This window comes from Salvelinus namaycush, chromosome 14 (genome assembly GCF_016432855.1).
Source record: "Salvelinus namaycush isolate Seneca chromosome 14, SaNama_1.0, whole genome shotgun sequence".
Lineage (NCBI taxonomy): Eukaryota > Metazoa > Chordata > Actinopteri > Salmoniformes > Salmonidae > Salvelinus > Salvelinus namaycush.
Genome location: NC_052320.1, coordinates 39,908,794 through 40,052,972, shown reverse-complemented (window position 1 = coordinate 40,052,972; position 144,179 = coordinate 39,908,794). Strand labels below are relative to the sequence as shown.

The 144,179-nt window shown below is 43.6% G+C and overlaps 1 protein-coding gene, 19 non-coding genes and 1 pseudogene across 20 annotated transcripts; 10 read left to right on the top strand and 11 right to left on the bottom strand.

The window, feature by feature from the left end:
- The first annotated feature begins 86,757 nt into the window (after positions 1-86,757).
- Positions 86,758-86,829, top strand: trnag-ucc. Its single transcript has one exon. It is a non-coding gene; the product is annotated as a tRNA-Gly (tRNA).
- Positions 86,830-87,114: 285 nt separating this feature from the next.
- trnap-agg lies at positions 87,115-87,187 on the bottom strand. Its single transcript has one exon. It is a non-coding gene; the product is annotated as a tRNA-Pro (tRNA).
- An 895-nt stretch (positions 87,188-88,082) lies between these two features.
- trnag-ucc lies at positions 88,083-88,154 on the top strand. Its single transcript has one exon. It is a non-coding gene; the product is annotated as a tRNA-Gly (tRNA).
- Positions 88,155-88,440: 286 nt separating this feature from the next.
- Positions 88,441-88,512, bottom strand: trnap-agg. Its single transcript has one exon. It is a non-coding gene; the product is annotated as a tRNA-Pro (tRNA).
- An 895-nt stretch (positions 88,513-89,407) lies between these two features.
- Positions 89,408-89,479, top strand: trnag-ucc. The gene has a single exon. It is a non-coding gene; the product is annotated as a tRNA-Gly (tRNA).
- Positions 89,480-90,596: 1,117 nt separating this feature from the next.
- Positions 90,597-90,668, top strand: trnag-ucc. The gene has a single exon. It is a non-coding gene; the product is annotated as a tRNA-Gly (tRNA).
- A 1,118-nt stretch (positions 90,669-91,786) lies between these two features.
- trnag-ucc lies at positions 91,787-91,858 on the top strand. The gene has a single exon. It is a non-coding gene; the product is annotated as a tRNA-Gly (tRNA).
- A 1,475-nt stretch (positions 91,859-93,333) lies between these two features.
- trnap-agg lies at positions 93,334-93,405 on the bottom strand. The gene has a single exon. It is a non-coding gene; the product is annotated as a tRNA-Pro (tRNA).
- Positions 93,406-95,700: 2,295 nt separating this feature from the next.
- trnap-agg lies at positions 95,701-95,772 on the bottom strand. Its single transcript has one exon. It is a non-coding gene; the product is annotated as a tRNA-Pro (tRNA).
- A 755-nt stretch (positions 95,773-96,527) lies between these two features.
- Positions 96,528-96,599, top strand: trnag-ucc. The gene has a single exon. It is a non-coding gene; the product is annotated as a tRNA-Gly (tRNA).
- A 287-nt stretch (positions 96,600-96,886) lies between these two features.
- trnap-ugg lies at positions 96,887-96,958 on the bottom strand. Its single transcript has one exon. It is a non-coding gene; the product is annotated as a tRNA-Pro (tRNA).
- A 1,082-nt stretch (positions 96,959-98,040) lies between these two features.
- Positions 98,041-98,112, top strand: trnag-ucc. Its single transcript has one exon. It is a non-coding gene; the product is annotated as a tRNA-Gly (tRNA).
- A 285-nt stretch (positions 98,113-98,397) lies between these two features.
- trnap-agg lies at positions 98,398-98,469 on the bottom strand. Its single transcript has one exon. It is a non-coding gene; the product is annotated as a tRNA-Pro (tRNA).
- Positions 98,470-99,228: 759 nt separating this feature from the next.
- On the top strand, positions 99,229-99,300 carry trnag-ucc. Its single transcript has one exon. It is a non-coding gene; the product is annotated as a tRNA-Gly (tRNA).
- A 286-nt stretch (positions 99,301-99,586) lies between these two features.
- On the bottom strand, positions 99,587-99,658 carry trnap-agg. Its single transcript has one exon. It is a non-coding gene; the product is annotated as a tRNA-Pro (tRNA).
- A 762-nt stretch (positions 99,659-100,420) lies between these two features.
- On the top strand, positions 100,421-100,492 carry trnag-ucc. The gene has a single exon. It is a non-coding gene; the product is annotated as a tRNA-Gly (tRNA).
- Positions 100,493-100,778: 286 nt separating this feature from the next.
- On the bottom strand, positions 100,779-100,850 carry trnap-ugg. Its single transcript has one exon. It is a non-coding gene; the product is annotated as a tRNA-Pro (tRNA).
- Positions 100,851-101,610: 760 nt separating this feature from the next.
- On the top strand, positions 101,611-101,682 carry trnag-ucc. Its single transcript has one exon. It is a non-coding gene; the product is annotated as a tRNA-Gly (tRNA).
- Positions 101,683-101,968: 286 nt separating this feature from the next.
- Positions 101,969-102,040, bottom strand: trnap-ugg. The gene has a single exon. It is a non-coding gene; the product is annotated as a tRNA-Pro (tRNA).
- A 21,571-nt stretch (positions 102,041-123,611) lies between these two features.
- On the bottom strand, positions 123,612-138,207 carry LOC120058752 (annotated as a pseudogene).
- A 40-nt stretch (positions 138,208-138,247) lies between these two features.
- LOC120059003 lies at positions 138,248-143,810 on the bottom strand. Its single transcript, XM_039007761.1, has 5 exons — positions 143,726-143,810; positions 141,570-141,758; positions 139,818-139,965; positions 138,717-138,881; positions 138,248-138,617 (listed from the first exon to the last, which is right to left on the bottom strand). The coding sequence occupies exons 1-5, from the start codon at positions 143,808-143,810 to the stop codon at positions 138,248-138,250; spliced, it is 957 nt and encodes a 318-aa protein (XP_038863689.1).
- Between the last annotated feature and the right edge of the window lie 369 nt (positions 143,811-144,179).

The following is a 144,179-nucleotide window of genomic DNA, read 5'->3' as shown; positions in this document are numbered from 1 at the left end:
AAAGTGCTGTTTGAATGAATGCTTACGAGCATGCTGGTGCTTACCATCGCTCAGTCAGACTGCTCTATCAAATCAGACTTAATTATAACATAACACACACAAATACGAGCCTTAGTGTCCGGATTCGACCATATTAATGACCTATCATCTCGAAAACAAAACGTTTATTCTTTCAGTGATATACGGAACCGTTCCGTATTTTATCTAAGTCTAAATATTCCTGTTACATTGCACAACCTTCAATGTTATGTCATTATTATGTAAAATTCTGGCAAATTAGTTCGCAGTGAGCCAGGCGGCCCAAACTGTTGCATATGACTCTGCGTGCAATGAAGCAAGAGAAGTGACACAATTTCACCTGGTTAATATTGCCTGCTAACCTGGATTTCTTTCAGCTAAATATGTAGGTTTAAAAATATATACTTGTGTATTGATTTTAAGAAAGGCATTGATGTTTATGGTTAGGTACACGGAGCAACGACAGTCCTTTTTCACGAATGCCACCGCATCGATTATATGCAATGCAGGACACGCTAGATAAACTAGTAATATCATCAACCATGTGTAGTTAAACTAGTGATTATGATTGATTAATTATTTTTTATAAGTTTAATGCTAGCTACAAATTTACCTTGGCTTCTTACTGCATTTGTGTAACAGGGAGGCTCCTCGTGGAGTGCAATGTAAAGCAGGTAGTTAGAGCGTTGGACTAGTTAACTGTAAGGTTGCAAGATTGAATCCCTGAGCTGACATGGTAAAAATCTGTCGTTCTGCCCCTGAACAAAGCAGTTAACCCACCGTTCCTAGGCCGTCATTGAAAATAAGAATGTGTTCTTAACTGACTTGCCTAGTTAAATAAAGGTGTAAAAAAAAAGGTGTTAAAAAAATCTAATTGTTATGAAAACTTGAAATCGGCCCTAATTAAATCGGCCATTCCAATTAAATCGGTCGACCTCTAGTGCAAACAACTCATTAAAAACCTTGATCACATTTCAAGAGGTGTCAACATCACTTGTCAGATCGTTAATGCTTTAAACAAGCCCCTTTCTGCAACTCTGTGGACTGAAAATAGTATTTTCAGGAACTGACACATTCATACAGATACTTATACACTGTATGCATTCTGGTTTATAGCCATCAGAGTTTCCCGATAAAGGATAAATAAATAGACTTCTGTGGTCTCTCTAGGGCATGCCGATATTCATAGAGTAAAGTAGACAGCGAAAAAAAACTGCTGCTGCCAGACAGACGGGGTTCTGTTTCTAAAAGCAGGTGGATATAGCCTGGTTCCAGATATGTACAGTTGAAGTCGCAAGTTTACATACACCTCAGCCAAATACATTAAACTCAGTTTCACAATTCCTGACATTTAATCATAGTAAAAAATTCCCCGTCTTAGGTCAGTTAGGATCACCACTTTATTTTAAGAATGTGAAATGTCAGAATAATAGCAGAGAATGATTTATTACAGCTTTTATTTCTTTCATCACATTCCCAGTGGGTCAGAGGTTTACATACACTCAATTAGTATTTGGTAGCATTGCCTTTAAATTGTTTAACTTGGGTCAAACGTTTTGGGTAACCTTCCACAAGCTTCCCACAATAAGTTGGGTGAATTTTGGCCCATCCTCCTGACAGAGCTGGTGTAACAATCATGTTTGTAGGCCTCCTTGCTCGCACACGCTTTTTCAGTTCTACCCACACATTTTCTAAAGGATTGAGGTCAGGGCTTGGCCACTCCAATACCTTGACTTTACTGTCCTTAAGCCATTTTGCCACAACTTTGGAAGTATTGTAATGGTTTTGACTTGAGGTTATTATTTATAGGGGTGCCAGGTAGGTTGTGCCTACCAGAGAAAACATTAGTTTCTCCTTTTGGTTTGGGAGGGAATGAGTCCCATCTGGTCCGTCAAGTCCACACCAACAAAGGACTTATGTAAAAGTCAGGATGGAAATACACTTTTCATAAACCCTTAAAACATTGGAAAGAACTTCAAAAACAACTATTCTTTTGCGTGGGTTGTATTACCAACATAAATGATCACACACACATAACAATATAACAAATAATGAGCTCTGGTTCCTCCAGAAATGTCCTGTACCTTGGGCCTAAAAAGAGTCCAGCCCGGTAAAGAAGTTCAGGGAACTCAAGTGACCTTAGTCACGCAATGTTTGTCCGTTCATTCAAGTGTAGCGTAAACCCAGTATTAATCATACAAAATAACAATTATTTTACCACACAACCATCAAGCGTATCAACTCTTAATAAGTCCTCAACTACAACTAACTACATAAATCATTACGGTATACATCACCCCAAAACAAATGAAATACCGTATACAAAAAGGTTGTAGTCAGTCGGTCAGTCCAATCCGCCAACAGATCTCCAGCGGAGAAAGGCCACGAAGAACAACCGAGAGGTGTAGTCCACGGACGCAAAGAGTGGATCCGATCCTGGGTAAAACTTGCTATTAGGCTACAAAACACACTTTTAAAGGCAACAAAACAAACAGAATAGAGAAGCTTCGGAACTGAGGGTTGAACACATCCTCATTCACGTCTCCATCACAACCCCACTTTTGCGCAGCTAATGCTGGCTATTTAATTGGGAATTAAAGGGGAAGCGCCCTATTGGAAGGAGAAGCACAGACGGTTCAGAAAAATTCAGGGCCGTCACAGTATGCTTGGGGTCATTGTACATTTGGAAGACCCATTTGCGACCAAGCTTTAACTTCCTGACTGATGCCTTGAGATGTTGCTTCAATATATCCACATAATTTTCCTACCTCATGATGCCATCTATTTTGCAAAGTGCACCTGTCCCTCCTGCAGCAAAGCACCTGTACAACATGATGCTGCCACCCCAGCGCTTCACGGTTGGGATGGTGTTCTTCAGCTTGCAAGCATCCCCCTTTTTCCTCCAAACATAACGATGGTCATTATGGTCAAACAGTTCTGTTTTTGTTTCATCAGACAAGAGGACATTTCGACAACAGTATGATCTTTCTCCCCATGTGCAGTTGCAAACCATAGTTTGGCTTTTTTATGGCGGTTTTGGAGCAGTGGCTTCTTCCTTGCTGAGCGGCCTTTCAGGTTATGCCGATATAGGACTCGTTTTACTGTGGATATAGATCCTTTTGTACCCGTTTCCTCCAGCATCTTCACAAGGTCCTTTGCTGTTGTTCTGGGATTGATTTGCACTTTTCGCACCAAAATACGTTCATCTCTAGGAGACAGAACGCGTCTCCTTCCTGAGCGGTATGACGGCTGCGTGGTTCCATGGTGTTTATACTTGCGTACCTTTGTTTGTAAAGATGAACGTGGTACCTTCAGGCGTTTGCAAATTGCTCCCAAAGATGAACCAGACTTGTGGAGGTCTACAATTTGTATTCTGAGGTCCTGGTTGATTTCTTTTGATTTTCCCATGATGTCAACCAAAGAGGCACGGAGTTTGAAGGTAGGCCTTGAAATACATCCACAGGTACACCTCCAATTGACTTAGGCTAATTTACATAATTTATCAGAAGCTTCTAAAGCAATGACATAATTTTCCAAGCTGTTTAAAGGCACAGTCAACTTAGTGTATGTGAACTTCTGACCCACTGGAATTGTGATACAGTGAATTATAAGTGAAATAATATGTCTGTAAACAATTGTTGGAAAAATGTCTTGTGTCATGGGCAAAGTAGATGTCCTAACCAACTAGCCAAAACTATAGTTTGTTAACAAGAAATTTATGGAGTGGTTGAAAAACGAGTTTTAATGACTCCAACCTAAATGTATGTAATCTTCCGACTTCAACTGTATATGCTTTAGCCAAAAGCCAACACCTCTGACTATCCTTACCATACCATGCAAATATATGCATGTGCTTTCGTGCCAAGTCCTCTGATTATCATTGACAATGCTAGTCAGCGGAGTTGGCTAAAGTACAGATCTGGGACCAGGCTAAAATGAGTCATCCTACTTCAGCAGTGCCTGCCAAGTTTTAAGAGTGCAAAATCAATACCCTTCATCAAATATATCATGACTCCGGACACCCCCTGATCTAAAAACAGTTTGCCGCATTCCTCACTGGCATAGAGGGGAATACAAGGCTAGATCTGTGAAGAAATGGGGGGTTCTGGACTCCCTGAGCAGTGCCATATGGCGTGTCATGACCATCTTTACTGTCCAGTAAACTAGGGAATTATTCAAGTATCAAGAACCATGGGGCTCTGGTAACATAACCCCTACCATGGAAAGGTCTTGTATCTCCTTACCCTCCACTTCCATTGAGGAATAGCGTACCATGAAAACCTTACTGATAATTGGAGAGAGAAACGTACTATAAACATTTTACGGACACAGTATATTCTACATTAGTTATTTTTTGTTCGTTTAGTCCCATCCTTCAGCTACACTCAACGCCTCCCATCTATCTCTGTAGACCATCCAGTTTTTATTTCTATTTGCCATATATTTTTCAGCCGTGCTATGATTTTTCACAAGTTCTGAACCTTTCTATTCTAATAGTTTCTACAGATTGTAAATTAAATATATACTTTTTTACTAAGCGTATTATATTATTGATCAATTGACTATGACTTCTCAATTTTTTTACATTTTACCTTAAACTAACTAGACAAGTCAGTTACGAACAAATTCTTATTTTCAATGACGGCCTAGGAACAGGGGGTTAACTGTCTTGTTCAGGGGCAGAATGACAGATTTTTACCTTGTCAGCTCAGGGATTTGATCTTGCAACCTTTCGGTTACTAGTCCAATGCTCTAACCACTAGGCTACCTACCGCCCCACCCAGCATTGCTATTTGTAGAGTTAACTCAAGGTAAATGCTGCAATTCTTTAGCCATTCCTGAACATGCGACCAAAAACAGCTACTTATGGACAGTGCCAACACAAATTATCTAATGATTCTGGCCTTTAAATCGTTAATGCTGAATACCCCTGGTTACTTGAGATCTGTGGCTGCCAATCATAGAAATCACAGTGCTAACATGAATGACTGAAATTGGTCATTTTGTGTCTTTCCTAGTTGTGAGTGTTACCTCGATACGAGCTAAATTGGTTTACATATTAAATGTGGACTCACGCTGGTGACTTTGCGGTAGATCTGTGCAGCGTTCTGGCACTCCGAGTACGGGTACTCTGAGGTGGCCATCTCCAACATGCACATCCCAAAGGCATAGACATCCACTGACTCATCATAGTGCTCCTCATACATCTCTGGGGCCATGAACTCTGGGGTGCCTGGGAGGACATGGGTCAAAGGTTAGACAGCAGGACATTTTTTGGAGTCTGGAGACCGTTATCCATTTTAGAAAGATAAAGATGATACACCAGGTGTTACTGATGCAGTCTGATTGGATCTCCTACCTATGACACTCTTGGCGAAGGAGGCCCTCTTGAGCGTGGCCAACCCCAGGTCTCCTATCTTGACGGAGCCGGTGGGGCCCGTGATGAAGATGTTGTCACACTTCAGGTCTCTGTGGATGATGGGAGGGGCCCTGGTGTGGAGGAAGTGAAGGCCCTTCAGGATCTGCCTACACCAGCTCCTCAGAACCTTGGGCTTCATTACCTTGAAGCGCTTCAGATACCTACAGGTGGGAAAAGGACATCAGTATCACCATTCATATATTCAGAGTTTTGGGATTGATAATCCATTCAAAAATGAGGTCATTTAGAGCAAATATTCATGTGCATATCACTCCATTGCCTCTTTTTGCAGTACTACATTGCTTAGTAATCGCAATGATAAATAATACTCCAGCACACATTAACTAGTTTGTTGGGGGGAATGCATATACATATATAAATTGCTTTGCATTTATGACTAGATCCCACATTGCCCAATTATAGCCTCTTCTTTTGACTATCTTCAGCAGGTTTAACAGCACACTCACGTTTTGAGCGTGCCTGAGGTCATGAGCTCCGTTACCAGGACGATGCACTTCTTCCCTTTGAGGGGTGACTCCCAAAAGTCGTAGAAGCGGACGATGTTGGGGTGCTGCAGCCCCTTCAGCATCTCTGCCTCCTCCTTAAACCGCTGACGCTCTACTTTGGTCAGCTTACGGTCCTGAGGGAGAGGACAGAGAAGTTACACTAAATCCAGGGGTGTGGTCAGGAGACAAAGGATTATGAGGGAAAATATGCCTGGTTGGACCTAGATCATTTTCAATGTTATACAGAATTATTTGTGAAACACTCTTTCAAAGCAATGGATATAGTGGTACAAGGGGAGGAAAACATTTCAGAGATCATGTGAAATGAAGAGATCATTAATATCAGAGCTTTTTTAAGAGGGACCTATAAGCAGAACAAACAGATGGGAGAGAGGGACCATGTGCAGGAGGCTCTTCCATTGATCTCTGTCTGTGCCTGTTTGTCTGTCTGGTATTAGTGCGTCTGTCTGAGAGCCATATTCAGCTCACTAATTGGACCATATGTTTGACCCAGCTGGTCAACCTAGAAAGGAACTTGCAATTGAGTAGCCCCCGGAGCAATTATTACTTTGGGAAGTGAGGACCAGTACTGTGGAAAATCAGAGGTGCAAGCATGGCTCAGATCACACAGGCACTGGCTGCAAGGCACCATGTGGTCTACTTCAGTAGGAGCAGAGGATCTTTCACATTATGCATGTCAGTGGGTGTCACTAGTAGGGCTGTGGCGGTCATTTCATTTTGTGAGCCGGTGATTGTCAGGCAAATAGCTGCCAGTATCATGGTAATTGACTGTTAATTAACATAAACCCATTTAGCATCTCCTGGCTTCCACACATAGCCTACAAACCACTGATGCAGACCTTTGGAACATCTATTTTTTTTTTAAGTCTAATAAATCCATGTAATATAGCCAACAATAAATCCATGATTTCTTTTAGACAGGTCTAAAGAAAGATGATAAAGAAAATGTAGATCTATTTCAGAAGAACAGAATAGCATACTCTGAGCTGTCATTATGTTAGGCCCTGAATGTAAATGGGTTTCCATCGCATTTAACTGTACTGATGGGTTGTTGTTCATTTATATAAAAACACTTATTTAGCAAATGTGCCACTCTGGTCTTGGCAGAGATTGAGATTTTCTTCTTCTCTGTTGAAAGTTTCAGAGTTTCTAACCATTTCGTACCTTTCAGCTCACGCTGTCGGTCACGCTGGTCTCTTTTTAAAATGGCAACCATTTCAACATGTAGCCACAGCTCCATGTTTTCTGGTCTAATGTAAATATCGTTAGCAGACCTTTTATGCCCTCGCCTTGGAGGGCGGTTCCATCACATTGCTCACGTGGGCGAAGTTACTAACTTGGCAAGTCTTTTGATGTTACAGTATTATCTAATTTAGAAGGCTAAAATCACATTTCATCTTCTCACAAATAGTTTCATATTTAAATCATAGAAGTTACACAACTGGGACGTATACATTTGTAGAGTTACCATTACTTGGTTATACCGTCCTTAACAATATCAAACAATTTATTTTTTCATGATTATTGTTTCGAGCCCCATGAACCATTTACCACATTATTTACGTTAGAAATGTCCAACCTTTTCATGTTACAGTACTGCAAAGTCTCTTGATTATTGCAGAGGGGGAGAGAAAGTTCCTGCAAGGTATTTACGACCCGGTTGTTAAGTCATAACACTCTGGTGGGAGAGGGGGGGGAGGCTGACCTGGCGCCTATGATCCTCAAACAAGTATTTGAGACACTGCCGATTTTGCAGGTTTTCCTACTTACAAAGCATGTAGAGGTCTGTAATTTGTATCATAGGTACACTTCAACTGTGAGACGGAATCTAAAACAAAAATCCAGAAAATCACATTGTATGATTTTTAAGTAATTCATTTGCATTTTATTGCATGACATAAGTATTTGATCACCTACTAACCAGTAAGAATTCCGGCTCTCACAGACCTGTTAGTTTTTCTTTAAGAAGCCCTCCTGTTCTCCACTCATTACCTGTATTAACTGCACCTGTTTGAACTCGTTACCTGTATAAAAGACACCTGTCCACACACTCAATCAAACAGACTCCAACCTCTCCACAATGACCAAGACCAGAGAGCTGTGTAAGGACATCAGGGATAAAATTGTAGACCTGCACAAGGCTGGGATGGGCTACAGGACAATAGGCAAGCAGCTTGGTGAGAAGGCAACAACTGTTGGCGCAATTATTAGAAAATGGAAGAAGTTCAAGATGACGGTCAATCACCCTCGGTCTGGGGCTCCATGCAAGATCTCACCTCGTGGGGCATCAATGATCATGAGGAAGGTGAGGGATCAGCCCAGAACAACACGGCAGGACCTGGTCAATGACCTGAAGAGAGCTGGGACCACAGTCTCAAAGAAAACCATTAGTAACACACTTCGCCGTCATGGATTAAAATCCTGCAGCGCACGCAAGGCCCCCCTGCTCAAGCCAGCGCATGTCCAGGCCCGTCTGAAGTTTGCCAATGACCATCTGGATGACCCAGAGGAGGAATGGGAGAAGGTCATGTGGTCTGATGAGACAAAAATAGAGCTTTTTGGTCTAAACTCCACTCGCCGTGTTTGGAGGAAGAAGGAGGATGAGTACAACCCCAAGAACACCATCCCAACCGTGAAGCATGGAGGTGGAAACATCGTTCTTTGGGGATGCTTTTCTGCAAAGGGGACAGGACGACTGCACCGTATTGAGGGGAGGATGGATGGGGCCATGTATCGCGAGATCTTGGCCAACAACCTCCTTCCCTCAGTAAGAGCATTGAAGATGGGTCGTGGCTGGGTCTTCCAGCATGACAACGACCCGAAACACACAGCCAGGGCAACTAAGGAGTGGCTCCGTAAGAAGCATCTCAAGGTCCTGGAGTGGCCTAGCCAGTCTCCAGACCTGAACCCAATAGAACATCTTTGGAGGGAGCTGAAAGTCCGTATTGCCCAGCGACCGCCCCGAAACCTGAAGGATCTGGAGAAGGTCTGTATGGAGGAGTGGGCCAAAATCTCTGCTGCAGTGTGTGCAAACCTGGTCAAGAACTACAGGAAACGTATGATCTCTGTAATTGCAAACAAAGGTTTCTGTACCAAATATTAAGTTCTGCTTTTCTGATGGATCAAATACTTATGTCATACAATACAAATGAATTACTTACAAATCATACAATGTGATTTTCTGGATTTTTGTTTTAGATTCCGTCTCACAGTTGAAGTGTACCTATGATACAAATTACAGACCTCTACATGCTTTGTAAGTAGGAAAACCTGCAAAATCGGAGGTGTATCAAATACTTGTTCTCCCCACTGTAAGTGGGAAAGTCATGACACAGGTGCCAAGCTTGTAGCATCATACCCAATTAGACTCGAGGCTATAAATCGCCCGCCAATGATGCTTCAACAAAGTACTGAGTAAAGGTCTGAATACTTATGTAAATGTAATATTTCAGTTTGTTTTTTATACATTTGCAAAAAGCAAACCTGTTTTTGCATTGTCATTATGGGTATTGTGTGTAGATTGATGAGGGGGAAAAAACAATTCCATTTTAGAATAAGGCTGTAACGTAACAAAATGTGGAAAAAGTCAAGGGGTCTAAATACTTTCCGAATGCACTTTATAGTGCGGGTAGCTATAGCCTACTACATGATGAGATTATCATGGACAAAAGAACAAGATTATTTTTATTTGTCAAACAGCAACCATCATGTCACCAGAATAAGACCCTTGATATTTAATGGAAAGGAGCATCATACTCATACAATGAACTTCACAGGGTGGTGAAAGTGCAACTAATTTCATCTGTAGCCTAGTAAACTGCATACTTTTCCGAGTCGTAGTGAGAGGACCACACACCATATCATCGTGTGACTTCAAGTTTATTTCGAAATGATGGTTATATGAATTTTTGCGCATAATGGTATTTCCACCGCCATTCCTCGCATAATTCATTTTACAGACACAAAAAGATCCCACGTTGTCTAGTGTATTTTGTTGTCAACATTTGGAAAGTTTACCCACAAATTGGCTGTTTCCATCAGGCCTGTCGTGCCATTTTTTCGTTGACATGTAATTTACTTGCATAAAAAGGTTGGATGGAAACCTGGTTAGTGTGTAAGTGTGTGAGAGTGCATGGTGTTGAAGTGCTAGGTTGTCCCTGACCGAGTGGTATCTATAGACTCTCTTTGATACCGTAGAGCTTCATTTAAAGCATGCATTCTATGAGCAGCCTGCAAATTAGGGCTGACACACACACACACACACACACAGAGGGGTTGAGTACACAAGTGCATGCATACAGGCAGAAACACCCCACTGCAGGGGTGAGAAAAGGTTGCCATTAATCGATCGCTCTCCCCTCTCTCTTGTCCACCCTCCTACTCTCTTCTCCCCACCCCTCCCCCCACCTCTCCTCTGCATTCCATTTCCCTCCATGCTTCCACCTTCTCAACCACTCCCTTCCGCTCCTCTCTTCGCCCCCATACCTCTGCCATCACTTATCAACATCCTTTTCTGTTCTCGACCCATTCTTCACTACGCCTCCATATGCTGACTACGGAGAAAGAAGCACCATTACATGCTGACCGGACCGTCGCGTGCGCGAGTGTTGCAAAATACATTTAGAAATCAATGTTATTCAATTATTGTGCCAACGAGCATCTGCGTTACCAAGGACTAAATTAGAAGTCATTCCCATTTCTGACGCAGATCGGCTGCAAGTCCTGCCTCTCCCATCTCTTCATTGGTTTATAGAAGCAGGTACCCACGTGCCATCTCCTCATTGGTTATACCCACGTGGGTGATTGAAAGACGAACTGTTTTGCCTGTCGCCGTGGTAATACTATGAAAGTTTAGATGCCAATCACCATATAAGTTCAAAGATGAAAAAGCCTGGAAGGAGGAGAGATGACTAAAAACGATTCGGTTGACCGAATTAATTGTCGGAGTAGAGGACCTTGTGCATTTCAGGAAAAATAACAACTCAATGTTTATATCCCAGGACAAATTAGCTAGCAACAGCAAGCTAGCTAGCTAAATTGCCATACATGTTTAATGCTTTTCGACCTGTCCCTAAATTAATGTTATTGGTTCAGAGTTTGTTTTGATATTTTAACCTGCGTGTCGTGATCGCGTTTGGTGTGCGGCTGCGCATGCACGCAGCCGGTTTGGGTTCCGTGTTAGGTGATTCTCACGGAACTGGCACTTGAAGTTAACAAATCAATGTATATTTTTAACATTTCTCACCTAATTAAAAGGCTAATGAAAACAAATATTAAAATCTATTTTGTAATTTCTCTCATTACCGCAACACTTTTCTGAATCTTGTTTTTTGTCATAATTACTTGTGTATACATGCTATTTTTATGTACACATATTTGGAGAAAGAACAAAAAGGCACACTGTCAGATCGAGCCAAAATTACTAATGGACAAGTTTTATTTTTCCTAATACTTCCTAAATATTGGTGCATTAAGGTAATGATGAGCAGGTTTGGGGTATGAGAATGCATGTTTCGGTAATGAGTGTTGCATAGTTTCCTACTGAAAAACTGTACTGAGCTCTAATAGAGATTCAGTAACCCAATACAAACTGTGTCGTTTGTTATGACTTGCATAATACTAAAATCACAGATCCTACTGCAATTGACTGTAATAACCCTTGTTATAGCATAAGTACTGTAAGTACATGCATGTATTTTGACTTAAATATACTTGAAAATCTATGGCAAGACTTGAAAATGGCTATCTAGAAATGATCAACAACTTGACAGAGCTTTATGAATTTTGTGCAAATATTGTACAAGCCAGGTGTGCAAAACTCTTGGGGACTTACCAAGAAAGACTCACAGCTGTAAATCAGAGTATTGTGTGTAGATGGGTGAAATCAGGCTGTAACAACAAAATGTGGAATAAGTCAAGGGGTATGAATTCCTTCTGAAGGCACTGTAAGTGAAGAAACTGAATGAACTTGTGCTCATCTAAGGACTACTTCTCTAGATGATGCATAACGGGTGAATAAAACTTCATATTAGTTTAATGTAAATTTCCATTAGTATCCAATTTGTATGACTTATGGACAAACTTTTTTCCAAAAGTAAAATAGTATAAAATGACCCGAGAATTTAATCTTTCTGGTGAACATTTAAAATAAGACACTGTACCATAAACTAGGCATCTTAGTCTTCGGAAATATAGTTGATTGTTGCAGATGCATAATAGTTTTCAAACTCAATTTGATACTGCCATGGTTAAAACTTGGCTTCATGAGAATCACCCCATTAATTCAATGGGATTTATTGGCATGGGAAACATATGATAACATTGACAAAGCAAGTGAAGTAGATAATATACAATATACCATTATCTAAGTCGCTCTGATGTGTTCCTTAGAGCAATGATTTCCCTTTTTTCTTTTTAAATGAATAAATACTGGTACTGAGGCTTGTGACACAGTGAGCACAGTTACCCAGCCCAGCGCAATTAACGCTAGGATCTGATGAACAAAAAACCCAGGTAGATCAAAATCCATTCAATTACTCAACCAGCTGATTGGAGAGTGAGAACAGAGAGGAGGAATTCAATGAGCGAGTGTGAGACTAGTAAAACAAAGAGAAACAGAGATTGTTAAAAATAGAGGTGCGAGTCAGAAAAAAGCTGAAGGTATTTTAGTAATAGATGAGCTGTGATGCAATATAACGTGCAATGGGGTGGAGTGATCTGGTGGTGGAGGGTTTGTATGTGTGTGTGTGTGTGGGGGGGGGGATGTTTCACTGCACTCTGAAGTCCAATAAATAATTCAGAGCTGCAGAGGCAATTCTACTGAGCTGAACTATGGTAAGCAGTGGGCACCAGGCAGGGCTGAGTTGGGCTGGGCAGTCCGCAAATGCACTTACGGCACAGGAGGATCCCTCCCTTTAGGCTATACATCCCTCCTTCTCCCCCTCTTGTCCTCCCCTCTCTCATCCAGGGCTCTAAATTAAAATTGTTAATTGGTTGCACTGGTTCCTAGATTAAAACAGTTAGGAGCACCACATACAATTTAGGAGCACCAGAAAAATATATTTTCAAATTGATTGAGATCCAGCCAACATTGGCACTCTATGAATCCTACTTACTTTTGAAGCACAGCTCATGAAGAAAATATCACTTTTACTTTATTTTTGTGCCACCAAATATTTGCATTTACTCGTAAAGTTCCCAGGTTGTTAGTAGGTCTGCACGATATGCGCAAAACATCTAACTGCCATTTTCCAACCAAATATGCGATTTGACTTGCGATATAGATCAAAACACTTGGGTGAACTGTGGGAATCATAGAAATAGAATGATTATTCTAATTATATGTTTGGTGTTGTTTGGCATGACAACAAATGAAAAAGCCAGGTAGAAGTTATGACAGGGTAGGAACCAAAGCGTTGGTCAGTGTTTCCCAGGGTACTCTAATCACATTTGAATAGATGTTACATTGAGACAAAGATTTTAGAATAGGCCATCTGATTCAGAACACATAGTTGCACAAACATGCTGATCTAAACCACCACTGGTATTAATCTGTATTATAGTTAACTTTTTCTTTGCCCTTGCCATTCTTTGCCCCTTCTTTGCCCTTGGCATTTATAGTTAGTTAACAATTAGCATTACGTTAGACATGTATACCAGTGTCCTTAGACTAATTAACTCACATTTCGCAGAGAGCATATACACAAACTAATAGTATAATAAATACATTATCTGGATTCATATCTAGAAGCAATGTGGAAAACAGCATCACTCTTATTTTGGAAGAATCTGTGTTGTGGTGCATGAATTGACAGCATGCTGAGAGAATAAACAGCGTGGAGGAACCATGTGGTGCCTGCTTGAGTGACAGGGGGCGGGGCTTGGTGTGTATAGCCTGGGAACTGGAAGCAAGCAGCCGGGAAGGGAGCGAGGGGACTCTATGGCACTCGGAGGCTGAAGTAAAGCAAAGCCTAAATCATGACCATTTTTCCCCCTAGTCACACTGGTGCTCCCAAATAAAAATTCCAGGCCGCAGAGCAAAAATATTTAGGAGCATATGCGACCAAAATGGTCGCACTTTAGAACCCTGCTCTCATCCCCTTTCCCCCCCACCAATGTCATACCCTTTCTGTCAGGAAAAGTCGCCCCTCCCCATCTTTCCCCCATCCTCGCCTTAATTTCCTCCCTCCCTTTTCTCTGCATTCCCTTTTAGCAGACATAGGAGCTACTGCATAATTCTGGAATCACATACACGCTCAGAGGTGTTGTACACCGCATGGGAGCATACACAAAGACGCTGGCACACACAGTTATCATGAAAACAATACATTATAAAAACAGCAGTGTCTAGTTATTTTAAAGGGCTGTAGATAGTCCCCTAAATTGGATTGTAACCTCCAATACAGCCATGAATTAAACTCATCTTTCTGCCACTTTCTAAAAGCTGTGCTGTAAACATCCTGTGTGTGTGTGTGTGAGCACGCATGCGAGGAGGGAGGCCCAGCTAATGTAAGCCAAGCGATCCTCCAAAACAGGCTGTATAGGGGACCCCAGAGGGAGCCAGGCAGAGTTGAAGGCACACCGAGCCTTCGGTCCGTGCTCCCTCTCAGAAAAATGGATTGTGACATTAGCAGGAAGTAATCCATAAAGCTGTGTTCCACTCGGTCGCCCCCGACTAGAGGCTGTATGTGTAACTCTATTATTACAGATTGGGGCCGAGGCCGAATGTCTGGCTACAGAACAGAGACTCGCACACACTGAGTGTGTAAGTGTGTGTTGTGCATAACCATTGGACTCTCATCAGCGATAACACTTCATGGTAGTGAAGGCGTAATTGTTCTCACTTATGGAACGAACTCTGCTGGTTTCCCAGAACTGCAGAAGTAGGTGAAACATAGAAAACTACCAGTAGAACTCTTACAACTGCAAAGCCCTGACATAACGCCTTTAAACCATCACCACCAGCTTAACCAGGCCAATGTCCAGTGCTTAATGTCAAACAATTCAAATGATTGTCCAACTGGAACATTGAAGGATAAAGTTCAGTTACTGAACTCGTATGACCACAAAAACACAGGCTTTGCCTGGAGACAGCCATGGCTGGGTCACTAAACATTGAGACACTTGTGAATAGGCCCATATTATGGGTCTCAATGTGTAGTGACCGAGCCATGCCCTGCCTGTGTGTCAGTGTCTGTGTAGCTCCAGTTCCTCTGATCTTTACGTGACTCGGGTGGGTCACTAATCATTGCTTACATCAGGTGATCTTCTCATGTTTGCCACTACTATTCTAAGCTGTTACTTGTGAATGGGCCATATTATGTAACAGCTTAGAATAGTAGTGGGTGTGTGAAAAGATCACCTGATGTAAGCAATGATTAGAGACCCACCCGAGTCACGTAAAGATCAGAGGAACTGGAGCTACACAGACACACACAGAAAGGGAACGCTGTAACGAGGTGGGCTCTAAAGAGCCGTGAGAAACAGTCCTCATGTGAAAACCCTTCCAGTGGTGTCCCAGGCTTTCTGTTTCGAGAACAGGGCACCCCACAGATCTTTCCAGAGGTCGTTACTTTTTCCTAAGGCTTCTGATACCAAAGGTATTTTTCCACCACTAAATGGAAAGTAGAAATGTTTTTTTTGAGGACCTGAACAACAAGCCAATTTGCATTCGGTGTTGTTCTCTCTTGTCCGGGGTGGTTATTCTTCCCACTGTCCAAGTTAATCAATAGCTGTCCCAGGCCGGCTGGACAAAGACGATGCCTGCCCTCTGAGCCCCTGACAGTGTGATTTGAAGGGGGAACTAAAACCCTGGTGGGAGAACGTAGTCTATAGTGGACTCCGGTATGTCATCCCATTGTCTAAAAGACCACCACAGGGTCAGAGAGGCTACAATGACAGAGCTCAGTTGGGCAAAGTTGCTTGGTGGTTAACAGCTTTTATCAATGCACGTAACCTTTCATCATGCAAATGTATCAAATTTGCACTATTTTGCCCATCACAAAGCTGGATACATTAAGTCTTACTGAAATCCAATTGAACTATCCATTGATCGTCACGACTAACCCAGGGAGAGGACTGTCTGTGGGAGTGGGCTCCTGGGCCGTCCCGCTGGAGGATCCATTGTGGGGACAATGTTCAGATAACGCATGCGAACGCACACACAAGCAGTGATGAATAGCTTTCTGTGGCAGAAAGATCGTAATGAATACTGCCATGGGGCTGGGGAAATGTGGGTTGTGTATTAAAGTACTTCCCCCACGCCCTTAATCGTGCTTACCTCCAAGCAAACAGTCACACAATTGCTTCGTGGAGGCGATAAAAGACGTGCGCTGTCATTTACCAAGATGAATCCACCTCATTTCACAGCGGAAATGAAAGAATTTGCAGAATCTCTCTGCATGTTCAGGTTACAGAGTGGAATTAGGATAGATTTGCACAGCCGATGAAGAAACTGGCCTCTAGAAATCACAATTTACCTGAACACTTTCTCTAACCTTAACGGCACATTTCCAGTTCACTAATACTGATCTAGCCTACAGCTCATTCCAATGTAAAGCATTAGGCCCAAAACTCTCAAAGACAAGTAGACCTATTTTCTAAATAATTGATGGCACAGATGTTATGCCAGTGTCTCTCTTACATCAGAGCCTTCAGGTCAGTGGATAAGATAGAGGAAAAGGGGACACAGAGATCACTTATGACATCATGTTTGTTTAATTCGCCTATTACATATCCAAACATCAATACCTCACATGGCCTTTACCCTCTTCATCATCACCACCACCATCATAGGGCTTTCTGTCTGGTCATCATTTGCTCTTAAGCCCCAATTAACATCGTGCTCCGGTTTGATCCTGCTTGGACCACGAGAGAGATTACACTATTGTTCTCATTTTAAAAGCAGCTAAAAACGATTACACACACACACCTTGTAATATTAGTGGCATAAAATACACTAGAGCACTTCACTAAACGCTGGTTGGGAGTCAACAAGCCTATGCCACAATAATTTGAAAAGAGGAAATGGTTTAAAATGACATAACTGACACTGCCAAAACATGCAGTGACAAGCAATACCGTATCAACACTCTGTAGTTAGGCTATACTAAATCTGATCTCAGACCAGTTCAGAGAGTGGTAGGCCTACTCCTGGACCAGCTATGAGTAAGCAGACAGCTAGCTGCCCCTGCATTCTGTCCCCCAGTGCAGAAAGTTTTGGCCAGCAACAATGTGCCTGTTATCTCGGTTTCAGTGGAGCTGGGCTGAGGGCTCCTCTACAATTGGCACACCGGCATCCAGGGTGGTGCGGTGAATTATTGAAGACAGGGATGAGATGGTGGGACCGACTCCAGCAACAGGAAAAGGCCAGGAGTGTGAGCATCCAAACACGTGCATACCGGCACATCCATCCTGTCAAATGTGAACAGAGATGCAGTACACACACATTCCGAAATCCAACGCCTGAACCTAAAAAGGTAAGTAACACTGACCAGCGTCAGTCCAATGACGCACACAGACCGCTTGGGGAAAGAGCGTGTGCGGAAGTGTGTATAGCCTAGATTACGACACACAACCCTCCCAATAAGCCTCTTTCCTGTCACAGACTAAACGTGGAGGCTGACAAACAAGTACTGCCTTTGACAGAGACAAAACTGCTAAAAATGTGTGATAATAAGCTTTATCCCCCTTTCTCCCCAGACTAATACTGCTTATATAAACGGGCCCGACAACGACAGTGTCGCAGAAATTCCACCTGATTAGGTCTATGCGTGTCAAGAGAAAAAGAGATGGAGTCTGACAGCTTGCAGTGCTTTTGACAGACAATGAGGGGGCGAGAGTGACAGAGTGGAAAAATACTGGTAACACACAAAGCTGAGGACAGCGGGATCATTTGGCCTAGAGGAGAGCAGCCATGCTTCAATTAGTGCTTGGACTTGGTCAGAGAGGGCAAATCACGTCGCCATTCCCCAGGCGGCCAGTCTCTCTACAGTACAGGACAGGCCAGGGGCTTACTCTCTTCTCCATCGTCTATGGGAGGATTAGTCAGTGGACAAGAGGGCAGCAGGCCTCAGAGACCCAAATTAGCTGGCTCCACTCCCACCCTCTCCACTGCTCTTCTGCTCAGCAGCAGCTGGGCACCAGATCAAAATCAGCCTGCCTGGTAAGCAGTCTCTTTTTGAAGTATTCCATTGGTCATAGGTGCTACTTCTCATTCCTGGCGCACTGGATAAGCCGTGGGCATCTATTTAGAAAGGAATGGCGTAATGCATCCTATAGGCTACACCTCAATGAGTTAACTAGTGATGAAGGGAGACCTTGATGACTGAACAATTGATTGACAGAGGCCGATGACCGTGCCCGTGGGGTTCTGTTGTTTTCCCATGATTCTCAGCGGCCAGCTCGGGTTCCTTTAATAAGAGCTCCAGGCTCCACGCTGGAGCAACACAACACCAGCAACACAAAGCCCACCATGCCACTGCCAACCCACTGGGCAGCGGGGGGAACAGGAGCCAGATGTGTACAGCCGTATATCACAGCATTTCTCACCAACCGAACAGCTGGTGGTACTAAAAGTTAACCAAACACACAGATAATAAACACAAGATAAACACTGTTAACAGGGAATAACTGGGGTACTATGAAACCCGTATGAGGCCTTAGAGAAAGCCATCTGTTCGGGACCCACTCAGTCTCAGGTAGGAGGATGCTCAGCCTACAAAGTGAATAAGAACAATCTGAAACCAGTCCAACCAGTGAAAACCAGACAGTGGGACAGGGCACACAGAGAGCTCTTGAACCCCGCTTCCGGGTCAGTTATCTTTGAGACCTTGCTGGAGTCAAAATTGCCATAAGGTTCTTGAAAGGATTTCACTGTGGTGTCACGGTCTGTCAAGACCTTTCAGATCCCGAAGCCTTTATGACAGAAATATAGTCTGGAGTCAGGATGGTTGGGGGACACTGTCCTGGTCTGATGCTGTCAGAGCGCTACTAGGGCTTTGGGGACTTGTCCTGAGCTGAACCACAGACTAACTCCCCGTTCCCTCCCTCCCTCTCTCTCTCTCTCTCTCTCCCTCCCTCCCTCCCTCCCTCCCTCTGGTTTTATCACCCACTGCAGTGAAGCGGCACAGAGCCAGAGAGACAGGCTTGACTCAACAACACTACCTGGCCCAGACTAAAACACACAATTAATTAACAGCCCACCTCTGTTGCCCCCCATCCTGCTATTATTAATTTTCAGCTGAATATTTTAGTGGGGTTTACTAGGGATGTGCATCTTTCCCTTTCAAGATTATTCGATAGGTATCTATATACACATGGGCTCCGATAAGATACAGGAACCATACGTTTTAGTTTGAAACGATTGGGTGAGATTCGGTTTGTTTAGAGAACGAATCGATGTGATACGAGTCAGTGCACTAACATTTGTTGCATTAAACACATTCCTTTTCCATTCTAAATTCAAATCTGCTGCTGATGGAACTTGAGCTGGGCTTCTCTGAGCTGGATCTGAGCTGACGTGTGTGGGGTGGTACCGGAAATCCCCCAATGCCACCAGAACCCCACGAAGACAAAGGCTATTTTAGGTTTAGGGTTACAATTAGGGTTAGAAAAAAGGGTTAGGGAAAATAGGACTATAAATGGAAATTCATTTTAGGTCCCCACAAAGATAGTAAAACATATGCTGTGTGTGTGAGAATGATGTACACTACCGTTCAAAAGTTTGGGGTCACTTAGAAATGTCCTTGTTTTTTGAAAGAAATACACATTTTTTGTCCATTAAAATAACATCAAATTGATCAGAAATACAGTGTAGACATTGTTAATGCTGTAAATGACTATTGTAGCTGGAAACGGCAGATTTTTTATGGAATATCTACATAGGCGTATAGAGGCCCATTATCAGCAACCATCACTCCTGTGTTCCAATGGCAAGTTGTGTTAGCTAATCCAAGCTTATCATTTTAAAGGACTAATTGTCCGTGAGAAAACCCTTTTGCAATTAGGTTAGCACAGCTGAAAATTGTTGTCCTGATTAAAGAAGCAATAAAACTGTCCTTTAGACTAGTTGAGTATCTGGAGCATCAGATGTGCAAATCAAGAACAAGCCATTTAACTCACGTTGGTCAGTGCGCAAAGCTGGGCACAGTTTGACTCGGCTACTGATACTGCCTGGGGTTGTTCGGCATGCAAAACGACTGTCAACACAGTTACACGCAGTTCGACACTGAAGGAGAGGACGCATCATTTGTCACAAAAGATAAGGTATTTTCAGAAGGTAGAAAAGAACATAATAAAAGCAACAACAAAAAATGTCAACTGGCGATTCGTACATTTTAATTGATTTTCTGACCGATGCATGCTACATTTGGATTGATTTGGGGGGGGGGGGGGTCTACGGACCGATGCACTTGTATCTTAAACATATGAATCGGGAACCGATGCGTATCGGAGAATCGTTACATCCCTAGTGATTATTACCCTGCGTCTTTGAGTCACCCAGTACAACTGGGAGGTAGTTGGAGAAAGAATGCAATGTTGGCTACAGTAGTCCAGTTAGGGGTAGGGCCCCCAGGCTGTTGCCCCTGCTACAGTAGCAAACAAAGCCTCTGCACCACCTGACCTTCCTAGAAACCCCTAGAACAGAAAATAATCTGCTCATGGGCGGACTAATGTATGTCAATATAAATAAAAGATTAGTCATATATTGTACAGTGCCTTTAAAACCATCCATTCACTAGGCTACATGGTATTACATAAAGGACTTTCTGAGCAGCAGAAGCCATGAGCAAAGCAACCCTTGCCACAATACCAGGCCTGACAGTGGGATACTTTGACACCGCACAATGGTGAGTGTGTGGAGGATGCATTACATAAAATTGGGCCCGTGCTCCCAAAAATCCCTCAAATTGTCACTGAGTGGATCAACAGTCATACTGTAACACTACTGTTGGTTCTAGGCCTATTTGAATATTATTGTGGCCCAGAGTCCCCTACTATAGGTTTGACAGAGTTTTCTATGGGCTTGTGATTAGAGGTCGACCGATTATGATTGTTCAACGCCGATACCGATTATTGGAGGACCAAAAAAAGCCGATACCGATTTTTTTTTAAAGAAGAAAAAATAAGAAAAACAGGTTATTTATTTATAATAATGACAATTACAACAATAATGAATGAACACTTATTTTAACTTAATATAATACATCAATAAAATCAATTTAGCCTCAAATAAATAATGAAACATGTTCAATTTGGTTTAAATAATGCAAAAACAAAGTGTTGGAGAAGAAAGTATAAGTGTAATATGTGCCATGTAAGAAAGCTAACGTTTAAGTTCCTTGCTCAGAACATATGAAAGCTGGCGGTTCCTTTTAACAAGAGTCTTCAATATTCCCAGGTGAGAAGTTTTAGATTGTAGTTAAAGGAATTATAGGACTATTTCTCTCTATACCATTTGTATTTCATATACCTTTGACTATTGGATGTTCTTATAGGCACTTTAGTATTGCCAGTGTAACAGTACAGCTTCCGTCCCTCTCCTCACCCCTACCTGGGCTCGAATTAGGAACATGTCGACAACAGCCACCCTCGAAGCATCGTTACCCATCGCTACACAAAAGCAACGGCCCTTGCAGAGCAAGGGGAACAACTACTTCAAGGTCTCAGAGCGAGTGACATCACCGATTGAAATGCTATTAGCGCACACCCCGCTAACTAGCTAGCCATTTCACATCGGTTACACCAGCCTAACCTCAGGAGTTGATAGGCTTGAAGACATAAACAGCTCAATGCTTGAAGCACAGCGAAGAGCTGCTGGCAAATGCACGAAAGTGCTGTTTGAATGAATGCTTACGAGCCTGCTGCTGCCTACCATCGCTCAGTCAGACTGCTCTATCAAATCATAGACTTAATCTTTTTAATCTTTTTTTCTTCTTTTTATAACAAAACACATAAATATGAGCCTTTGGTCATTAATATGGTCAAATCCGTAAACTATAATTTCGAAAACAAAACGTTTATTCTTTCAGTGAAATACGGAACCGTTCCGTATTTTATCTAACGGGTGGCATCCCTAAGTCTAAATATTGCTGTTACATTGCACAACCTTCAATGTTATGTCATAATTATGTAAAATTTAAGCAAATTAATTACGGTCTTTGTTAGGAATAAATGGTCTTCACACAGTTCGCAACGAGCCAGGCGGCCCAAGCTGCTGCATATACCCTGACTGCTTACACGGAACGCAAGAGAAGAGACACAATTTCCCTAGTTAAAAGAAATTCATGTTAGCAGGCAATATTAACTAAATATGCAGGTTTAAAAATATATACTTGTGTATTGATTTTAAAGAAAGGCATTGATGTTTAGGTACACATTGGTGCAACGACCATGCTTTTTTCGCAAATGCGCATGTTAAATCATCACCCATTTGGCGAAGTAGGCTGTGATTCAATGACAAATTAACAGGCACCGCATCGATTATATGCAACGCAGGACAAGCTAGATAAACTTGTAATATCAACCATGCGTAGTTAACTAGTGATTATGTTAAGATTTTTTTTTTTATAAGCTAAGTTTAATGCTAGCTAGCAACTTACCTTGGCTTCTTGCTGCACTCGTGTAACAGGTAGTCAGCCTGTCACGCAGGCTCCTCGTGGAGTGCAATGTAATCGGTCAGAATCGGTGTCCAAAAATGCTGATTACCGATTGTTATGAAAACTTGAAATCGGCCCTAATTAAAATTGTCCATTACGATTAATCGGTCAACCTCTACTTGTGATAGGGCAGTCAGGTGGTATACAGGTAGGCCTATATGATGTGGAGGGTTGATGAATGATCTGTGAGGTGAGTGATGAGGGGTTTGCGATGGAGAGGATTAGTGTATGGCTGTAGTGTGTGGGTATATGCTGGAAGGGGGGGGGGGGGGGGGGGGGTTAGTGTGTGTGGGTCTGCGATGAGGGTTGAGTAGTGTGTCTCTAGAGTCCCCTAACAGCATCATGCCATGGGCCTGCAGGGGGGGGGGGGAAGAGAGAGAGAGCGAGCGAGCTGGTGATTGGAGTGGGGGAGGGGACTGCTGCAGGATGTGGGTGTGTCTCCTGTGTTCTCAGTCTCTGGTTGTGTCCATGACACTTGTGTTCAGTCAGTGCACATGTGCCTGATCATTGATCTGTAGAAGCTGACTGACTGCAGCAAAACAGAGACAGCCAGATACCGCCTGACAGTCGCTAGGAGACACCCCTGGCCCATACATACCCATTAGGCTTTCCCTTTACCTTCTATAACGGTATTGCAATGTTTGGTTTGTTAAATGTGACACGCCACTCCAGCGCGTGCAATGTCAGTTTTGATAGAGGACTCTGTTTGAGAGTCCTCTATTATGTCTATTATGTGCCAATATTGATATAACAACAATCATATATCGGAGTAAACTTGGAGTAACGTGATGACATGGTGTGTGGTCCTCCCACTATGACTCAGGTAACCATTCAGTATTTAAGCTGCAGATGAAATAAGTTATCATGAACGTCAAAGGGTTGCGAAAGTGCATGAAGATCTTGATGCTCCTTTCCAATAAATATTGAGCGTCTTATTCTGGCGATTGATGCTTTTACAAATAAAAATATTCTCACTTTTATCCATAATAATATCATCATCATGTAAACTAGCCTACACAATATCCACAAGCTGTTGGCTAGAGCACACGTGCCTAGACCAGAGTAAGTACATTTGATATTTAACGTAACAAATGGTGACAAAACTAAAGTCAGTAGAATTGAAAATGCGATGGAAACATTGAACTTTAGATTATTATTCGGTACATGAAAACTTAAATCGAAAGTGTACATTGTCTGTGCATACATCACGCAATAATTGGTATCTTGTCCGTTTGGTGGAGACGCACCACTGGTGAGAAAAAGTGCATATTTTCTTGATGCAGATTTTGGAATAGTCACATGAAAATCTGTCGCCAATTGGATAGAAACCTAGCTAGTGTCCGCAAACTACTGTCTGCTAGTTTGTCTTTTCTTGGCAAGGTCTGGCTAAAATAATGTGTTAGCCGCTATTGCTAATCGCTAGTTAGTACATTTAGCAAGCTAGCTAGCCAGCTAAAAGTCAGAGCAAACGTAGCTAGTGAATACAGCCTGTTCATATCGACCAGCCCTATCCCAGCCCTTACCCTCCCTTGTCCTGCCTCAATGATGTCATCTTCATTAAAGCCATTTCAAAAGGAAACTAGCAAGATTTCATCCTGTTTAACTGTGGTCTGCCTGGTCATGTGGCTCTATACAAGAAAATGACATGCTACATGCACTAGACTAGAGCATCCAAATAAAAGTACAGGGCCTAGGCTAGATCAAAAAATATTTTATTTTAGCAGGAGAAATATTTACAATTGATACATATCACAGTCAACATTTCATCTGTTATTTTCCAAGGGAAAGGTTTGGGAAAAACACAAAGCGTTCAGAAAGTATTCACACCCCTGGACTTTTTCCACATTTTGTTATGTTACAACCTGAATTTAAAATGGATACAATTTAGATTGTGATCTACACACAATAGCCCATGTCAAATGTGGTACTGTTTTTAGAAAAGTTTACAAATTAATTAAATGCTAAATGTATTCAACCCTTTTGTTATGGCAAGCCGAAATAAAGTTCAGGAGTAAACCTGTGCTTAATAAGTCACATAATACGTTGCATGGACTCGATGTGTGCAATAGTATTTAACAGATTTTAAATGACTACCCAATCTCTGTATCCCACACATACTGTACAGATAATTGTACGGTCCCTCAGTCGAGCTGTACATTTGTGGACAACTACGTAGGTTTCTAGTTAGACTAAACTCTCCTTCCAGACTCACATTAAGCATCTCCAATCCAAAATTAAATCTAGAATTGGCTTCCTATTTCGCAACAAAGCCTCTTTCACTCATGCTGCCAAACATACCCTCGTAAAACTGACTATCCTACCGATCCTTGACTTCGGCGATGTCATTTACAAAATAGCCTCCAACACTCTACTCAGCAAACTGGATGTAGTCTATCACAGTGCCATCCGTTTTTTCTCCAAAGCCCCATATACTACCCACCACTGTGACCTGTATGCTCTCGTTGGCTGGCCCTCGCTACATATTCATTGCAAAACCCACTGGCTCCAGGTCATCTATAAGTCTTTGCTAGGTAAAGCACCGTCATCTCAGCTCACTATAGCAACACCCACCCGTAGCACACGCTCCAGCAGGAATATTTCACTGGTCATCCCCAAAGACAACACCACCTTTGGCCGCCTTTCCTGCCAATGACTGGAATGAATTGCAAAATTCACTGAAGCTGGAGAAATATCTCCCTCACTAACTTTAAGCATCAGCTGTCAGAGCAGCTTACCGATCACTGTACACAGCCAATCTGTAAATAGCCCACCCAACTACCTCATCCCCATATTGTTATTTTTCTTTGCACCCCAGTATCTCTACTTGTACATCATCATCTGCACATCTATCACTCCAGTGTTAATGCTAACTTGTAATTATTTCGCCACTAAGGCCTATTTATTGCCTTACCTCCCTAATCTTACTACATTTGTACACACAGTACATAGATTTTTCTATTGTGTTATTGACTGTACGTTTGTTTATCCCATGTGTAACTCTGTTGTTTTTGTCGCACTGCTTTGCTTTATCTTGGCCAGGTCGCAGTTGTAAATGAGAACTTGTTCTCAACTGGCTTACCTGGTTAAATAAAAAGGTGAAATAAAGAAAGAAAAAATAAAAACATTTCATGCAAAGACTCAACCACAAAGACCAGGGAGGTTTTCCAATGGTTTGCAAAGGGCACCTATTGGTAGATGGGTAAAAATGTAAAAGTAGACATTCAATATCCCTTTGAGTATGCTGCAGTTATTAATTACACTTTGGATGACGTAACAATACACCCAGTCTCTACAAAGATACAGGCGCCCTTCCTAACTCAGATGCTGGAGAGGAAGGAAACTACTCATGGAGTTCACCATAAGGCCAATGGTGAATTTAAAACAGTTAGAGTTTAATGGCTGTAAGGATGGCTCAACTAAATTGGAGTTACTCCACAATCCTAGCCTAATTGACAGAGTGAAAAGGAGGAAGGCTGTGCAGAATAGAAATATTCCAAAACATGCATCCTGTTTGCAATAAGGCACTAAAGTAATACTGCAAAGAATGTGGCAAAGCAATTAACGTTTTGTCCTGAACACAAAGTGTTATGTATTGGCATTGCCCTGAACAACTTCATATTTTCAAGCATGGTGGTGGCTGCATTATGGTATGGGTATGCTAGTTAGTCATCGGTAAGGACTATTGAGTTATTTAGGACAGAAGAGCTAAGCACAGTTGGTTCAGTCTGCTTTCCAACAGACAGTGGGTTGATTACCAAGACCACATCGAATGTTCCTGCTTGGCCTAGTTACAGTTGACTTAAAAATCAGCTTGAAAATCTATGGCAAGACCTGAAAATGGCTGTCTAGCAATGACCAACAGCCAACTTGACAGAGCTTGAAGAATTTTAAAAATAATAAAAATGGGCACATATTGTACAATCCAGGTGTGCAAAGCACTTAGAGAAAGAAAGACTCAGCTGTAACCGTTGCCAAAGGTAATTAAGTATTCAACCCTTTGGGTCAATACATGTTATCTAGTCAAGATATTAGTGTTCCATTTCCCATGAATGTTATTAAGAAGAAAAGTAGAATTTTTCCTTCTATTGACAGAGTTTTCTATGTAGATCGTTGACAAATTCCTTTTTTAAAGACTAAATGTGGAAAAAGTCAAGTGGTGTGAATATTTTCTGAAGGCACTGTACACACAGCAGCAGCCTCCATAGAATTAATTTCATAATAAATATAGAGCTCTTTACTGGGACACAATATAGCTTGGGCTCCCCCTTCATCGAATAATACACAATCCAACTGTGGGCGGATAAGAAAGACCGGACAGTTCAGACCAAAATTAGAGCGCTCCAGTCCGCTAATGGCTTCTCAATGTTTACTAAAGATGAACACAGAGAAATGTTTTCACCATTTGCATCCTGTACAAGTAGGTCAGAATTGGCTGATCTTGTGTTGGCATTAGCACCGGAACTGTGTTTTGACAAGCTAGACTGGCTTTAGACTCATATTTCTGAGCTGCATTGTTCAAATGACACACACAAAATCACATATACCTTAGCCAGGGGAGGGAGAGAAGACGACAGGCGCTCAGGTGCACCTGGTTCTCTGATATGCAAATATATCCCTTCTGTGAAAAAAAAAAAAGTGTATTGCAGGATCTCTGTCAGAGAGTCACTCAGGGTAAACTTAACCCATTTACATCAGTTCTTTGATACGTTTAGCCCACATTACCAACCTCGGTCAATGACTAGGCCTACCATTTCTTTGCACATGCTAAGCTACATCACAGTGTGAGATTCACCATCTCAAACCTGCAGGCCCATGACAAGTAATAACTCAATTTCATTGACTAGTCAAGACCTGGACTACAGTTAACACACTACCTGTGGGCTGGGAATTGCTAGGGACCTTACAATACGATATTATCCTGATACTTAGGTGCCGATACGATATGTATTGCGATTCTATATGCATTGAGATTCTATAATGTGATTTTATTGCAATTCGTTGTTCCAAATAGATTGCTCACAATGTCTGCTGCAGAAGGACAAGAGCCAAAACAAGTTTTGATCAGTCATGGAAATAAGAGCTGAAAACAAAATTGGCTCCCTATTTAAAAAAGAAGATGGAGAACAAGCTATGAAAGAAACATTTTGACGATTTGGTGCAGTTAGCGCCAACTAGCACAAAAATAATATTGCAATATTCTTTTTGTCTATGTATTGTTTTGACTATACCGTTATGCAACTGTCGATTCTGCTCCCTCCGCCCGGTAAACAGAGCCTTCAGAAAGTATTGAGACTCCTTGACTTTTGAGGTTGAAGGAATTGTCCGTAGAGCTCCGAGACAGGATTGTGTCGAGGCACAGATCTGGGGAAGGGTACCAAAAAAATGTCTGCAGCATTGAAGGTCCGCAAGAACACAGTGGCCTCCAGCATTCTTAAATGGAATAAGTTTGGAACCACCAAGACTCTTCCTAGAGCTGGCCTCACAGCCAAACTGAGCAATCGGGAGAGAAGGGCCTTCATCAGGGAGGTGACCAAGAACCCGATGGTCACGCTGACAGAGCTTCCTCACAGAGTTCCTATGTGGAGATGGGAGAACCTTCCAGAAGGACAACCATCTCTTCAGCACTCCACCAAAATCAGGCCTTTCTGGTAGTGGCCACACGGAAGCCACTCCTCAGTAAAAGGCACATAACAGCCCACTTAGAGTTTGCCAAAAGGCACCTAAAGACACGCAGACCATGAGAAACAAGATTCTCTGGGTCTGATGAAATCAATATTGAATGCTTTGGCCTAAATGCCCAGCGTCACATCTGGAGGAAACCTGGCACCATCCCTATGGTGAAGCATGGTGGTGGCATAATCATGCTGTGGCGATGTTTTTTAGCGGCAGAGACTGGGAGACTAGTCAGGATCAAGGGAAAGATGAACGGGGAGACTCTTGATGAAAACCTGCTCCAGAGCTCTCAGACTGGGGCGAAGGTTCACCTTCCAACTGGACAACAACCCTAACCACACAGCCAAGACAGACAAGTGGCTTCAGGACAAATCTCTGAATGTCCTTGAGTGGCCCAGCCAGAGCCCAGACTTAAACCTGATCAAACATCTCTGGAGAGACCTGAAAATAGCTGTGCAGCAACCATTCTTCTACAGAGAAGAATGGGAGAAACTCCCCAAATACAGGTGTGCCAAGCTTGTAGCATCATACCCAAGAAGACTTGAGGCTGTAATCGCTGCCAAAGGTGCTTCATCAAAAGTACTGAGTAAAGAGTCTGATTAGTTATTTTAAATAAATTAACAAAAAAATCAAAACCTGTTTTTGCTTTGTCATTATGGGGTATTGTGTAGATTGATGAGAGAAAAAAAACAAATTTAATCAATTTTAGAATAAGGCTATAACGTAACAAAATGTGGAAAAAGTCAAGGGGTCTGACTACTTTCCGAAGGCACTGTATATGTGCTTTAGCCAAATAGAGGCTAGCTGTAACAGGCTTGGCCCACTTCACCGTGGCTCTGTTACACAGAGGACCTCTAACATGCTGGAGGACACTGACGAGGCCCTGTTAAGAGTCCATGTCTACCTCTCTCACTGCCCAATAGACTGTGACCAATGACCCACTTGGACATCACCAACTTTGTTTTTATATTTCCACCTCAGTGGATCAAGAGGGGTCTAGAGCCTGTACTGTAGGGCTAGAGCCTCTACTGTAGGTTGCTTTCATCACATCCAGTGCGCACGCGCACACAAAGTTAAACAAATGTACATACAATTATTTGCATTACCTTTAACAATTTCCCCCAATCCAAATCAGGGAAGTACAAAGTAGAACTGGTTAGAGCGGTGTGCAGTTACTGTACATATCTCAGCCCACGCTCAGAGAGAGATATAGAAGAGATAGAGAGCTTCGTTCCTCTGCCATGGTGTCATCACATTCAGAAGCACAACAGCTGATTTTATCTGCAGAGCAGCGTGCACCCTGCCAAATACCAGCACACACACACCCCACTCTCTGTATGTGTGCAAGACCTGATTATACACAATCTTAAAACAGAAAGGCGTGTGAGTCAGAACCAGAGAATTTTCAATAGTTCACTCACTTTCAACACTCCAAGACCTACAGTAGACCTGGTTGATTCGTAGCTCAATGGGCGCAGTAGGATTGGGCGGTATCCAGATTTACATACCTTTATACCCTTCCTGAACCATACCAGAGTATACGGTATTACCGACAGTGCACACATGCGGCGCCATTCCTTTCAACAACAAAAACTATATGTGCAAAGCTGTCATCAAGGCAAAGGGTGGCTACTTTAAAGAATCTCAAATTATATATATAAACCCCGGAATGAGTAGGTGTCCGCAAACGTTTGACTTGTACGATAGAGAATCTCAAATCAAATTGTATTTGTCAAATGCGCCAAATACAACAGGTGTAGTAGACCTTACAGTGAAATGCTTACTTAAGCAGTTAAGAAAATACATAAAAATGCAAGAGAGAAGAATAACAAATAATTAATGAGCAGCAGTAAATAACAATAACTGGGCTATATACAGGGGGTACCGGTACAGAATCAATGTGCGGGGGCACCGGTGTCAAGGTAATATGTACATGTAGGTAGAGTTACTCTTCAGGATCGGTGGGTCCCCTGCGGGACGTTGAGCTAACGTAGGCTAATGCAATTAGCATGAGGTTGGAAGTAACAAGAACATTTCCCAGGACATAGACACATCTGATATTGGCAGAAAGCTTAAATTCTTGTTCATCTAACTGCACTGGTCAAATTACAGTAGCTATCACAGTGAAAGAATAACATGCTATTGTTTGAGGAGAGGGCACAGTTTTGAACACGAAAATGTGCCCAATTAGGCACATTTGGAAAGTCTTGATAAAAACCTTTTTTTTTTTTTACATAAATGCAATTGTTCATTGGATCAGTCTAAAACGTTACACATACACTGTTGCCATCTTGTGGACAAAATCTAAATTACAGCTGGGCTGGAATAATACATGGCCTTTCTCTTGCATTTCAAAGATTACACAAAAAATAAAGGAACAGTTGGTTTTTTCCTTTGTATTATCTCTTACCAGATCTATTGTTACATTCTCCTACATTCCTTTCACATTTCCACAAACTTAAGTGTTTCCTTTCAAATGGTACCAAGAACATGCATTTCCTTGCTTCAGGGCCTGAGTTACAGGCAGTTTGATTTGGGTATGTCATTTTAGGCGAAAATTGGAAAAAAAGGGTCCGATCCTGAAGAGGTTTTAAAGTAACTATGCATAGATAATAACAGAAAACAGCGAAGAATGGGGGGGGGGGGTGCTTGGACCATGTTAGTTTGTTGGTGATGTGGACGCCAAGGAACTTAAGCTCTCAACTTGCTCCACTACAGCCCCGTCGATGAGAATGGTGGTGTGCTCGGTCCTCCCTTTCCTGTAGTCCACTATCATCTCCTTTGTCTTGATCACGTTGAGGGAGAGGTTGTTGTCCTTGAACCACACGGTCAGGTCTCTGACCTCCTCCCTATATGCTGTCTAATCGTTGTCCATGATCAGGCCTACCACTGTTGTGTCATCGGCAAACTCAATGATGGTGTTGGAGTCGTGCCTGACCATGCAGTCATGAGTGAACAGGGAGAACAGGAGGCGACTGAGCACGCACCCCTGAGGGGCCCCCGTGTTGAGGATCATCGTGGCGGATGTGTTGTTACCTACACTTACCACCTGGGGACAGCCTGTCAGGAAGTCCAGGATTCAGTTGCAGAGGGAGCTGTTTAGTCCCAGGGTCCTTAGCTTAGTGATACGTTGAGGGCACTATGGTGTTGAACGCTGAGCTGTAGTCAATGAATAGCATTCTCACGTACGTAGGTGTTCCTTTTGTCCATGTGTGAAAGGGTAGTGTGGAGTGCAATAGAGATTGCATCATCTGCGGATCTGTTGATGCGGTATGCAAATTGGAGTGGGTCTAGGGTTTCTGGGATAATGGTGTTGATGTGAGCCATGACCAGAATTTCAAAGTGTTTCATGACTACAGACGTGAGTGCTACGGGTTGGTAGTCATTTAGGCAGGTTACCTTAGTGTTCTTGGGCACAGGGACTATGGTGGTCTGCTTGAAACATGTTGGTATTACAGACTCAGACAGGGAGAGGATGAAAATGTCAGTGAAGACACTTGCCAGTTGGTCAGCGCATGCTCGGAGTACACGTCCTGGTAATCTGTCTGGCCCTGCGGCCTTGTGAATGTTGACCTGTTTAAAAAGGTCTTACTCACATCGGTCACTGAGAGCATGATCACACAGTTGTCCGGAACAGCTGATGCTCTCATGCATGTTTCAGTGTTACTTGCCTCGAAGCGAGCATGGAAGTTGTTTAGCTTGTCTGGTAGGCTCGTGTCCCTCTGCAGCTCTTGGTTGTGCTTCCCTTTGTAGTCTGAAATAGTTTGCAAGCCCTGCCACTTCCGACAAGCGTCGGAGCCGGTGTAGTACAATTCAATATATATAAATCGCTGTTCCGTTGCCTGCCCCGCCTCCATTTAAAGGGGTATCAACCAGATTCCTTTTCCGATGGCTTCCTCAGGCTGTGACCAGGCTTTAGACATAGTTTCAAGCTTTTATTTTGAAAAATTTGCGAGATTTTTCAAAACGCGTCAGGTGTCCTCTGATTAGTTCCTGCGCGCGACAGATGTAGCTCGACATATTCTTTCTCTATAGTATTGAATAGGTTACCGTCCGGTTGAAATATTATCGATTATGCATGTTAAAAACAACCTGAGGATTGATTATAAAAAACCTTTGACATGTTTCTACGAACATTACGGATACTTTTTGGAATTTGTCTGCCCTCGTCTGCCCTTCAGGACCGGAACGAGCCTGTGGTTTTCTGAACATAACGCGCAAACCAAATGGCGGTTTTTGGTTATAAAACTAATCTTTATTGAACAAAAATAACATTTGTGTAACTGGGAGTCTCGTGAGTACAAACATCCGAAGATTATCAAAGGTAATTTTATTGCTTTCTGACTTTTGTGACCAAGCTAATTTAAGGCTAGCTGTTCTTAGTGTTTTGTCTAGTGATTGATACTCACAAACGCTTCAATTACTTTCGCTGTAAAGCATATTTTCCAAATCTGACAGGATAGGTGGATTAACAACAAGCTAAGCTGTGTTTTGGTATATTTCACTTGTGATTTCATGATTATAAATATTTTTAGTATTAGTATTTTTTAATTTGGCGCTCTGCAGTTTAGCGGTTGTGTTTGATAAATGATCCCGGTAACGGGATCCGTGCGTCAAGAAGTTAAACAACATTGGAGGTGGCTTATGGTAGAGGAACATTCAATTATGGTAACAGCTCTGGTGGACATTCCTGCAGTCAGCATGCCAACTGCATGCTCCCTCAACTTGAGACATCTGTGGCATTGTGTTGTGTAACAAAACTGCACATTTCAGAGTAGCCTTTTATTGTCCCCAGCACAATGTAGTGATCATGCTGTTTAAATCGGCATCTTGATAATCCATCCATCTGACAGGTGTGGCATATCTTTGTCAAGGAGAAATGTTCACTAACAGGGATGTAAACAAATTTGTGCAGAATTTTAGAGAAATAACCTTTTTGTGAATATGGAAAATTTCTAGGATCTTTTATTTCAGTTCATGAAACATGGGACCAACACTTTACATGGTGCTTTAATATTTTTGTTCGATTTAGAAAGAAGCAGAGACTGAGTGCAAGCAAGAGAAAGATAAGCTTGAGAATTGAGAAGGGAAAAAACGAGATAGTCCAGGAGAGAAAGGCCACGGGACCAGATTAAACTTCCAGGCAGAAGGGCCACGTAACCAACAGAGGGAGGGAAACAGTGGAAAATCACAGACACATCCCCCTCTCAGTCGTTCTCTGCTAAACAAGAAAAGCTCCAGCAACGTTCACATAGCACCACAGTCCACTGAACACCACAGGGCTGGCACCACCCATTTGTCCGGCTGAAGGCAAAACGTGCACGTTCTGATTTCGATTGGGTGTGAATGAGGCATTGGGGTGGTGGAGGGGCAGTCTGCAATTCCTCCAGAGGCTTGGATGGGACCTTCAGACAGTGAGCTGTAAATCACAGCCTTTATAGGCCACCAGGGCATTTTCCATCCCTAGTACCCAGCAGACAGCATTGCTACACAATGTACACACCCACTGTACATGCTGCTGAATCTCACACAGATGTACTGCAATACAGTCATTAGCCAAGTGGATCTATGTTCAAATCTCACATGTAATTAGTGATGGCAGTTACCGTTTCACTAACGGTTTTGAAACGAACACCTGACTGACGGGGCGTTTGAGCATTCATGCAGTTGAATGTTTCTGCGATAACATGGACTTAACGACGTGATGAAACTTTGTTGCTCCAAGTCTTTGGTTGCTTAGGAAACACCCTCCACAATGCAGCAGCAGCACACATAGAAACACAATGAATAGAACAGGCTTGGAACCTCTAACCCTGGCAATTTGACTGGTAACCTCATAGGTATACTCGCAATAGTCCGGGTCGCGGTATTCACGTAATAAGGAATTCCCCTTGACCACTCCAACAAAATGAGAACCAACATTCTTTCCAATTGACCCCTATTGTAAAAGAGGCAACTTCGTTGTCGATTTAAAATTATAATTTTTTACAGAAATAACAAAACATGCCGAAAAGCTGTGTTGGTCAATGTACATGTAACCAGGTAAAAAAATCTGACCTACGATTCACAAAGCTCCAGCATAGGGAAATAGAGCCTACGAGAAGAACCCTGTTGCTTCAGACTATTCAGCATGGGAAATGTGGGGTCCCGGTGTCCAAGTAGGCTACACGTAGCTATGTGTGTGGAAAATATTTCATCACAGGATAGACATTTAACTTGTATAGTACAGTCTGTAACGCCAGTCACTACTTGTAGCTGTACAAGTTTGTTTTCATGGTTAGTCTTGGCTAGCAAAGACGTCAATTAAGGCAGCCCCCCGCACCACTCAGATTCAGAGAGGTTGGGATGAATACGGAAGACACATTTCAGTTGAATGCATTCAGTTGTACAACTGACTAGGTATCCCCCTTTCCCTTAGGCCATCACTGACTTGAATGGGGACACCTGCTCTATTTATTCTATTTCTATGGCAGCACATGCAGTCAGGAGCCGAGGAGAAAACACACACGTGTCAATGTAGAAAATATTAAAAAGAAAAAGAAAAACCCTTGAATGAGTGTTCAAAACACGAGATGTACACACGTTCAAAAGTTTGGGGTCACTTAGAAATGTCCTTGTTTTTGAAAGAAAAGCACATTTTTTGTCAATTAAAATAACATCAAATTGATCAGAAATACAGTGAGGACATTGTTCCTGTAGTAAATGACTATTGTAGCTGGAAATGGCAGATATTTAATGGTATATCTACACAGGCATACAGAGGCCCATTATCAGCAACCATCACTCCTGTGTTCCAATGGCACGTTGTGTTTGCTAATCCAAGTTTATCATTTTAACCTCACTAGGGTATGTGGGATGCAAGCATATAGTTCCTTAACCTCTCTGGTACGCTAACGTCCCACCTCGTCAACAGCCAGTGAAACTGCAGGGTGCCAAATTCAAAATAGAAATCCCATAATTAAGATTCCTCAAACATACAGGTAATTTACACCATTTTAAAGATACACTTGTTGTAAATCCAGCCACAGTGTCCGATTTCAAAAAGGCTTTACGATGAAATCACACCAAACGATTATGTTAGGTCAGAGCCAAGTCACAGAAAAACACAGCCATTTTCCCAGCCAAAGAGAAGAGTCACAAATAGCAGAAATAGAGATAAAATTAACCACTAACCTTTGATGATCTTCATCAGATGACACTCATAGGACTTCATGTATGTTTTGTTCGATAAAGTCCATCATTTATGTCCAAATACCTCCTTTTTGTTCACGCGTTTAGCCCAGTAATCAAATTCATGAGGCGCGAACAGTAGGTGCAGACGAAAAGTCAAAAAGTTCAGTTACAGTCCGTAGAAACATGTCAAACGATGTATAGAATCAATCTTTAGGATGTTTTTAACATAAATCCTCAATGGTCCAACCGGAGAATTCCTTTGTCTTTAGAATTGCAATGGAATGCAGGCTCTCTCTCACGTGAACGCGCGTGGTCAGCTCATGGCACTCTGGGAGAGACCTTACTCAATCCCCTCTCATTCACCCCCACTTCACAGTAGAAGCATCAAACAAGGTTCTAAAGACTGTTGACATCTAGTGAAAGCCTTAGGAAGTGCAATATGACCCCATAGACACTGTGTATTCGATAGGCCAAGAGTTGAAAAACTACAAACCTCAGATTTCCCACTTCCGGGTTGGAATTTTCTCAGGTTTTCGCCTACCATTTGAGTTCTGTTATACTCACAGACATCATTCAAACAGTTTTAGAAACTTCAGAGTGTTTTCTATCCAAATCTACTAATTACATGCATATTTTAGCTTTTATGGCTGAGTAGCAGGCAGTTTAATTTGGGCACGTTTTTCATCCAAAATTCCCAATGCTGCCCCCTACCCTAGTAAAGTTAATAATGTATTCGTTGGAAGCGGCTCCTTCTCCATGGCTATCACTGCCACTGTTTTCACCTACATTACACATTTTTCGTGGTTAATAGTGGCTACTCCATCACGAGGTGCTAAGTGGTTTTTAGTGGGCGTATCTCTCCAGGTGCATATTGTCACTTCTCCGCACATTCCTGCTGCGTCAGAGGTGAAATGGACTGCTGTACCCAATTATTCTATATCGACATTATAGAAAATGTATCTAAATGTTTTTATATCGTTATTGAGGGAAGTAATTACCTCGATAATTATTGATATGTCGCCAAGCCCTAATATAAAAAACGGAGATCGTGGTCATTGGCTGGCCAATTCCTGTCATCCAAAATTCCATGACCGTCACAGCCCTAGATGTAATTAAGTTACACACCGAAATGAAGTCCTATTCATGGGTTGCACGTTTCGTCACAATAATGTTTTGAACGTTCGTTTGGAATGATACCCGACTGAGCATTCTACTCAATGCATCGTCAATGAGCGCTGATGAAGATCGCATCAAAAGTGTATTATGGTTTCTTGGAAATAATATGATATTTAAAAGGAAGCAAATAATTAGTAGGAAAACCTTGTCATAATTTTGATGTTGCCAGATTGACTTTAGATGCAGTATAACGTTAGCTAGCTAGCTAAAATTGAGGGGAGGCCACTGGATTTTAACTAGCTAACGTTAGCATTGCTAGCTATTTTTGACAAACTTTGCTAGCTAATGACAACATTGCCATCTGTCTAAAGTAAATTTGACCACATGATAATGCTGGCAGAGGTTTCCTACTAAATATTTTACTACTTTAGCAATGTCATCGTATTTCCAGGCACTATGGTGTAATTTAGACTAAATAGTAGTTAAACCCAGTAATTCTGGACAGAGGCTATCACCACTATGGCTTTGCCGGCAGAGGGCAGATTGAGAAGGTTCATAACAATGGCATGACGCGACCGAGTGACGGAGGTGCAAACTATGGATAGGATGCATGACAAATCTCATAGCTAATCATATGAATTCCAGACATGTCCATGATGGCAGAATCATAATAACGATGCACAAAGTCAGTGTTAGCCAGAGGAACAACAACGTCCAAAGTGCGGTGACAAGCACGAACAGACAGGCTGCTATTTTGTCAAATTGACAGTTGAATATAAGGAGCCAGTCCACTCTACTACCTGAACAGTTAACAAAACCACAGGGAGTTACACCTGACCACTTACTTGTAGACCACTATCGGGTTGGTCGATAACAGTAAACATTTGACCATTTCTAATCAATTACTAAAAGCACCAACATGTGACTCAATCGATGGGGCTAGAGAAGAACCAGGCAGCAACAATCAGCACTTTGGTGAAAACCATTGATCAAGGTAGCATTTGTTAACCATGCCAATTGTGAGGAACAATCTGTTTTACATTTTAGTCATTTAGCAGACGCTCATATCCAGAGCGACTTACAGTAGTGAGTGCATACATGTCACACTTTCTTTTTTTAATACTGTTAAAATCTACAGTCCAATAGGCCTTCATAGAGAGCAATGGGGGGGCGAAAATGGTCATCGGAAAATGACCTGTTGAATGGTGATTGATTGTTATTGAAGCAAACAACTGTCCACTAGAGGGAGTGTTTGCAGATGTCTATGGGGGAAGTAGGCAATAGAATGATTGATTCAATTCCACATCCTCTCCTCATCCTGTGTCCAATTATGGGTCATACTCTGCTTGCTGGAGGAGAGATTGGATTTCCTCTATTCCAATATCACGTACATGACATCCTCATCACTGTGAAAAGATGAATCCGTCTCTCAGCTCCAAGCATGTCATCATGACATCAGTTGAACATGCTCTCTCTGTATAGGAGAGAGACATACACCTCCACTCCTGAGACTCACTGCCAGGATAACATTTAATGAAAAATAAAATGTTATGGTCACAGATAGGTGCAGTGAAATGTGTTTTATAGGGTCAGCCTGCATTTGTAGTATAGCAACCTAGGAGCAAATGAGGGTTAAGTGCCTTGCTCAAGGGCACAGACAGATGTTTAACCTTGTTGGCTCAGGTATTCCAACCAGTGACCTTTCGGTTACCGGCCCAACGCTCTAACCACTAGGCTACCTACCACTCATGAGGTAAGCAAGCAACATTTCATCCTCTCGCGCTCACACACACACACACACACACACACACACACACACACACACAGTGACCTAACAGGCAGCCGCAGCACCCTCAGCTGACAGAGCTTTATCGAGGCCACAGGGCCATCACACCGTTACCAGCATGCATCAGCTGCTTCCTGTCAGCAGCCCTCCTGTTGCACAGTGGGGGCGTTTACTTCTCACGACCCACTGTCTTACTGCTGGGTCAAAACAGACACCCTACCCTAAACTATACTGTTTGACTGCTATAGCCTAATATTGCGAAAAGGTCAGGGAATTAATATTTGTTAATGTTGTATGACATCGTCATCACATAATATATGCCTATGTGCTTGATTACCTATGTATTGTCATATGGGTTTGTTTGTTTGTGTCTGCACTAATGACACTAGGTCCATGAGGAGCCCAGTCATGCTTACTGGCTGTCGTTCATTTAAGCCTAAACTTCCAGGGAGAGAGAGGGAATGATTATCCTGCGCTGCAGACTTTGGAGGTTGGAAATAATTACTTAATACCCCATGCGTGGTCCAAAATTGTGATTTTCCAGTGGCTGTTAACACTTACAACAGGTAGGTTCTTATGGAAACAAAAACGGGACTAAGAGTTTGGTAACTCAAAATTGCTGACCTACAGTGCATTACAGCCTTATTCTAAAATGGATGAAATAAATTGGTTATCCTCAATCTACACACAATACCCCATAATGACAAAACGAAAACAGGTTTAGACATTTTTGCAAATGTATTAAAAATAAAACAGAAATTGCTTATTTACATAAGTATTCAGACCCTTTGATACGAGACATGAAATTGAGCTTCAGCGTATCCTGTTTCCATTGATCATCCTTGATGCTTCTACAACTTCATTGGAGTCCACCTGTGGTAAATTCAATTGATTGGACATGATTTGGAAAGGCACACACACCTGTCTATATAAAGACACCTGTCTTTATAAGTGCACGTCAGAGCAAAAACCAAGCCATGAGGTCGAAGGAATTGTCCATCCGAGACAGATCCGAGACAGGATTGTGCCGAGGCACAGATCTGGGGAAGGGTACCAAAACATTTCTGCAGCATTGAAGGTCCCCAAGAACACAGTTACCTCCATCATTCTTAAATGGAAGAAGTTAGGCTCCACCAAGACTCTTCCTAGAGCTGGCCACCTGGCCAAATTGAGCAATTGAGGGAGAGGGTCCTTGGTCAGGGAGGTGACCAAGAATCTGATGGTCACTATGACAGAGTTCCTCTGTTAGGATGGGAGAACTTTCCAGGACAACCCTCTCTGCAGCACTCTACCAATCAGGCCTTTATGGTAGTGGCCAGACAGAAGCCACTCCTCAGTAAAAGGCACAACAGTCCACTTGGAGTTTGCCAAAACGCCGCTAAAGGACTCTCAGACCATGAGAAACAAGATTCTCTGGTCTGATGAAACCAAGAATGAACTCTTTGGCCTGAGGAAACATGGCAGCATCCCTACGGCAAAGCATGGTGGTGGCAGCATCATGCTGTGGAAATATTTTTCAGCGGCAGGGACTGGGAGACCAGTCAGGATCGAGGGAAAGATGAACAGAGAAAAGTACAGAGAGATCCCTGATGAAAACCTGCTCCAGAGCTCTCAGGACCTCAGACTGGGGTGAAGGTTCACCTTCCAACAGGACAACGACCCTAAGCACACAGCCAAGACAACACACAAGTGGCTTCGGGACAAGTCTCTGAATGTCCTTGAGTGGCCCTGCCAGAGCCCGGACTTGAACATCTCTAGAGAGTAGAGGTCGACCGATTAATCGGAATGGCCGATTAATTAGGGCCGATTTCAAGTTTTCATAACAATCGGAAATCGGTATTTTTGGACACCTTTATGTAATCTTTATTTAACTAGGCAAGTCAGTTAAGAACACATTCTTATTTTCAATGACTGCCTAGGAACGGTGGGTTAACTGCCTCGTTCAAGGGCAGAACGACAGATTTTCACCTTGTCAGCTCGGGGGATCCAATCTTGCAACCTTACAGTTAACTAGTCCTTGTGCACTCCACAGGGAGACTGCCTGTTACGCGAATGCAGTAAGCCAAGGTAAGTTGCTAGCTAGCATTAAACTTATCTTATAAAAAACAATCAATCAATCATAATCACTAGTTAACTACACATGGTTGATGATATTACTAGATATTAACTAGCGTGTCCTGCGTTGCATATAATCTGACTGAGCATACAAGCATACCAGTATCTAACTGAGCGGTGGTAGGCAGAAGCAGGCGCGTAAACATTCATTCAAACAGCACTTTCGTGCGTTTTGCCAGCAGCTCTTCGTTGTGCTTCAAGCATTGCGCCGTTTAGGACTTCAAGCCTATCAACTCCCGAGATGAGGCTGGTGTAACCGAAGTGAAATGGCTAGCTAGTTAGCGCGCGCTAATAGCGTTTCAAACGTCACTCACTCTGAGCCTTGGAGTGGTTGTTTCCCTTGCTCTGCATGGGTAACGCTGCTTCGAGGGTGGCTGTTGTCGTGTTCCTGGTTCGAGCCCAGGGAGGAGCGAGGAGAGGGACGGAAGCTATACTGTTACACTGGCAATACTAAAGCGCCTATAAGAACATCCAATAGTCAAAGGTTAATGAAATACAAATGGTACAGAGAGAAATAGTCCTATGTTAAAAGGAACCACCAGCTGTCATATGTTCTCATGTTCTGAGCAAGGAACTTAAACGTTAGCTTTCTTACATGGCACATAATGCACTTTTACTTTCTTCTCCAACACTTTGTTTTTGCATTATTTAAACCAAATTGAACATGTTTCATTATTTATTTGAGGCTAAATTGATTTTATTGACGTATTATATTAAGTTAAAATAAGTGTTCATTCAGTATTGTTGTAATTGTCATTATTACAAATAAATAAATAAATAAAAATCGGCCGATTAATCGGTATCTGCTTTTTTGGTCCTCCAATAATCGGTATCGGCGTTGAAAAATCATAATCGGTCGACCTCTACTAGAGAGACCTGAAAATAGCTGTGCAGCGACACTCCCCATCCAACCTGACAGAGCTTGAGAGCATCTGCAGAGAAAAATGGGAGAAACTCCCAAAATACAGGTGTGCCAAGATTGTAGAGTCATACCCAGGAGAAGACACAAGGCTGTAATCACTGCCAAAGGTACATCAACAAAGCTGTCATTAAGGCAAAGGGTGGCTACTGAAGAATCTCAAATATTTTTTATTTGTTTAACACTTTTTTGGTTACTACATGATTCCATATGTGTTATTGCATAGTGTTGATGTCATCACTATTATTCTACAATGTAGAAAATAGTAAAAAATTAAGAAAAACCCTGGAATGAGTAGGTGTGTCCAAACGTTCGACTGGTACTGTACGTAAATGTGATATTTCTTATTTTATGGGGGGATTAGGAAAAAGTCAAGGGTTTTGAATACTCTCCAAATGCATTGTATTATTAGTAGCGTGTCAATGCTATAGGCCTATAAACCATTTAAAATGTGCATGGAAACCCATTTATAACTTAGTGGATTCCCTATAGTAGTCTAGCTGATTGACAGCTCCCAATAGACATCACCATTATGCTGTCATGAAGTGTGAACACTTGCTGACTGCATAAGAGAGAGGACTTCCTGTGAGCGCCATCATGCATCAGCACTCTAATGGAAATCCTTAATTGAAACCGACCAGTCCAGTATGACACCCATCAGAGAGATCCAGGAGGACCCACAAACATACCAAGAGATAGCTGGGATTTGTAAAAGGTCAGATGACAAAGCCTTGAGGCATGTTGATACTTAATATTCCTAATTCCTATTAATATTTGATGATAATCATTCATAATTCATAATAGGCCTTTAGGGAAAATATCAGACTTAAGTCTTGATAGGAAAATGCATAATTGTGTCCCCATTTTACAGTTGTCTAAATTAAACTTTACATCACCATAAAAAAAGATTGAGCAGGTTAAATAAGCCTTATCTACAACAAACTGCTGGATACTTTCTGGTCAAAAAAGGTGCTGCATCTTACCTGAAGTTCACACCAGGCAACTTCCACCCACGTGTCGGTATCCAGACCTTTATAGACAGTCTTGAAGGACCCTCTCCCGAGCTCAATATCAAACTTGAGAAACCGTCCCCCAGGGGATGTGGAAACAGCTTTCATTTCGGCCTCTTCCTCGTTCTCGTCGCTGGCAGTTCTGATAGCATTTTTACTGCCGTCGGTTGATGTAACGTTCAATGTATCCCCAGCTTTCTCCTTCTCATCAGCGCTGGCACTCTCTGTGGCGCTGTCTTTCTGCCCCCCTTGACTCTCGGTGCTGGAGCCCTCCTGTGGCCCCGACCAAGCCCCCCGTGTCCTGTCAACTATCGTGCGCAGGTTTATGTTGAGGATTTTACTGCTGTTGTCACATTCTGGCACCTCAAAGGCCTGTTCATCCGAGTCCGAGAACCACAAACTTCTCCTGATGAATCTTTGACGAACTATCAGCTGATAATTCGATGGAGGATACGAACTTGGGTCGCTCCCACCTCTCACGACTGTCGAAGTGCCCATATTATTGATGTTTCCGTCGCTGATGGTCTCATAAATATTTATGTTGAGATCACATTGTGAATTGGGAACAGATGGATATTTAAATCCATCGTGCTCGGTACCCGATTCCATGGCGATTTCACTTTTGAATCACTGACGTTTCTAGATGAATGCCATATGGTTGTTCCGGACACTAAGGCGGAGTGGGGACGGAAGACCTGCAGCACCCGCTCGGTTACGCAATTCTCCAGCATGGGGGTATCAAAGGAACGATGTCAGTCTGCACATCCAATCTAGACGAAAGCAAAGAGTTAAAATATGTAAAAAGGAGTGGATGAAAGCATTGACATGGCTTTGCATTTCGCAACACATATGGAATATAACGTTAACTAGCTAAACCAGCTTGGTCTCTGCTTCCTGTCATAAGCAACCAAAGTTGAGAAATTAAAAACAAATGGTTAACACTAAAAAAAACTAGCTGAATAGGTGTAGCCAGTTTGCTAGCTATTTAGCTAATGCACGTAAACGTCAGCATTTAGCTATAGTACTGATTTAGCAGGTGCACATCAATTTAATGTCGAGATTCGCGTTAGCGAGGGAGTTAATGAAGTGACAACTGTATCCAGCTACCCGTAAAAAAAAAAAGCTAATAACTAGCTCCCACTCCAATAATTCAAAAATATTCGTGGTAGCTTGTCTGTAGCTGCTTATGTACATTTCGAGCAGGCGAAGAAGCTGGGGTTTTGTCTAGGATACAGCTTGTCAAAGTTGACTTGTAACGTTACATTCTCGTAGCAGGTTTAGGAGAATTTACGCACAACGCAGTAGGTTAGGATAATTAGATTAAAGTTTGATAAGGGTTATCTAAAATGAAAGAAAAATATATATTTGACAAAAGCGGTATCCCATCTAGAAATGACGAGGCTGGCTGACGCCTACTAGCCGACTGATGACGCTAGCTCCGTCCGACTGAAACAACGACGAGACAGCTAAATTAGGTTTTTTTTTATTTATCTATCGGTCTATACATATTTGCTTATTTTCGCTCCATGGGTCCAAGCTGTAGCTAATAAATCATAAACGAGAAAACTGTTGCCATTTCGGACCGAATATCACCAACCTTGCATCCCTCGCCTACGTCTTATATAGCCCTGTTGCCGCCAAATGACTAGCGGCTATGCAGGCTGTCTCATCCGATGTGGTGGGAGCTTCGCCTGCTGTGGAGCTTTCTGCAGGTTACCGGCGCGAGTGTCTCATACGGCTTTCAGAGGCGATGAATCTTCAACGTAGTGTTGTAATGCTGATTGAATGTCCAGGTGAATATTCTCAGCATTAAATTGACAACGTTAATAGCTCGCCCACGTTTCGCATCGCACAATATACGCAACTGCGAGGTCCCCTTTTTACACATTGATTCCACGCCCCTAGTAACGACTGGACCTCCTGCTACGTGACAACAGAGGAGGGGAGACGTGTTGACCCAGCCCATTTGCTTGAAATAATATAATCCCGAAAAGATACACGAAATAGGCATATAGGCTATGGCACTTGTTCAAAACCCTAAACTAGCCTACTTCTTTCAATTTATTGAGGTGTATGGCAGGGGGCTATACATTTGATTGAAGACAGCTAAATTAACTAAACTCAGCAAAAAAAGAAACGTCCCTTTTTCAGGACCCTGTCTTTCAAAGATAATTTGTAAAAATCCAAATAACTTCACAGATCTTCATTCTAAAGAGTTTAAACACTTTCCCATGCTTGTTCAATGAACCATAAACAATTAATGAACATGCACCCGTGGAACGTCGTTAAGACACTAACAGCTTACAGACGGCAAGCAATTAAGGTCACAGTTATGACAATTTAGGACACTAAAAAGGCCTTTCTACTGACTCTGAAAAACACCAAAAGAAAGATGCCCAAGGTCCCTGCTCATATGCGTGAACGTGCCTTAGGCGTGCTGCAAGGAGGCATGAGGACTGCAGATGTGGCCAGGGTAATAAATTGCAATGTTCGTACTGTGAGACGCCTAAGACAGCGCTACAGGGAGACAGGACGGACAGCTGATTGTCCTCGCAGTGGCAGACCACGTGTAATAACACCTTAATTTAGCTGATCGGTACATCCGAACATCACACCTGATGGACGGATTCACGTTTATCGTCGAAGGAATGAGCGTTACACCGAGGCCTGTACTCTGGAGTGGGATCGATTTGGAGGTGGAGGGTCCGTTATGGTCTGGGGCGGTGTCTCACAGCATCATCGGACTGAGCTTGTTGTCATTGCAGGCAATCTCAATGCTGTGCGTTACAGGGAAGACATCCTCCTCCCTCATGTGGTACCCTTCCTGCATGCTCATCCTGACATGACCTTTCAGCATGACAATGTCACCAGCCATACTGCTCATTCTATGCATGATTTCATGCAAGACTGGAATGTCAGTGTTCTGCCATGGCCAGCAAAGAGCCCGGATCTCAATCCAATTGAGCACATCTGGGACCTGTTGGATCGGTTGGTGAGGGCTAGGGCCATTCCCCCCAGAAATGTCCAGGAACTTGCAAGTGCCTTGGTGGAAGAGTGGGGTAACATCTCACAGCAAGAACGGGCAAATCTGGTGCAGTCCATGAGGCGGAGATGCACTGCAGTACTTAATGCAGCTGGTGGCCACACCAGATACTGACTGTTACTTTTGATTTTGACCCCCTTTGTTCAGGGACAAAATTATTCCATTTCTGTTATTCACATGTCTGTGGAACTTGTTCAGTTTATTTTTCAGTTGTTGAATGTTGTTATGTTCATACAAATATTTACACATGTTAAGTTTGCTGAACATTAACACAGTTGACAGTGAGCGGACGTTTCTTTTTTTGCTACGTTTATTTCCCATGACTAGGTCTCTCTCATTTCAATTTAAGGGCTTTATTGGCATGGGAAACATGCCAAAGCAAGTGAAGTAGATAAAACAAAAGTGAAATAAACAATCAAAAATAACAGTAAACATTACACTCACAAAAGTTCCAAAAGAATAAAGACATTTCAAATGTCATATTATGTGCAAGTAGTTAAAGTACAAAAGGGAAAATAAATAAACGTACATTTGGGTTGTATTTACAATGGTGTTTGTTCTTCACTGGTTGCCTTTTTCTTGTGGCAACAGGTAACAAATTTTGCTGCTCTGACGGCACACTGTGGTATTTCACCCACTAGATATGGGAGTTTATCAAAATTGGGTTTGTTTTCGAATTCTTTGTGGGTCTGTGTAATCTGAGACAAATATCAATCAAATGTCTTTATAAAGCCCTTTTTACATCATCACAAAGTTCTATAAAAAACCCAGCCTAAAACCCCAAACAGCAAGCAATGCAGATGTAGAAGCATGGTGGCTAGGAAAAACTCCCTAGAAAGGCAGGAACCTAGGAAGAAACCTAGAGAGGAACCAGGCTCTGAGGGGTGGCCAGTCCTCTTCTGGCTGTGCCGGATGGAGATTCTAACAGTACATGGCCAAGATGTTCAAACGTTCATAGATGACCAGCAGGGTCAAATAATAATAATCACAGTGGTTGTAGAGGGTGCAACAGGTCAGCACCTCAGGAGTAAATGTCAGTTGGCTTTTCATAGCCGAGCATTCAGAGACAGCAGGTGTGGTAGAGAGAGAGAGTCGAAAAACAGCAGGTCCGGGACAAGGTAGCACCTCTAATATGGTCATACATTTGGCAGGAAGTGCAGCTCAGTTTCCAGTGTTGGAAAAAGTACCCAATTGTAATACTTAAGCAAAAGTAAAGATATCTTAATATAAAATGACACAAGGAAAAGTGAAAGTCACCCAGTAAAATACTACTTGAGTAAAAGTCTAAAAGTATTTGGTTTTAAATTTACTTAAGTATCAAAAGTAAAGGTAATTTCTAAAATATACTTAAGTATCAAAAGTAAAAGTGTAAATAATTTCAATTCCTTATATTAAGCAAACCACACAGCACCATTTTCTTGTTTTTTTAATTTATGGATAGACAGAGGCACTCAGACATAATTTACAAACGAAGCACATGTGTGAATTGGACACTTTTCCTGTCCTGTTAAACATTCAAAATGTAAGTACTTTTGGGTGTCAGGGAAAATGTATGGAGTAAAAAGTACATTATTGTTTTTTAGGAATGTAGAGAAGTAAAAGTAAAACTAGTCAAAAATATAAAGAGTAAAGTAAAGTACAGATACCCCAAAACACTACTTAAGTAGAACTTTAAAGTATTTTTACTTAAGTACTTTACACCCCTGTCAGTTTCCACCTTGTCACGCCCTGACCTGAGATATCTCTGTTTTCTTTATATTTTGGTTAGGTCAGGGTGTGACTAGGGTGGATACGCTAGTTTTTGTATTGTCTAGGGGTTTTGTATTGTCTAGGGGTTTTATATGTCTAGGGGTTTTGTAGGTCTAGGTATTTGTATGTTTATGGTGGCCTGATATGGTGCCCAATCAGAGGCAGCTGTTTATTTTTGTCTCATATTTAGGTAGCCATTTCCCTTTGGTGTTTGTAGGTTCTTATTCTATGTTTAGTTGCCTGTCTGCACTATTCATATAGCTTCACGTTTTGTTGTTTTGTTAGTTTGTTCAGTGTTCTTTCTTTAATAAAAGAAGAATGTACGCATACCACGCTGCACCTTGGTCCGATCTTTAGGACGAACGTGACAGAAGAACCCACCATAAATGGACCAAGCAGCGTGTTCAGGAGGAATGGACCTGGGAGGAGATTTTGGATGGAGCAGGACCCTGGACGCAGGCTGAGGAGTATCGCCTTCCGAAGAAGGAAATGGAGGCAGCAAAAGCGGAACGGCGATATTACGAGGAGTTATACCAAGGAGGTAGGCGGAGCTGAGGAGCGAACCAGAGCCAGTCAGGGAGTCGGATGAGGAGTTCAACGCAAGAATCCGGAGAGAGGTGCTAGCATTGAGAGTGCTGCAGAGCAGGCGTGCTGGGGAGCGTGTGACTGGTCAGACACCGTGTGTTACGCAGTGATGCGCACGGTGTCTCCAGTTTGCATTCATAGCCCGGTGCGCTCTATTCCAGCTCTTCGCACTTGCCGGGCTCAAGTGAGCATCCAGCCAGGACGCATTGTGCCAGCTCTACGCTCCAGATCTCCAGTGCGCCTCAGCAGTCCAGTACGTCCTGTGCCTCCTCTACGCACTCGCCCTGAGGTGCGTGTCCCCAGCCCGGTACCACCAGTGCCGGCACCACGCATCAGACCTCCAGTGCACCTCCACAGTCCAGTACGCCCTGTGCCTCCTCTCCGCACTCGCCCTGAGATGCGTGTCATCAGCCCGGTACCACCAGTTCCGGCACCACGCATCAGGCCTCCAGTGCGCTTCCACAGTCCAGTACGGCCTGTGCCTCTTCCCCGCACTCGCCCTGAGGTGCGTGTCCTCAGCCCGGTACCACCAGTTCCGGCACCACGCATCAGGCCTCCAGTGCGCTTCCACAGTCCAGTACGGCCTGTGCCTCTTCCCCGCACTCGCCCTGAGGTGCGTGTCCTCAGCCCGGTACCACCAGTCCGGTACCACCAGTTCCAGCACCACGCACCAGGCCTACTGTGCGCCTCAGCAGGTCAGAGTCGGCCGTCTGCCCAGCGCCGCCTGCGCTGTCCGTCTGGCGGGCGGCTCTGGCGGCTCCTGACTGGCGGGCGGCTCTGGCGGCTCCTGACTGGCGGGCGGCTCTGACGGCTCGGGACAGACGGGCGGCTCTGGCGGCTCCTGACTGACGGGCGGCTCTGGCGGCTCCTGACTGACGGGCTGCTCTGACGGCTCGGGATAGACGGGCGGCTCTGACGGCGCTGGGTAGGCAGGCAGCTCAGATGGCGCTGGGCAGGCAGGCAGCTCAGATGGCGCTGGGCAGGCAGGCAGCTCAGATGGCCCTGAGCAGGTAGGCAGCTCAGATGGCGCTGAGCAGGCAGGCAGCTCAGATGGCGCTGAGCAGACAGGCAGCTCAGACGGCGCTGGGCAGACGGGCAGCGCAGACGGCGCTGGGCAGACGGACAGCGCAGGCGGCGCTGGGCAGACGGCCGACTCTGACCTGCTGAGGCGCACAGTAGGCCTGGTGCGTGGTGCTGGAACTGGTGGTACCGGACTGGAGACACGCACCACTAGGCGAGTGCGGGGAGCAGGAACAGGGCACACTGGACTCTCGAGGCGCACTATAAGCCTGGTGCGTGGTACCGGCACTGGTGGTACCGGGCTGAGGACACGCACCTCAGGGCGAGTGCGGGGAGAAGGAACAGTGCGTACAGGGCTCTGGATACGCACTTTAGGCTTGGTGCGTGGTGCCGGAACTGGTGGTACCGGGCTGGAGACACGCACCACAGGGAGAGTGCGTGGAGGAGGAACAGAGTTCTGGAGACGCACAGGAAGTCTGGTGCGTGGTGTAGGCACTGGTGTTACTGGGCTGGGGCGAGGAGGTGGCGCCGGATATACCGGACCGTGAAGGCGTCCTGGCTCCCTTGAGCATCGAGCCTGCCCAACCTTACCTGGTTGAATGATCCCCGTAGCCCGACCAGTGCGGGGAGGTGGAATAACCCGCACTGGGCTGTGCAGGCGAACCGGGGACACCATGCGTAAGGCTGGTGCCATGTACACCGGCCCGAGGAGACGCACTGGAGACCAGATGTGTTGAGCCGGCTTCATGACACCTGGCTCAATGCTCTAGCCTTGCCGATACGTGGAGCTGGGATGTACCGCACCGGGCTATGCACACGTACATGAGACACCGTGCGCTCTTCCGCATAACACGGTGTCTGCCCGTACTCTCGCTTTCCACGGTAAGCCCGGGAAGTTGGCGCAGGTCTCCTACCTGACTTCGCCACACTCCCCTTTAGCCACCCCCCAAGAAATGTTTTGGGTTTCTTCTCGGGCTTCCTGGCCAGCCGTGTTCCTTCATAACACCGGTTCCCCTTCGCAGCTGCTTCCGCTCTCCTAGCTGCCTCCACCTGTTCCCATGGAAGGCGATCCTTACCAGCCAGGATCTCCTCCCATGTGTAGCAACCCTTTCCGTCCAACACGTCCTCCCAAGTCCATTCCTCCTGGTACCGCTGCTGCTGCCGCTGCTGCCCGTTACTACGCTGCTTGGTCCGAGTTTGGTGGGTGGTTCTGTAACGGCAGCCTTCCTCCTCTTCACAAGAAGAGAAGGTGTAGCAAGGATCGGACCACCACGCAGCGTAGCCAGTGCTCAACATGTTTAATTACGAAACTGTGAACACTTACAAATAACAAAATAATAAATGTGGCAAACCGATACAGTCCTAGCTGGTGCAGAGAAACACAAAGACAGGAAACAACCACCCACAATCCCCAACACAAAACAAGCCACCTAAATATGATTCCCAATCAGAGACAACACAAAACACCTGCCTCTGATTGGGAACCATATTAGGCCAAACATAGAAACAGACAAACTAGACACACAACATAGAATGCCCACCCAGCTCACATCATGACCAACACTAAAACAAGCAAAACACACAAGAACTATGGTCAGAACGTGACAATCTCTCTGTAGGTGCTGGCTTTGTTATGGAAGGTTTGGAAATCGCTTCCTTTTAGGTGGTTGTAGAATTTAATGACTATTTTCTGTATTTTGATAATTAGCTGGTATCGGCCTAATTCTGCTCTGCATCCATTATTTAATGTTTTACGCTCCACACAGAGGATGTTTTTGCAGAATTCTGCATGCTGAGTTTCAATTTAGTGTTTCTTCCATTTTGTGAATTCTTGGTTGGTGAGCGGACCCCAAACCGCCATAAAGGGCAATGGGTTCTATAACTGATTGAAGTATTTTTAGCCAGATGCTAATTGATATGTCGAAATGTCTCTCAGATCGTTCACAGCTTTGTGGAAGTTACCTGTGGCGCTGATGTTTAGACCGAGGTATGTATCGTTTTTTGTGTGCTCTAGGGCAACGGTTTCTAGATGGAATTTCTATTCGTGGTCCTGGCAACTGGACCTTTTTTGGAACACCATTATTTTTGTCTTACTGAGATTTACTGTCTGACAGAATATGTGCAGAAGATCTAGGTGCTGCTGTAGGCCCTCTTTGGTTGGGGACAGAAGCACCAGATCATCAGAAAACAGTAGACATTTGACTTCAGATTCTAGTAGGGTGAGGCCGGGTGCTGCAGACTGTTCTAGTGCCCTTGACAGTTTGTTAATATCACATTTCAGGTAAGACCCAGATGCAGACAGTGTCGAAGTAACAAAAGTTTATTACTAGTACAGGGGCAGGCAAAACGACAAGTCAAGGGCAGGCAGAGGTCAGTAATCCAGATAGGGTGCAAAAGGTCCAGAACGGCAGGCAGTCTCTGGGTCAGAGCAGGCAGGGATCAATAATCCAGTGGGTGTGGCAGGGTACAGAATGGCAGGCAGATTCAGGGTCAGGAACGGCAGAATGGTCAAAACAGTGAAAAACTAGAAAACAGGAACTAGAACAGACAGGAGTAAGGGGGAAAACACTTGTAGGTTTCACGAAACAAAACGAACTGGCAACAGACAAACAGAGAACACAGGTATAAATACACTGGGGATAATGGGGAAGATTGGCGACACCTGGAGGGGGGTGGAGACAAGCACAAAGACAGGCGAAACAGATCAGGTTGTGACAGTACCCCCCCTACCCCCCTGGGGGCGCATACCTGGTTGACTGGGGTGACGGCATTGGAAATCTGCGATGAGACCAGGGACCCAGCACCTCTCCTCCGGGCCATAATCCTCCCAGTCAACCAGGTACTGGAATCCCCTGCCCCGAGGTCGAACCTTCAGGAGACGCCTCACCGTGTACGCCGGTTGGCCACTAATGAGACGGGGGTGGGCCTGGAAACGGGAGACAAAGGGCTATGAGACATGGGTTTAATTCTGGAAACATGAAAAGTGGGATGTGTACGGAGGGTACAGGCAACAGAAGACGAACAGCAGAGGGGCTAATGACCTTGGAGATGGGGAACGGGCAGATAAACCGGGGGGAGAGTTTGCGGGGTTCCACCAGGGAACACTCAAAAGGCGATAGACCTGTGACAGAGCAAGGAAAGGTGTTGCGGGCGTATTCGACCCACACTAGTTGCTGGCTCCAGGTGGTAGGGTTGGCGGAGACCATGCAGCGCAGAGTCATCTACAGGTCTTGGTTGGCTCACTCCAACTGGTCGTTGGACCAGTGGTGGAACCCGGAGGGCAAGCTGGCCGATGACCCAATGAGTGTGCAGAACGCCTTCCAGAACCGGGACGAGAACTGAGGACCCCAGTCGGAGACCATGTCCACAGGCAGTCCATGGATCCGGAAGACATGCTGCACCATGAGCTGGGCCGTCTCTTTGGCAGAGGGTAGCTTGGGTACAGGAATGAAGTGGGCGGCTTTGGAAAACCGATCCCCTACGGTCAGGATGGCGGTGTTGCCATCAGATGGGGGGAGACCCGTGACAAAGTCCAGGGATATGTGAGACCAGGGAAGATAAGGGACAGGTAGAGGTTGAAGAAGACCAGCCGGAGCTTGCCGAGGAGTCTTGTTCTGTGCACAGTTCGTGCATGCGGCGACGAATGCGGAGACGTCAGGAAGCATGGTTAGGCCACCAAAAGCGTTGTCGCACAAAGGCCAGGGTCCGCCGGGAGCATGGGTGGCAGATAAGCCTGGAGGAGTAGGCCCACTCCAGGACTGAGAAGCAGACCACGTCAGGAACAAATATCCGGTTATCTGGGCCCGACCCGGGGTTCGGCTTGGATCGCTGCGCCTCACAAACCTCCTTCCCTATTCCCTAGCTGAGTGCCTTCGCCAGGCATGAAGTGGGAAGGATGGTCTCGGATTCCGGGGTTGAAGCCGTGGGGCTATAGCGGGCTGACAGTGCATCCGGCTTAACATTCTTGGATCCCGGCCGGTATGAGAGGGAGAAGTTGAACAAGGATGAACTAAGATGTGGAGCTGTGGTGAAGCGATGTTTGAGATCCCGGAACACCCGGTCAACAGCTGGGGACCACGTGAACGGAACCTTGGGAGAGGTGAGTGCAGACAGGGGGGAAGCCAGGGTGCTGTAACCCCGGATAAAGCGGCGATAAAAGTTGGAAAATCCCAGGAAAAGTTGCAACTGCTCCCTGGATGTAGGCTTGGGCCAATCCACCACCGCTCTCACCTTTCCGGGCTCCATCTGTACACTCCCTGCAGCGATGATGGAACCCAGAAAGGGGATGGTGGAGCGATGGATTTTGTACTTCTCTGCTTTTACAAAAAGCTGGTTCTACAGGAAGCGTTGGAGAACCTGTCGTACGTGGAGCACGTGTTCTTGGGCGGAGCGGGAGAAGACGAGGATGTCATCGAGGTAGACGAGGACGAACCGCCGGTTCAACATGTCGCGGAAAACATCATTAACCAGAGCCTGGAACACAGCAGGGGCGTTGGTAAGGAAAAATGGCATGACCAGATACTCATTGTGATGCTGGCCATGTTGAAGGAAGGCAGTCTTCCACTCGTCCCCTTCCCGTATCCGCACCAGATGGTAGGCATTCCATAGGTCCAGCTTGGAGAACACAGTGGCCCCCTGGAGCGTCTTGAAGGCAGAGGAGATGAGGGGTAGAGGGTAGAGGTTCTTCACCGTGATGTTGTTGAGCCCCTGGTAGTCAATGCACGGGTGCAGGGTTTCGTCCTTCTTCTCCACAAAGAAAAACCCTGCGCCGGCGGGGGAGGCAGAAGGACGGATGAACCCTGCAGCTAGGGAGTTCTCAATGTAGGTGTCCATAGCCTTGGTCTCCGGACCTGACAGAGAGGACAGTCGTCCCCGGGGAGGAGTGGTGCCTGGCAGAAGGTCATCCTGCAGTCATATGGTCAGTGCAGCAGAAGCGAAGTGGCCCGGGCCTTACTGAACACCTCCCGGAGGTCCTGGTCCTCCGCGGGAATGGCACAGAGGTCCGGGGCAACTTCAGAGTCCCCAGGAAGATGTCCCGGGGCAGGCTGTGCTGACTTCAGGCAATGGGCGTGGCAGAACGGGCTCCAGCCCATGATAGCACCAGCAGACCAGTCGCTGTGGTTCCCTGACACACGTAGGTTGATGGGGGGTGGTATTGTGGGTGACCCGGCCTATAGAGCGCCCGTCCAGTGCTCTAATGTCCATGTGAATGGAGAGGGGCTCAACATCATTAGTGAAGAGGCAACTCTGGGATGCTGGTCTTCTAGGCAGAGTTGGAAAGAAAAAGCCATGTCTCAGACTGGCCAATAAAAAGAAAATATTAAGATGGGCAAAAGAACACAGACACCGGACAGAGGAACTCTGCTTAGAAGGCCAGCATCCCGGAGTCGTCTCTTCACTGTTGACGTTGAGACTGGTGTTTTGCGGGTACTATTAAATGAGCTGCCAGTTGAGAACTTGTGAGGCGTCTGTTTCTCAAACTAGACACTCTAATGTACTTAGATCGAATCCCTGAGCTGACAAGATAAAAATCTGTCGTTCTGCCTCTGAACAAGGCAGGTAACCCATTCACTGTTCCTAGGCAATCATCGGAAAAAATAATTTGTTCATAACGGACTTGCCTAGTTACATTTTTTTTTTTAAAGTACTTTTCCTCTTGCTCAGTTGTGCACCGGGGCCTCCCACTCCTCTTTCTATTCTGGTTAGAGCCAGTGTATTTCTGATCAATTTTATGTTATTTTAATTGACAAAAAATGTGTATTTCCTTCAAAAACAAGGACATTTCTAAATGACCCCAAACTTTTGAACAGTAGTGTATGTTATTGGACATTGATCTAGTAATGATACCAGGATCATTTTACATGGTTATGGAAAAGCGAGACCAGTCATGTAATACGATATGGGAGTGAATTGTTAGACTCGGTGGAGAGATACATGTTGCCGTGTCTAAGGGTACATGTTAAATTAAGCGCACATATAGGTTGGGGTACATTAACTTCTTTGGGGTAGGAGCCAGTATTTTCACGTCCGGATGAAAAGCATGCCCAGAATAAACGGCCTGCTACAAAGCCATAAAAGCTAGAATATGCATATTATTAGTAGATTTGGATAGAAAACACTCTGAAGTTTCTAAAACTGTTTGAATGATGTATGTGAGTACAACAGAACTCATATGGCAGGCAAACACCTGAGAAAAAATCCAACCAGGAAGTGGGAAGTCTGCGGTTGGTCGATTTTCAACTCAGCTCCTATTGAAGATACAGTGGGATATTGGTAATGTTGCAGTTTCTAAGGCTTCCACTAGATGTCAACAGTCTTTAGAACCTTGTCTGATGCTTCTACTGTGAAGTGGGGCCGAATGAGAGGGGATTGAGTAAGGTTTACCATGACCTGAACATGCGCTGACCATGCACGTTCATGTGAGAGCGAGCTCTGTTCCATCGCACTTCTGAAGACAAAGGAATTCTCCGGTTGGAACATTATTGAATAATTATGTTAAAAACATCCTAAAGATTGATTTAGTACTTCGTTTGTCATGTTTTTACGGACTCTAACATAACTTTTTGAACTTTTCGTCCGTACTCTCCGCTGGACTTGCCCGCGCGTTGTGAGTTTGGAAAGTGTACTGAACGCTAGAACAACAAGGAGGAATTTGCACATAAATGATGGACATTATTGAACAAAACAAACATTTATTGTGGAACTGGGATTCCTGGGAGTGCATTCTGATGAAGATCATCAAAGGTGAGTGAATGTTTATAAGTGAATGTTTATAATGTTATTTCTGACTTCTGTTGACTGCACAATATTCTGTTGACTGCACAACATCAACATTTATTTGTGTCTTGATTGGGCTCTGAGCGCCGACCTCAGATTATTGCATGGTTTGCTTTTTCCGTAAAACTTTTTTGAAATCTGACACAGCGGTTGCATTAAGGAGAAGTGCAGGGTAGCCTAGTGGTTAGAGCGTTGGGCTAGTAATCGAAAGGTTGCAAGTTCAAATCCCCGAGCTGACAAGGTACAAATCTGTCGTTCTGCCCCTGAACAAGGCAGTTAACCCACTGTTCCTAGGCCGTCATTGAAAATAAGAGTTTGTTCTTAACTGACTTGCCTAGTTAAAAATGTAAGTCGCTCTGGATAAGAGCGTCTGCTAAATGACTTAAAAAAAAAAAAAAAAAAAAAAAAAAAAAAAATACAATGCATAACACTTGTATTTTCATCAACATTTATAATGAGTATTTCTGTAAATTGATGTGGCTCTTTGCAAAATCACCGGATGTTTTGGAACTTCTGAACGTAACGCGCCAATGTAAACTCAGATTTTTGGATATAAATATGAACTTTACCGAACAAAACATACATGTATTGTGTAACATGAAGTCCTATGAGTGTCATCTGATGAAGATCATCAAAGGTTAGTGATTCATTTTATCTCTATTTCTGCTTTTTGTGAATCCTCTCTTTGGCTGGAAAAATGGCTGTGTTATTCTGTGAATAGGCACTCACCTAACATAATCGTTTGGTTTGCTTTCGTCGTAAAGCCTTTTTGAAATTGGACACTGTGGCTGGATTTACAACAAGTGTATCTTTACAATGGTGTAAAATACATGTATGTTTGAGGAACTTTAATTATGGGATTTCTGTTTTGAATTTGGCGCCCTGCAGTTTCACTGGCTGTTGAAGAGGTGGCACGCTACCGTCTCACGTACCCTAGAGAGGTTAAAACAAACGATTAATGATTTGAGGGAGTACAGTGGGCTTATTATTATCATGTTTTGTTTGTAGTTAAAACCTTTGGGTTGCTGATTATGATATTAGTATGGTGAATGATAAGGACATTACATTTCTCTTCCAGGAGAATGGGTGTAGTAATTTTCTCTCTGAAATGTTTCCTGAGGCTATGGTCTTGGGTGAGGGGTTAGTGAAATTCGGCAGTTTTATAGGTATATAGGTATCCGGATTCGGTGGTAAAGAGGAGTTACCAAATTAAGTAAGGCCTGGCCATTGTACTGAAGAAAATTACTGTAAACCTGAGATACAAAATGTATGAAATGTTTTACTGTTTTTTTATTAGTTAGTCTAATATAGAAAGTAACATTTATTTGAAGGGTTTGAATGACATCTGAACTCTATCCTGACTTTCTAGTGTGATTTGATTGCTCTCACTGGAAAGCCTGGAGATATTGGATGATGATTTAAAGGTCATATTTAATACTGATTTGAAGGTCATTTGTAACACTGATAATTACGGAAAGGTTTTATAACTAATAGGACCACGAGAAGGATAGACCTGTCTCTAGTCTATTTTTTACTGGAAGTTATGGGTACAAATGTTTATTTTCTTTAGTTAGGGTAGTAATTCGAATTTGATTTGTTGTGTTGTTGTTACTACACATTAGTCACTATGTGAATTATGTGTCAAAATGGGGGAATTACCATTTTTCTTTAGGTTTTTGGATTGAAGTGTACACACCTTGAGTGATATGTAGGTATGTATTGAGTGATATATGAAGGAGTGTATTGTTGCATTGTTTGTTCTGTTTGTTTTGATAAATCTCACAAGATTGGGTCTGCTGAATGATCAGGATAATTTCCTGATCATATGACTCTGCGATGAGGTTGACAGTGTGATAAGCTAATTTGAAAAATTGTTTCAACAGAATGTTATTTTTTATTTTTTATTTGACATGTGCTTTAGAGTATTGGTAGTAGTAATACTTTGTCATACAGTAGAACATTTGTTTGGATTTCTTGAATACTTGTGTGGATTTCCTGAATCAGAAAGGAACTGAACTAAACTGTTGTTTCGATCTGTCCTTTATTTGAGATTATGGATTGTGACTACAAATGGTATCTAGATGCATGGAAGGGAATTTGACCAAACAGGGTGTGGACCTCAAAACCCCCTCTAACCGGCTGAAGAAATGGCGTTCACTACGGCCCTGTCCTGCACCACTGCTATTGAGAGACCTGAGTCTGAGCCAGTAACCGGTGTACAGCATCCAGTAGAAGTTATCAAATGCTTTTCTCTCTGAAGTGCAACAGAAGTCCACGTGGAGTGAGCATGGAGAGAGATCCGTTCCAAAATGTCCCTTATATTGCTGATATACTGGTTGGCAAATGGACAAGACATAATGAGTTGTAGTGGGGTTCAGATATCCCTCTAGTGGTGTGGGGGCTGTGCCTTGGCAAAGTGGGTGGGGTTATATCCTTCCTGTTTGGCCCTGTCCGGGGGTATCATCGGATGGGGCCACAGTGACTCCTGACCCCTCCTGTCTCAGCCTCCAGTATTTATGCTGCAGTAGTTTATGTGTCGGGGGGCTAGGGTCAGTTTGTTATATCTGGAGTACTTGTCCTGTCTTATCCGGTGTCCTGTGTGAATTTAAGTATGCTCTCTCTAATTCTCTATTTCTCTCTTTCTTTCTCTCTCGGAGGACCTGAGCCCTAGGACCATGCCTCAGGATGACCTGACATGACTCCTTGCTGTCCCCAGTCCACCTGGCCGTGCTGCTGCTCCAGTTTCAACTGTTCTGCCTGCGGCTATGGAACCCTGACCTGTTCACCGGACGTGCTACCTGTCCCGGACCTGCTGTTTTCAACTCTCTAGAGACCGCAGGAGCGGTAGAGATACTCTTAATGATCGGCTATGAAAAGCCAACTGACATTTACTCCTGAGGTGCTGCACCCTCGACAACTACTGTGATTATTATTATTTGACCATGCTGGTCATTTATGAACATTTGAACATCTTGGCCATGTTCTGTTATAATCTCCAGAATCTTCTGGCACAGCCAGAAGAGGACTGGCCACCCCTCATAGCCTGGTTCCTCTCTAGGTTTCTTCCTAGGTTTTGGCCTTTCTAGGGAGTTTTTCCTGGCCACCGTGCTTCTACACCTGCATTTCTTGCTGTTTGGGGTTTTAGGCTGGGTTTCTGTACAGCACTTTGAGATATCAGCTGATGTACGAAGGGCTATATAAATAAATTTGATTTGATTTCAGGTGAGACATTGAAATTGGGACATTGTCATGTGCCATCCATTTAGAACTGTGAAGCTATCTGAAGAAGAAAAATGAAGAAATGCCAGAAGATTGAGTGCTGGAGAAGTTGGTCAACTGTACCCATAATTGATTTAGACTTGTCTGAAATTGTTATTGTGGGGAATCTGATTGATGGAGGTCTACACAGCTAAATGTATAGTTATTTAGGCTAAGAATGCATTGCGATACTGATCTGTAATTATAACCTTGATGAGAGAGTTAATTGGGTTAATTATAAGGTGAATATGTTGTACGTTAATATGGATGTACATTCTGCAAGTGTTGATGTATGTTAAATTGAGGGTTTTCATTTTGAGTGATAGAACCAATGTGAATCACTGATCAATGTCATTCATAATGTTGGTTGGATAATTAATTGGGTTTTGAATTATGATTTGGAAACAGAATGATTTTAAAACTGACTGATTGATTTGAGTAAGTTTTAGTATGTTAAAAACTGTATGAGTGGAGCAATTCATGTATTATGGTTTGATTGTTTTCATTGTTGTTTTGCTAATGATGACATGGGCAAATAACTCTTATTATACTACCAGACTCTTATTACCAGACTCTTATTATACTGCTCAGTTTATACACTGCCCCCACCCACCCCTACCCCAATACAAGTGTAAATATTGTACTATAAATTGTGACTTCCTGTATTATACTTATGCTAAAATATTTATTAATTTCTACTGAGCCATTTACTTTATGTTCATATTCTTATCTTTTATTCTTATCGTTTTTGCATTGTTGAGAAGGAACCTGCAAGTAAGCATTTCATTGGAGCTGTAACGATTCTCTACTTCGTCCTCCTCCTCAGACGAGGAGAGGCGAGACGGATCAGATGACCAATATGCAGCGTGGTAGTTTGACATTATATTTATTTAACAAGACAAAAAACGAACTATACTTGAATATAAACAAAATAACAAAACCGATGTAGACAGACCTGGACGTAAGAACTTACATGAAACGAAGAACGCACGAACAGGAAAAGTGACTACACAAAACGAACGAACGGACAAACAAACCGAAACAGTCCCGTGTGGCGCAACATAGACACAGACACAGGAGACAACCACCCACAACAATCAATGTGAAAACACCTACCTTAATATGGCTCTCAATCAGAGGAAATGAAAACCACCTGCCTCTAATTGAGAACCATATCAGGTCACCCTTTACCAACATAGAAACACATAACATAGACTGCCCACCCAAACTCACGCCCTGACCGACTAACACATACAAAATAACAGAAAACCGGTCAGGAACGTGACATAACCCCCCCCCCAAGGTGCGTACTCCGAACGCACCACCAAAAGTCTAGGGGAGGGTCTGGGTGGGCGTCTGACCACGGTGGTGGCTCAGGCTCTGGGCGAGGTCCCCACCCCACCATAGTCAATCCCAGCTTACGTCTCCCCCTTCGAATGACCACCCTCATATTACACCCACTTAATTTAAAGGGTAACCTTAAGATAAGGGGCAGCACCGGGACAAGGGGCAGCACCGGGATAAGGTAGCTCAGGACAGAGAGATAGCTCAGGACAGAGAGGTAGGTCAGGATAGAGAGGTAGCTCAGGATAGAGGGGCAACTCCGGACTGAAGGGCAGCTCCGGACAGAGAGACAGCTCTGGACTGAGGGGCAGTTCTGGATAAATAGCAGCTCTGGGCTGAGGGGCAGCTCATGACTGGCTGACGGCTCTGGACGCTCATGGCTAGCTGACGGCTCTGGACGCTCATGGCTAGCTGACGGCTCTGGACGCTCATGGCTGGCTGACGGCTCTGGACGCTCATGGCTGGCTGACGGCTCTGGACGCTCATGGCTCGCTGACGGCTCTGGACGCTCATGGCTAGCTGACGGCTCTGGACGCTCATGGCTCGCTGACGGCTCTGGACGCTCATGGCTCGCTGACGGCTCTGGCAGATCCTGTCTGGTTGGCGGCTCTGGCAGATCCTGTCTGGTTGGCGGCTCTGGCAGATCCTGTCTGGTTGGCGGCTCTGGCAGATCCTGTCTGGTTGGCGGCTCTGGCAGATCCTGTCTGGTTGGCGGCTCTGGCAGATCCTGTCTGGTTGGCGGCTCTGGCAGATCCTGACTGACGAATGGCTCTAGCGGCTCCTGACTGACTAACGGCTCTGACGGCTCGGGACAGACGGGCGGCTCTAATGGCTCGGGACAGACGGATGGCTCAGACGGCACTGGGCAGACGGATGGCTCAGATGGCGCTGGGGAGACGGATGGCTCAGATGGCGCTGGGGAGACGGATGGCTCAGATGGCGCTGGGGAGACGGATGGCTCAGATGGCGCTGGGGAGACGGATGGCTCAGATGGCGCTGGGGAGACGGATGGCTCAGATGGCACTGGGCAGACGGATGGCTCTGGCCGGATGAGGCGCACTGTAGGCCTGGTGCGTGGTGCCGGAACTGGAGGCACCGGGCTAAGGACACGCACCTTCAGGCTAGTGCGGGGAGCAGGGACAGGGCACACTGGACTCACAAAACGCACTATGGACCTGGTGCGTGGTACCGGCACTGGTGGCACCGGGCTGAGGGCACGCACATCAGGACGAGTACGGGGAGAAGGAACAGTGTGTACAGGGCTCTGGAGACGCACAGGTGGCTTAGTGCGTGGTGCCGGAACTGGAGGCACTGGGCTGGAGACACGCACCATAGGGAGAGTGCGTGGAGGAGGAACAGGGCTCTGGAAACGCACTGGAAGCCTGGTGCGTGGTGTAGGCACTGGTGGTACTGGGCTGGGGCGGGGAGGTGGCGCCGGAAATACCGGACCGTGCAGGCGTACTGGCTCCCTTGAGCATTGAGCCTGCCCAACCTTACCTGGCTGAATGCTCCCCGTCGCCCGACCAGTGCGGGGAGGTGGAATAACCCGCACCGGGCTATGTAGGCGAACCGGGGACACCATGCGTAAGGCTGGTGCCATGTAAGCCGGCCCGAGGAGACGTACTGGTGGCCAGATATGTAGGGCCGGCTTCATGACATCCGGCTCAACGCTCAATCTAGCCCTACCAGTGCGGGGAGGTGGAATAACCCGCACCGGGCTATGAACACGTACAGGAGACACCGTGCGCTCTACTGCGTAACACGGTGTCTGCCCGTACTCCCGCTCTCCACGGTTAGCCTGGGAAGTGGGCGCAGGTCTCCTACCTGCCCTTGGCCCACTACCTCTTAGCCCCCCCCCAAGAAATTTTTGGGGTTTCTTCGCGGGCTTCCAGCCACGTCTCCTTGCTGCCTCCTCATACCACCGCTCCTGGGCTCTCGCTGCTTCCATCTCCTCACGAGCGCGGCGATATTCCCCAATATGAGCCCAGTGTCCTTTTCCCTCCAATACTTCTTCCCATGTCCAGGATTCCTGTTTCGTAGGCCACTGCTCGAACTCACGCTGCTTGGTTCTGGTTCGGTGGGTGGTTCTGTAACGATTCTCTACTTCGTCCTCCTCCTCAGACGAGGAGAGGCGAGACGGATCAGATGACCAATATGCAGCGTGGTAGTTTGACATTATATATATATTTAACAAGACAAAAAACGAACTATACTTGAATATAAACAAAATAACAAAACCGATGTAGACAGACCTGGACGTAAGAACTTACATGAAACGAAGAACGCACGAACAGGAAAAGTGACTACACAAAACGAACGAACGGACAAACAAACCGAAACAGTCCCGTGTGGCGCAACATAGACACAGACACAGGAGACAACCACCCACAACAATCAATGTGAAAACACCTACCTTAATATGGCTCTCAATCAGAGGAAATGAAAACCACCTGCCTCTAATTGAGAACCATATCAGGTCACCCTTTACCAACATAGAAACACATAACATAGACTGCCCACCCAAACTCACGCCCTGACCGACTAACACATACAAAATAACAGAAAACCGGTCAGGAACGTGACAGGAGCATACGACTAATAAAACTTGAAACTCACACTGCAAATAAAGCAAACAAGAGAGGATCAAATCTCATTTACATATTGAATATGCATATTTGCGAAGAAACATGGCTGAAAACAGTCTTCTATTAAGTTTTCTAGGCAGTCTTTATATCATCTACTCTTCTGGACATGGAAGCGACCAGAGGGAGGCATACTTTCCACTGAACCCTACACTAAAAGCAAGACCTGCAAGGGTGCACCCTGGGCAATAATTTCTGTAGGCCTATAATGGATTAACAAAACAAATTCGTGCATTTATCACTGTACATTTTAGGTGGTATCATCATAATTTATTTTATATAATAATGTTTGTTTTTATGTTAACTGCTGCTATTGAAATCATTAAACAAACTGCAAAAGACAATCCACTCATAGAATCCTCTCATGGAGAGTTAAATTGCACTGGTTCAAGTTACCCTATTGCGATCAATATGATTAATGAATAATTTAATATAATTAATTTGCTACTCTTACCAATATGGCATGAATATTTATGTTTTTATAATTGATTGATATATTGATTTGCTACTCTAACATGACCATAAATATAGGGTGAATTCGGAAAGAGTGGGACGTCATATAAACTATGACTGCCTAATCCTGACGCATTTATTTCTTGGTCTGACAAGAAAAAATCGAAACTATTGTTACTAAGCAGAGAAATCACATGATCAAAATCACATCACTTCATTGGTGTGCCTTCTTAGAAGGTGGCAGAGCAAGCTTCAAACAGGAAGCTCACCCCACGACGTACAGCGTAAGATCAGTGATATAGCTTTTTTTCTGTTTTGCTGTTTAGGTTATTAACCTGTCATAAATAATGCACAGGGCCAAATTGTGATGTAAATGTCCATACTATGTACTGGTGCATCAAAATACATAAAAAGTTGCTAATATTATGTTTACATTTTGTAATTCTGTCATTTTTAGTTGTCCCGCTTTACCAACAATAGCTAGCTAAAGTAGGACAATATTTAGCAGCTAAAGTGGGACAGTCTTATAGGCTTTTCCAATGGAGGAAAGAGATCCAGTTTACATTAGGTACCCTCTGTACTTAGGTTAGGTGTAACAGTATAGCTTCCCTCCCTCTCCTCGCCCCTACCTGGGCTCGAACCAGGGACCCTCTGCACACATTAACAACTGCCTCCCACGAAGCATCGTTACCCATCGCTCCACAAAAGCCACGGCAGAGCAAGGGGAACAACTACTTCAAGGTCTCAGAGCGAGTGACGTCACCGATTGAAACGCTATTAGCGCGCACCCCGCTAACTAGCTAGCCATTTCACATCGGTTACACTCACCCCCCTTTGACCTCCTCCTTTTCCGCAGCAACCAGTGATCTGGGTCAACAGCATCAATGTAACAGTATAGCTTCCGTCCCTCTCCTCGCCCCGAACCAGGGACCCTCTGCACACATTGACAACAGCCACCCTCGAAGCATCGTTACCCATCGCTCCACAAAAGTCGCGGCCCTTGCAGAGCAAGGGGAACAACTACTTCAAGGTCTCGGAGCGAGTGACGTCACCGATTGAAATGCTATTAGCGCGCACCACGCTAAATAGCTAGCCATTTCACATCGGTTACATAGGCAGGGGTCTGTGTTGGGGGCGCCGTGTCCAGGGTGCTGTAAGTGTTATTTAAGATACTCTTCAAAGAGGTAGGGTTTCAGACGTTTTCGAAAGATGGGCAGGGACACCACTATCCTGCATTTAGGGGGAAGCTTGTTCCACCATTGGGGTGCCAGGACAGAGAAGAGTTTTGACTGGATTGAGCGGGAACTGCCCTCCAGTAGGGGTGGTAGGGTCAAGAGACCAGAGGTGTCGGAACGGAGTGCTCGGGTTGGGGTGTAGGGTTTGAGCATAGCCTGACGCCTCGATCACACCTACAGCGTCATTGTATGTGTAGATGGCTTGACAGAAATGGTAGCAGAAGGTGAATGTTAAACTTTTGTTCCACACATATCCAGATGATGCTGCATACCATTTTGCGCAATGAAGCTGTAGGTTTGTTCGAGGCGTGAAGGTTCCCCTTGCTGCTCTCTAGGCAAGCACCAGGGTCTTGAAGATGATGCAAGCTTCAACAGGAAGCCAGTGGAGTGTGGGGAGGAGCTGGGTAACATGGGAGAACTTAGGAAGGTTGAACACCAGGTGGGCTGCGGCATTCTGGATAAGTTGCAGGGGTTTGATGGCACAAGCGGGGAGCCCAGGCAACAGAGAGTTTCGGTATTCTAGATGGGATATGACAAGTACCTTGATTAGGACCTGCGCCTCTTCCTATGTGTGGAAAGGTTGTACTCTATGGATGTGGTAGAGCATGAACCTGCAGAAGCGAGTCACTGCTTTGATGTTTGCAGAGAACGACAGGGGGTTGTTCAGGGTCATGGCAATGTTCTTTTCACTCTGGGAGGGGGACATCATGGAGTTGTCAACCATGATAGAGAGGTCTTGGAGCGGGCAGGCCTTTCCGGGAGGAAGAGCAACTCTGTTTTGTTGAGGTTGAGCTTGAGGTGGTGGGCCGACATCCACCTGGGTGTCAGAAGTGGGTGAAGGTGTTAAACCAAGGCCTCATACCTTTTAAAGGGTTAATAAATTGTTTTATGATAAACTGTAAGGTCTCCTCCCAGGAGACCTCTGTGTGTGTTAACACCTGTTTTGAGTGATGTGCCCTGCAAACACTGTCAGAAGGTGTAAACCGCCTACGCTCATACTCCTCCTGTCTGGGTCCCACTGTGACTGTCTGAGGTTCTGAGAATATGACTGGTTTTCTGAGAACACAAGGCCACCGCAGGCCTGATGGAAGAGGGGGGAAACCGCCACCTGGCAGAAGATGCTTAGACTTATCTGTTGTGAAATGTCACTTTATTATTAACCTATACCTTTATAAGCTGCAGGATGTCTTAGACACCTCACAGAACCTGGGGAGAGCTATCATATACTGTACTTTGTACCAACTTCTGCCTACAATTGTATTACTAAAGGATCATTTTAATACTTAAACAAAGTCTGTGTTTCCTTTCTACTACCAATATATAAGTTTGATAATTATATAGACCTGATCATCTGTTGAAGAAATTGACCAAGGGGGAAGGAGAAGAGTAGTTGAGTGTCATCTACATAGCAATGATAGGAGAGACCATGTGAGGATATGACAGAGTGACTTGGTGTAAAGAGAAAAGAGGAGAGGGCCTAGAACCAGGCCCTGGGGGACACCAGTAGTGGAAGCACATGGTGCAGACACATATACTCTCCAGGCCACCTGATAGGAGTGACCTGCCAGGTAGGATGCAATCCAGGAGTGTGCAGAGCCTGAAACACCCAACCCTGAGAGGGTGGAGAGGAGGATCTGATGGTTCACGTTTTCGAAGGCAGTTGATAGATCTAGGAGGATGATAACAGAGGAGAGAACGTCAGCTTTGGCAGAGCAGAGAACCTGTGCGACACAGAGGAGAGCGGTTTCAGTTGAGTGCGCTGCCTTGAAGCCTGACTGGTTAGGGTCAAGAAGATTGTTCTGAGAGAGGTAATGAGAGAGTTGGTCAGAGACAGCACACTCAAGGGTTTTGGAAAGAAAAGAAAGAAGGGATACCGGTCTGTAGTTTTTGACGTCAGAGGGGTCGAGTGTTGGTTTCTTGATGTCAGAGGAGATGCATCCACTGCTCAGGGATGAGTTGTTGAGGGAAATGAGTAATGTGAGAAGGTCTTCAGAGATGGTATGGAGAAGGGAGGAGAGGATGGGGTTGAGTGGTCAGGTTGTCGGGCGGCTGGACATCACTAGTTGCAGGATTTCATCTGGAGAGAGGAAAGGAGAAATATATGAAGGTGTGGGGTAGTTCTCTGTGTGTGAGACTAGTGGACTCAGTAGGCTGAGTGAAAGAGGAACGGATGTCATCAACCTTTTTTTCAAAGTGGTTTACAAAGTCAACCGCAGAGAGGGATGAAGGTGGAGGATTAAGGAGGGAGGAAAAAGTGGGGAAGAGTTTCCCAAGGTTAGAGGCGGAAGCTTCAAATTTTGAATGATAGAAAGCAGCTTTAGCAGCGGATACAGAGGAAGAAGGTAGAGCGGAGGGAGTGGAAGGAAGAAAGGTCCTCTGGAAGTTTAGTTTTCCTCCATTTCTGGAGGGTTGGATAGGGTTGGAGGAGAGATGGAGAGAAAAGGAAACAAAGTAGTGATTAGAGACATAGAGGGGGGTTGCAGTTAGATTAGTAGGCGAACAGCCTCTAGTGAAGATGCGGTCAAGCGATATTGCCTGCCTTGTGAGTTGGAGTTGGAGTTGTGCTACACGTTTGCCATGGTACCAGTCAGAGTTTATGGGCTACTGCACTAATCAGATCAAATAAAATTGTATTTGTCACATGCATTGTAAACTACAGGTGTGGACAACAGGAGGTTGATGGCACCTTAATTGGGGAGGACAGGTTCTTGATAATGGCTGGAGGGGCATAAGTGGAATGGTATCAAATACATCAAACACATGAGCTTTGTTCGAATACCCATACTAACATACTGTATACTACATACTGAATGAGTATATACTACATACTACTAGTTCATTTTAGTATTCTGTAAACGGAACAGTATCCTTTCAGTTGAGCCTACTAACTCTTCGCCGGTCTACCAGAAGTTGATGCTGTTGCTATACAACCTAGCTAGTTAGCATAACAAGTTACTAGTTAGACATTTTACGATTTCGGGTGTGTTCTTAAATTCATTCTGGAGTGCCAGAATTCGCTCGTAAATTCAGAGCGTTGTCAGATTGTCCGTTTGTAAATTCAGAGTGTTTCGCTCATGGAGCGTACATTGGACTCTCGGGCCGACGAGTAAGGTTGATTTGAGCGTTCTGACCTTACAATCGCAGTCAAGCACCCAAGCTAATGTTGGCTAGCTTGCTAGCTACTTCCAGACACAAATGAGAGTGACCACTCTGACCATTTTACTCACTCTAGCAGAGCTGGTTAGGCAGTTTTAATCTTTTCCAGAGCGTTGGTAAATAAACTGTGTTGCTGGCAACAATTTAATTATGCTTTTTTGACTAAATTAACTGACACCGGCCGTATTCAACCGGTGTTGAGCGCTGTAAATTCATTATTCTGCGCTCTGGTACACTCAGACGAGAGTGCTCTGAAATCAGAGTAGATAGCCAGAGCGAATTTACGAAGCACCCGAATGTCCATTTAACTAAGCTAAGAATGATGTGAATAATCAAATAAATAAACATTGGGTAGTTAGTTAGATAGCCTATAGCTAATATACTGGCAAGTTTGATGTATAAGTAGCCAACTAACATTAGGTAGCTAGTTAACATACCGGTACATACTGCTGTAATGATATGCTATGTGGTTCGTAAGGACAGCGTAGCTAACAAATTGTCAGATAACAGAACGTGTAAGGTAACTTATTTGAAAAGTATTGACTTTATTACATTGCTCAATATTTTGTTAACATTTGTCATAATTATTTAAAGCAGTGAATTTGTATCCGCTATCGTTGGACCTCAGCTGCATATTTTCCGCCATTTTCTTCAAATCTGAAAATAATGTGAAGCAATGGCCATTTCTTGAAGAATTGCATGATGGGCCCTAAAGTATGGAAATAGTGTCTTCTGCGTGTATACTTCATATTTTGGCGAATTTAGTACGACATCTGGGAACTTTTGGCATACTAACTTTATCCATAAGCATATTATATACTCAATTCACGTCACAAATAGTACGGTTAGTGTGGGTAGTATAAGTATTCGAACACAGCTATGGTTTCCATTTGCTTGATGTCATTCCATTCAATCCGTTCTAGCCATCATTATGAGCCGTCCTCCCCTCAGCAGCCTGTGGTGTGGAATAACAGTGAAATGCTTACTTATGGGCCCTTCCCAACAATGCAGAGAGAAAGAAAATAGATAGAAAAGTCAAACGCACGATCACAAAAGATATAATAGATACACAATGAGTAATGATAACTTGGCTGTATACAAGGGGTACCAGTACCGAGGTGTTATGCAGGGTATGAGGTAATTGAGGTAAATATGTACATATAATTAGGAATAAAAGAGGCAGGGGTGTAAGATTCCCACAAAGGACAAGTGCCTCACCAACTCTGTGGGACGTAAGTATTGATGGTGATGCCATGATATGAAGAAAAAAACAAAATAGTATCAAAGATAATATTTTATCTACACTTACAAAATGACCTGTTATAATATGGTTCACCATAATTTTCTCTAAATGTCTATGTGTCTACAAAATCTTTAGCCTTACAAAAATGAGCCTTTACGTCTGATGTCCACCAGATGCAAATGCGTCTTATTTTGCCAGATGTCTAGCCCGGATTTCCCAAACTTGACGCAGATGTGCTTCGTATTTGAACTAGCTAAAAGTTAGCTTGTTGGAGTCTGTGTGTACTTCCGTTTGTACCACTGCATGCTAAAGCAACGCAGGAGTTGAAAAAATAGAATGCATGAAGTACACAGAATGCACCGCAGCCGAGTGCAGCATCCCCAGCGTAGCGTTGCGAACTGCTTCATCGACAATTAATGACTTCCACCTGAACACAAAGGGTTTGATGCATCTGGTGGACATGAGGCGTTATTTGTAACCATATTGGATGCAATTTAGGAAACGCTGAATTTTTTTACAACTTTTTTTACAACCATTTTTTAAAAACCTTTTTTTACAACACCCTTTTATAGCACAGATATCAGATGCGTAACACTATTCAAGTCTAACTTGGATTGTCAAAATCATGTAACATATCAATGCAGTGTTGTGCCAGGACAACAACCTCTCCCTCAATGTCAGCGAAACAAAGGAGCTGATCGTGGACTACAGGACCCGGAGGGCCTAGCACGCCCCATCCACATCGATGGAACTGTAGTGGAGCGGATCGAGATCTTCAAGTTTCTCAGTGTCCACATCACTAAGGAATTAACATGGTCCAAACACACCAACACAGTCATAAAGAAGGCACGACAACACCTCTTCCTCCTCAGGAGGCTGAAAAGATTTGACATGGGCCCTCAGATCCTCAACAAGTTCTACAGCTTCACCATTGAGAGCATCTTGACTGGCTGCATCACCGCTTGGTATGGCAACTGCTTGGCATCCGACCACAAGGCGCTACAGAGGGTAGTGAGTACGACCCAGTACTTCACTGGGTCCATTCTCTCTGCCATCCAGGACCTCTATACCAGGCGGTGTCAGAGGAAGGCCCTAAAATGTCTGGAACCAACAGGACCCTGAATAGCTTCTACCCCCAAGCCTACTAAATAGTTAACCAAATAGCTACCCGGACTATCTGCATTGACCCTCTTTGCACTAACTCATTTGACTCATCACATACGCTGCTGCTACTGTTTATTATCTATCCTGTTGCCTAGTCACTTTACCCCTACCTATATGTACAATTCTATCTCAATTGCCTTGTACCCCTGCACAGTGACTCGGTACTGCTACCCCGTGTATAGCCAAGTTATTGTTACTCATTGTGTATTTATTCCTCGTGTTATTATTTTTCTATATTTTTCTCTCTACATTGTTGGGAAGGGCCCGTAAGTAAGTATTTCATTGTTAGTCTACACTTGTTGTTTATGAAGCACGTGCCAAATAACATTTGATTTGAAATGTATGGTTTTACATTTACCCCTCTATGTAACCTAGGCTATTGTTATAATAAAAGCCTGAGACTTCTTGTTAGCTGAGCCCTTTAGTGCTTGGGATAGATTGTGAAAATGAGGATAGTCCGTTGAAATGATTATTTTGATTTGGGACAGTCAGAGTCTACAGTTCAGACCAAGGCCTTTCCTGAAATGGCTGACATCTATTTGCAGGTCTCAGGTGACAGTCTACGACTGAAGAATGTTGTGCTTTATGCACCTGAGTGGCCCAGTTAATAATTCATTTTCCTTGTGTTTGATCCCTGGCACGTTGTGCCAATAAGAAACCATGTTGTTCCTTTCATCACATCCCTTTTCAGTTGAAATAATAAAAAAATGCTTGGTGTGTGCATTTGGCTATATTTTAAGTTATTTTATGGTATTGATATGATCAATCAAACACTTTCATGAGCAATTTATCTTAACTAGCTGAGACAGTGTTTTTGATGACATGGTGTGATCCCAGTTATTGGGAGGTAGTTAAGTGCTGCTCACAAAGCAATTACACTTTACAGAATGAGGAAATGTGCTTCACTGTGTCATCCCAATGGTCTGTCCCGGTCCCCCTATAAGCTCAATTTAATTTCAGAGAGAGAGAGAGAGAGAGAGAGAGCGAGAGAGAGAGAGTATGTGTGTGTGTGTGTGTGTACTTACGTATTTGCTAGCCAGTGTGTCTAGCTACTCTCCTGAGACTGTCACAGCCCAGTCACGGAGGACAGCATGGAATATCTTTACGCTCAATAAAATGTGCAATTGGTGTCATTTACAATAGTTCTCCCCACAGTGAGAGTCAATCACGTCCCATGGATGCTTTGTAAATTGCTTTCTGTTTATTTCCTCTGCACTGTGTGAGCTCCAATCCCAGGCTGGAATGTCCGCAGTGCTGCAGGGTTTCTTTTCTCCCTGGTAGTTAACCGACTGATTAATGCCACACCTTGATTTAAGGGGATATGGTACCCCAGCAGTGCTACAAAGCCTTGAGGTCTGGATGTGAGCATGAGAGCTACAGGTTATATGCTACAAGTTAGGTTGGGTTGCATTACATTTCCACTGTAATGTAGCTAGTGTATACTGTGCTTTGGGAAAGCAATGATTGCATCAGTTTCCAGTGGGCTGTCAAAGTAAAAGCCCTTCAGAGAATCATGGAAATTAGATTTATACAGTTAGGTCGATCTCTGGTCTGGACACGGGCCAGAATCTGAGGTGAGCAGAGAGAAACGAGGAGGCTGATGGGACATGATGGATGGAGAACACAGAAGTGCTGATGGAGCGGGAGAGGGAGAGAGAAAGAGAGATGAGCAAAGAGGGACACATCCTGTAGCAGCCTCCTCTTCATTTGAAACGCAACCACGCATACTGCAAGTTAAACAAGAATAGAATAAAATACATTTCGATGATGAATGCAACTTGTCCTGTATAAATGCTATACCCCGTTGTCTTGTATTCTTACAATAAGGATGGAGTTGTCAGGATGAAAGCATATGGTCGCCTAGCAGGGTTGCCATTCTTTTACGTGACAATAGAGTTGGCTAAAGAGACAGAATTGTAACAACAGTGTACAGCGCATATCCTAGAGTGTCCCTTTTGTATAGCCTAGAGCCCAAACTGCCCCTCAGTCTACTAGGGACAACCGGACTAGCACTACAATTGTCTGGCAGCTTAGGAAAAACCCCATCACCATAAAACAGAGAGAGTAGGCATAGCTGTTCATTGATGCTGGTCTGGGGTTAAATGAGTTCACTTCTCACGGAGTGGATTTGTTTAGTCAGTCAGCCCAAAATTAGGATGAGCTTAAAGGCTGTGAAAGCTTTTATGGTAGGCTACAGCATAGTCTGAGTACCCAGATCGAGGAAAATATATGTTTTAAATTTTCACAAAAATTGAAATTGTCTTCATCAGGCTTCCCTAAACTGAGAATATTGTGTAAAGATTGTTTTGGAGTCTGTGAAATCTTACACGTATGGTATAGACCAGGGGAATTCAACTCTTACCTTACGAGGTCCGGGGCCTGATGGCTTTCTGTTCTACCTGATAATTAATTGCACCCACCTGGTGTCCCAGGTCTAAATCAGTTCCTGATTAGAGGGGGACAATGAAATGGAACTGGCTTTGAGGTCCGGAGTTGAGTTAGAAGGGTACAGAGTATCTATCTACAGCCTAGTCTGAGTACCCACATCAAGGAAAATACATGTTTTTAGACAAATAATACATTTTAACAAAAAAATCTGCCGCAGAGTGAGCCGGCAAGTTGGCGGAAGTATACAGATCTGGGACCAGACTACCTCACCACATAGCAGTCTTGCAAATCACATCAGGTAACTGTGGTGTAACACACAAGAGGACAGGATTTATGGCCTGATCAGGGATCACTAGGTACTGCTGCGACACATTCCACCCACTTGGGCACACCACGTAATTTCAACGTGGGTCAAATTTGGTTGAGACGTTGATCAATGAGATTTCAACCTGTATTCACCTACTCAAAAAGACAGCCAAAAGTGAGTTGAATTTCCAATGTGTTGTCACTATGCTTTCAAAAAGAGAAGGAGAGCAGCACACTCAAGCAGCTCAGATGCAATAATTTAATAACCTAATAACCAACGTTTCGACAGACAAGCTGTCTTCATAGGTTATTAGGTTATAAAATGATTGCAACTGAGCTCCTCGAGTGTACGGCTCTCCTTTTCGAGGTGCTAGCCAGCACCTCGCCTAAACAGGTGTGCGTTTCTTTCGCCTCCAGATCACTATGCCAGAGTTGAAAGCAATAATGTTGAATATTGTTCTATTCCTAGACATTCAGTTATATAGAATTGTTTAAATATTCCCCATGTGGTGTTAACAGGGAGCTAACATGGCTGCCATAGAATGTTGACGTGTCATGTAAATGCATCATAATGCTCATTCTAGACATTCTGTTACAAAGGGTGCATTCTATAGGAGTGTCTCAGGCTAATGATCACAACTTGTATTATCGTTTCACAGGGTTTAATAAGAATTAGAAAGTTACATGGTTAGTTCCCATAGCGGTCAGCTAAGCTATCTATTAACTAGCCTATCCGTCTCAGTCCGGATGTTAACGTTACTTCCGTTAATGAACATTGGTAATTGTAGTCCTATAATTAAACTATGAACTATATGGTCAGTCAGGTCCCACACGTTCGTAAATTCACTCTGGCTATTTACTCTGATTTCAGGGCACACTCGTCCGAGTGTGCCAGAGTGCAGAATAAATTATGAATTTATGAATGCGCAACACCCGTTGAATATGACCGGTGTCAGAAAATTGTTGCCAGCAGCACAGTTAGTCACCAACTGAAAACAGTCTAACCACCTCTGTTAGGGCGAGTAAAATGGTCAGAGTGAGGTGTTCTCTCATTTGTGTCTGGAAGTAGCTAGCAAGCTAGCCAACTTTAGCCACTTAGCTTGGGTGCTTGACTGCAGTTGTGAGGTCATAACGCTCGGATCAACTCTACTCCTCTGTCAACGCGTCCAGTATGCACTCTGAAGGATCCGAGAGCATGCTCTGAATTTATGATTGGACAATCTGACAACGCTCTGAATTTATGAACGCTCAGAACGCACTCTGGCACTCCAGAGTGAATTCACGAACACACCCATAGATGAGGTAAAGATGTCGATGGAACTTAACCAAAACAATGGAATTGCCATGGAAACGCACGGAGGAAAGATCCCGAATCTCCTCATTGCCCCTCAACAAAATTAGCCTTCATTTAGGCTATTGTTTATATGTGTATTTCACTCTATGTTGAGGTAAAAATTGGAGTATAATACTTGTATGGATGTCAAACCCAACATATTTTCATGTCATCACCAATCAACTGCATTAAAGTTAAAAATGATTTTGATTACCAACACCGATTCCTGTATGCTAGCTATGTTAAACAGCTTATATGAGCGGGAGTTAGCATTTAGCAGTCACTTCTAATGTTGAAAAGGGACAACTTCTCAATGTTATGCAGTGAAAACAGCTAAATACATTAAAATCGGCTTAAGTAACCACATTGTGGGCCTTTTACAATACGTAAATCATGAGGGATTTGACGAATATCCACTTTGTTAGATTTGTTGAATGTTTGCCAACCTGGTGAAAGGAACGGTCTGTGTTCCATCAATCCCTTTACCGCATCTATAGCATTGTTTAAATATCCCCCATGTAATGTTAATGCGGAGCTAACATGGCTGCCATAGAGTCATGTAAATGTATCATAATGCAGAAACCGTTTTGGCCCAACCATTTATATGGCTCTGCTTTTAAACCATCTCAAAGCACAGCCAAATTCCAATAGAAAAACAGTATACAATGTCAGATATTTTGTTCATTTATACAAAAGATGAATTTATTATCACTGTGATTAATTTTTATAGCATAACCAAATTACCTGGATTGAGGTTGGAATTACATTAAAAGTACATAGTGCAAGTGATCAATGACGTTCATGATTCTGCGCAGATTGTTACAGCAATTGTGAAGATCTCCCCAGACCTGTTATGACCTATGCATGCTATCTTGAACATGCATGCTCTTTTTGATTCAATAAGAGGAAATGTACAGTATAGATACAGTAACCTCAAATGTGGCCTTGGATGTGTTACTGATTTTGAATGTTACTTTAGTTTGTAAGCTAGATTTAACTTTAGGGTATTTACTGTATTTCAAAGGTAATATTGAATCGTGTTTGGTTGACAACACAACCAAATATCAACATTTAAAGGAGATGTATATACTGCTTGGATAGTTCCATCTGAGCCACTGGCTCATCCCATTATTTAACATACATTTTTGGTTGAGTTGGAGACTGAATCCTATCTTAATAGGCTATTTTCAAAAGTGATATTGAATTGTGTTTTGTTGTCAACGCAACCAAATATCAACATTTGAAGGAGATGTATCTTCTGCTTGGATTGTTCCACTGTGCCACTGTCTTAGTCTGGCTTTTATTCCAGTTTGTCTACAAATGTATAATTGATGTGTTGGATTCAAGTCTCCATTTCAACTGAAATTTTTTATCAAATCAAACTTAAATGCACTTTAAATAAAGTTGTATTTGATTTAGTCCTATTCTTTAACTAAAATGTTGGGTTAAGATGGAGACGTGAATCCAACATATAAATTATTATTTTGTAGACAAACTAGAAATAAAGCCAGACTAAGTCAGTGGCACAGATGGAACTATCCAAGCAGAAAATAAATGTCCTTCAAATGTTGATTTTTGGTTGCATTGATAACCAAACCCAATTCAATATCACTAAATATCATTACATTTGAAATCAACCAGAGCTTGAAACCCTAGGCCTATTTTATTGTCTATTTTTTGTTGAATTCTTGTATTAATTTAAATAATAGCTGTTGATATAGGCCTAAATAGCATAATTGATGATACAGTATATGAATGATAAAGTATGGTCACATTTAATTTGCTCTGTTAAACCTACGCTTTGGATAGCAACAGTGGTTCTATTATACTTTTTTTGGTACTTTTACCCCTTTTCGTGATATCCAATTGGTAATTACAGTCTTGTCCCATCACTGCAACTCCCCTAGGGACTCTGGAGAGGTGAAGGTCGAGAGCCATGCGTCCTCTGAAACTGCTTCTGGACACAATGCTCGCTTACCCTGGAAGCCAGCTGCACCAGTGTGTCGGAGGAAACACTGTCCAGCTGGCGACTGAGGTCAGCTGGACAGTGGCCCGCCACAAGGAGTTACTAGAGCACAATGGGACAAGGAAATCCCGGCCGGCCAAACCCTCCCATAACCCGGACAACGCTGGGCCAATTGTGCGCCACCTCATGTGTCTCCCGGTCACGACCGGCTGTGACACAGCCTGGGATCAAACCCGTGTCTGTAGTGACGCCTCAAGCACTGCGATACTGTGCCACTCGGGAGGCCCCAATCGTTTTTAAGTGAAGATCTTTCAACAATCCCATGATAGCACATTGGTGATAGCACATTGGTAATAGTCAGTGACAAATAGCTAAGCAGGGCTTGGTTAAAATTCTGGATAGGAGACAAAATGCTAGATTTAGACAGATCAATTCTCCAGTAGGAGGTGCTGCCCAGCCTATTAGTTTGTTTTCGGATGGTGGATATAATGTTGAAGATCTGACATTGTTCTAAAGGTACAAATTCAACATATTCAACATATGTTGAAATTTGGTATCCATGATGACATAATCCTGTGGTTCAGATGTCACCCTCAAAACAACCCTTTTTCAAACCCAGTGTATTTTCAACGTAGATTCCATGTCACAATATGTTGACAAATTATTTTCAAACAACGTTGATTCAACCAGTTTGTGCCCAGTGGGCATTCACACCAACTCTAGTGGGTTGGGCAGGCAGTGTTGAGGTATGCAGACAGAGAGCGACACCACATTACTTCCTTTGAGCTTTATTACTCACCTACTGTACATGGGCAGGAGTCTCCGGCTTGCTATTATAAATGACTGCTGCAACAACACCTCTGAATTTATTCATCACTTCCTTCTACCCTCTCTCTCCCTCTCTCTCTCTGTTTCTAGCTCTCGTGCAAAGACAGCTGTGTATTTAGGTTGAGGCATGAAACAAACTTGAGTCTGGTCAATGGCAGGATGTGGTGATTGTTCTCTAAGGACTAATGACAGAATTATTCTGGATATTGTCATATTCTGTCACTGAAGGATATTTTGGGCTTTGAGACCAAAATGTTATGGGGGTCTGTTTTTTCAGAAGTGGATGAACTACTTTGTTTTGTGGATGAGTCGAGAGGGGGGATGACAATTAACTGTACATTTTGCTTTATTGTTTTCCTTTCCTTTATTATATCATGGATGATGTACTGAAGCTCTGTGCACTTAAATGCATAGTCTAACATAGGCTTGTTAAAACAACCTCCCTCCCTCCCTCATTCTCTCTCTCTCTCTCTCTCCCCCTCGTACAGAGATTGTGAGATGAATAATTCATAAAAATAAAAGAAGCATCAAACAACCCCACCATGATCAGGAGAGATATCCTATCGACCTAATGAGGACCCTCTGTTTTTGGTCAGGCAAAATAACAATGGACCTGCAGTTGCTGAGTGATTGATTACTATACTGCCTCTCCATTAGAGAACATCCACGCAATCATATGCAAATGTATGCTTTGTTCTGGTGCGTTTCTCAATCGAGAGATCCAGCACTTCGTCAGTCAGTCGTTGCTTTCTGTACTTTTAGTAAGTGTGTGTGTGTGCGAGCGTGTGGGGTTGGGTGTGCACTTGTCTTTAGACCTATGCCATTGTTCAACCATGCCAAAATACCACTAACGTTCTGTTGTATCAGCCAGGTCAGCCTTAGCAAGCAAGGAAGAGTTTGGACGAGGCAGGTTTCCCAAACTGCAGTGTCAGTCAGTCCTAGGGACAGCCTACCTACACAACCTGTAGTCTCCTAGCTCACATACAGTGGTAACTCCACTAAATGTTTTACGATTATGCTGCGGTACTTAGAGGTTATTTGTGGTTTAGTGCGGTACCCTGCGTCACTACTTCATTGCTCCAGACCACCACAAGGGGGAGTTAGAGTACTGATTATGCTTTTGGGTCCTACTGTGTCTCTAACTGGCAATGAATGGGCGACATAAACCTAAATAGAAGCTGATAATTGTGCACGACTTCCGTATTACTTATTAAAACTGTTGTTACACTAAGGTTTTTATTATTTTACTTTGTTACAATTATTTTGCTCTTACTTTACTACTGTAGCCCACTCCCAACCCTTCACATTGTACAGTGCCTGAGTGGTGCAATGGTCTAAGACACTGCATAGCAGTGCAAGCTGTGTTTCTGCAGATGCTGGTACAATGCCTGTGATTTCCTCAACTGGGAGATCCATGAGATGACTGTAGGTTTTTGTTTCTTTCCCTCTAAAAACAGAAATTAATAATTCTAAATAACAAACTGGCTTTATTTACAAATTAGTAACAATGTCTCACTCCATGTTCAAGAATGGCCCTTTTCTCGCTTATTTTACGTTATTTGAAAACGAAGTAATCTCCAAAATATTGTTATTTTTTAAACAAAGAAATTATTATTATTATTATTATTATTAATTTTGAACTGTATAATAGCCCCTTGGATATTCTCACAGAAATATTATTAACCCTTTTATTAGCAGGGCAATATACAGTATATTAGTCATGGCTCCCGAGTGGCGCACAATGGGATTGCCTTGCAGTTCTCCAGCTGTATCCGCTGAAAGCGCGCAAGGTTCAAGGCACGTGGGCACGGAATGGGCCGCAGAGCCGCGCACAGAAGACAGACTTAGCCCATGGGGAAGGGAGGAGGAGGAGGGAGGGGAGGGGAGGGGAGGGGAGGTGGACCCCCACCCCACCCCACCCCACCCCACCCCAACACACTGGGTAGCACAGAGCAACACTTTAAGGGGCATTGCACTAGTAATGGTGCTTACTAGGGAAACGTTCCCGCTGTTCTAGCAGGTAGCTGGACAATAGACTTGCCTAGATGGAGGGTAGGGGGAGAATTCTATTGTCAAATGTATTTCTAAGTTAGGTTCTAAGTTAAGTATTATTATTATTATTATTATGTATCACATCCGACTGTGATTGGGAGTCCCATAGGACGGAGCACAATTGGCCCAGCGTTTCTCTCCCTCTAAAAACAGAAATAAATGTTTTGGCCTTTGCAAGTATTATTTTGGCCTATATTCAGAACCATGAGGCGGCTTTTGGTTTTAACTTAGAATCCTCCAATCCTCTATATGTAATTATTGGCGGATAGTCACGTCATATTTTCGATGTATTGTAGGCCTACCGTAGACGACATGAGTGTCACTAGTGTTGAGTAAAGTGGTGTTAAAAGTGGTATAGGTGTTGTTTATTTAAAGAGCTTATTGGAGAGGATTTGAAGCAATAGTCTAAAACTATTTTATCACTGTTTCGTGCTGCTCTGAGACAAGCATGGGGATCGGTCTTGAATTAGCAATGAGATTTCTATTTTCACTTAATCTCCATTTGGGTATTGACTACAATTATGGTGTAGAAATGTTATGGTCTTAGTGAAGCCTTTATTTAACTAGGCAAGTCAGTTAAGAACAAGCTCATATTTACATGGACAGCATACTACTTCCTCCTCGACAGAGAATTGAACCTTGGTCTTCCACATGCCCGCAACAGTGACAGCAGAGACTGGATCAGCAGCAAGTGTTGCTGGACTGGAGACAGTTACAGCCAGCAGTCGTCAGGCCAGGTAGTCCTGAGGCATGGTCCTAGAGCTCACGTCCTGCATCCTTTATTTAACTTGAGTGTAGACTATGCCGTAGAGGTTTAGTCTTCACATGATTTAGCCTAATTGTCAATCCAGATCTGAATATTTGATATCCTTTTTACTGTACACTGTTCATAGACATTTTTCCCAAGCTAATCACTGAATGGCCTACTGCAAGAATGTGGTCAGGTTGACACTTCTAAGTCATAATAACACAGAACACACACACACACCTCAGATTGCAAGGGCAAGTACAATGAGCAGTTTGGAAAATTAAGTCTGCTGCGTGGGTTGCCAGATACACAAACACACACAAACTTAATTCATTTGTTCTATTGTATATATTATGGATCCCCATTAGCTGCTGCCAAGACAGCAGTTACTCTTCTTCGGGTCCAGCAAAATTAAGGCAGTTATACAATTTAAAAAACATTACAATACATTCACAACACACTAAGTGTATTCCCTCAGGCCACTGCTCTACTACCACATATCGACAACACAAAATCCTTGTGTACGTGCGCCTCCCATAATCTGTTCTGTTTAGGTTAGTGTGTAGTCAAGGCTTTTTCATCAAAATTATATTGTGTCTATTTTTCAGATCTGCCAACCTGCTCGTGGGTGATAGGTAACTGTCTTTCCACCAAGCTGTTCCAGGCCTGGAGTGGCATGCTGGAACTTCCAGAGGCTTGTACACCTGAAGCAGTGTGATGTGGTCCAGGTAATTATCAAAAACACATATATACACACTCACTCAATCACTCACTCTGTTTTGTTGTATAATTATTTTAACTTAAGAAAGAACACAACATCAGCAACGCGGGAGTCGGCTGTCGCCAGTTAATGCTTGATCTGATTGAATCTAGGACTAACACTCATTCAGTGTATTTAGTTGTATGATTATTGTCAGTTAAGAAAATTGTGCCTCTCTCGCTTAGATCTGCCACCCCCAGCAGGTCAACGGCAGTCACAGCAGTCCTCCGCTGTGGTATTTCATTTATCGGCTGCACCAGTTCCTACTATACTGGCCGTGAAGGGAGAAACATTTGAGGATTCCCAGATGGATACAGGTAATTCAGAATAATATTGCATATGCTCACTCACACCAACAGATGTACGCACAGACATGTTGTTGAGCTGTATACTTCAGATATGCCATGCACTCCACCACTGTCTGACAGGCTCACCCTTGAAATGAATACACTGGGCCTATTAAGACCGACAAAGCAGAGATGGCTGGTTGACAATGAAAGATAAAACAGCATGCACTCACACACATTATCCACAATGTAAATAAGTTGTAATTACTTGTTTATTTAATGTTTGCTCCCTTTAATTTTAGGATTTGAGATTACTACTCCTTCATACCCATTCTCAATATATACATAATTACTCTAAAGATCTATAAAATCAAATTGTGATTGATAATATTGTAAAAGACTATGGCTTAATATGTACCGTTTGAGGTAATTCTGTGTGCTTTTTTCTGAGTTGAAAACATGTCTCCCTCTCACACACACACATTAGACCCAATGTAAATGCATTGCTTATTTTATGTATGCTTCATTTTATATGAGGATTGGAGATATCTACTCCTATATATCCATTATCAATACCTGCAGAATTACTCTAAACATCTATCAAATCTAAGTGTGATTGATAATATTGTAAAATACTATTGCTTAATGTGTACAGTTTGAGGAAATTCTGTGTGCTTTTTTCTGAGTTGAAAAACACGCCTCCCTCACACACACACACACACACACACACACACACACACACACACACACACACACACACACACACACACACACACACACACACACACACACACACACACACACACACACACACACACACACACACACACACACACACACACACACACACACACACACACACAAATTAGACCCAATGTAAATAAATTGTAATAACTTGTTTATTTTATGTTTGCTCCATTTTACATTTTTTTCCAACTGCTTACACACAAAATCTTTTCATGTCACACGATTTTTGAAACCTCTCACTCAAAGTGCAAAACTACACACCAAATATCCAAAACCATAAGCTATTTCTCAGCCTTTGACTCAGTTGTCAATTGCATAAAACACTTTTTTTCAAACACTACACACAATTCTCTACCTAAAACACAAAAATCTAACAGGAAGTGACTTGCTTTCCTTTTCCAAACACAACCAATCAAAATTCTACACTTATTTACCAGGTCACACACACACTCCTCACATGTGCAAACACTAATAGCTTAACTGATCACTAACCAATCACTGCTTTACTGTAGTATAGGCCTATAAATAGGTCAAAGGTCAGATGACCTTTTTTGAACAATGGATGCCAACAATGGACAGAGAGCAAGAGGAGTAGGAGGGAGAGGAAGAGGGAGAGGAAGAGCAAGAAGAGGACGAGGGCAAAGAAGAGAAGGAAGCAGAGCCATCTCTGATGAGATTAGGGCAACACTTGTTGATCATGTGATCAACCACGGTTTGACCATGAGAGAGGCTGGACTGAGAGTCCAGCCCAACTTGAGTCGATTTACAGTGGCGTCCATAATTCGAACCTTCAGAAATGAGAACAGGTATGCAACTATCTAATGACTATTTTAGCATTACAGTAATGTACTGTAAAATACGTATGACTGCATAGTATTGCATAAACATTTGTAACTCTAAGCCATCCATTTACTGCACTGCATTGAATGAATGAGGTTGGTTATCATGCTGTACTACATTTTTTTGTACATTGTTTACAGTTCCTATGCTGAACACATGCTGTGTTTGAATTCTGTACAGAGTGGAAAGGCAAAGACATCATGGAGGACGAGGGTGCTTGTTTACGGATGTACAAGAGACTGCAATTATGAATATGGTTTTGGCCAACAATGCAATTAGGAATCGAGAGATAAGAGAGCATATCTTGAATAATGACACCATATTTAACAACATCAATGCTTTAAGCCTGTCGACCATACAACGCATCCTCCAACGGCACCGAGTGACGATGAAACAACTTTACAAGGTGCCATTTAAGAGAAACTCTGACAGAGTCAAGAATATGCGACTTGACTTTGTAGAGGTATGTATGCAACACTACTTCCAGTACTTCAGACATACCATATTTACTCATCTGTATATCCTTTTGTCTGTTACAGAGAGTGTTGGAGCTGGATGCCCATGTAATTCGCCGCGGAAGAAATGTAATAGGACAGAGGGCAATTACCAATGTCCCTGGACAGCGTGGGAGTAATATAACTATGTGTGCTGCCATCACTCAAAACGGGGTCCTCCATCACAATGCCACACTGGGTCCGTACAACACCGGCCATATGCTCACTTTTCTGGATGCAATTTACACAATGCTTGTCCCTGATCCAGATCAGGAGCCTGCTAGATTTGTGGTTTTATGGGACAATGTTAGTTTTCACCGGGCTGTTCTGGTCCAAAACTGGTTTGCCACCCATCCACAATTTGTAGTTTTGTACCTACCCCCATATTCACCTTTTCTAAATCCCATAGAGGAATTCTTCTCAGCCTGGCGCTGGAAAGTGTATGATCGCCAACCCTATGCCCGCATGCCGCTTCTCCAGGCAATGGAGGACGCATGTGGGGACATAGAGGTTGCCTCTGTCCAAGGTTGGATATGCCATGCTAGGAGATACTTCCCTCGATGTTTGGCAAGAGAAAACGTATCTTGTGATGTGGACGAAGTATTGTGGCCAGACCCAGGCCGGAGAAGAGATGAAGCGTAGCTTAGCACTGGTGACTGCCCCCCCACCAATTCCTGGACTGCCCCCCCGGGACCCCACACACACAATTGTGTTCTTTACTGTATTCTAAAGAATATACTTTGGTTTACATATGTCTATTGTTTTGTTGTATGCTACTGTATACAACAGTAATGTTTGGCCTAATAAATATTTTCGGTTTCTACATTGCATTGGTATTTACAGTGTACTTGCTACCCCTCTCAGCAGATTACTTTCACTGTAGAACATTGTATTGAAATGTAGATATAAGCCTATGAAAGACCAAAGAGCTTTAGATTTAGAACAACAGCGTTTACATGGTATATCCAAAAATGTACTATTATGAAAGCAGTGTTTGCCATTTGATGCAAATGCTTCATTCTGACATGTGTTTATGGCATTTTGAATGAAGTGTTACATTTTGAAGGAGATGTGAGGCATTTTGCATTTTGTGTGTGCAGTTTTGGGAATTGTGTGTAGAGTTTTGAAAACGTGTGTAAGCAGTTGGAAAAAACTGTATTTGATGAAAATATCTGCAATAAAGTACATTCACAGTTAAAGCAATGTCTTTGGTGTATGATTCGGTCTAAGGGTACCTGGTTAAAAAATCTATCATTTTAATCAGTACCGGTTACCTTCAGATTAGTCCCGTGACACTTGTGGGGAACGTAGGGCAAAGCGGAGAACATTGTGACAAGTGGGATCACATTAGTTTGTAGCCCAAAGAATTTGGATGCTACAAACAGAAGTTGGCACATAGATGGTTCTGACTTCAGACGAGTCCCCTGACACTTGTGGGGGACGATGAGCACATTGGAGAACACCACCGTGTTCGTCAGAGTCTCCCCTTTCAGAGAGTGGTCATACGATTTTGTAGGTCAAACGGTCCGGAAGCTACATATGTTTTTGTGAGAAGACCGATTATAGGTATGTCTCATGGTTTGACAAAAACTTTTGGATAGAAAACACTCTGAAGTTTCTAAAACTGTTTGAATTATATCTGTGAGTAAAACAGAACTCATTTGGCAGCAAACTTCCAAACAGGAAGTGAAAATTCTCAAAATGGGGCTCTGTGTCAGGGCCTGCCTATTCAACTGGCTTATATTTATGGATCTGTATGCACTTTATACGCCTTCCACTAGATGTCAACAGGCAGTAGAATGTGGAATGGGGTGTCTAGCTTGATGTGAGACCGAATGAGAGCTTTTGGAGTGACAGGTCCGCTCTATTGGCAGTATTCAACTGCGCACCAGGGAACCTCACATTGTCTTCTGAAATGCGTTAGGTATACACGACGAAATGCTCCGGCTCGGATTTTATTGAATACATATGAGAAAAACATCATAAAGTTGGATTTTCAACCGAGTTTGACCAGTTTATTCGACGTTTATTGGGACTTTTGGAATTTTTCGTTCCATGCGCTAAGAGTTCTTGGACATGTGCCCTCCACATGGCTAGCCAAAGTTGCTAATTCGATTCGACAGAAGAAATGGACATTCTAAAACAAAACAACGATTTATTCTGGAACTAGGACTCCTTGCACAACATTCTGATGGAAGATCATCAAAAGTAAGAGAATATTTATGATGTTATTTCGTATTTTTGTGGTTTGTGTTGGCTCCAACAAGGTGGAGAATTGTTGGGCGCTGTCTCACAATATTGCATGCTGTACGTTGTACTAAAGTAATTTTTAAAAAATCTAACACAGCGGTTGCATTAAGAACCAGTGTATCTTTCATTTGCTGTACAACATGTATTTTTTAGTAAAGTTTATGATGAGTTTTTTGGTTAGATTACGTGACTGTCCAAAATATCTCCGGACAATTTTGTGCATTATGGCTACGTATTCACAATGTAAAACCACGATTTGTACCTCTAAATATGCACATTTTCGAACAAAGCATAAATGTATTGTATAACATGATGTTATAAGACTGTCATCTGATGAAGTTGTTCAAAGGTTAGTGATTAATTTTATCTCTAATTGTGGGTTTTGTGAAAGCTATGTTGGCGGTGAATAAATGGCGTTGTGTGTTTGGCTATTGTGGTGAGCTAATATAAATATATATTGTGTTTTCGCTGTAAAACACTTAAAAAAATCGGAAATATTGGCTGGATTCAGAAGATGTTTATCTTTTATTTGCTGTACAACATGTATTTTTCATAAATGTTTTATGATGAGTATTTATGTATTTCACGTTGCTCTCTGTAATTATTCTGGCTGTTTTGGTGCTATTTGTGACGGTGGCTGCAATGTAAAACTACGATTTATACCTCTAAATATGCACATTTTCGAACAATTCATAAATGTATTGTATTACATGATGTTATAAGACTGTCATCTGATGAAGTTGTTCAAAGGTTAGTGATTAATTTTATCTCTATTTGTGGGTTTTGTGAAAGCTATGTTGGCTGTGAAAACATGGTGAAAACATGGCGTTGTGTGTTTGGCTATTGTGGTGAGCTAATATAAATATATATTGTGTTTTCGCTGTAAAACATTTTAAAAATCGGAAATGATGGCTGGATTCACAAGATGTTTATCTTTCATTTGCTGTATTGGACTTGTGATTTCATGAAATTATATTATATGATATCCCTGTGGCGCTAGGCTAGGCTATGCTAGTCAGCTTTTTTGATGAGGAGGATCACGGATCCGGGAGGGTGACTCGTTAGAGGATAAAATCGATTTGTTTTCAACTAGAAACGTTGAGACGCATCGTATCCGTCTAAATTCTCCATAACTGCTTATGTTACACCTTCGCATCTGCAGTGAAAGATGGTGGTCCTAGAGCGGTGTTTGTCAAACCATGAGACATACCTATAATCGGTCTTCTCACAAAAACAGCTGTAGCTTCCGAACCGTTTGACCTACAAATTCGTATGACCACTCTCTGGAAAGGGGAGACCCTCACGAACACAGTGGTATTCTCACTTGTCCTCTACGTCCCCCACAGGTGTCAGGGGACTCGTCTGAAGTCGGAACCGTCTGTCTGCCAACTTCTGTTTGTAGAATCCAAAACCTTTGGGCTACAAACTAATGTGATCCCACTTGTCACAATGTTCTCCGCTTTGCCCTACGTTCCCCACAAGTGTCACGGGACTAATCTGAAGGTAACCGGTACCGATTAAAATGATAGATTTTTTAACCAGGGACCACTCGCAACCTAAGCCATAATCATACACCTATACCAACGATCCGATTGGTCAAAGAATTTTCACTTTCCAGCAAAATTACGGTCAAGATATGAATCGATGTCTCCATGTTTCTAATGAGCTGCACATAGCATTGGTGGTATAGTGGTGAGCATAGCTGCCTTCCAAGCAGTTGACACGGGTTCGATTCCCGGCCAATGCAGAGCATGAGGAATTCATTAATTTTAGGGGCTGGATGTCATTTCAAGTGTATGACAGTTGAATCAATATCCTTGTTGGTGGAAGTCAGATTTGCGCCAACATTCTGCAGGTTTTCTAAATGAATAAATGTTGTGCGACATTGAACCATCTAGTGCATATCACAATAGATTTGTAGTCCATCGCCTAAACCATTCAGCCACCTCGTCCTGCGCCCAAGAGGTGGCAGTTGGCGCACCGACCAGTGGCCCGAGATCTGCCTGTCTGATATTGTTAAAGGATCTGCAAAAGGTCTCATCTGGGATTTGAACCCGGGACCTCTCGCACCCTAAGCGAGAATCATACCCCTAGACCAACGAGCCTTACACCAAAGTGTTTTTTTTTGCTTTCTGCAGCAATGACAGTGAGGATATCGATTGACGTGTCCACGGTGCTTGGAAAGATAGAACCTCATGTGAGTGTTTGTGCTATACTTGTGAGCGTGAATCAACGTAAATGAATGTAAAAAATACCCATTAAAATCGATTTGTTTTCAACTAGAAACGTTGAGACGCATCGTATCCGTCTAAATTCTCCATAACTGCTTATGTTACACCTTCGCATCTGCAGTGAAAGATGGTGGTCCTAGAGCGGTGTTTGTCAAACCATGAGACATACCTATAATCGGTCTTCTCACAAAAACAGCTGTAGCTTCCGAACCGTTTGACCTACAAATTTGTATGACCACTCTCTGGAAAGGGGAGACCCTCACGAACACAGTGGTATTCTCACTTGTCCTCTACGTCCCCCAAAAGTGTCAGGGGACTCGTCTGAAGTCGGAACCGTCTATGTGCCAACTTCTGTTTGTAGAATCCAAAACCTTTGGGCTACAAACTAATGTGATCCCACTTATCACAATGTTCTCCGCTTTGCCCTACGTCCCCCATAAGTGTCAGGGGACTCGTCTGAAGTCGGAACCGTCTGTCTGCCAACTTCTGTTTGTAGAATCCAAAACCTTTGGGCTACAAACTAATGTGATCCCACTTGTCACAATGTTCTCCGCTTTGCCCTACGTTCCCCACAAGTGTCACGGGACTAATCTGAAGGTAACCGGTACCGATTAAAATGATAGATTTTTTAACCAGGGACCACTCGCAACCTAAGCCATAATCATACACCTATACCAACGATCCGATTGGTCAAAGAATTTTCACTTTCCAGCAAAATTACGGTCAAGATATGAATCGATGTCTCCATGTTTCTAATGAGCTACACATAGCATTGGTGGTATAGTGGTGAGCATAGCTGCCTTCCAAGCAGTTGACCTGGGTTCGATTCCCGGCCAATGCAGAGCATGAGGAATTCATTAATTTTAGGGGCTGGATGTCATTTCAAGTGTAAGACAGTTGAATCAATATCCTTGTTGGTGGAAGTCTGTTTTGCGCCAACATTCTGCAGGTTTTCTAAATGAATAAATCTTGTGCGACATTGAACCATCTAGTGCATATCACAATAGATTTGCAGTCCATCGCTTTAACCATTCAGCCACCTCGTCCTGCGCCCAAGAGGTGGCAGTTGGCGAACCGACCAGTGGCCCGAGATCTGCCTGTCTGAGATTGTTAAAGGATCTGCAAAAGGGCTCATCCGGGATTTGAACCCGGGACCTCTCGCACCCTAAGCGAGAATCATACCCCTAGACCAACGAGCCTTATACCAAAGTGTTTTTTTTTGCTTTCTGCAGCAATGACAGTGAGGATATCGATTGACGTGTCCACGGTGCTTGGAAAGATAGAACCTCATGTGAGTGTTTGTGCTATACTTGTGAGCGGGAATCAACGTAAATGAATGTAAAAAATACCCATTAAAATCGATTCGTTTTCAACTAGAAACGTTGAGACGCATCATATCCGTCTAAATTCTCCATAACTGCTTATGTTACACCTTTGCATCTACAGTGAAAGATGGTGGACCTAGAGCGGTGTTTGTCAAACCATGAGACATACCTATAATCGGTCTTCTCACAGAAACAGCTGTAGCTTCCGAACCGTTTGACCTACACATTCGTATGACCACTCTCTGGAAAGGGGATACCCTCACGAACACAGTGGTATTCTCACTTGTCATCTACGTCCCCCACAAATGTCAGGGGACTCGTCTGAAGTCGGAACCGTCTGTCTGCCAACTTCTGTTTGTAGAATCCAAAACCTTTGGGCTACAAACTAATGTGATCCCACTTATCACAATGTTCTCCGCTTTGCCCTACGTCCCCCATAAGTGTCAGGGGACTCGTATGAAGTCGGAACCGTCTGTCTGCCAACTTCTGTTTGTAGAATCCAAAACCTTTGGGCTACAAACTAATGTGATCCCACTTGTCACAATGTTCTCCGCTTTGCCCTACGTTCCCCACAAGTGTCACGGGACTAATCTGAAGGTAACCGGTACCGATTAAAATGATAGATTTTTTAACCAGGGACCACTCGCAACCTAAGCCATAATCATACACCTATACCAACGATCCGATTGGTCAAAGAATTTTCACTTTCCAGCAAAATTACGGTCAAGATATGAATCGATGTCTCCATGTTTCTAATAAGCTACACATAGCATTGGTGGTATAGTGGTGAGCATAGCTGCCTTCCAAGCAGTTGACACGGGTTCGATTCCTGGCCAATGCAGAGCATGAGGAATTCATTAATTTTAGGGGCTGGATGTCATTTCAAGTGTATAAAAGTTGAATCAATATCCTTGTTGGTGGAAGTCAGATTTGCGCCAACATTCTGAAGGTTTTCTAAATGAATAAATGTTGTGCGATATTGAACCATCTAGTGCATATCACAATAGATTTGTAGTCCATCGCCTAAACCATTCAGCCACCTCGTCCTGCGCCCAAGAGGTGGCAGTTGGCGCACCGACCAGTGGCCCGAGATCTGCCTGTCTGATATTGTTAAAGGATCTGCAAAAGGTCTCATCTGGGATTTGAACCCGGGACTTCTCGCACCCTAAGCAAGAATCATACCCCTAGACCAACGAGCCTTATACCTAAGTGTTTTTTTTGCTTTCTACAGCAATGACAGTGAGGATATCGATTGACGTGTCCACGGTGCTTGGAAAGATAGAACCTCATGTGAGTGTTTGTGCTATACTTGTGAGCGGGAATCAACGTAAATGAATGTAAAAAATACCCATTAAAATCGATTCGTTTTCAACTAGAAACGTTGAGACGCATCATATCCGTCTAAATTCTCCATAACTGCTTATGTTACACCTTTGCATCTACAGTGAAAGATGGTGGACCTAGAGCGGTGTTTGTCAAACCATGAGACATACCTATAATCGGTCTTCTCACAGAAACAGCTGTAGCTTCCGAACCGTTTGACCTACACATTCGTATGACCACTCTCTGGAAAGGGGATACCCTCACGAACACAGTGGTATTCTCACTTGTCATCTACGTCCCCCACAAATGTCAGGGGACTCGTCTGAAGTCGGAACCGTCTGTCTGCCAACTTCTGTTTGTAGAATCCAAAACCTTTGGGCTACAAACTAATGTGATCCCACTTGTCACAATGTTCTCCGCTTTGCCCTACGTTCCCCACAAGTGTCACGGGACTAATCTGAAGGTAACCGGTACCGATTAAAATGATAGATTTTTTAACCAGGGACCACTCGCAACCTAAGCCATAATCATACACCTATACCAACGATCCGATTGGTCAAAGAATTTTCACTTTCCAGCAAAATTACGGTCAAGATATGAATCGATGTCTCCATGTTTCTAATGAGCTGCACAAAGCATTGGTGGTATAGTGGTGAGCATAGCTGCCTTCCAAGCAGTTGACACGGGTTCGATTCCCCGCCAATGCAGAGCATGAGGAATTCATTAATTTTAGGGGCTGGATGTCATTTCAAGTGTATGACAGTTTAATCAATATCCTTGTTGGTGGAAGTCAGATTTGCACCAACATTCTGCAGATTTTCTAAATGAATAAATCTTGTGCGACATTGAACCATCTAGTGCATATCACAATAGATTTGTAGTCCATCGCCTAAACCATTCAGCCACCTTGTCCTGCGCCCAAGAGGTGGCAGTTGGCGCACCGACCAGTGGCCCGAGATCTGCCTGTCTGATATTGTTAAAGGATCTGCAAAAGGGCTCATCTGGGATTTAAACCCGGGACCTCTCGCACACTAAGCAAGAATCATACCCCTAGACCAACGAGCCTTATACCAAAGTGTTTTTTTTTGCTTTCTGCAGCAATGACAGTGAGGATATCGATTGACGTGTCCACGGTGCTTGGAAAGATAGAACCTCATGTGAGTGTTTGTGCTATACTTGTGAGCGGGAATCAACGTAAATGAATGTAAAAAATACCCATTAAAATCGATTCATTTTCAACTAGAAACGTTGAGACGCATCATATCTGTCTAAATTCTCCATAACTGCTTATGTTACACCTTTGCATCTACAGTGAAAGATGGTGGACCTAGAGCGGTGTTTGTCAAACCATGAGACATACCTATAATCGGTCTTCTCACAAAAACAGCTGTAGCTTCCGAACCGTTTGACCTACACATTCGTATGACCACTCTCTGGAAAGGGGATACCCTCACGAACACAGTGGTATTCTCACTTGTCATCTACGTCCCCCACAAATGTCAGGGGACTCGTCTGAAGTCGGAACCGTCTGTCTGCCAACTTCTGTTTGTAGAATCCAAAACCTTTGGGCTACAAACTAATGTGATCCCACTTGTCACAATGTTCTCCGCTTTGCCCTACGTTCCCCACAAGTGTCACGGGACTAATCTGAAGGTAACCGGTACCGATTAAAATGATAGATTTTTTAACCAGGGACCACTCGCAACCTAAGCCATAATCATACACCTATACCAACGATCCGATTGGTCAAAGAATTTTCACTTTCCAGCAAAATTACGGTCAAGATATGAATCGATGTCTCCATGTTTCTAATGAGCTGCACAAAGCATTGGTGGTATAGTGGTGAGCATAGCTGCCTTCCAAGCAGTTGACACGGGTTCGATTCCCGGCCAATGCAGAGCATGAGGAATTCATTAATTTTAGGGGCTGGATGTCATTTCAAGTGTATGACAGTTGAATCAATATCCTTGTTGGTGGAAGTCAGATTTGCGCCAACATTCTGCAGGTTTTCTAAATGAATAAATGTTGTGCGACATTGAACCATCTAGTGCATATCACAATAGATTTGTAGTCCATCGCCTAAACCATTCAGCCACCTCGTCCTGCGCCCAAGAGGTGGCAGTTGGCGCACCGACCAGTGGCCCGAGATCTGCCTGTCTGATATTGTTAAAGGATCTGCAAAAGGTCTCATCTGGGATTTGAACCCGAGACCTCTCGCACCCTAAGCGAGAATCATACCCCTAGACCAACGAGCCTTTTAACAAAGTGTTTTTTTTGCTTTCTGCAGCAATGACAGTGAGGATATCGATTGACGTGTCCACGGTGCTTGGAAAGATAGAACCTCATGTGAGTGTTTGTGCTATACTTGTGAGCGGGAATCAACGTAAATGAATGTAAAAAATACCCATTAAAATCGATTCGTTTTCAACTAGAAACGTTGAGACGCATCATATCCGTCTAAATTCTCCATAACTGCTTATGTTACACCTTCGCATCTGCAGTGAAAGATGGTGGACCTAGAGCGGTGTTTGTCAAACCATGAGACTTACCTATAATCGGTCTTCTCACAAAAACATCTGTAGCTTCCGAACCGTTTGACCTACAAATTCGTATGACCACTCTCTGGAAAGGGGAGACCCTCACGAACACAGTGGTATTCTCACTTGTCATCTACGTCCCCCACAAATGTCAGGGGACTCGTCTGAAGTCGGAACCGTCTGTCTGCCAACTTCTGTTTGTAGAATCCAAAACCTTTGGGCTACAAACTAATGTGATCCCACTTGTCACAATGTTCTCCGCTTTGCCCTACGTTCCCCACAAGTGTCACGGGACTAATCTGAAGGTAACCGGTACCGATTAAAATGATAGATTTTTTAACCAGGGACCACTCGCAACCTAAGCCATAATCATACACCTATACCAACGATCCGATTGGTCAAAGAATTTTCACTTTCCAGCAAAATTACGGTCAAGATATGAATCGATGTCTCCATGTTTCTAATGAGCTGCACATAGCATTGGTGGTATAGTGGTGAGCATAGCTGCCTTCCAAGCAATTGACACGGGTTTGATTCCCGGCCAATGCAGAGCATGAGGAATTCATTAATTTTAGGGGCTGGATGTCATTTCAAGTGTATGACAGTTGAATCAATATCCTTGTTGGTGGAAGTCAGATTTGCGCCAACATTCTGCAGGTTTTCTAAATGAATAAATCTTGTGCGACATTGAAACATCTAGTGCATATCACAATAGATTTGTAGTCCATCGCCTAAACCATTCAGCCACCTTGTCCTGCGCCCAAGAGGTGGCAGTTGGCGCACCGACCAGTGGCCCGAGATCTGCCTGTCTGATATTGTTAAAGGATCTGCAAAAGGGCTCATCTGGGATTTGAACCCGGGACCTCTCGCACCCTAAGCGAGAATCATACCCCTAGACCAACGAGCCTTATACCAAAGTGTTTTTTTTTGCTTTCTGCAGCAATGACAGTGAGGATATCGATTGACGTGTCCACGGTGCTTGGAAAGATAGAACCTCATGTGAGTGTTTGTGCTATACTTGTGAGCGGGAATCAACGTAAATGAATGTAAAAAATACCCATTAAAATCGATTCGTTTTCAACTAGAAACGTTGAGACGCATCATATCCGTCTAAATTCTCCATAACTGCTTATGTTACACCTTCGCATCTGCAGTGAAAGATGGTGGACCTAGAGCGGTGTTTGTCAAACCATGAGACTTACCTATAATCGGTCTTCTCACAAAAACATCTGTAGCTTCCGAACCGTTTGACCTACAAATTCGTATGACCACTCTCTGGAAAGGGGAGACCCTCACGAACACAGTGGTATTCTCACTTGTCATCTACGTCCCCCAGAAATGTCAGGGGACTCGTCTGAAGTCGGAACCGTCTGTCTGCCAACTTCTGTTTGTAGAATCCAAAACCTTTGGGCTACAAACTAATGTGATCCCACTTGTCACAATGTTCTCCGCTTTGCCCTACGTTCCCCACAAGTGTCACGGGACTAATCTGAAGGTAACCGGTACCGATTAAAATGATAGATTTTTTAACCAGGGACCACTCGCAACCTAAGCCATAATCATACACCTATACCAACGATCCGATTGGTCAAAGAATTTTCACTTTCCAGCAAAATTACGGTCAAGATATGAATCGATGTCTCCATGTTTCTAATGAGCTGCACATAGCATTGGTGGTATAGTGGTGAGCATAGCTGCCTTCCAAGCAATTGACACGGGTTCGATTCCCGGCCATGCAGAGCATGAGGAATTCATTAATTTTAGGGGCTGGATGTCATTTCAAGTGTATGACAGTTGAATAAATATCCTTGTTGGTGGAAGTCAGATTTGCGCCAACATTCTGCAGGTTTTCTAAATGAATAAATCTTGTGCGACATTGAACCATCTAGTGCATATCACAATAGATTTGTAGTCCATCGCCTAAACCATTCAGCCACCTCGTCCTGCGCCCAAGAGGTGGCAGTTGGCGCACCGACCAGTGGCCCGAGATCTGCCTGTCTGAGATTGTTAAAGGATCTGCAAAAGGCTCATCCGGGATTTGAACCCGGGACCTCTCTCACCCAAAGCTAGAATCATACCCCTAGACCAACGAGCCTTACACAAAGTGGTTTTTTTTGCTTTCTGCAGCAATGACAGTGAGGATATCGATTGACGTTCCACGGTGCTGGAAGATAGAACCTCATGTGAGTGTTTGTGCTATACTTGTGAGCGTGAATCAACGTAAATGATGTAAAAAATACCCATTAAATCGATTCGTTTTCAACTAGAAACGTTGAGACGCATCGTATCCGTCTAAATTCTCCATAACTGCTTATGTTACACCTTCGCATCTGCAGTGAAAGATGGTGGTCCTAGAGCGGTGTTTGTCAAACCATGAGACATACCTATAATCGGTCTTCTCACAAAATGAAGCTGTAGCTTCCGAACCGTTTGACCTACAAATTTGTATGACCACTCTCTGGAAAGGGGAGACCCTCACGAACACAGTGGTATTCTCACTTTTCCTCTACGTCCCCCACAAGTGTCAGGGGACTCGTCTGAAGTCGGAACCGTCTATGTGCCAACTTCTGTTTGTAGAATCCAAACCTTTGGGCTACAAACTATTGTGATCACCACTTGTCACAATGTTCTCCGCTTTGCCCTACGTTCCCACAAGTGTCACGGACTAATCTGAAGGTAACCGGTACCGATTAAAATGATAGATTTTTTAACCAGGGACCACTCGCAACCTAAGCCATAATCATACACCTATACCAACGATCCGATTGGTCAAAGAATTTTCACTTTCCAGCAAAATTACGGTCAAGATATGAATCGATGTCTCCATGTTTCTAATGATCTGCACATAGCATTGGTGGTATAGTGGTGAGCATAGCTGCCTTCCAAGCAGTTGACCTGGGCCGATTCCCGGCCAATGCAGAGCATGAGGAATTCATTAATTTTAGGGGCTGGATGTCATTTCAAGTGTATGACAGTTGAATAAATATCCTTGTTGGTGGAAGTCAGATTTGCGCCAACATTGCAGGTTTTCTAAATGAATAAATCTTGTGCGACATTGAACCATCTAGTGCATATCACAATAGATTTGTAGTCCATCGCCTAAACCATTCAGCCACCTCGTCCTGCGCCCAAGAGGTGGCAGTTGGCGCACCGACCAGTGGCCGAGATCTGCCTGTCTGAGATTGTTAAAGGATCTGCAAAAGGGCTCATCCGGGATTTGAACCCGGGACCTCTCGCACCCTAAGCGAGAATCATACCCCTAGACCAACGAGCCTTACACCAAAGTGTTTTTTTTGCTTTCTGCAGCAATGACAGTGAGGATATCGATTGACGTGTCCACGGTGCTTGGAAAGATAGAACCTCATGTGAGTGTTTGTGCTATACTTGTGAGCGTGAATCAACGTAAATGAATGTAAAAAATACCCATTAAAATCGATTCGTTTTCAACTAGAAACGTTGAGACGCATCGTATCCGTCTAAATTCTCCATAACTGCTTATGTTACACCTTCGCATCTGCAGTGAAAGATGGTGGACCAAGAGCGGTTTTTGTCAAACCATGAGACATACCTATAATCGTCTTCTCACAAAAACAGCTGTAGCTTCCGAACCGTTTGACCTACAAATTCGTATGACCACTCTCTGGAAAGGGGAGACCCTCACGAACACAGTGGTATTCTCACTTTTCCTCTACGTCCCCACAAGTGTCAGGGGACTCGTCTGAAGTCGGAACCGTCTATGTGCCAACTTCTGTTTGTAGAATCCAAAACCTTTGGGCTACAAACTATTGTGATCCCACTTGTCACAATGTTCTCCGCTTTGCCCTACGTTCCCCACAAGTGTCACGGGACTAATCTGAAGGTAACCGGTACCGATTAAAATGATAGATTTTTTAACAGGGACCACTCGCAACCTAAGCCATAATCATACACCTATACCAACGTCCGATTGGTCAAAGAATTTTCACTTTCCAGCAAAATTACGGTCAAGATATGAATCGATGTCTCCATGTTTCTAATGAACTGCACATAGCATTGGTGGTATAGTGGTGAGCATAGCTGCCTTCCAAGCAGTTGACCCGGGTTCGATTCCCGGCCAATGCAGAGCATGAGGAATTCATTAATTTTAGGGGCTGGATGTCATTTCAAGTGTATGACAGTTGAATAAATATCCTTGTTGGTGGAAGTCAGATTTGCGCCAACATCTCTGCAGGTTTTCTAAATGAATAAATCTTGTGCGACATTGAACCATCTAGTGCATATCACAATAGATTTGTAGTCCATCGCCTAAACCATTCAGCCACCTCGTCCTGCGCCCAAGAGGTGGCAGTTGGCGCACCGACCAGTGGCCCGAGATCTGCCTGTCTGAGATTGTTAAAGGATCTGCAAAAGGGCTCATCCGGGATTTGAACCCATGACCTCTCGCACCCAAAGCGAGAATCATACCCCTAGACCAACGAGCCTTACACCAAATTGTTTTTTTTGCTTTCTGCAGCAATGACAGTGAGGATATCGATTGACGTGTCCACGGTGCTTGGAAAGATAGAACCTCATGTGAGTGTTTGTGCTATACTTGTGAGCGTGAATCAACGTAAATGAATGTAAAAAATACCCATTAAAATCGATTCGTTTTCAACTAGAAACGTTGAGACGCATCGTATCCGTCTAAATTCTCCATAACTGCTTATGTTACACCTTCGCATCTGCAGTGAAAGATGGTGGACCAAGAGCGGTTTTTGTCAAACCATGAGACATACCTATAATCGGTCTTCTCACAAAAACAGCTGTAGCTTCCGAACCGTTTGACCTACAAATTCGTATGACCACTCTCTGGAAAGGGGAGCCCTCACGAACACAGTGGTATTCTCACTTTTCCTCTAAGTCCCCCACAAGTGTCAGGGGACTCGTCTGAAGTCGGAACCGTCTATGTGCCAACTTCTGTTTGTAGAATCCAAAACCTTTGGGCTACAAACTATTGTGATCCCACTTGTCACAATGTTCTCCGCTTTGCCCTACGTTCCCCACAAGTGTCACGGGACTAATCTGAAGGTAACCGGTACCGATTAAAATGATAGATTTTTTATAATCGGTCTTCTCACAAAAACAGCTGTAGCTTCCGAACCGTTTGACCTACAAATTCGTATGACCACTCTCTGGAAAGGGGAGACCCTCACGAACACAGTGGTATTCTCACTTTTCCTCTAAGTCCCCCACAAGTGTCAGGGGACTCGTCTGAAGTCGGAACCGTCTATGTGCCAACTTCTGTTTGTAGAATCCAAAACCTTTGGGCTACAAACTATTGTGATCCCACTTGTCACAATGTTCTCCGCTTTGCCCTACGTTCCCCACAAGTGTCACGGGACTAATCTGAAGGTAACCGGTACCGATTAAAATGATAGATTTTTTAACCAGGGACCACTCGCAACCTAAGCCATAATCATACACCTATACCAACGATCCGATTGGTCAAAGAATTTTCACTTTCCAGCAAAATTACGGTCAAGATATGAATCGATGTCTCCATGTTTCTAATGAACTGCACATAGCATTGGTGGTATAGTGGTGAGCATAGCTGCCTTCCAAGCAGTTGACCCGGGTTCGATTCCCGGCCAATGCAGAGCATGAGGAATTCATTAATTTTAGGGCTGGATGTCATTTCAAGTGTATGACAGTTGAATAAATATCCTTGTTGGTGGAAGTCAGATTTGCGCCAACATTCTGCAGGTTTTCTAAATGAATAAATCTTGTGCGACATTGAACCATCTAGTGCATATCACAATAGATTTGTAGTCCATCGCCTAAACCATTCAGCCACCTCGTCCTGCGCCCAAGAGGTGGCAGTTGGCGCACCGACCAGTGGCCCGAGATCTGCCTGTCTGAGATTGTTAAAGGATCTGCAAAAGGGCTCATCCGGGATTTGAACCCGGGACCTCTCGCACCCTAAGCGAGAATCATACCCCTAGACCAACGAGCCTTACACCAAAGTGTTTTTTTTTGCTTTCTGCAGCAATGACAGTGAGGATATCGATTGACGTGTCCACGGTGCTTGGAAAGATAGAACCTCATGTGAGTGTTTGTGCTATACTTGTGAGCGTGAATCAACGTAAATGAATGTAAAAATACCCATTAAAATCGATTCGTTTTCAACTAGAAACGTTGAGACGCATCGTATCCGTCTAAATTCTCCATAACTGCTTATGTTACACCTTCGCATCTGCAGTGAAAGATGGTGGACCAAGAGCGGTTTTTGTCAAACCATGAGACATACCTATAATCGGTCTTCTCACAAAAACAGCTGTAGCTTCCGAACCGTTTGACCTACAAATTCGTATGACCACTCTCTGGAAAGGGGAGACCCTCACGAACACAGTGGTATTCTCACTTTTCCTCTACGTCCCCCACAAGTGTCAGGGGACTCGTCTGAAGTCGGAACCGTCTATGTGCCAACTTCTGTTGTAGAATCCAAAACCTTTGGGGCTACAAACTATTGTGATCCCACTTGTCACAATGTTCTCCGCTTTGCCCTACGTTCCCCACAAGTGTCACGGGACTAATCTGAAGGTAACCGGTACCGATTAAAATGATAGATTTTTTAACCAGGGACCACTCGCAACCTAAGCCATAATCATACACCTATACCAACGATCCGATTGGTCAAAGAATTTTCACTTTCCAGCAAAATTACGGTCAAGATATGAATCGATGTCTCCATGTTTCTAATGAACTGCACATAGCATTGGTGGTATAGTGGTGAGCATAGCTGCCTTCCAAGCAGTTGACCCGGGTTCGATTCCCGGCCAATGCAGAGCATGAGGAATTCATTAATTTTAGGGGCTGGATGTCATTTCAAGTGTATGACAGTTGAATAAATATCCTTGTTGGTGGAAGTCAGATTTGCGCCAACATTCTGCAGGTTTTCTAAATGAATAAATCTTGTGCGACATTGAACCATCTAGTGCATATCACAATAGATTTGTAGTCCATCGCCTAAACCATTCAGCCACCTCGTCCTGCGCCCAAGAGGTGGCAGTTGGCGCACCGACCAGTGGCCCGAGATCTGCCTGTCTGAGATTGTTAAAGGATCTGCAAAAGGGCTCATCCGGGATTTGAACCCGGGACCTCTCGCACCCTAAGCGAGAATCATACCCCTAGACCAACGAGCCTTACACCAAAGTGTTTTTTTTTTGCTTTCTGCAGCAATGACAGTGAGGATATCGATTGACGTGTCCACGGTGCTTGGAAAGATAGAACCTCATGTGAGTGTTTGTGCTATACTTGTGAGCGTGAATCAACGTAAATGAATGTAAAAAATACCCATTAAAATCGATTCGTTTTCAACTAGAAACGTTGAGACGCATCGTATCCGTCTAAATTCTCCATAACTGCTTATGTTACACCTTCGCATCTGCAGTGAAAGATGGTGGACCAAGAGCGGTTTTTGTCAAACCATGAGACATACCTATAATCGGTCTTCTCACAAAAACAGCTGTAGCTTCCGAACCGTTTGACCTACAAATTCGTATGACCACTCTCTGGAAAGAGGAGACCCTCACGTACACAATGGTATTCTCACTTTTCCTCTACGTCCCCCACAAGTGTCAGGGGACTCGTCTGAAGTCGGAACCGTCTATGTGCCAACTTCTGTTTGTAGAATCCAAAACCTTTGGGCTACAAACTATTGTGATCCCACTTGTCACAATGTTCTCCGCTTTGCCCTACGTTCCCCACAAGTGTCACGGGACTAATCTGAAGGTAACCGGGTACCGATTAAAATGATAGATTTTTTAACCAGGGACCACTCGCAACCTAAGCCATAATCATACACCTATACCAACGATCCGATTGGTCAAAGAATTTTCACTTTCCAGCAAAATTACGGTCAAGATATGAATCGATGTCTCCATGTTTCTAATGAACTGCACATAGCATTGGTGGTATAGTGGTGAGCATAGCTGCCTTCCAAGCAGTTGACCCGGGTTCGATTCCCGGCCAATGCAGAGCATGAGGAATTCATTAATTTTAGGGGCTGGATGTCATTTCAAGTGTATGACAGTTGAATAAATATCCTTGTTGGTGGAAGTCAGATTTGCGCCAACATTCTGCAGGTTTTCTAAATGAATAAATCTTGTGCGACATTGAACCATCTAGTGCATATCACAATAGATTTGTAGTCCATCGCCTAAACCATTCAGCCACCTCGTCCTGCGCCCAAGAGGTGGCAGTTGGCGCACCGACCAGTGGCCCGAGATCTGCCTGTCTGAGATTGTTAAAGGATCTGCAAAAGGGCTCATCCGGGATTTGAACCCATGACCTCTCGCACCCAAAGCGAGAATCATACCCCTAGACCAACGAGCCTTACACCAAATTGTTTTTTTTTGCTTTCTGCAGCAATGACAGTGAGGATATCGATTGACGTGTCCACGGTGCTTGGAAAGATAGAACCTCATGTGAGTGTTTGTGCTATACTTGTGAGCGTGAATCAACGTAAATGAATGTAAAAAATACCCATTAAAATCGATTCGTTTTCAACTAGAAACGTTGAGACGCATCGTATCCGTCTAAATTCTCCATAACTGCTTATGTTACACCTTCGCATCTGCAGTGAAAGATGGTGGACCAAGAGCGGTTTTTGTCAAACCATGAGACATACCTATAATCGGTCTTCTCACAAAAACAGCTGTAGCTTCCGAACCGTTTGACCTACAAATTCGTATGACCACTCTCTGGAAAGGGGAGACCCTCACGAACACAGTGGTATTCTCACTTTTCCTCTACGTCCCCCACAAGTGTCAGGGGACTCGTCTGAAGTCGGAACCGTCTATGTGCCAACTTCTGTTTGTAGAATCCAAAACCTTTGGGCTACAAACTATTGTGATCCCACTTGTCACAATGTTCTCCGCTTTGCCCTACGTTCCCCACAAGTGTCACGGGACTAATCTGAAGGTAACCGGTACCGATTAAAATGATAGATTTTTTAACCAGGGACCACTCGCAACCTAAGCCATAATCATACACCTATACCAACGATCCGATTGGTCAAAGAATTTTCACTTTCCAGCAAAATTACGGTCAAGATATGAATCGATGTCTCCATGTTTCTAATGAACTGCACATAGCATTGGTGGTATAGTGGTGAGCATAGCTGCCTTCCAAGCAGTTGACCCGGGTTCGATTCCCGGCCAATGCAGAGCATGAGGAATTCATTAATTTTAGGGGCTGGATGTCATTTCAAGTGTATGACAGTTGAATAAATATCCTTGTTGGTGGAAGTCAGATTTGCGCCAACATTCTGCAGGTTTTCTAAATGAATAAATCTTGTGCGACATTGAACCATCTAGTGCATATCACAATAGATTTGTAGTCCATCGCCTAAACCATTCAGCCACCTCGTCCTGCGCCCAAGAGGTGGCAGTTGGCGCACCGACCAGTGGCCCGAGATCTGCCTGTCTGAGATTGTTAAAGGATCTGCAAAAGGGCTCATCCGGGATTTGAACCCGTGACCTCTCGCACCCAAAGCGAGAATCATACCCCTAGACCAACGAGCCTTACACCAAATTGTTTTTTTTTGCTTTCTGCAGCAATGACAGTGAGGATATCGATTGACGTGTCCACGGTGCTTGGAAAGATAGAACCTCATGTGAGTGTTTGTGCTATACTTGTGAGCGTGAATCAACGTAAATGAATGTAAAAAATACCCATTAAAATCGATTCGTTTTCAACTAGAAACGTTGAGACGCATCGTATCCGTCTAAATTCTCCATAACTGCTTATGTTACACCTTCGCATCTGCAGTGAAAGATGGTGGACCAAGAGCGGTTTTTGTCAAACCATGAGACATACCTATAATCGGTCTTCTCACAAAAACAGCTGTAGCTTCCGAACCGTTTGACCTACAAATTCGTATGACCACTCTCTGGAAAGGGGAGACCCTCACGAACACAGTGGTATTCTCACTTTTCCTCTACGTCCCCCACAAGTGTCAGGGGACTCGTCTGAAGTCGGAACCGTCTATGTGCCAACTTCTGTTTGTAGAATCCAAAACCTTTGGGCTACAAACTAATGTGATCCCACTTGTCACAATGTTCTCCGCTTTGCCCTACGTTCCCCACAAGTGTCACGGGACTAATCTGGAGGTAACCGGTACCGATTAATCTGATACGTTTGGACATTTTCATCTTCCTTTCAGAACCGGAACGACGCTGTAGGTTTCTCATCATAACGCGCAACCCAAATGGCATTTTTTTGTGATAAAAGTAATATTTATCGAACAAAAAGACGATTTGTTGTGTAACTGGGAATCTTGTGAGTGGAAACGTCCGAAGATTATCTAAGGTAAGCGATTAATTTTATTGCTTTTCACACTTTCTTGACCATGCTAATTTGGGGCTAGCTGATGTAGCATTGAAAGCTACACTCACAAAAGCTTGGATTTCTTTCGCTGTAAAATATATTTTCAAAATCTGACACGATAGGTGGATTAACAACAAGCTAAGCTGTGCTGTCACTTGTGATTCCATGATTATAAATATTTTTAGAAATATTATAGAATTTGGTGCCCTGCAATTCAGTGGTTGTTTAGGAAAGTGATGCCGTATTCGGTATCCGTAGCGCAGAAAAGTTAATGGGCGCTTAGCAGGCTTAGGTAACAGATGACAAAGTGTGGGGTTATTGATGGTGAAGGGTAGCGTGGTCGAGTGGTCCAAGACACTGGATTTAGGCTCCAGTCTCTCTGGAGGCGAGGGTTCACATCCCACCACTGACATCCTTCTTGTTGTTTGTGCAAGTCTTAAGGGTGGTCATTTCAAACTTGGTAGCGTTTCGATATTCATACAAGGGAAATTACACCGCTGCCATCTTTAGCACTAAATTGCCTTAACTGTGCTCCTCCCACCAGCTGGCCGAGATCCACCTTTCTGAGCTTGTTAAAGTGCTCTACAAATGTGCTCTTCAGACATAGCAGCAAAAACAAATGACGTGTTGACACAGGAAGAAAAAACAACATGATATAAATGAAGAATACAAAAGGAAAAAGGAAAGAAAATGTTGTGTGACGTCAAACCCATGAGTGCAGAACACAATGAATTAGCAATACATTGCCTTAACTACCTTGTCCTCTGCTATAGCGGTGGCCCCGCATACTAGTTGGCTGAGATCTGCCTACCTGAGCGTGTTAACTTCTAATGGGCAGGTGGGACTGTAGCTTCCCAACTGGCCAACATCCGGTGAAATTGCAGAGTGCAAATTTCAAATTACAGAAATATAAATATTTAGCATTCATGAAAATACAAGTATTATACATCAAAATAAAGCTTAACTTCTTGTTAATCCAGCCACTGGGTCAGATTTCCAAAAGGCTTTACGGCGAAAGCACACCATGCGATTATCTGAGGACAGCGCCCCATATACAAAAACATGAAAAACATTTTTCAACCAGGCAGGTGCGACACGAAAGTCAGAAATAGAAATATAATAAATCACAAATGGTCCTAATGTTTGATAAAGTCCTTCTTTATATCCATAAAAACTCTGGCACGCTTCATTCAATAATCCACCGGTTTCCCTCCTTCAAAATGCATACAAAATGAATCCCAAACGTTACCAATAAACTTATCCAAACAAGTCAAACAACATTTATAATCAAACCTAAGGTACCCTAATACGTAAATATTCGATTCAATTTAAGACGGAGAATAGTATGTTAGTATGCAATTGAAACACTACAGCCAAAATGGGAGCCACTTAGAAAAACTACAACTTCAAGCTCATTCTTCAAAAAACCAGCCTGAAACTCTTTCTAAAGACTGTGTACATCTAGTGGAAGCCCTAGGAACTGCAATCTGGGAGGACTTAGCCTCATAATAAACATGAAAGCCATTGGAAACAGTGGAAGGCTGAATTTATTTGGGATGGTTTGTCCTCTGGGTTTCGCCTACCATATCAGTTTTGTTACACTCACAGACATAATTTTAACAGTTTTGGAAACTTTAGAGTGTTTTCTATCCGAATCTACCAATTATATGCATATCCTAGCTTCTGGGCCGGCAGGCAGGGCACTCTGGCGTCACCCCAGGTGAGCCTGCACCATTCTCAACCAGAGCCTTCTGTTGCACACCTGTTCTTGCATGTTATTAACTTTCCTGAGTTTTCTCCGCATTCCCAGCACTACAGGGCACTACAGGCACTACAGGGCACTCGTCGATTCAGGCGCGGCTGGGAATTTTATTGACAGAGCATTCGCCCATAGTTTAGGGATGCCTATTGTTCCAGTGGTTAGGTCCTTCCCAGTTCACGCTCTGGACAGTCGACCATTAGGTTCCGGGTTGATTAGGGAGGCCACTACTCCCCTGGGCATGGTGACGCAGGGGGGTCACGAGGAGAGAATCAGTCTCTTCCTCATTGACTCTCCTGCGTTTCCCGTGGTGCTGGGCCTTCCCTGGTTAGCTTGTCATGACAACAGAGGGCTCTCACGGGGTGAGGGCTCTCACGAGGTGAGGGCTCTCACGAGGTGTTTAGGGGGTTCCGTTGGTGCTACTACGGTGGAAAGTCCAGACCAGGTCTCCACCGTGCACATTCCTCCCGAATATTCCGATTTAGCTCTCGCCTTCTCTAAGAAGAGGGCAACTCTACCACCTCATCGTTCGGGGCGGATTGTGCGATAACCCTCCAGGTAGACGCCGCACTTCCCAGGAGTCACGTGTACCCCCTGTCACAGGCGGAGACGTATATGGAAATATGGAAACATATGTCTCCGAATCCCAACGTCATTGGTACATTCGGTCCTCCACTTCACCCGCCTCCTCGAGTTTCTTTTTTGTGAAGAAGAAGGAGGGAGGTCTGCGCCCGACTGCGGAGGCCTTGCTTACACAGGTCTTCCGGCACTACAGGGTGCCTGAGGATAGCGTCTGATCGGGGTCCCCAATTCACGTCGAGGGTCTGGAGGGCGTTCATGGAACGTCTGGGGGTCTCGAGCAGCCTTACCTTGGGTTTTCACCCAGAGAGTAATGGGCAGGTGGAGAGAGTGAACCAGGATGTGGGTAGGTTTCTGCGGTCTTATTGCCAGAACCTGCCGGGGAAGTGGGCGGCGTTCGTGCCCTGGGCCGAGATGGCTCAGAACTCGCTTCGCCACTCCTCCACTAACCTCTCCCCCTTCCTGTGCATATTGGGGTACCAGCCGGTTCTGGCGTCTTGGCATCAGAGTCAGATCGTGGCACCTGTGGTGGACGACTGGTTCAGGCGTGCGGAGGAGACATGTGACGCCGCCCATGTTCACCTCTACCGGGCCGTGCTGCACCAGAACTCCAGCGCAGACCGTCACCACAGTGAGGCCCTGGTGTTTGCACCGGGGGACCGGGTCTGGCTCCCGACCCGAAACCCGCCCCTCCGCCTTGTCGGAACCTGGGGCCGCGGTTTGTGGGGCCATTTAAAGTCCTCAGTATACTGAACGAGGTGTGTTACAGGTTACAGCTTCCCCCCAATTACTGTATTAACCCCTCGTTCCATGTGTCTCGCATCAGGCCGGTGGTGTCTGGCCCGCTCCAGGAGTCTGAGGTGCGGGAGGTTCCTCCGCCCCCTCTGGACATCGAGGGTGCCCCGGCGTATTCCGTTCGCTCCATACTGGATTCGAGGCGTCGGGCGAGGGGCCTTCAGTACCTCATGGAGTGGGAGGGATACGGTCCGGAGGAGAGATGCTGGGTTCCGGTGGAGGACGTGTTGGACCCGTCACTGCTGCAGAAGTTCCAAGGTCTCCATCCGGATCGCCCTGCACCTTGCCCTCCGGGTCGTCCCCGAGGCTGGTGTCGGCGCACTGCTGGAGCAGCTTGTCAAGGGGGGGTACTGTCACGACTTCCACCATAGTCGATTCCTCTCCTTGTTTGGGCGGCTTTCGGCGGTCGGCATCACCGGTCTTCTAGCCATCGTCGATCCACGTTTCATTTTCCATTTGTTTTGTCTTGTTTTCCTACAAACCTGGTTTTCATTTCCCTCATTAATTGTTGTGTATTTACACAGATGTGGGCTATTTAAAGAGTGCATGGTGGGTGGAGGAATTGACTAACATATCTATGGAAATAGCAACCTAAAGCATCTTTTCATCTGTCTAATGGGTAGGCCTACCTCTTATTTATTAAATAGGAAGAAATAGGCTCCAACACATATCCATAATTAACCTGTTTGGGCTGCAGGGGCAGTATTGAGTAGCCGGATAAAAGGTGCCCATTTCAAACGGCCTCGTACTCAATTCTTGCTCGTACAATATGCATATTATTATTACTATTGGATAGAAAACACTCTCTAGTTTCTAAAACCGTTTGCATTATATCTGTGAGTAAAACAGAACTCATTTTGCAGCAAACTTCCTGACAGGAAGTGGAAAATCTGAAATCGATGCTCTGTTCTAGGGCCTGCCTATAAATGTCCTTGATATATATCAGTATACATGCACTTCATACGTCTTCCACTAGATGTCGACAGGCAGTGAGAGAAGAAATGGAGTGTATAACTTGATCTGGGGTCGAATAAAAGCTCTTTGTATGACGTGTCACCAGTTTCCTGTTTTCTGGAGAGCGCGTGAAGGGACCTGGTTTTGCCTTCTGATAAGCTGTCGTTATAGACGACTAATATCTCCGGCTTTGATTTTATTTGATACATGTGACAATATCATCGTAAAGTATGTTTTTTCAATATAGTTTTATTAGATTATTTAAATTTTTTCGGGACGTTAGGCGTGTTGCTTTGTCTGCGTATGTTCAGGAAGGAGAGCTTCGCGCCACTTTGCTAGCTTTCCGTGCTAATTGACAGGAGAAGAGGACATTCTAAATCCAAACAACGATTGTTCTGGACAAAGGACCCCTTGTACAACATTCTGATGGAAGATCAGCAAAAGTAGGACCCATTTTATGATGTTATTTCATATATCTGTCGTACATGTGAACTAGTAGTTTGCGGCCAGGTTTTGGGCACGCTCTCGCCATAACGTAAACTGCATATCGTAATGAAGTTATTTTTAGAATTCTAACACGGCGATTGCATTAAGAACTAGTGTATCTATCATTTCCTATACAACATGTATTTTTTTGTTATGTTTATGAATAGTTATTTGGTCAGAATATGTGTGTCAGAAAAAGTGTCAGAAAAATATACGGACGTTGTGGGAAAAAGATGCTACGTTAGCACAATGTATAACCACTGATTTCAGCTCTAAATATGCACATTTTCGAACAAAACATAAGTGTATGTATAACCTGATGTTATAGGACTGTCATCTGATGAAGCTTATCAAGGTTAGTCAAAAATTATATATCTTTTGCTGGTTTATTCGCTATCGCTAACGTGCCTATTGCTATCGCTAACGTGCCTTGATGAATGAATGCGGTAGTGTGGTAGGCTATTGTAGTAAGCTAATATAATGCTATATTGTGTTTTCGCTGTAAAACACTTAAAAAATCGGAAATATTGGCTGGATTCACAAGATGTTTGTCTTTAATTTGCTGTACACCATCGATTTTTCAGAAATGTTTTATGATGAGTATTTAGGTATTTGACGTTGGTGTCTGTAATTACTCTGGCTGCTTCGGTCCTATTTGTGACGGTAGCTGTGATGGTAGCTGCAATGTAAAACTGATTTATACCTCAAATATGCACATTTTTCGAACAAAACATAGATTTATTGTATAACATGTTATAAGACTGTCATCTGATGAAGTTGTTTCTTGGTTAGTTTGGTTGGTTCTTGGTTAGTTAGGTTGGCTTTGTGCATGCTACCTGTGCTGTGAAAAATGTCTGTCCTTTTTTGTATTTGGTGGTGAGCTAACATAAATATATGTGGTGTTTTCGCTGTAAAACATTTTAAAAATCGGACATGTTGGCTGGATTCACAAGATGTTTATCTTTCATATGCTGTATTGGACTTGTTAATGTGTGAAAGTTAAATATTTCTAAAAAATATATTTTGAATTTTGCGCCCTGCACTTGAAGTGGCTGTTGTCATATTGTGCCCGGCTTCGGGCTTGCAGCCCAAAGAAGTTAAAAGGAAGACGTTTATCTTCTTTGGGATAGGGGGCAGTACTTTCACGTCCGGATGAAAAGCGTGTCCAAAATAAACTGCCTGCTACTCAGGCCCAGAAGCTAAGATATGCATACTATTAGTAGGTTTGGATAGAAAACACTCTGAAGTTTCTAAAACTGTTTGAATCATGTCTGTGCGTATAACAGAACTTATTTGGCAGGCGAAACCCCGAGAACAAACCACTCAGAATTTTATTTATTTGAGGTCACTTTCTTTTCAATGAGGTTTCATTGGGAATCCAGATTTCTAAGGGACTTGCTTGCAGTTCCTGTAGCTTCCACTGGATGTCAACAGTCTTTAGAAATTGGTTGAGGTTTTTACTTTGAGAAATGAAGAATTAGCACTGTTCAGAACGAGGGTAGAAAGAAGTGTAGTCTTTGTTAGAGGCGCCTGACCTGAAAGCTCGCTACACTTTGTTTTCCTCCGGTATTGAACACAGTTTATCCCGTCTTAAATTTTATCGATTATTTACGTAAAAAAATACCTAAAGTTGTATTTGGAAAGTTGTTTGAAATGTTTGGACAAAGATTACAGGCAACTCATGAGATATTTTGTAGTCAAATTGCGCGAGTTGGAACCGGTGATTTTCTGGATTAAAAGCGCCAAATAAATTGAGATTTTGGATATATATCGACGGAATTAATCGAACAAAAAGACCATGTGTGATGTTTATGGGACATATTGGAGTGCCAATAGAAGAAGCTCGTCAAAGGTAAGGCATGAAATATATCTTTATTTCTGCAATTTGTGTCGCGCCTGTAGGGTTGAAATATGATTGTCTGTGTTTGTTTGCTGGGGTGCTGTCCTCAGATAATAGCATTGTTTGCTTTCGCCGTAAAGCCTTTTTGAAATCTGACACGTTGGCTGGATTCACAACAAGTGTAGGTTTAATTTGGTGTATTGCATGTGTGATTTCAAGTTAAATTTTTATAGTAATTTATTTGAATTTGGCGCTCTGCATTTTCACTGGATGTTGGCCAGGTGGGACGCTCTCGTCCCACCTATCCCAGAGAAGATAACCTCTACGGAATCAGTCCCCCCCCCGCCCCCCGCGGGACGGTTGAGCTAACGTAGGCCAATGTGATTAGCATGAGGTTGTAAGTAACAAAAACATTTCCCAGGACATAGACATATCTGATATGGGCAGAAAGCTTAAATTCTTGTTAATCTAACTGCACTGTCCAATTTACAGTAGCTATTACAGTGAAGGAATACCAATCTATTTGTTTGAGAAGAGTGCACAATGTATTGATAAACCAATTAGGCACATTTAGGCAGTCTTGATACAACATTTTGAACAGATATGCATTGGTTCACTGGATCAGTCTAACACGTTGCACTGACACTGCTGCCATCTAGTGGCCAAAATCGAAATTGCTACTGGGCTGGAATATTATGTTATGGCCTTTCTCTTGCATTTCAAAGATGATGGTACAAAAAACACACAAATTATCGTTTACCAGATCTAATGTGTTATATTCTCCTACATTAATTTAACATTTCCACAAACTTCAGTGTTTCCTTTCACATGGTATCAAGAATATGCATATCCTTGCTTCAGGTCCTGAGCTACAGGCAGTTAGATTTGGGTATGTCATTTTAGGTGAAAATTGAAGGGTCCGATCCTTAAGAGTTTCTTTCAAAATAACAGAATAGCATATTTTGAGTTTATTTATATAACTGTGCTTAGTTAGCCAAAGCTCGACTTTAAGTTCAGTCTGCCATCAAGTCGAAACGGTCCTATGGCAATATGTTTTCACCGTGTTGACGGAAAATATGATATTGCTTGAAAACGTATCTCAATCCAGGGATGGAAAGTATCGCTGTACTCCAAATTCTCCCATTATCCAAGCCTCGAAATCGAGAAGATTGAAATACTGCTAGTTTTAATTACATTTACATTTAAGTCATTTAGCAGACGCTCTTATCCAGAGCGACTTACAAATTGGTGCATTCACCTTATGATATCCAGTGGAACAACCACTTTACAATAGTGCATCTAAATCTTTTAAGGGGTGGGGGGGGTTAGAAGGATTACTTTATCCTATCCTAGGTATTCCTTAAAGAGGTGGGGTTTCAGGTGTCTCCGGAAGGTGGTGATTGACTCCGCTGACCTGGCGTCGTGAGGGAGTTTGTTCCACCATTGGGGTGCCAGAGCAGCGAACAGTTTTGACTGGGCTGAGCGGGAACTGTACTTCCTCAGAGGTAGGGAGGCGAGCAGGCCAGAGGTGGATGAACGCAGTGCCCTTGTTTGGGTGTAGGGCCTGATCAGAGCCTGAAGGTACGGAGGTGCCGTTCCCCTCACAGCTCCGTAGGCAAGCACCATGGTCTTGTAGCGGATGCGAGCTTCAACTGGAAGCCAGTGGAGAGAGCGGAGGAGCGGGGTGACTGCCTTTTTCATCAGCATGCTAGGTTATTCCACAACACTTCCGGCAGCAACTCACCCCAACGCTAGACGTCACATTTGAATGGAATCACATTTTTTTGTTATGTCTTATACTTCCTTGTGTTGTGTACTTCTTATTTTACCATTGCGTTATTTAGATAATTTTTCGCCATTGGTGGAGTGGTACTGTCTACTGATGTGTGCTAGCCTCTGGGGAGTAACAAGTCATTTATAAACATTTATAAAGTATATATAGTGAACACTTTAGATTAGTGGCTATTAGTGAGGCACTGAGGTATTAGTAAGTGCATGTACTCACATTCATAAATGCACTCATTAATAAATAGACCATTCGTGACATTTGTAAATACATCTATAAATATGTATATAAATGGTGAGTCAAACCATTAATCAACCATTAACAAATGCCTTGACAATAACTCCTTTATAACTGGTTTATAGTACATTAGTAGTACATTATTAATAATTTACAAATTGTGAACATACTATGATCAAACACCTTATTAATTATCTGATAAATCATGAACAAATCATTTAAAATAGCGTTTATAAATGTGTAAATAACTATTTATAGATTTCTTATTGACATTTACAAATGTAGGAATAATGATTAATAAATGGTAAGTACACTCTTTACAAACAGTTTATAAATGGTATATTAAGGGACCTTAGTATAAGGCCTTACCGAACATTTTGATCAATCGATGAGACTTCATGAATACAATCCATTATCATTCGTCTCCTAACTCATGTATCTCTATGACATGTAACTGATGTGCTCTGTTTTTCCTTCCTCAGCCACCGTAACACTGCGGTGAGGAGCTGCACTGCTCAGCACCTGGAGAGACTGGCTGAGGTCATGGGGATGGGTCGTCTCCTGTCGGGGAAGAAAGACCTCACTGACCGTTTCTTGATTGCCGTCAGTAAACTTCGCTGTAAAACACTTAAAAAATCGGAAATATTGGCTGGATTCACAAGATGTTTATCTTTCATTTGCTGTACACCATGTATTTTTCATAAATGTTTTATGATGAGTATTTAGGTATTTCACGTTGCTCTCTGTAATTATTCTGGCTGCTTCGGTGCTATTTGTGATGGTAGCTGCAATGTAAAACTATGATTTATACCTCAAATATGCAACTTTTTCGAACAAAACATGAATGTATTGTATAACATGTTATAAGACTGTCATCTGATGAAGTTGTTTCTTGGTTAGTGACTAATTATATCTCTATTTGGTCGGTTTTGTGGTAGCTACCTATGCGGTAGAAACATGGTGAAAATATGCGGTTGAGTCTTTGGCTATTGTGGTTAGCTAATAGAAATACATATTGTGTTTTCACTGTAAAACATTTTAAAAATGGGAAATGATGGCTGGATTCACAAGATGTTTATCTTTCATTTGCTGTATTGGACTTGTGATTTCATGAAAATTATATTATATGATATCCCTGTCCCGTTAGGCTAGGCTATGCTAGTCAGCTTTTTTGATGAGGAGGATCTCGGATCCGGGATGGGTATTAAGTAAAGGTTAAGAACAAATTCTTATTTACAATGACGGCCAAACCCGGACGACACTGGGCCAATTGTGCGCTGCCCTATGGGACTCCCAATCACAGCCGGATGCATATGCAAGCATATGCACATGTGATCCCAACATCTGCATCCACTACACACCAATTCATAAACGCCATTATTAACCATGCCCCACTGTAAAAGAATATAGTTAAGCTGTTATTTTTGTTCCTACTGCTCAATGTGTCCTGGTCACATGTTTTCTCTGAGCTGAGTAGAGAATTGGCAGAGTTCAGTCCGGGCCACATGAGGACCAGGCCGTAGGGAAACTTATACAGGGAGCCAAGTTCAAAGCAGTATATTACTATGGGCTGTCTTCAGTTCCGGGCTAGCTGCTATCATTCATTCATGATTATACTTTTGTGTGTGTGTGTGTGTGAGAGAGAGTAAGCGAGAGTGCACATGCATGTATGTGTGTGTATAGCTCATGTACCAACTTCCCCTGTTCTCTCCACAGTGCGGTGGAATCTGAATGACCAGAGTAAGCACTTCAGGCTGAATCTAATGGAGAACCTGGCTACAGGCCTCGTCTTCATCATCGCAGTGCACACCGTCTTCATCACCGCCTTCAGAGTGCAAAAACCCAATCAAAGGGCTGCCCAGTTAACAGATATGCACAACCAACCAGCCCCTCAAGTATGATCCGCGCGTACGCACACGCACACACACACACACACACATGTACGCACACACACACTCTTTCTCTATCTATCACTCTCTCTCACACACACACACACACACACACAAACAGGTACTGTTTGCACTTACCCCCACTAGTTTGTCCATGACTCAGCAGCTGTCCTGCTCTCCATATCTCCTGACCTTGCTAACACCCCTTGCTCCACACACACTGTTCCTGGGCTCCACGGAAACTTCCCCCCCCAAAAAACTCAACTACTGTTTATTTGCTAGTCCAGAAATCTTTTGTCCCAGTGAGTGAGAGGTTTGCTTTCATAAACAGCATAGTGTCTGTGTAGGGGACCAACATGAAAACAGAGACAACAGCCAGGGACCATGTGACCTCACTGTCTGTCTCCTGTCTCCTGACCTGTCCCATAGTTACCCCCAGCAAGCACACACACATACATACATGTACACTTTCCCTATCTCTCCGCCACTATCTCGCTCACTCACTCTCTCTCACACACACACAAATACTCCAACACACAGCTTTGAGGAAGGCTGAGCACCAGGTACGTTTTTTTAAATCGCAGTAATGCGGTGAAAGTGGGACATCATGGGTCTTTCCCAGACAGCCTGGACCACTGGACCTGACGGGTCGAAACAGAACACGTATGGAGAGAGAGAGAGGGTGTGCCGCAGTCTGAAAATACTGACCTACTCCTCAGCTTAGCTAACCCACATTCAACTTGTGTCATAGTTTCGTAGAATCATAGCAACTGCATTTCAATGGAACAAATCATTGCAGGCCAAGGCACACCAAGGAGCTGTGAGAGAAATGCATGAGTGGTCATTTGGCTGAGTGTGTGGTGACTCACTGTCATCAGATACAGATGTAGAGGGAACTGTTAAATTGAACCTGAGACCTTGACTAGACTGTGTCTCAGTACTTTCACTGCATATACAATTAACATCTCACTTTCTCAGACTCTGTATAGACGTGCTAGCTGACAATGTCACAAAAACAATGTGTGCATTTCAATGGGGCAGAAGGTCGTGTGTTGATGTGGTTCTGGATGGCCAGATGGCTAGCAACAATGACAAGAAGCTGCCATGTTAATGATATCTTGTTCTTGATACCATGTCTTGTTTTCAGGTGTTTATGCTAATATGGCAACAATTTGATAGATAGCTAACCAACACCTGTAACGCTGTATTTAAGAAACATCAAGTGCTCATTGTGCTAATGTACTTATGTTTTCAATAAACATTGAAGGTGAAATATAGTTTACCTGTTGTCAACAATCTAAGCTAACCCAGTCTGTTTTGCCCCATAGTTGCACACGCGTCGGTTATGTTGCTAAACAACCAACCCGTCTATACATAGATCCTTTTATGGTTCAGTCTCCTGCCTTGAATACACGGCTCATGGTCAATTTCATAAAATCCAGTTCCACTGTTCTGTACTTACCTCTCAAAATAAGATCATATGGCATTCTAATCCTAGGTGTGGCAGGGACACACATAACTGCTATTGTAGCTATGTACTGATGGAGTCTGAGGGAAGAATGACTAACTAATGATACACTTTCTCCCTTTCTTTCCCATAGCTGCCATTGGTAACCGTGGAAACACGCAGACACACCATGAGCCAGATTGTGACACACATCCACTCTAAGCAGGACAATAGACAGATCTATACACATTCTGTATCTCTCTGTATATGTCTCTAACGAAGTGTTATACCCCTGAGTTGGTTGGAGGTGGCAGTCTCTGAAATGAAAATAATATTTGAAGTATTTCATATTCAGATGAACGGCATTATCATCATCATGGCCGCAGATCATTTGAAGTGGGACTATTAATAGCTGTCCACTAGGACTGGGAATACTGGGATTCAAACAGAACAATCACCACTCACCCCCATCCCGACTCTCTCTTCCCCCTCTGCTCTCTGTTCTGGGTCCCTCTGCAGACAGGAGCAGAGATGGAAACACACAGCTCACTGCAGCAAAGCCCCTGAGAATAGGAATCTGCCACAGTGACCATCAAACTAGACACCACCCACTGGGCACACACGTTGAACCAACATGGAATAGACGTTGAATTGACATCTGTGCTCTGTGGGTACTCGTCATCTATCCAACGGTAGCCAGTATCCTAACGGATAATAGTTTGTTTGATGTTAGGGTTAATGCTGTTCGTTGGTGGAAGGGCGATGTATTGATGTCTGTCTGTTCTGGTCTGGCTCAGAAGATGAACTTATTTCCTTCCACCAATACATCAAACTAACTATTGAGTACAGCAAGGATAACATCTTTTTTTTTTTTGATATTGACATTAGTTAAAAGGAGAAAGGCTGTTTGCACACATCAATCTTTTAGGAAAAGAGTCTACAGTGTCAAAACTGCAGAATTGGAGAATCGCTTCTTGAGCCAGACCAAAAATCTATGCCCGTGGACGTTGAAATCAAGGCCGGTCTGGACCGCACCAAATCCGAACCAAACATAGACGTACATGATTGGTTCAGATTTGGTCTGGACGGCGTCAGTCCGTGCTTACTGAGGTTGTCTGAAGATTCATTTTATGAATGCCCATCTATGTGGAAGGCCCACCGTTTGTAAAAACAGGCAATTGCATTGCCTTTATTGGTCCTGATTCCTGTGACTAATCAATTTGGCAATTTAAACTCTGAATATCAGCTACACATCTTTATCGTGAGACTATTTGCAATGTGTTTACACATTGGGAAATGCAGAACTATTTTCTTTTTCGCTATGATCAGCTACAAACTTGAAACCACTGATCATGACAATGGGGTGAAACTCCTAGACAACAGTTGTGATTGGCCATTCCATATTGTCCATTTTACTTTGACCTGTCCTGTTTTTATGATATGTTGTTTGTTAACATGACAGCTACTTTTTTATTTGATTGAGCGCCATTTAGTTAAGATATTTGATCGGAGAAACCTAAATGATGTAAAAGGTGTCCATCTCATTACCAGTGGCGATTTTAGCATGTAAATCTTGAGGCATGCCAGTAAATCCACTACACAACACTAAACAATACATTAATTACATTATAACGGTGACAAACGGTGCCCACAAACTGTTAGGGCCTACATAAAGCTGTCCCAACAGCAGAGCTTTCTTTCAGCACCATGGAGTGAATCCTTACCACCGCTACACTTGGCTATCAGCGGAGCCTTGTCTGTCAGAGAAACAGTTCATTCAGCTTAATTTACTGCCTTTTTAAAATCATAGCTGAGATGGCTGACTTGCTTAAACGAATGTGGTTTCTACCGATAATTGAGATGTACAAACTATGGCATAAGGGAACGATGAGCGGATAAGAGGCAATCCGTCATTTTGATTAAGACATTAATGAGCGCGTTAAGACGGACGTATTCAATATAACTATTTGTTCAGCACTTTTGAAATGTACAGCAACGGAATGCAGAACACGGGCAGTTCTTACAGTATTCTCCCTGCACACCAAGTCAGAACTGTAGGATAAATAAAGGGGGCATATAAGCAGACAATGAAAGCAATACAATATACAATATTCAATGATGACATTTTTCTAAAACAGGTTATAGGCTATATGTGCACCACCAAGTCAGAACAGTAGGCTAAGTTCTGAGGGGGAAAGGGACCAAATGATTAGGGTGAGGCACATGGGCTACTAACAGCTTGCTACACGAAATACACTTACTATTACTTTCATAGCTACAGTATACAAATCTCCTTGGCATATTACATCATTTATGTAGCAGCATACAATACATTTTTGGACTCACCTTGTTGTTCTGTGCTCACTTGAACAGGAAGGTGGTGTGGCATTCCTTCTTGTGGGCAAATTGTGTCATCAAACTTTGTCATCAAAGTCTGGCATTCTCTGGTGCTTTCAAGACAACTGGGAACTAGGAAAAAAACAAGGGTGAATCATGATGTCAATGATCTTCAGGTCGGAGCTCTAGAAAGAGGACCGAGTTCCCAACTTGGATATCTGAGTTGGATGACTGTTAAAAATGTATTTTCCCAGTCTGAACTGGGAGTCCCTAGTTATCTTGAACTCACTGAAGTCTGAGATTTCCCAGTTCCGAGTTTCCAGATGTTTTGAAGGCAACAGAAGTCATGCTGGATTGACAGCATTGCCATTGTATTCAACATTTTCTGGCCCGTGGTGTTGCATGTGAATCTTTATCCTTTTAAGCTTGGAAAAGAGACCCTTAAACCCAGACTTGGAACACACACCCTCTCCACTGAGTATCAGGCTAGTGATTGCTTCTGGCCACAGGTACAGACTACCTAAGGTAAAAATATATATATATATATATATATAGCACCAAGTATTATTTTATTCCGAATGCTTAACAAAATGTTGGACTAATTGCGCTTAGCACTTGCACTATGAAACTGCGCTTACCCTGCCTATTTGCTTGTAAATATCCTTTGCTATTTTTTTTTTTTATATGTGACATTTTTTATTACTGCTGCTAAATTAATTGCCTCTCTGACGACATAAACATTTTCTGAATATGAATCTGAATTGCTTGGCTTGCAGTTAACCAATGATTCCTTCCAAACCACTCATTGTTAAATTTGCGATTTCCAACTTGTTGTGCAATGTTTATATCCAATGGCCGATTAGCACCTATACGTTTTATCTATAATTTCTCTTCATATGAAAAGGATTGAAAAGGATTTGCCAGTAGATTGTCGACTTGCTTCATGAAGATAACTAGCAAGCTAGACATGCGGTTAAGATTTTGAAAGTATGAAGTTGACAGTTCAATCAAAGCTATAGTAGATATAACGTGATTTGACGTAATTGTATCTGTGGCCAATGACCTTGAGCCTTCTTGGATGGGCACTTCTAATGTAAATCTATGGCAGCACCCAAGGGGCTTGAATTTTCGAGCTCTCCCTGTAGATTTTGCTGTGACGGAGTGTCCCCGTGAGTGATAGAACACTGAGCCAATCACGGCGCAACTAGAGAACATTACCAACCCCTACGCTCTGTATTTTCCGCTGGCTGCCCCTCCACCACAGATAGCACTGAGCTAGACTGACACACCTGCATTACTCAAGAAAGCAAAAAATAAATCATGTTTGTATGCGGCTTAATTAACTCAATTATTATAAAAAATAATTTACATTGTTTGCAAACTGATATGTGACATGTATTAATGCCAAAATATATGCCCCACCTGCCCTGAATGACAGGTTGCCACTGCTCATTACATTGTCATACATTTTATCTCCAGCCTGTAGGCTACAGAAAAGGCCACGTACTCTTTCTACCATACATCTGCTACATGATTTATGTTAGATAATGTTTTTGACAGAACGTTGGTGGAGCGCTGCAGAGATGCGTCTCTCCAACAGCACCCTGGAGAGGCATGCTGGGAATGGACAAGCTAAAATATTTTGCCCCCTGCCTTTGACAAAGTGGGCACTGCTTATCAAAGGGCGGCATCGATGCTCACCTAAAAAGCCCATATGTCATTGGTTGAGAGAAGTTGTCATTGTTTTTGGGCAGAATTAAGTGAGGTTTAAATGTATTGTTGTTGGAGGTGCGTCTTGGTCAATTTAGCTCAGAAAATGCCGCCCTTATCAATCTGCCGCCATGGCGTTCGCCTAATCCTGCCTAATGAGCGGGCCGGCTGTAGTTGACACCGCTAACACAGAGTATCAAGTCAAGCATTAACTGTAAAACAACCATGTCATCTACAGATTGGAATGTTCACAGTGCAAGGTGTTTTACACTGGACGGACAAGAGACGCCTTCAAGACGGCTAAGCGGAACACAAGTATGCAATACGGGTAGGCAATGAAGACTACTCCATGGCAAGGCACTACAAGTCCTTACACCACGGCCACCCTGCCTCCCTACAAGCTATGTTCTGGCCTCAATTAGAAAAGGGGACCACCTTAAACAGTTAAACGTTTTTTAATTTACAAACTACAGGCTGCTAAGTACCCTGGTTTAAATGAATATTTGGATTTCTCACCATTCCCAGTGCTTGACTTGGGCCTGAGCTGTCCGAAACGCCTTACAGGCACTTCAAATTTTTGGGCAATTGCGTAGCCTATCAGCTCCTCTATAAAAACAAAGTAGCCTATCACTGGCCCAGATTCACACACGGAGGCAAAACAGTTGATCAAAGCCGGATCATCATTGAATAGCAATGGCGAATGGGCATTAATTTCCTGATTCCGCTTTGTTCAAATGTATTTGCCGCTAGTCTATGACTCTGTCAGTGACAGGTGGCTATTCAAGATTGCGCAGATTGAAATGTGCCAAATTAGGGTTTGTAAGGTCACGAAAAGTCATGGAAATTAGTTTCATAATTTTTGTTAATGTAATTAATGAAAGCACACTATTAAATATGATCAATCAGTCAAAAAACGACATATCAGCCATTATTGGAATGACCCTTAGGTGCATGTCTGTGGTGCTGCGTGTGTTCCAGTGCGAGTGGGCTGTTGCCCAAAGAGAGAGACATTTCAACAGCAGGTATAAATCAATGACTGACAGACGAACTAGATCACCAATTCAAAACATAACTTGTAGCAGATATCTCACTAGCTACGGTAACTATAGCTAACTAAACATTAATTTTGTAGTTGCCTTCCACCGGCCCCTTATGAGAAATGATTGCAGTCAGAGTGCAGTATAACTACAGTATGTTGAAAATACTTTGTCCAAAATATAAATAAATACTTTAAAAAATAATAACTTTTTACTGCAGTAATTTTAGAGTTAGAGTGCAGTATAACTGCAGTTTCTAAAGTTATTCTGCAATTACTGCATCCAAAATATCACAGTTGACTGCAGTTACTGCACTTTTACTGCAGTTTCAAACTGCAATATTTTTTTTGTAAGGGGCACTGTATAGCCTAAATAAATCCGCACCATTTGAAATCCGGGATTCCCCTCTTAATAAACAGTAGCCATGTAATTGCGACAACGTAAAAAATATTCTAAGAATAGCCTAATTGACAAAATAACTTGCTGTGCAGATCTCCCCCGAAACAGGAATATTTTAGCCTTATATATATAAACATGTCTAGTTTAGATACCTTGCTTTGAAGTAACCTACCTTATCCATTTGATCCCTGATTTATATTGAATGAGGGAATAATTTTATAAAGATAAAAGTATTTGGCTGTAATGTTGAAAAAGCCTGCACACCCAGGAGCTCTCCAGAAGGAGGGTTGACCACATGAGGTGGTAGGTCTACATGGGATCGGACACAGCAGCTTTCCAGTGACAATAATGCTAACTTTTTCATGTAGGCTATAATAATAGTCATGAAAATGTGGTTGAAAGTCATGGAGAAGTCATGGAAAATGTGTATAAACCATTAACAATAAATAATCAGAAATCTCTATTGCATGATGTCATTTGTGAATGTTGGTGAACATAATCTAATGCAGTGGTTACCAAACTGTGGGGCACGCCCCCTAGACGCGAGTGGTCGGCAGGCCCACCCCACAAAAAAAAATCTCTGTCCGGCTTTAAACTTACTCTTGAAAATTGTAATAGTAGAAAGGTGACATTTCTAAATTGGGTAGTGCATCATCAGTTCCTCATCATGAGTCATGTTAGTCATTGCATACCTTAGAGAGCTATTTATAACTTGTCAGAAATGTCCAGATTAACTGTCCCATGTTAGCTATAATTATTTTTTTTTGTCACTAAAATATCACATATCAAAATATCACATGTGTAAATTTGCAGGAAATATGCTTTAAACCTGCAAAATTCTCTCCACCAACAAGAGGGGTGTGAACAGTTTGTGTCATAGACAGTGCTTGTGCCCATAGAAATAGACGTGGCGTGTGCGTGGGGGGCGCAGGATATTCCCCAATGCTGGAAGGGGGGCAGAGTGAAACATTTGGGAACCCCTGGTCTAATGGACCGATTTGGAAAAAGACAGCTCCTGCACTTCTTCTTTCCCAAGTCAAGCACTGACCATTCCTGTAGGATCTTAGTGGTCCCTTTGCTGTCATTTAGTGGACACATTGCCCTATTACCCTCTGCTATGTTTGGACTGCTGTGGTCCATGTTTGCTGTGATCAAGTGTACTACAAAATGTATGGCTCTCCTACTCACTATTTTGTCCACTCTTTTTCAAGGCTAGAACTATTTTGTCATTTCTAATAGCTCGAATAATTCTAAACGTAATATGCATTTTGGTAACATATCTATTTAACTTTTGAATGCACAGTATTGTTTACTAGGTTTTGTCCAATGAATATTGACTATTAACTATTCTTTAACCATCCCCTATTCAATCAGGGATGATTGGAAAATGCATTGTTCAAAAAAAGACATTGCATCATTGTATCTTGATGCGCCTCTGCTTAGAGTATTTGCCTTTGAAGAGAAACAACTGGATGTATCTGCAGAATGCTAGTACACCTAACCTGTCAGTTCCTATCGCCTGCAGAAAGGAATGAAAGTATATAGCTACTCCGGCACTTTTTATTATCTTCACAGGAGCTCATTTCATCATCATTGCCATAGAAGTCTGAGCCAGGTCAGCAGAGCACTCTAGTGGTATATTTGGTGCCACTGCAATGACGTGAGAGCTTTTATTCTCACTAACACAGTGAAATGCATTTCCTGCTTGCTCTTTCCCAACAATGCAAAAGTACTATAAAAATACATTTGAAAAAAGTAAAGTAGAACAAAAACACAATAAATAGAAGAACACGAGAAAGTAAGTAAACCATATGCAGTGTCAGTTCCAGGGTCAGTGCCAATACCATATTTACATTGTGCAGGGATACTGGAGTGGTAGGTTAGCAATGGAGGCTGCTGGGGGGGAGGATGCCTCACATTAATGTCTGGAATGGAGTCAATGGAATGGTATCAAACCACATGGAAATCACATTTGATACCATTCCATTGACCCCATTCCAGCCATTATTATGAGCCATCCTCCCCTCAGTAGCCTCCACTGAAGGTTAGATATGTATAAGGGTAAGGTAACTAGGCATCAGGATATATGATAAACAGAGTAGCAGCAGCGTGTGTGTGTGTGTCTGTATGGTCAGTATGAATGTGTGTTGTGTGTGTGAGCAAATAAAGTGTGTTGGAGTGTCAGTGTGAGTGTCTGTGAGTGAGTGTGTAGAATGTGCATAGAGACAGTGAAAAAATGTAAATAAAATAAAAGGGTAAATACAGATAGATCTTTGTTTTACACTATATTACATTAGCTTTATCACAGATCTTTCTCCTGCTCTGGTAGCAGAATCTAGCATCCGAAACATCTTCCAGTGCCTGAAAAAAGCACCCCATGAATTTATATAAGAGTATTTTCGCTTTCTCCCATATACTCCAAAAGCACTTGATTTATGTGCATTGTTATTGGTACAATATACACTTTTCTGGCTCTGGTTTTGTGAATACTTAAATGTGTAAATCTCTGTAAACCATTCAAATGTTGACTGTCTATAAGTGTGAGGTTGTGGATTTTCGTATGGTTTGGTGTTTTATCAAATAAGTTTTACCAGATGTTTCTTCCTTGTGTTTGCCTCTTATTTTTTTAATCCTATGCTGGTGTACAGTATTTTAAACCCCTGCCAATCAAAAGAAAACTCAAGATTAGACTTGAACAAAGTTTTCAGTTTATTATGGTGATATTCCTCAGTTCTATGGTAACAAGGGGTAAGACATAAGTGCCTTCATTATTTAACAAGACTCTCAGTGCAACTACATGTGAAGACATGCCAGTAGTAATGCATAATTTTGTCTTGGAGACTGTCAACAAGCTGTTGATTGTTGATCACAGTTTTAGAAGGCAGTGAGCGGTGACAGTGAAGGTGTTGGTGAGGACAGTGGCTGTGTGTCCATGTGGGACTACATGAGACAAAGCCTTAGTCTCAACTTGGTCAAACCAACACAGTGCACCTTAAATGGAATAGGGTGTCATTTGAGATTTGTCCAAACAGTGTCACACAAAACAGTGACAACATTCAAACAACAGACGAGTTAGATGTTCAGTCTGCACACTTGTAATCCTGATATGTGGAGAAATCATCCATTCCCTTTGAAAAAGGCCATACATTTGCTCTGAGCTGGAGACCTTCAAAGTAAATGTTTAGGAATTTCACTTTCAAATTTGGCTAGATTTAAAGGGTCAGATTAAGTTAACCAGGGCATTTTGTTTTCCTGTGGTGTTTAAGATGGGTTTTAAATCCAGTAGGCCTAGATGACACAGAGCATAGAGGCACTAACTCTGATTATACAAACACATATACAATGAATAGGTCAAATGTCCATTTAAAAATTCAGGGGTACTGTTAAATTACAATTCTACTTACAAAGTATGTACACATCCTTTAAAAGAAAATGTACCTTTTAGTTTCCCCTGCTGGTGAACATTTGGCATTGCAAAGAGATTTATTTAGCATTTTCCCCAAATATGACCTTATTGTATTCTGGATCAGTCCTTGGCGTTGGCTAAGAGAACCTCACTGGCCCCACTGCCCAGTCCCAGCACTGAGAAGCTCAGAAATGGACCAGTACCACTCAAATGACCCTCTGTTGGAGTGAGACAGAGCGGAAGGAAGGGAGAAATAGAGTACAGGAGGAATGGAGAGACAGGGAGAGACAAACAGAGAGATGTGAATGACAGCAAGATAGGTGCCCTTGTGCCATTGATGACACAAAGGCATGAAACATTAAAACATGCTCTGTGCACGTCATTGTGCACGTCATTGCACACTGAACATCCGTTTCTAAGTTCTTTTCAAATATTTAAGGGTAAACCTTTTCTCCCTGACTGAAGGACTTACCTCCATGGCAATAGAGCAAGGCTAAGCCCACTGCAAGACTAAAAGAACTCAGAAAGAACAGAGGCCCGGCAGAGAGAGGTAGACAGACAGACAGACAGACAGACAGACAGACAGACAGACAGACAGACAGACAGACAGACAGACAGACAGACAGACAGACAGACAGACAGACAGACAGACAGACAGACAGACATACCGAGTGACGTTATGCACATGGCTTCCTCTAAGGAAAACATCTCTTTCTTTGCCACGTGATTGGCAGTAACCGGTTCATTAGAGCTGTATATCAGAGATGACGCACTTTTCTGTTTGACGTTACCTTTGACCTACTGTAAGCATAACAACATCTTCAAAGGAATGAGGAGGTTGGTTTGTGTGTGTGTGTGGGTAAAAGCAGAGCGTAGGGACCGATTGGACTCTGAATGGAGGAATACTAAAATGTTAATTAACCACATGCTTAGCTGAGGTTATGGAGGTGACAGGGCTGGATGCAAAACAAATCGATTAAATCTACGGGGTGGATGCTTCGATAAGAAGCAGCAGTTCGACAAAACTCTTTTCCAAAATGGTCAAATGCATTCAAATCAGAAACAAAGCCATACTATACAGTTGTTAGGCCTCCATAAAATGTTCATTCTAAAAGAAAACTACAAGTGCTGTAGAAAGTACACTACACTGCATTTGTAAAGTATTCAGACCCCTTGACTTTTTCCACATTTTGTTACATTACAGACTTATTCTAAAATAAGCTTAGCCAAGATAGCATAGCAGTTCAGACGTCATTTTGTCCTCGTATTGTCGTGTCCTGTATTTATATATATTTACACCTTTCTTCGCATATCTTTTATATATTTTATTATCCAAGAACTCAACTACAAAAAGCTTTCCTGCAACCCGCCTCACCAATTACAAAAAAAGTATTATTTACCTCAAATCTGAAAATCCACAATAGAAGCTAGCCAGAAGCTAACCAGAAGCTAACCAGAAGCTACCCAGAAGCTAACCATAAGCTAACCTGAAGCTACCCAGAAGTTAGCCGGTTTACTGGCTAACGTTAGTATTTCAGCTAACCACGTTTTGTGGTCATCAGCTATTCCTTTAGCTCGATAATTTATCGGCACTTTTGTACAACGCGACTCAGACCAGAACATACCGGACCTATTTTTCTCAATATCCCCGGATTTCAACCGCAAGCTCTGGACATTTACACCTTGATTTCGCAGCTAGCTAGCTGCAAACCGTGTGACTATTGGCTTACGTCGATCCCGGAGCAAACTTAAATTATTCCGGAGCTAGCCAGATGAAGAGTTCCATCAGTCATTCCTGGGCTACAATCACCTATCCGGACCCGTTTTTTTTTTTACTACAAATGCGGAGCCCCACCGGGCCTTCACGACTGACTACCGACGTTATCTGCCCGAGGGAGTTATCCAACTGGCACCTCCATCGCGACGTTACCTGAACGCTCATCTGGGGCCTGCTAATCGTTAGCTGTCTTATCGGCTGCTATCTGAATAACTATATCGGACAATTTTTCTTGGGTCACTATATCTATTTTGCCAATTGGATTGATCCCCTCTACCACACGGAACCCCACTAATCTACCAACGGAAACGCACGAGGTGACTAAAAATAGACCTCCATCCTATGCTAGCTTGCTACCGATAGCCAGCTACCCGGCCAGCTGTCTGGATCGCCGTGACCCCAACCAACCTCTACTCACTGGACCCTTATGATCACTCGATTAAGCATGCCTCTCCTTAATGTAAATATGCCTTGTCCTCTGCTGTTCTGGTTAGTGTTTATTGGCTTATTTCACTGTAGAGCCTCTAGCCCTGCTCACTATACCATATCCAACCTTTCAGTTCCACCACCCACATATGCGATGACATCACCTGGTTTCAATGATGTTTCTAGAGACAATATCTCTCTCATCATCACTCAATACCTAGGTCAATACCACCACCATCTTGAATAAGCATGCCCCATTCAAGAAATTTAGAACCAGGAACAGATATAGCCCTTGGTTCTCTCCTGACCTGACTGCCCTTAACCAACAGAAAAACATCCTATGGCGTTCTGCAGTAGCATCGAACAGCCCCCATGATATGCAACTTTTCAGGGAAGCTAGAAACCAATATACACAGGCAGTTAGAAAAGCCAAGGCTAGCTTTTTCAAGCAGAAATTTGCTTCCTGCAACACAAACTCAAAGAAGTTCTGGGACACTGTAAAGTCCATGGAGAATAAGAACACCTCCTCCCAGCTTCCAACTGCACTGAAGATAGGAAACACTGTCACCACCGACAAATCCACTATAATTGAGAATTTCAATAAGCATTTTTCTACGGCTGGCCATGCTTTCCACCTGGCTACCCCTACCCCGGTCAACAGCACTGCCCTCCCCTCAGCTACTCGCCCAAGCCTTCCCCATTTCTCTTTCTCCCAAATACAGTCAGCTGATGTTCTGAAAGAGCTGCAAAATCTGGACCCTTACAAATCAGCCGGGCTAGATAATCTGGACCCTTTCTTTCTAAAACTATCTGATGAAATTGTTGCAACCCCTATTACTAGCCTGTTCAACCTCTCTTTCGTGTCGTCTGAGATTCCCAAACATTGGAAAGCAGCTGCGGTCATCCCCCTCTTCAAAGGGGGGGACACTCTTGACCCAAACAGCTACAGACCTATATCTATCCTACCCTGCCTTTCTAAGGTCTTCGAAAGCCAAGTCAACAAACAGATTACCGACCATTTCGAATCCCACCATACCTTCTCTGCTATGCAATCTGGTTTCAGAGCTGGTCATGGGTGCACCTCAGCCACGCTCAAGGTCATAAACGATATCTTAACCGCCATCGATAGGAAACAATACTGTGCAGCCATATTCATTGACCTGGCCAAGGCATTTGACTCTGTCAATCACCACATCCTCATCGGCAGACTCGGCAGCCTTGGTTTCTCTAATGATTGCCTCGCCTGGTTCACCAACTACTTCTCTGATCGAGTTCAGTGTGTCAAATCGGAGGGTCTGTTGTCCGGGCCTCTGGCAGTCTCTATGGGGGTGCCACAGGGTTCAATTCTTGGACCGACTGTCTTCTCTGTATACATCAATGATGTCGCTCTTGCTGCTGGTGAGTCTCTGATCCACCTCTACGCAGACGATACTATTCTGTATACTTCTGGCCCTTCTTTTGACACTGTGTTAACAACCCTCCAGGCGAGCTTCAATGCCATACAACTCTCCTTCCGTGGCCTCCAATTGCTCTTAAATACAAGTAAAACTAAATGCATGCTCTTCAACCGATCGCTGCCTGCACCTGCCCGCCTGTCCAACATCACTACTCTGGACGGCTCTGACTTAGAATATGTGGACAACTACAAATACCTAGGTGTCTGGTTAGACTGTAAACTCTCCTTCCAGACTCACATCAAACATCTCCAATCCAAAGTTAAATCTAGAATTGGCTTCCAATACCGCAACAAAGCATCCTTCACTCATGCTGCCAAACATACCCTTGTAAAACTGACCATCCTACCAATCCTCGACTTCGGTGATGTCATTTACAAAATAGCCTCCAAAACCCTACTCAATAAATTGGATGCAGTCTATCACAGTGCTATCCGTTTTGTCACCAAAGCCCCATATACTACCCACCACTGCGACCTGTACACTCTCGTTGGCTGGATCTCGCTTCATACTCGTCGCCAAACCCACTGGTTCCAGGTCATCTACAAGACCCTGCTAGGTAAAGTCCCCCCTTATCTCAGCTCGCTGGTCACCATAGCAGCACCTACCTGTAGCACGCGCTCCAGCAGGTATATCTCTCTGGTCACCCCCAAAACCAATTCTTCCTTTGGCCGCCTCTCCTTCCAGTTCTCTGCTGCCAATGACTGGAACGAACTACAAAAATCTCTGAAACTGGAAACACTTATCTCCCTCACTAGCTTTAAGCACCAGCTGTCAGAGCAGCTCATAGATTACTGCACCTGTACATAGCCCATCTATAATTTAGCCCAAACAACTACCTCTTTACCTACTGTATTTATTTATTTATTTTTCTCCTTTGCACCCCATTATTTCTATCTCTACTTTGCACATTCTTCCACTGCAAACCAACTATTCCAGTGTTTTTTACTTGCTATATTGTATTCACTTCGCCACCATGGCCTTTTTTATATTTTTATTTATTTATATATATATTTTGTTTGCCTTCACCTCCCTTATCTCACCTCACTTGCTCACATTGTATATAGACTTATTTTTCACTGTATTATTGACTGTATGTTTGTTTTACTCCATGTGTAACTATGTGTTGTTGTATGTGTCGAACTGCTTTGCTTTATCTTGGCCAGGTCGCAATTGTAAATGAGAACGTGTTCTCAATTTGCCTACCTGGTTAAATAAAAGTGAAATAAAAAATAAAAAAATAAATAAAATGGATTACATTTATTTATTTTTCTCAACAATCTACACACTATACCCCATAACGACAAAGCGAAAAAACAGGTTTTTGGAAATGTTAGCAAAAAATTAAATAAAAAAACAGAAATACCTTATTTACGTAAGTATTCAGATCCTGTACTATGAGACTCAAAATTTACCTCAGGTGCATCCTGTTTCCATTGATTATCATTGAGATGTTTCTACAACTTGATTGGAGTCCACCTGTTGTAAATTCAATACTATGTAAGGTCCCCAAGTTGACAGTGCATGTCAGATCAAACACCAAGCCATGAGGTCGAAGGAATTGTATTGAGGCACAGGTCTGAGGAAAGGATCACCTTCAATGCTGCAGCATTGAAAGTCCCTAAGAACACAGCGTCCTCCATCATTCTTAAATGGAAGAAATTTGAAACCACCAATACAGTTCCTCTGTGGAGATGGGATCAAATTCAAGAAGGACAACCTGTGCCAAGCTTGTAGCATCATACCCAACAAGACTCAAGGCTGTAATCGCTGCCAAAGGTGCTTCAACAAAGTACTGAGTAAAGGGTCTGAATACTTATGTAAATGTGATATTTCAGTTTTTAGTTTTTTTATAAATTAGCCAACATTTCTAAAAACCTGTTTTTACTTTGTGATTATGGGGTATTGTGTGTAGATTGATGAGGGGGAAAAACTATTTAATCCATTTTATAATAAGGCTGTAAAGTAACATAATGTGGAAAAGTCACGGGGTCTGAATACTTTCCGAATGCACTGTATATGACCAAAAGTATGTAGATACATACTCGTGAAATCATGGGCATTATTATGGAGTTGGTCCCCCCTTTGCTGCTATAACAGCCTCCACTCTTCTGGGAAGGCTTTCCATTAGATGTTGGACATTGCTGCAGGGACTTGCTTCCATTCAGCCACAAGAGCATTAGTGAAGTCGGGCACTAATGTTGGGCGATTAGGCCTGGCTTGCAGTCAGCGTTCCAATTCATCCCAAAGGTGTTCAATAGGGTTGAGGTCAGGGCTCTGTGCAGGTCAGTCAAGTTCTTCCACACCGATCTTGACAAACCATTTCTGTATGGACCTTGCTTTATGCACAGGGCATTGCCACAACGTTGGAAGCACAGAATTGTCTAGAATGTCATTGTATGCTATAGTGTTAAGATTTTCCTTCACTGGAACTATAGGGCCCAGCCCAAATCATGAAAAACAGCCCCAAACCATGATTCCTCCTCCACCAAATTTTACAGTTGGCACTACACACTCGGGTAGGTAGTGTTCTCCTGGTATCCGCCAAACCCAGATTCGTCCGTCGGACTGCCAGATGGTGAAGCGTGTTTCATCACTCCAGAGAATGCGTTTCCACTGCTCCAAAGTCCAATGGCGGCAAGCTTTACACCACTCCAGCCGACTCTTGGCATTGCGCATGGGCAGCTGTAGCAGGGCAGAAATTTGACAAACTGACTTGTTGGAAAGGTGGCATCCTATGACAGTGCCACGTTGAAAGTCACTGAGCTCTTCAGTAATATCATTCTACTGCCAATGTTTGTCTATGGAGATTGCATGGCGGTGTACTCGATTTTATATACCTGTCAGCAACAGGTGTGGCTGAAATCACAGCATCCACTAATTTGAAGGGGATACCATATACTTTTGTTTATATAGTGTATATCTACACGGACACTGGATATTTACACGCTCACAGGTTATTTACATGTGTGTTGCTCTTTAAATAAAGCATCAAACTACATAATCAGAGCAGAGTGGAGCAGGACTATCCTGCATATAGGAACACTGGAGGGGTTGAGTAGTTCAGTCAAGTAGGGACCAGATGCTCCAACACATAAGAGTCATTCCATTTAATTTCGGAGAAATTAGCCATTTCTCCACAGAAATGAGTGTGAAAGTACCAGGTTTTACCAATTAGATGCCATTGTTCCTGCTACTGTTTTACACCGTTTTATCTATTTTGCTGGTATTCTGTGTTTATTAAATGGATCACAACGTTTTCTTTGGCTTAATCTGAATTTGTTAGTTATCATTAGCCCTGTAATGTGGTATTATATTTACCCCTGTCATTAAGTACATATCTCTCCATGCGGCGGCCCACAGTTAGTCTCCTTTGGGTCTGCAGGCTCTAGAACAGAGACACACGGAACACTGTTAGTGTCACGTTCGTTGAAAGGATCGGACCAAGGCACAGTGTGCGTAGAGTTCCACATTCATTAATAGTGAAACTTACAACAAAACAACAAAGAATCTAACAAACGTGCAGTATTGCAGTGCACAAGGCAACTATACAAAAACAAGATCCCACAACACAAATTAGGTAAATGGCTACCTAAATATGATCCCCAATCAGAGACAACGATAAACAGCTGTCTCTGATTGGGAACCATATCAGGCCAACATAGACATACAAAACCCCCTAGACATACAAAACCCCCTAGACATACAAAAACCCTAGACATACAAAAACTAGCGTACCCACCCTAGTCATACCCTGGCCTAACCAAAATATATAGAAAAACAGAGATATCTAAGGTCAGGGCGTGACAGTACCCCCCCCCCCCCCCCCCCCCCCCAAAGGTGCGGACTCACTCCTATATCAAATCAAATCAAATTTTATTTGTCACATACACATGGTTAGCAGATGTTAATGCGAGTGTAGCGAAATGCTTGTGCTTCTAGTTCCGACAATGCAGTAATAACCAACAAGTAATCTAACCTAACAATTCCACAACTACTACCTTATACACACAAGTGTAAAGGGATAAAGAATATGTACATAAAGATATATGAATGAGTGATGGTACAGAACGGCATAGGCAAGATGCAGTAGATGGTATCGAGTACAGTATATACATATGAGATGAGTAATGTAGGGCATGTAAACATAAAAGTGCATAGTTTAAAGTGGCTAGTGATACATGTATTACATAAAGATGGCAAGATGCAGTAGATGATATAGAGTACAGTATATACATATACATTATATTAAGTGGCATTGTTTAAAGTGGCTAGTGATACATTTTTTATCAATTTCCATCAATTTCCATTATTAAAGTGAGCTGGAGTTGAGTCAGTATGTTGGCAGCAGCCACTCGATGTTAGTGGTGGCTGTTAAACAGTCTGATGGCCTTGAGATAGAAGCTGTTTTTCAGTCTCTCGGTCCCTGCTTTCATGCACCTGTACTGACCTCGCCTTCTGGATGATAGCGGGGTGAACAGGCAGTGGCTCAGGTGGTTGTTGTCCTTGATGATCTTTATGGCCTTCTTGTGACATCGGGTGGTGTAGGTGTCCTGGAGGGCAGGTAGTTTGCCCCCTGTGATGCGTTGTGCAGACCTCACTACCCTCTGGAGAGCCTTACGGTTGTGGGCGGAGCAGTTGCCGTACCAGGCGGTGATACAGTCCGACAGGATGCTCTCGATTGTGCATCTGTAGAAGTGTGTGAGTGCTTTTGGTGACAAGCCGAATTTCTTCAGCCTCCTGAAGTTGAAGAGGCGCTGCTGCGCCTTCTTCACAACGCTGTCTGTGTGGGTGGACCAATTCAGTTTGTCCGTGATGTGTACGCCGAGGAACTTAAAACGTACTACCCTCTCCACTACTGTCCCGTCGATGTGGATAGGGGGGTGCTCCCTCTGCTGTTTCCTGAAGTCCACAATCATCTCCTTTGTTTTGTTGATGTTGAGTGTGAGGTTATTTTCCTGACACCACACTCCGAGGGCCCTCACCTGCTCCCTGTAGGCCGTCTCGTCGTTGTTGGTAATCAAGCCTACCACTGTAGTGTCGTCCGCAAACTTGATGATTGAGTTGGAGGCGTGCATGGCGACGCAGTCGTGGGTGAACAGGGAGTACAGGAGAGGGCTCAGAACGCACCCATGTGGGGCCCCAGTGTTGAGGATCAGCGGGGTGGAGATGTTGTTACCTACCCTCACCACCTGGGGGCGGCCCGTCAGGAAGTCCAGTACCCAGTTGCACAGGGCGGGGTCGAGACCCAGGGTCTCGAGCTTGATGACGAGTTTGGAGGGTACTATGGTGTTAAATGCTGAGCTGTAGTCGATGAACAGCATTCTCACATAGGTATTCCTCTTGTCCAGATGGGTTAGGGCAGTGTGCAGTGTGGTTGCGATTGCGTCGTCTGTGGACCTATTGGGGCGGTAAGCAAATTGGAGTGGGTCTAGGGTGTCAGGTAGGGTGGAGGTGATATGGTCCTTGACTAGTCTCTCAAAGCACTTCATGATGACGGACGTGAGTGCTACGAGGCGGTAGTCGTTTAGTCCGGTTCTGGACGCAGCCCCCCCCTCCTTACGCTGATCCCTCCGCTTTTGTGGAACCGGACCGTGGATCATCGCCGGAGGCTCTGGACTGCAGCTCGTCGCTGAAGACTCTATACTGCAGCTCGTCGCTGAAGACTCTATACTGCAGCTCGTCGCTGAAGACTCTAGACTGTAGATGGTCGCTGGAGACCCCGGACCGGGGACCGTCGCTGGAGACCCCGGACCGGGGACCGTCGCTGGAGACCCCGGACCGGGGACCGTCGCTGGAGACCCCGGACCGGGGATCATCGCTGGAGGTTCCGGACCGTGGCCCGTCGTTGGAGGTTCCGGACCGTGGCCCGTCGTTGGAGGTTCCGGACCGTGGCCCGTCGGAGGAGGTTCCCGGACCGTGGCCCGTCGGAGGAGGTTCCGGACCGTGGCCCGTCGCCGGAAGCTCCGGACCGTGGCCCGTCGCCGGAAGCTCCGGACCGTGGCCCGTCGCCGGAAGCTCCGGACCGTGGCCCGTCGCCGGTAGCTCCGGACCGGGAACTGTCGCCGGAAGCTCTGGACTGTGGAGGCGCACTGGAGGCCTGATGCGTGGGACCGGTACAGGTGGCACCGGGCTGATGACACGCACCTCAGGGCGAGTGCGGGGAAGAGGCACAGGACATACTGGACTGTGGATGTGCACCGCAGACCTGATGCGTGGGACCGGTACAGGTGGCACCGGGCTGATGACACGCACCTCAGGGCGAGTGCGGAGAGGAGGCACAGGACGTACTGGACTGTGGAGGCGCACTGGAGACCTGATGCGTGGGACCGGTACAGGTGGCGCCAGGTGCAGGATATCCTGGTCCGAAGAGGTGTACTGGAGACCAGGAGCGCTGAGCCGGCACAACCCGTCCTGGCTGGATGCCCATTCTAGCGCGGCAAATGCGGGGAGCTGGAATAGAGCACATTATAAATGCGCACTGGAGACACCGTGCGCATCACTGTATAACACGGTGCCTGATCAGTCACATGCTCCGCACGGTAAGCACGGGGAGTTGGCTCAGGTCTTATCCTTACCTCCGCCAATCTCCCTGTGTGCCCCCCAACATTTTTTGGGAGCTGCCTCTCGGGCTTCCGTGCTAGCCATGTCCCCTCGTATCGTCGCCGTTCCTCTTTTGCTGCCTCCACCTGCTTCCATGGCAGGGTCTTGTCCCCTGCCATTACCTCCTCCCAGGTCCAGGATGTCCTCCACTCTCTTTTCTCCCGGGCCCAGGATCCATGCTCCTCTTGAACACGCTGCTTGGTCAGGGTGTGATGGTGTCTTCTGTCACGTTTGTTGAAAGGATCGGACCAAGGCGCAGCGTGGGTAGAGTTCCACATTCTTTAATAGTGAAACTTACAACAAAACAACAAAGAATCTAACAAATGTGCAGTATTGCAGTGCACAAGGCAACTATACAAAAACAAGATCCCACAACACAAATTAGGAAATGGCTACCTAAATATGATCCTCAATCAGAGACAACGATAAACAGCTGTCTCTGATTGGGAACCATATCAGGCCAACATAGACATACAAAAACCCCTAGACATACAAAAACTAGCGTACCCACCCTAGTCACACCCTGACCTTACCAAAATATATAGAAAAACAGAGATATCTAAGGTCAGGGCGTGACAGTTAGTCAGTCTCCACAGCATCACAAAGAAACAGTAGGCATACAACTGCAGGAAACAGACAGAATGAGGAAGACAGACAGAGAGAGAAACAGACAGAGAGAAGCACACTCAGAGACAGACAGCCAGAGAGAGAGAGAGAGAGACAGAAAAAGAAAGACACACACACATTGCCTCTCCTTGCAGTACCTCTTCTTCGGCTGACTCTGGTAGGCAGGTTAAAGTAGAACTTGTCAGCGCGGATCTGAAGCCCCCTGTAGAACTCATGAAACTCCTCCTCGCCCTTCCCCTGTAAGTACACCAGCAGCTCAGCCAATCGCACCGCAGTAGGCACGCTCAGGTTCCTGAACTGAATTAGACAAGCATCCAATCACAAGTGTCCAGTCAACTGTCCAATTATCCATAATGCATTTATGGATCTGTAATAAGGCCTTCATCCTGACTATTATTGTCCAGTATTCCCTAGAATCACAAAATACAACACATCAAATTGCAAAGACTGAAATATTGTAAATTGGATGACCATGTAGAGCTAGATATGTAAAGGCCTAGAGGGTAAGGGTGGTCTGGCGAAAGTGGTGTAAAGCTGTGTGCACCCTGTAGTGAACCTAAATCCCTTCAGAGAGTTAGCATACTCACTAGGCTACTTACCCTCTGGGCCTCCTTGTCAGTAAGTATTTGAGGTTAGGTCCTGTTGAACTGCAGCACCAGCCTGCCCACCAGCTCAGTGTGCATCCTCTGGTCTAAACACAGGAACTTGGAGTTCCTTTTTAGCTGCTCATGGTAGCCATCTGAGCCTGACCAGGGAGCTAGGGAATACAGGAAACAAGGAAAAAGAACACACATTTGGGCAGCACCTTAATTAGAAGATATATAAACTCTGCAAAAAAAGAAAAGTCCTCTCACTGTCAACTGCGTTTATTTTCAGCAAACTTAACATGTGTAAATATTTGTATGAACATAGCAAGATTCAACAACTGAGACATAAACTGAACAAGTTCCACAGACATGTGACTAACAGAAATGGAATAACGTGTCCCTGAACAAAGGGACACAAAAGTAACAGTCAGTATCTGGTGTGGCCACCAGCTGCATTAAGTACTGCAGTGCATCTCTCCTCATGGACTGCACCAGATTGGCCATTTCTTGCTGTGAGATGTTACCCCACTCTTCCACCAAGGCACCTGCAAGTTCCCGGACATTTCTGGGGGGAATGGCCCTAGAACTCACCCTCCGATCCAACAGGTCCCAGATGTGCTCAATGGGATTGAGATCTGGGCTCTTTGCTGGCCATGGCAGAACACTGACATTCCTGTCTTGCATGAAATCACGCACAGAACGAGCAGTATGGCTGGTGGCATTGTCATGCTGGAGGGTCATGTCAGGATGAGCCTGCAGGAAGGGTACCACATGAGGGAGGAGGATGTCTTCCCTGTAACGCACAGCATTGAGATTGCCTGCAATGACAACAAGCTCAGTCCGATGATGCTGTGACACACCGCCCCAGACCATAACGGAACCTCCACCTCCAAATCGATCCCGCTCCAGAGTACAGGCCTCGGTGTAACGCTCATTCCTTCGACGATAAATGCAAATCTGACCATCATACTCACTAGCTGCATTAAGTACTGCAGTGCATCTCCTCCTCATGGACTGCACCAGATTTGCCAGTTCTTGCAGTGAGATGTTACCCCACTCTTCCACCAAGGCACCTGCAAGTCCCCGGACCTTTCTGGGGGGAATGACCCTAGCCCTCACCCTCCGATCCAACAGGTCCCAGACGTGCTCAATGGGATTGGGTGAAGTGAAGAGTACTTTTTGCCAGTCCAGCGACAGTGGGTTTGTGCCCATAGGCGACATTGTTTCCGGTGATGTCTGGTGAAGTCCTCATTCCAGCCTCTCTCAGCCTATTGCGGACAGTCTGAGCACTGATGGAGGAATTGTGCGTTCCTGGTGTAACTCGGGCAGTTGATGTTGCCATCCTGTATCTGTCCTGCAGGTGTAATGTTCGGATGTACTGATCCTGTGAAGGTGTTGTTACACATGGTCTGCCACTGCGAGGACGATCAGCTGTCCGTCCTGTAGCTCTGTCTTAGGCGTCTCACAGTACGGACATTGCAATTTATTGCCCTGGCCACATCTGCAGTCCTCATGCCTCCTTGCAGCATGCCTAAGACACATTCACACAGATGAGCAGGGACCCTGGGCATATTTCTTTTGGTGTTTTTCAGAGTCAGTAGAAAGGCCTCTTTAGTGTCCTAAATTTTCATAACTGTGATCTTAATTGCCTACCGTCTGTAAGCTGTTAGTGTCTTAACGACCGTTCCACAGGTGCATGTTCATTGATTGTTTATGGTTCATTGAACAAGCATGGGAAACAGTGTTTAAACCTTTTACAATGAAGATCTGTGAAGTTATTTGGATTTTTACAAATTATCTTTGAAAGACAGGGTCCTGATTTTATTCATGTTTAGCCAATTGAGGCCTACTAAAATGTAAATCTCATTTACAGTACTTGCGATTATTGTGGGTCTACTTTCATGTTGGTAAAATAATTAAGTTAAATACAACCAATACTTTAGTTTGAGTTGTTGTAGATTGAGAAGGCCAGCATGCAACAGGTTCCGGGTGGCGAGAAGACATTGTGGACAGTTGTGACAGATTGTACTCTGCAGCGCATGATTCGCCCATAAATCAAAAGCCTCAAAAGCTATATTCAAATTGAATAACCTGCCATGGAAGAAAACGGATGCCTCTTCGCCGCCAATGACTGCCTCTTCGCTAACTTCTTGCTCTCCCTAATTTGACGCTCTTCCCATGATGACAGCACACCCGGCCGAACACCCCGGCCCCACTGTAGTGGTGCACTAATGGCTATTAATAAGTCACGTCACTGACTGAGGTCTAAACTATGCAAGAATGTGTACCTACACTGTAATTACACTGTAGCCTACCTACCTATGTAACTTATATATGTGTTATATGGCACCCACATAAGTATAATATTGAGTCTCTTGGATCACTCAAAAATAGTCTGTTCATTGATTGGTTGTTTTATTGACGGCAAACCTCTCCTCCTAACTTGGTGACTGACTCTTTTGGTTAGATTCTATTGGTTAAACTCCCTTACAATCGCATTCCTAACTGATGAAGGTTCTGCCACATCTTTGTTCATTGATTGGAAACGTTTAAGAACATAGAATTTATTACATGATTAATTGTCAATCCATTCGCGGTGGGACTTGCGTGGGCTATAGGAAAATAAAAAAAGTATCATAAAATTCCAATAGTACAGAATAACATGTAAGAGTTATTTATACCATGAGGTACCATCCCATATTGTACACAGCAGGATTGGGAAATGTAGGCCTACACATGCTATCCCTTGATCCACCAAAGCAAAAGCATCAAACCTAAAAATGCTGAATACTGTACAACATGATTCTTTCATGGCTCAGAGATACAGGACATTCCATTTCAGAACTGAAATATTTACTGTGCACATGTTTATTACTATTGTACATTTCCAGGAGGAACACTGTGAAATCAGGCAGCAACATAATAAGTATTTCCTATGGAATAAAGACTGTTCTCCCCTGTAAGCACAACTTTCCGCTTCGGGCAGTGTCCAGAGGGGTAGGGTCTGCGTTTAAGGCACATGTCTGATGCACCCTAGAAATGCTGCCTTGTCACTGAATGGTCTACTGCAGGTCAATGTCAAATGACTAATAAATGGTCATGTGGTCATTTAGTCCGGCGATATTCATTGGTGCCCGGTTAATAATGGCATAGGCTTGGTAACAATTCAGGTGGTCCTCTTTACTTTTGGATATAGTTTCCAGCTGGTTGATGTTCAGTTTATCCATGACCCTGTGGTCTATGCTCAGTCACTTCCTGGTTGTGACCTCACACGGATATGACCCGTACGGGGCGCTCCTTGACATAGAGGGGGTGTCGACACATCCTGTAGGGCTTCTCCAGAAGTGGAGATACACTGCCCTCCTGTCCTCCATACTGCCTGACCAGGCCTGAGCCTGGGGGTACCACTTGGTTCTGAACCAGGCCCGTGGTCCGAGGTGGACCTGGATACTGGGTTGGGATAGGGTTTTGAAGTAGACCTGGATTGTGTGGCAGACCTGGGTTGTGGTAGAGGCCTGAGTTGTGTGGGAGGATGGGCTGGTTGTAGCCTCTGCAGGGAAGAGGAGCTGAGTTGAGGGCTGGGCCAGTGGTGGAGGCCTGGACTGGACCAGTCAGAGCATAGGGGTACTGATGATACCTGTAGAGAGGACAGACACAGAGACATTGAGCTTTGCAAGGCAGACACGCATGAACATGCATGCACGCAGGCACACACACACACACACACAGTCCTAACCAGCTGGGTCTCTTATTGGTACACATTGAAGGGTCATTGTTGACCCATGGTGGAAGTGCCTTCTCCTGGGTGTTGTTATTGTTGTTCCTGCCATTGTTGCCATAGCGAGAGGCCCTGTTCTCTTCCAGTTCCACTTGCTCCAGCTGGTGCCACAGACGCGTCTCCCTGGCAACGCAAAAAAAGTTTTTACAGTAGTAGGATCTTAATTTGTTCACTCTTTTGTTGCTGAGAATTTTCCTGAACAGCAGGAAATCCAAACGTGTAGTGTATTTGAGGTTTAAAAAGGCTTCTAAAGTTTATCATTTCCACTTTGAAATTTCAGACTTGATTTGCCCTAATGAAAAATGTATCAACCCATACAAAAATGTTCATTAATGATAATTCACATAATAATTCACATTTCCTGTTGCTGCAAGATTATTTTCCTGCTATAGCAAACTGGCTTAAATTAAGATCCTACATCTGTATAGTCCCATGTAACTTACTTGGTAAAGGATGATGCTTGCAATGCCAGGGTTGTGTGTTTTATTCCCATGGGGGACTATTATGAAAATGTATGCAGTCATTACTGTAAATCTGAAAATGTATACACTCACTAAGTTGCTCTGGATAAGAGCATCTGCTAAAATGTAAATGTTGTACTGTCAATAGCTACTGTGTATCTCAATATTGTTATCAATCCCCTTTACCACATAGTATAATTTACGGCTCTCCATCTTTCGCTTTTTCTCACCTCTTCCTGTCTTCTCTTTTCCTTTCTCTCCCCCCTTTCTTCCGTTCATCTCTCCTTCTCATGTGTCCTGTCTCATCTTTTGGTCTCCTCTCCTCCTTCTCCCCTTTCCCTAGTCATCGCTCCTCCTCTCCTACCTCTCTCCTCATCTACTATCTCCTCTCACCCATCCAGTCTATCTCTCCTTCTCACCTCTCCTTCCATCCTACTTCCATCTCTCCCTCCGGCCTCTTCCTGTCTCCTCCATCACTCCTCTCCCCTCTGCTCCCATTCTCCCTCCATCACTCCTCTCACCCTTCTTCCTCTCCTCCTCTGCTCTTCTCTCGCTCTCTCTCTCCTCACCTCCTCTCCTCCCTCATCTCTCCTCTCACCTCTCCTCCTTCTTCTTCTCCTCCTCCGTGACACAGTCGAGCAGACAGCAGGTGATGAAGGCAATGGACATGAGGAGGATGATGGCACAGCTGATGATGGATGCCACCACTGCCACACGGAACCCAAAGTCTTCCGACGGGGACACCGCTGGGAGAAAAGATAAAACATCTATCAATTAATTTATGAGATCTGTCTACAGATAACGAACAAGATATATAAAATCAAATCACTCCAGAAAGTGATGGAAATATGATATATTTGAATGCCTTTTTAAGTGTATTGCATCCATTTATAATAGACATCAATAAGTACCTTGGTACCATGGTACCTAAAGTATGACATTGACATCTACATGACACTGGCCATGGTCAGAGAGCACATAAAACTATCTCCAATATATTCCTCTATATTCCTCTTTTTCAGAATAATTAAGAGGCTGACAGGCAGGGAGTTTGCAATCCATGCACTTTTTCCACTCAATGCATTCTGAAGATTTAATATACTCCTACACATGCATGCACGCACGCACACACACACACACACATACAAGCACGCACACACACACGTACACTTTCCTAAGAGGACTACTTTCATTTTCACAATGAAGCCGAGTCTGACTCATCCATAATGTATGACTGAAGTGACGGCTGTCTTCACATGCTCTCAGCCATTGATTGGCCAGATGAGCTGACTCCCTAGAGTCAGACGGAGAAGGGTGAGAGAGTGACAAACCTAACAGTCTCTCATTTGGACTTCGGTTCCTCATTGAATACAAATATGCTTTACATAAGTGGCTTATAAATATGAAAAGGACGTCTATGAATATTTCAAGAGCAAACATAACCGGCACTGTACTATTGCGGAGTGCTTTGATTGCTGGCTGGTATATAATTTTCTATGACAACATGTCCTATAGGAGTAGACTGGTGTCCTCAGACCAACTCTGCCATATACTAACATACTGTAACTATGAACATCCACACCTACAAGTAAAGACCAGTGGTACATAAGTGTGTGAGTATCCTCTCAGCATTAGATGGGTCATTCCACTAATTCGGTGCCTTTTGAGAAGTGTCACTTTTAAATGTTTTTCAAAGCGCAGATGTTCAACTTAATAAAAAACAGGTTTTCCCATCTCAAGAGGTTAAATAAAAAATATATAATATAGTAAGTGCCTATTAAGTACCAAATATAGTAACAGAGTTGACTGTAACAGAGTTGACTGTAACAGGGTTGACGATGTGTTCTTAAATCAGCCATTAATCCCCTTGTGACAGGAGGAATAAAAGCTTGTTCTGTGCAACAGGGAGTGGCAATTGAATGCAAGATTCACACCAAAAATAAATTTCTTAAAATATTCCTACCTTGTCTATCTATGGGTAACGGGGTTGACGTGTTATGCTCGACCCACTCAGTTTTCTATCATAAAACACCAGAAAAAGGCCAAAAAGAGTAGAACCAGCTCACTTGCTTTTACTCTATGATTTGACTATTAGATGTTCATTGTTTGTTTAGATTAATTTGGGGATTAAGTGGGATAAAATCTTTCTAGAAGTGATACAGGTGTGAAGGAGGGACATGTCAAAAATCTGAATTTTGGAACTTCACTTTAGCAAGCCTTCATTCATATGAAATGACACTTCATTTCATATAACAGGCTTTTAAAATGCTATATTTGTCCACAATTTCTACATAAAATATCAAAGGGTTGCAAAAAGGCACTAATTTCGTGGAACGACACAGATACATACGTTTACACCATGGAGAGCCTCCTGACCACTGGGTGCTGTTGCTGCCCCAAACACAGGACACCTCATTGCCCCCTACCAGACGGTGTCTGGATGGGCACTGCAGGGTGATCACCGTGCCCACATTGGTGCCATTCCCCTGAATGATCTTCTGGGTGCCCAGGGCGGGCTGGGGCATGGGCGTGCACTGGCCTGGAGGGGGTGATGGGAGATGGTAACTATGGTACATACAGCCATATGTGAGCAGAACAGATAACTCAAACTAGAACAGCCACAATATAACTTTCAGAGGAGAGAGCACCACATGGAACCTTCACAATGGAATGCTGCTGCTTCCCTTCAGCACAGAACACTACATTACAGAACACTCTGCATCGAAGCCCGTTGGGGGCTGCTCAGTATTGCGTGACAAAAACACACACCACATCTGCAGCCCTACGCTTTGCTGCATCTAATGCTGATGGTATCAAAGCAGGAAACATGATAAATCATTAAATAAAAGGCCTGCTAGCTTGGCAGAAACTCAGGTCTCATTTGTGGCCATGTTAAACAGCTGGTTTTCAGACTCAGCACGGTGCTGCAGGAAAATGGACTCCCGCTGTGAGCTCTGGTTTTCATACTGAACTATGACCCTCAACAGAAGGACACTGCTCTAATGCAAATATACAGGAGTGTATTTCGGAAGGAATCAAAGTAAGCCACAGCTTGTGGATAAACAAAGCAGCTTTGTCACATCCTGTGAAGCGTGTTCAGTCAATTGTTTCTACACTGGCTGTGCTACTGTAATTGGTTAATATAACAAAAAACACATTCACATCTTATCACCTCAAGAGTATAACGGAAATGTAATTAAATTCAAATGTAATTAATCTCTCATTCTCTCTCGCTATAATTCAAAGGAATACTCTCACGAGTCTCAGAAGTTTGGGAATTTGCGAACACTATTTTCAAATGACATTTGAGGGAAATTGTCTGTGAAATCATGTAGCCTAGGCCTATTACGATTGTTTAGAAATTGTTGCAGTGTTTTCTTGCCACCACAAGAGGTCCTACATGTTCAAGAAATTACTTCCTGAACTCAACGGTATCTGAAAGAGGAACCAAGTTCTTTTAATTCAGATAAGGTTTGAAATAGTGTTCGTAAATTCCAAGACTTCTGAGACTCATGAGAGTATTCCTTTGAATTATAGCGAGAGAGAATGAGAGAGTGAGAAAGAGAGAGAGAGACAGAGAGAGTCAGCAAGCAAGAGAGTTATGTTGCTGACTGACTATTGGGTGGTAGGCTAATTCATAACCCATCATTTCTGCAGGGCAGGCAGACAGCGCTCTCCAGTAGTCTGTGACTCATAGATTTCTGATCAAAGATATCAGTTCTCTCTGTCAGTTGGGCTGGGCTGGCAGGGTGAGTTACATTGCTGAGTAGGCCTTTCAAGGCCATGATGAAACCTCGCCAGCCTGAACAGATCCACAGAAAACACCATATTTATGCAACGTTTTTTTAGTACACAATAGACAATTTTATGTAACTTGTGAGTGTGTGTGTGAGAGAGAGAGAGAGCGTGTGTGTATGTGTATGTGTGTGTTTAAAGGTGTAGCTGTACATCCTAGCTCAGTACAACCGCAGTGTTAGTTGGTGTGAAACTAAGAAACAGTGCATTCTGAAAGCCACCTGCAGCTTCTCAGACCATGTGATTTATAGGAACACACTCTCACTTCGCCCTCTCCATTCTTTTATCCTTATTCACAATGCAGGCTCAGAATAGACAAGAGGCTGGCTACTCTATTATTCCATTAAAGCCATAGCTTATAAAACGTTAAGACCTTTTATTCCATGTATGTTTTGCTGTCATGTGATAGTTTGCAAACATATTATGCGTAGCTTGCAGAAAGTAAGCCTAATGTTGTTTTCCTGCAATGTAATTCATTGAGTACAGATACATCATATAAATGAAGTGCTATTTGTGTGTCATGGAATGCATTTTCTCCCCAAAATTAGGCTACATGTTGGTAGGCCCTACTCTGTGATGGTATACACACACAGTTTACAGCTATATTTAACAAAGCCATTAAACAACATCATAATGCCTCCAATAAAACAGGCACTGTTCTAATGACATGACATCTATGACCACATTGGATACATCCTGAAGCTCGCTTACCTGTATAATTACGGCCACGGTTGCCGTTTTTGGTTGAATAAATAGTTCTGGAAACATCAACCACCGAAGCTGTAACCGTTGACATGTCGGACGTAATCTACCCAACGGTCGACAACCCCTACAGGACGCGCGTAAAAAACGACAAGGAGACCCACAAGAGTATGCTACGGTAGCCTACAGCTGGAGAATTATGGTCACTGTGCTGGATTGTGTTCGCAGCTGTCTCAGTGCCTGTGCGTGCTCACGCGTTTGCTTTTTTCTGCATCTTACTCCCGAGCACACGGACCCAACAGCAACCCATCAGTGTGTGTGTAGGTGTGTTGGTGTATCGGCTCGGCATGTCGCGCTGTGCTCTGGGAACGCACTGACTGTCCCGAGCAAAATCCGTCCTTCTTTGTCTGCGAGATTCTGCTAAACTAATCGCTGTGTAGGCTGTCAAAATATCACTTGGTTA

Coding starts and splice junctions, on each gene's coding strand:
- LOC120059003 (XM_039007761.1), bottom strand. CDS start 143,810: ATGTCAACGGTTACAGCTTCGGTGGTTGATGTTTCCAGAACTATTTAT. Junction 139,966..141,569: donor AGGCTCTCCATGGTGTAAAC/GTATGTATCTGT, acceptor CTTTTCTCCCAG/CGGTGTCCCCGTCGGAAGAC. Junction 138,882..139,817: donor GAGAAGAAGAAGGAGGAGAG/GTGAGAGGAGAG, acceptor TTGCGTTGCCAG/GGAGACGCGTCTGTGGCACC.